The sequence below is a fragment of the Chenopodium album genome, chromosome 11, assembly GCF_948465745.1.
Source record: "Chenopodium album chromosome 11, dcCheAlbu1.1, whole genome shotgun sequence".
Classification (NCBI taxonomy): Eukaryota; Viridiplantae; Streptophyta; class Magnoliopsida; order Caryophyllales; family Amaranthaceae; genus Chenopodium; species Chenopodium album.
Window position 1 is genome coordinate 4,096,893 of NC_137844.1, and position 144,179 is coordinate 4,241,071.

At 33.3% G+C, this 144,179-nt stretch overlaps 11 protein-coding genes across 13 annotated transcripts; 7 read left to right on the forward strand and 4 right to left on the reverse strand.

Moving 5' to 3' along the window:
- Positions 1–19,311: 19,311 nt before the first annotated feature.
- On the reverse strand, positions 19,312–20,582 carry LOC145568279 (transcription factor IBH1-like). Its single transcript, XM_081627711.1, has one exon. The coding sequence runs from the start codon at positions 20,138–20,140 to the stop codon at positions 19,625–19,627; it is 516 nt and encodes a 171-aa protein (XP_081483837.1). The 5' UTR covers positions 20,141–20,582; the 3' UTR covers positions 19,312–19,624.
- Positions 20,583–36,091: 15,509 nt separating this feature from the next.
- Positions 36,092–46,138, reverse strand: LOC145568281 (fimbrin-2-like). 2 transcript variants are annotated; one of them, XM_081627713.1, is made up of 14 exons: positions 45,744–46,138; positions 45,483–45,653; positions 44,538–44,779; positions 44,265–44,436; positions 43,732–43,770; positions 43,466–43,534; positions 43,258–43,374; positions 42,590–42,801; positions 42,183–42,338; positions 41,811–42,010; positions 41,545–41,702; positions 41,091–41,187; positions 40,679–40,770; positions 36,092–36,445 (listed from the first exon to the last, which is right to left on the reverse strand). In XM_081627713.1, exons 1-14 carry the CDS (start codon positions 45,828–45,830, stop codon positions 36,275–36,277), a joined length of 1,983 nt encoding a protein of 660 aa, XP_081483839.1. In that variant the 5' UTR covers positions 45,831–46,138; the 3' UTR covers positions 36,092–36,274. The 2 variants fall into 2 exon arrangements, with proteins under 2 accessions (XP_081483839.1, XP_081483838.1); XM_081627712.1 differs by lacking the exon at positions 36,092–36,445 and adding an exon at positions 40,045–40,419 and having other exon boundaries at positions 45,744–46,134.
- Positions 46,139–50,041: 3,903 nt separating this feature from the next.
- Positions 50,042–55,632, reverse strand: LOC145568282 (protein PEP-RELATED DEVELOPMENT ARRESTED 1, chloroplastic-like). Its single transcript, XM_081627714.1, has 9 exons — positions 55,229–55,632; positions 54,011–54,166; positions 53,733–53,801; positions 53,467–53,637; positions 51,432–51,575; positions 51,082–51,234; positions 50,929–50,994; positions 50,749–50,808; positions 50,042–50,556 (listed from the first exon to the last, which is right to left on the reverse strand). Exons 1-9 carry the CDS (start codon positions 55,535–55,537, stop codon positions 50,512–50,514), a joined length of 1,173 nt encoding a protein of 390 aa, XP_081483840.1. The 5' UTR covers positions 55,538–55,632; the 3' UTR covers positions 50,042–50,511.
- Positions 55,633–58,315: 2,683 nt separating this feature from the next.
- LOC145568283 (uncharacterized protein At5g48480-like) lies at positions 58,316–60,079 on the forward strand. Its single transcript, XM_081627715.1, has 2 exons — positions 58,316–58,721; positions 59,574–60,079. The coding sequence occupies exons 1-2, from the start codon at positions 58,456–58,458 to the stop codon at positions 59,788–59,790; spliced, it is 483 nt and encodes a 160-aa protein (XP_081483841.1). The 5' UTR covers positions 58,316–58,455; the 3' UTR covers positions 59,791–60,079.
- Positions 60,080–68,149: 8,070 nt separating this feature from the next.
- On the forward strand, positions 68,150–68,800 carry LOC145566085 (uncharacterized). Its single transcript, XM_081625627.1, has one exon. The coding sequence runs from the start codon at positions 68,150–68,152 to the stop codon at positions 68,798–68,800; it is 651 nt and encodes a 216-aa protein (XP_081481753.1).
- Positions 68,801–71,205: 2,405 nt separating this feature from the next.
- Positions 71,206–85,978, forward strand: LOC145568284 (AUGMIN subunit 3-like). Its single transcript, XM_081627717.1, has 18 exons — positions 71,206–71,624; positions 73,091–73,127; positions 73,395–73,498; positions 74,419–74,614; positions 74,803–74,869; positions 75,907–76,010; positions 76,142–76,226; positions 77,057–77,111; positions 77,512–77,643; positions 78,951–79,020; positions 79,533–79,590; positions 79,719–79,774; positions 80,887–81,039; positions 84,180–84,291; positions 84,479–84,620; positions 84,727–84,802; positions 85,220–85,315; positions 85,682–85,978. Exons 1-18 carry the CDS (start codon positions 71,449–71,451, stop codon positions 85,811–85,813), a joined length of 1,851 nt encoding a protein of 616 aa, XP_081483843.1. The 5' UTR covers positions 71,206–71,448; the 3' UTR covers positions 85,814–85,978.
- Positions 85,979–87,457: 1,479 nt separating this feature from the next.
- Positions 87,458–90,006, reverse strand: LOC145568285 (uncharacterized). 2 transcript variants are annotated; one of them, XM_081627718.1, is made up of 4 exons: positions 89,887–90,006; positions 89,565–89,792; positions 88,299–88,511; positions 87,458–87,911 (listed from the first exon to the last, which is right to left on the reverse strand). In XM_081627718.1, the coding sequence occupies exons 1-4, from the start codon at positions 89,890–89,892 to the stop codon at positions 87,861–87,863; spliced, it is 498 nt and encodes a 165-aa protein (XP_081483844.1). In that variant the 5' UTR covers positions 89,893–90,006; the 3' UTR covers positions 87,458–87,860. The 2 variants fall into 2 exon arrangements, with proteins under 2 accessions (XP_081483844.1, XP_081483845.1); XM_081627719.1 differs by having other exon boundaries at positions 87,485–87,911; positions 88,299–88,508.
- A 3,461-nt stretch (positions 90,007–93,467) lies between these two features.
- Positions 93,468–95,058, forward strand: LOC145568286 (uncharacterized). The gene is made up of 2 exons (XM_081627720.1): positions 93,468–93,645; positions 94,018–95,058. The coding sequence occupies exon 2, from the start codon at positions 94,021–94,023 to the stop codon at positions 95,002–95,004; it is 984 nt and encodes a 327-aa protein (XP_081483846.1). The 5' UTR covers positions 93,468–93,645; positions 94,018–94,020; the 3' UTR covers positions 95,005–95,058.
- Positions 95,059–95,483: 425 nt separating this feature from the next.
- Positions 95,484–100,531, forward strand: LOC145566087 (uncharacterized). Its single transcript, XM_081625628.1, has 5 exons — positions 95,484–95,678; positions 95,735–95,889; positions 96,066–96,127; positions 96,213–97,094; positions 97,194–100,531. The coding sequence occupies exons 1-5, from the start codon at positions 95,484–95,486 to the stop codon at positions 100,529–100,531; spliced, it is 4,632 nt and encodes a 1,543-aa protein (XP_081481754.1).
- A 19,642-nt stretch (positions 100,532–120,173) lies between these two features.
- LOC145566088 (putative lipid-transfer protein DIR1) lies at positions 120,174–120,494 on the forward strand. Its single transcript, XM_081625629.1, has one exon. The coding sequence runs from the start codon at positions 120,174–120,176 to the stop codon at positions 120,492–120,494; it is 321 nt and encodes a 106-aa protein (XP_081481755.1).
- A 10,002-nt stretch (positions 120,495–130,496) lies between these two features.
- On the forward strand, positions 130,497–130,811 carry LOC145566089 (putative lipid-transfer protein DIR1). Its single transcript, XM_081625630.1, has one exon. The coding sequence runs from the start codon at positions 130,497–130,499 to the stop codon at positions 130,809–130,811; it is 315 nt and encodes a 104-aa protein (XP_081481756.1).
- Positions 130,812–144,179: the final 13,368 nt, after the last annotated feature.

Consider the following 144,179-nt stretch of genomic DNA (forward strand, 5'->3'; position numbering starts at 1 on the left):
TACTAAGTTCGATCATTGCTTGGACTTAGTCGGAGTTTATCCTTGCTAGATTCAAACTCACATGACAAGTACTCAAGATTTGGTCCAAGGTGGAGATTGTTGGCTATCATACATATGGCCCAATTCTTGAGAAGCCCACCTTCATATTGATATGTCGGTGATGATCAAGTGATCAACCATCAACATTTCTCTTGATTTTTCTAGAAATAGTCCACTTGCAACATTATTTAGAAAATTCTTGCTATCACCGTTGTAGACACCTAAAAGTGTCTCCCCAAAACCAAACCCAGTGATGAATACCTTTCGCGTCGAATCATAATTGAATGAAGTGAAAGTGTGGAAAGTCTAGTGTTGCGGTTAGTTTTTTATTTCTCTCTGTTTTGAAAACCTATTTTATGAAAGCAGCCAATCCAGTTTAGTTTGGTCCATGGCAAGGGTCCAATAATGATGTAGTTGTATTGGGCTCGAAAAGAGCTTTCCAACGATATATTATAAGCCCAATTCCGATGAATAATGAGGAAATTATGGCCAAAATACTAAACTGGGCCCGGTTTGACCTTTATATGCGGCCTAATGATCTAGAGGAGGGCCTATTATGATTTATAATTCCTAATGCAATTAGGATTGATTATAGTCTTCTAGAATTTCCTAGGAGGTTCTTTTGAATCCTAATACGATTATCATTGATAAATGAGTTTTTTGAGTTTTATTTAGGATAAAAGAAGTGTTTTAAATGGAATCACGGTTTTACCCCTCGTACATTTAATTTTATCGAAATATGAAAACGTGTGGAAAAAACTGTCTGCAGTGCCGCACCACAGGCTGTCGCCTGGCGACAGGCCTGTCGCGCGGCGACACACCTGTCGCTCGGCGAGAGGCTCTGTCGCGCGGCGACAGGAGCTATTGCGGCGACAGCGTCGTGTTTTATTCCTTTTCGAACTCTGATTCTTTTTTATCATATCCGGGCTGATTTTCACTATAAATAGCTCCTTAAACCTCCGTTTTTAATAATCAATTCTCATCTACAATCTACAACCAACTCTCATCAAGAAATTTTTGATATTCTCTCTCTCTTCCTGAACCAACTTTTTACAAACACAATTCCTCATACATTAGCACTAGACACACCTAGCCAAGTTCGAAGTTGCCTTCGCCCTGATAGGTCCTAATTTGTACATATTTTAGGTGCTTATCTACACTCAATTGTTTATGGATTTAGAAGTCTAAGTTGTATTTTTACATTATTTGCTTAGGTTATGCTCTACTACTCTCCGTTTGTGTGTTTTGATGAATTTCAGGTGATTTAGATGCAAATGGATTATGGTTAGCTAATCTTGAGTATAATAATAATAAAGTATGAAGCTACGTTGCTCTAGGATCTCATATCATGTCTTCGAGATGAAATAAGGATAGAAAGAAGCAAGGACGTTGATGAAAGACTTGGCAAATATGAGTCCCGTCCACTATTTTGATCATAACTTTTGATCTACAAATGATATTGGAGTGATTCAAATTTCATTGGAAAGTAGACTTTAAGAACTTTCCAACGATATATTACACGCCTCAAACAAAGATCTGGAGCTCAAGTTATGACCGTTTTAAGAAGAGCTACGCGTGCAGCAGCGAGATACACGAACGTGCCCTATGCTTACACGCCCGTGTGTGGACAATTCTTGGACGATTTAGCCCGAATTAGTTTCCTAATTCTATCCTAATTCCTAGCTTTATTATAAATACTCCTTGGCTTTATTATCCCATAACCCCCATTAGTTTAGAACCCTAGTTTTCTCTCTAGTTTTATTTTATTAATTCAAGTATTATATTTTCTTCATCTCTTTCATTTATTTTATTTCTTTTATTATGTCAGAGTAGATTATTATTCTAGGGTTAGGTTTAACCCTAGCCATGATTGATACTTGATTTATTCTTTGAAATTCTCAATTAATTGTTATATTGTTCATGCTTAATTAATTGTGCTTATGCCAATACTAGATTAGAGATAATTGGTATTGTTATTATTCCTTTGTTTTAATCGCAACGAAAGTTGGGTTTTAACGGAATCGAATAGATTAATTAAGGGTTTGAAGTTCATCATGAAAATAGTTGAATGGATGATTAGGAAGTTAGAGTAATGTGCTTAATGTCTCTAATTTGCATGATTCCATGAAAATAGGCTTGATTGCGATTAGAGAAGCCATTGATAACTCGAAAGAGACCTTTGGTATTATATCTAGGGATTACTTTTCCTTGTGAACATATAATTAATTGGTTGGGGTAAGAATTTGTCTTGCATTGATTATGCTAGTGGTGATACTTAATTCTAGATGTTTTTATTATTTGATTTTCTTGTTTTAGTAGTATAATATTTTGATATTTTCAACCCTATTTTGATTGACTCGACTAATTTTAATTCATAGTAACCAATATTGATACTACCTTCTCTGTGGGATCGACCCTGACTTACCCTACTACATAATTAGGAGGTTTAGTTAGGTATTATTTTTGTTAGGTGTGCGACCGCCTACCAAATTTTGGCGCCGTTGCCGGGGAGGGTGACGGATTGATTTGGTTTGCTTAGAATTAATTAGTTTGTGTTTGTAATTAATTTTTATTTCTTTTTGTTTTTTTTGTCCCTTGTTCGTATTATCATTTGATCATGGATTGGAATCAATACAATGGTGAATATTCTTATAATTATCATCAAGATTATAACGGCTATAATGCTTGGGATTATCATGTTTCTGATTTTGATGCTTCTTATCAAAATTCTCAAAACTTTTGTAGGAACCCCTATGATTTTGCCCATGATAATCAAGCTTATGAGAATTATTATGACCCTTCTCCTCAATATGAGTATCAATGTGATAACTCATATTCTCCATTTGATTCTCAATTTTCTTATGAGCCTCAAGCATCTAAATCTAGATTAGAGCTTCTTGTTGAAGAAAGTGCTAAAATATACAAGGACATTGAAATTCAAACAACCGAGTCAAGATTAAAGTCTATTTTTGCAAATTTCATTTACGAGGTTAATTCTAGTTTGGAGCAACTAACTGACCAATCAAAGAATTTACAAGCCCAATTGAATTCTATTCAACAATCTCTTGATTGTCAGTTGATGTATGATGATGATGGCTTAAGGTATGATGAGAATGAAATCCATGTAGAGGAGAGTAATGATGAAAATTGTGAGAATTTGAAGGAAGTTAGGGATGAAATTTGTGAATTTGATAACGAGGATTATAAGGTTGAGAGAGTAGAGATTAGTGCGCCTTTATCCAAGACGGTGTCTGTTGAGCCTCGTATTCCTTTCTCTAGAAAGCTTGGTCTTTACCCTTGTTCTCCCCCTTTACATCTCCCTTCTTTTGTCTTTTCACCTCCATTAATCCATGATAATTTTGTGAACAAGGATTCTCATATGGATGTAATTAATGTAAATATTTCTTTTGTTTTTCCAAGTGAGTCTAATAAGGTAGTAATTAATTTTCCTTTGTCTTTTGAGTCTTGTTTTTCTTTTTGTATTTTTAGTGGAGTCTTTAGTATTCTATACATTCTTTCTCTAATGTTTTTCTATCTAATATTTTCTGAGATGTTTGCAGGAACATATGATAAGCTTCTCAGAGCACTAACTTGTTCTGCATTGGTCTATAATTTTTACTAGAATTTTAGAACTTAAGGTTTTCTTAATTTTGTTTTTTTTTCCCCTTGTTTGACGTTTGTGTAGCAAGTAGTTTAGTACTCCATAGTACTTTGGGGTTTTATTTTTCTTGTTTTTTATTAAGTTAGGTAGTTTTGTTTTGTTTCTTTCTTTGTTTTTTTTATTATAGCTTTGTTTTTTATTAAGTTAGGTACTTTCCCCCTCTAACTATTTGCTTCTGTATGTGTTTCTATGTGATTGCAGGTGGTTGAAGTTGCCATCCACGATCATCTACTCACCAAGAAAGCATCACAAGCAACATAGACAGAATGGTCCGCAAGCAGGTTGCGGCAAATTCATCTTCTACGCAGCCTAGTTGCGGCAGCATTCTTCTTGTGCATCAAAATCAGTTTAGCCCGCAACCTGGTCGCGGCCAACGATGCTACACCGCAGCCACATTGCGGCATAAGGTTCGTAAAGTAATAAAAAAAAAAGGGGAAGAACCAAAGCACAGAAAAACTTACAGACGACTCAAGGACTCCTCGTCACTTGGAAATAGCTCGATCATGACAGCTCGAAAGAAGATCACATTGTTCGTATTACTGCTTCAACCGTCCCTTTTGCACAGATTCTTATTCGATCATTCTCAAATTACCAAAATACGAACCTAGGATTCGTAAACTCCGTTCCATTGAAAGCATAGGACGAAACTTGACGAGAATCGAAGAGAGTGGTTAATTTGGTTTTGGATCCTTTTTATTGGTTGCAAATTAAGGTTAATGTTTGTGGGTATTAATTTATTGCTACATTGGCAGATTTTCGAGAAGCAGGGCCTGGATATGATTATATAGATTTTGGGCCAATTGAGATACTTTTATGTGACACTATTCCCGTGTTCCATTGATTCTTGAAGACCCTTTTGATGAAGCAGTTTGGTTTGACGACTGGTGAATGATGACTCTTCTAGTATTGGTGTTGCAATCATAAGGGTTGTTACACCCTCCCTTCCATACTCTGTTGAGACTCTGTGAGTATCTTAGCTTCCCTCTTTAATTAATCATACTCTACTATTATTGCATTGTGGACACTGCAAATTTTAAGTGTGGGGGAGAGTTTTATTATTCTTTGGACATTTTAGGCTTTGTCATCTTAGTGTCATCTTGAACCTTTATTCCAAAATGTGAAACAAGTGATTTTCGGAAAAAAAAAAAAAAACATTTTCTATTTTCTTTTCATGAATTGATTGGCATTAGCTTGAGTAATTCGATAAGTAGCGTAAATCCTTTTGATAACAATTGTTTGTGGTTAGATGGTATCGCTTTCCTCTTGTGCGATAAGTACCTATTGGAGGGCCACGAACCTCGTAAGACTCAAATCAAATACCCTCATTCTTGATCGCCCCAATTGAGACTTGCATTTTAGCTTCCTGAGATCGATTGCCGAATTGTTTGGGAAATATGATTGAGGCATATTTTTGTTATTTAGAGCTTTCAGAGTCATCTTTAGGAATTTTTCTTTATATGTTACATCCTTCTCTTGATAGCCCCTTTGAGCCTTATTTCTTTCTTGACTACCCTTGTGTTACAACATTATGGTTTCGTAATGCATTGTTTGGATAAGAAGAGTATTTTGTTAAGGCATGTTGATTTGTATGATGAGCTAGTTGAAGGAAGGTGGTATAAAAAAAATAAAAATAAATAAAAAAATAAAAAGAAAAAGAGAAAAAAAAAGGAAAATATTCAAAAAAATATTTTTTAAAAAAAACAAGTATTGAAAAAATGATGGGAAATAAAGAGGGGTGAATGTTAATGTTGAATCAATGGAGTTGATAAGGAAGAGTAATGCATTCATTGTTGGCGGTGTGATGTTTGATGTCATTAATTTCATTGTTGATGTTTCTTTACTCCTTGCATATTACATTCAAGGATGTTAAATATGAGTTTTATTGGATTGATTTTAACCACCACATTCCCAAATTTACATCTCTCTCACCCTATCACCCAAGCTTACCCTTTTAAAGTCCTCTTGATTTTCCTTGCAATTTGGTCCTTCTACTGGTGGAGGGCAAGATTTTGTGCAAGTCTTGACGAAGGTCATCAAATCGAAGTGAGGTATGAGCTAATATGGTTGAGCATCCTTAGGGAAGGTTCAAGCTTGAGGAAAGGAAGCGGCAAGATTGGTTGGTTATTGAAGGGTGCTACAATTTATCGTTTCATCCATGTCATTGATCTGTGATACATAAATTGAATTTTGATTTAAAATGATTTTGGTTTTTAATTAAGTCACTTGGTTGAACAAATTGGTTTGGAAGTTCTTGAGTCGGCTTTGTAGGTATGCCTTCTGAAAACCTTCACGAGACCATACTCGTCCACTAGGGTAGCCTAGGGGTTTAAAGGGCTTGTTGCACATGCTAAGTGCAATCGTGATTCCTACGATAGTGAGTATTAGGATTTATTGCTTTCTAGGTTAGTTTTGTTTTTCTTTTGTTTACTCGAGGGCGAGTAAAGGTTAAGTGTGGGGGAATTTGATAGGTCCTAATTTGTACATATTTTAGGTGCTTATCTACACTCAATTGTTTATGGATTTAGAAGTCTAAGTTGTATTTTTACATTATTTGCTTAGGTTATGCTCTACTACTCTCCGTTTGTGTGTTTTGATGAATTTCAGGTGATTTAGATGCAAATGGATTATGGTTAGCTAATCTTGAGTATAATAATAATAAAGTATGAAGCTACGTTGCTCTAGGATCTCATATCATGTCTTCGAGATGAAATAAGGATAGAAAGAAGCAAGGATGTTGATGAAAGACTTGGCAAATATGAGTCCCGTCCACTATTTTGATCATAACTTTTGATCTACAAATGATATTGGAGTGATTCAAATTTCATTGGAAAGTAGACTTTAAGAACTTTCCAACGATATATTACACGCCTCAAACAAAGATCTGGAGCTCAAGTTATGACCGTTTTAAGAAGAGCTACGCGTGCAGCAGCGAGATACACGAACGTGCCCTATGCTTACACGCCCGTGTGTGGACAATTCTTGGACGATTTAGCCCGAATTAGTTTCCTAATTCTATCCTAATTCCTAGCTTTATTATAAATACTCCTTGGCTTTATTATCCCATAACCCCATTAGTTTAGAACCCTAGTTTTCTCTCTAGTTTTATTTTATTAATTCAAGTATTATATTTTCTTCATCTCTTTCATTTATTTTATTTCTTTTATTATGTCAGAGTAGATTATTATTCTAGGGTTAGGTTTAACCCTAGCCATGATTGATACTTGATTTATTCTTTGAAATTCTCAATTAATTGTTATATTGTTCATGCTTAATTAATTGTGCTTATGCCAATACTAGATTAGAGATAATTGGTATTGTTATTATTCCTTTGTTTTAATCGCAACGAAAGTTGGGTTTTAACGGAATCGAATAGATTAATTAAGGGTTTGAAGTTCATCATGAAAATAGTTGAATGGATGATTAGGAAGTTAGAGTAATGTGCTTAATGTCTCTAATTTGCATGATTCCATGAAAATAGGCTTGATTGCGATTAGAGAAGCCATTGATAACTCGAAAGAGACCTTTGGTATTATATCTAGGGATTACTTTTCCTTGTGAACATATAATTAATTGGTTGGGGTAAGAATTTGTCTTGCATTGATTATGCTAGTGGTGATACTTAATTCTAGATGTTTTTATTATTTGATTTTCTTGTTTTAGTAGTATAATATTTTGATATTTTCAACCCTATTTTGATTGACTCGACTAATTTTAATTCATAGTAACCAATATTGATACTACCTTCTCTGTGGGATCGACCCTGACTTACCCTACTACATAATTAGGAGGTTTAGTTAGGTATTATTTTTGTTAGGTGTGCGACCGCCTACCACGCCCTAGACGTGAAAGGTTATAATTTCTGAGGGTTTGGTCCCTAATCTCTATTTCAATTATTTAATTTGATTGTTTGATTTTATATTTTCCTTGAATTTACTAACACGTGTATTTTGTTATTAGAAAGAGGTACGAGGCATCGAAGTAAGTAATTTAATTGCTTCATTGATCTTTTGATATAGAAATCATGCTTAGATTGTTTTGTTGATTCCTAGTGTCATGCTTAGGATGTTTTATTGTTTCCTAGTATCATGTTTAGGGTAATTTCTAATATCAAGTATGATTAAAAGAATGCTTCCTATTTTCTTTCCTAATATCATGTTAGTATCATGTTAGGGCTAAAGCTTTGATTTTTATTGTTTAGTGACATGCTAGGGTTTGTTATTAATCTTGTTAGTATCATGCCTAGGATCTTGCTATTAATATTATGCTTTAACATGATTATGATAATTGTTATTATGATAGTTATTATGATTATAATTATGATGATTGTTATTATGTTGCTTGATGCCTATTCATTGTTATTGCTTGATCGCCCCTTTTATGCATGTTTAAAGGGAATTTGTACTTGTAATCACGCTTAATAAGATAATTAATAATCTTGTTTAGGGCTAATATGATTATAATCCAAATGATCGCCAATAATAGTTTTGTTTGTGCATTATATTCAACCAACATAGATAAACAGGTTTAGAGTTAACCTATTGATTGCATGTTAGTCAGAAAGCGCACATGAATACGAGAAGAATAAAGTAGAGGCCTTTTTAGGGCAGGTTCAATCTCTTTTAGGTTGGATTTGTACCTTCATCTCCGAACACCAGTCATGGTTCCAGACCTATTGGAGTTGACGATCTCATGGATCGTTAAAGGGTGTAACCTTCACCCTGTGAACGGTTTACAAGTTACTAAAACTTGTTGGCGACTCTTTTACCCTAGCTTCCTTCCCTTTGGACGCCACCATGCTTAAGTGTATGATCACAGTGGGGTTCAAGTTTGGGGTAATGCTTGAAATATTCCCTACAATCGCCATATTCCACCAACTCCAAACAACTATAAATAGTTGGAGTGTAGTTCATTTCCATCAATCCACAAACTTTGTCATTCCACAAACATCTCCATACTACCCATCCTACGTACTAAACTAACTTCCTTATTCATACTTTCCTCCTTGTATAATTCCACTATTCATTATACTCCCTAGTGAGTTCTTTATTTGTGAGAGTTATATATTGTAATATTTCTCACCCTAATAAATTAGGGACTTTGTACTCTCATTTTAATATAGTGGATTTATTTTCATTGAGCTCGTTCGGTGTTAATTTTAATAGCTTTTTTCTTGCCGTTTATACTTTGTCAATTTCTTGATTATTTACGTTTTCGCTAGCGCTCTTACCCTTACACTATCTTTTATATTTGTAAAGTATTTATTACCTTTGACTTTGTGATTGCGTGATTAGTGCCTTAGGCTTGTAATATATATAGCATGTAATTATTCTTTATGAAATACAATTCCACCTACTCTTACATGGTATCAAGCATGTTGACGAATACCCCAACCATCATTTTTTTCCCTCTTATTGATATATCTCCATGGCTTCAAACAATGATGATGTCGTAACTTTGCTGCCTTTGGTTGTAAACGTGCAAACCCAATCAAAGCATACTATACTTTCTACCTCTGCTCATGCTAAGTCCATTTCAACAACACCCTAAGAAAACTTTGCAACACCTAGCAACAATGTTACACTTCCTACAATCTGGCTCCTTGACACAGGTGCCACCCACCATGTCACTTACGACATGTCACACTTGGCTTCCTTACATCCACACAATGGAACCGAAGAGATAGTAATTGGTAATGGCACTGGAGTCCCCATTACATACATTGGTTCGCTCACTCTCTCTACCTCTTCTACATCTATTCATTTGGTAAATGTTTTATGTGCACCAACTATAACTCGCAATATTATCTTTGTTTCTAAATTATGTTATGATAACAATCTTGTTATTGAGTTCTACCCCACCTCCTTCTTGATCAAAGACAGTCTCACGGGAGCACATGTTCTTAAGGGTCCAAGTAAACATGGGATTTATGAATTGTCATCTCCCTCATCCATCCTAGCTTTTACTACTATGAAAGCTGCCGCAATAGATTGGCATCATCGACTTGGCCATCCTTCATTAACAACCTTTAAAAGTCTTGTTTTGAAACTCAACCTTGATGTCTCTAGCTCCTTATCCTTTAATTGCAATGCTTGTCAATGCAATAAAAGCCACAAACTTCCCTTTAATACTTCTACATTGATTTCTCATGTTCCTCTTGATATAATATACACTGATTTATGGACATCTATGGTGCATTCTCTTGACGGGTTTAAAAATTATGTCATATTTATTGATCATTTCACCAAGTATATTTGGTTTTATCCTCTCAAAAATAAATCTGATACTAAAGCAGTGTTTATTAGGTTCAAAGCTCTTGTACAAAAATTCTTTGAGAAATCAATCATAATTCTATATTCCGAGAATGGGGGGGAATATGAAGCACTAGCCTCCTTTTTAACCATTGATGGGGTCTCTCACCTATACATCCCCTTCTCATACCCCTGAATACAATGGTTTCGCCGAGCGATGACATCATCATATTGTTGAAACGAGTCTTTCCCTATTATCTCATGCTTACTTGCCACTAGCATTTTGGTCTTATGCTTTTACCACAGCTTCTTACTTAATTAATCGTCTTCCCACTCCAACCCTTTCAAACAAATACCTTATCTTTGCTTATTTGGAGCTTTGGTTGCTTATGTTACCCATGGCTCAAACCGTACACTAAACACAAACTTGAACCAAAATCTACACCTTGCATTTTTATTGGGTACTCCAAAACTCGGAGTGCATATCATTGCCTTGATCCCATCACTCATCGAGTATACACCTCACGTCACATTCGGTTTGTAGAAACTGAATTTCCATATACTAGACTTGTGTCTAACCCCTCTACTATATCTAATACTTCTCCTGATGCTTGGTGTTCTATTACACTTCCCATTATTTCACCAATAGCTATGCAAATCCCAACAACACCACCAATCCTCCTTCTCCAAGCCCAAGCCCAAGCCCACAAATACCACCTACACCTAACTCCACCAATCCTTCTTTATTTGAAGAACCCAATACAAATACATTTAGCTCACCTTCTTCCCACGACAACTCAATTACAAGTTCCCCCAACTCTTATTATGATCCCCAATACTCCACCTCACCTACTACTACCAATCCAACTCTAACACACTCCCAATATTCCTCACATTACAACTCAACAAGATCACATCCACCCACAACCTTAAACACAACCCACTACCCAACAAGCACACCCAACCCCAGGAATTATTACCCATTTGAAGAACAACATTTTAAAACCCAACCCCAAATATGTCAACTCAACTACCATTAAAACAAAACCCACAATTCCTCATACTGCTACTCAAGCTCTCAAAGACCCATTATGGAAGAAAGCAATGGAAGAAGAAATGTACTCAGTGTATAAACTTTCTACTTGGGATTTAGTCTCTTCGAAACTTGCTCGAAATATTATTAAGTGCAAGTGGGTTTTCCGTATTAAATACAAAAGCAATGGTGACGTTGACCGATACAAAGCTCGACTAGTAGCCAAGGGTTTTCAACAACGCCCTGGTATTGACTACACGGAGACCTTTAGCCCGGTTGTAAAACCGGCTACCATTCGCACTCTACTTAGTCTCGCAGTATCTCAACAATGGTCACTTCGTCAACTCGACATCAATAATGCATTCTTACAAGGTACACTACAAGAAGAAGTATATATGTCACAACCACCCGAGTTCATTGATCCTAAATTTCCTTCTCATGTTTGCAAATTGAAGAAAGCCACTTACGGCTTAAAACAAGCTCCGCGGGCTTGGTACACCGAGCTTGCAAATTTCCTACTTGGTTCGGGTTTCAAAAGATGTATATCAGATACATCATTATTTATTTTGCATCACTCCACTAATCCCATATATCTCATTGTTTATGTGGATGACATTATTATTACCAGTCCAAATGCAACTAATCCTAATATGTTTATTAAGACTTTGGCAAACAGGTTCTCTTTGAAGGATTTGGGTCAACTATCTTACTTTCTTGGTGTTGAAGTCATGCCTACATCAACTGGCTTATATTTAAGTCAACAAAGGTACATCATTGATCTTCTTAAGAAGATGGGAATGCTAGAATCCAAGCCAGCACCCACCCCCATGGTCATCACTCATACATTAATGGTCAACTCAGGTGTTGTTCTTGAAGAGTCCAAGGATTATAGAGCTGCTGTTGGTAGCCTTCAATACCTCACTCTAACTAGGCCGGATGTCGCCTTTGCCGTAAATAAACTATCTCAATTTATGCATTGACCAACAACGAAACACTAGGCAGCACTCAAACGCCTTCTACGCTACCTCAATAGCACACTTGACAAAGTGTAGACGCCCAAATGTGTCTCCCCAAAACTAAACCCAGTGATGAATACCTTTCATGTCATTTGATTATCGAACGAGGTGAAAGTGTGAAAAGTCTAGTGATGTGGGTGTTTTTATTAAAATATCTCTCTTTCTGTTTTTGAAAATATTTCTTTTCTTACTCTGTTTATGAAAATAGCCAGTCCAATTTAGTTTGGTCCATGATGAGGGTCCAATAATAGTGTAGTTGGTTTAGGCTCGAAAAGAGCTTTCCAACGATATATTATAAGCCCAATTCCGATGAATAATGAGGAAGTTATGGATTAAATTAAATTGGGTTCGAAATGAATTTTATATGTGGCCCAATGATGTAGAGGAGGGCCTATTAATTATTAATTCTAAAGTTATTAGGATTGATTTTAATCTTTTAGAAATATCTAGTAGGTTCTTTTAAATTCTAATGGGATTAGGATTGATAGTTATATTTTAAATAAAATATGTGATTTGTCACAAAACATGATTTTAATCTGCTTAACGCGGAATTAGCTGCTTAATCGTATTAAGAGGATGATTCTGCGTACAAAGCACGTTTTAATTTTGACTTAGCGCGAGACGACAAAGCTATCGCCTGGCGCTGACAGCTGTCGCCTGGCGCTGCTCCTGTCGTTTGACGCTAACTACTGTCGTTGGCGACTGGAGGTATTTTATTCCGAATATGACTTGATTTGATTCCGAGCTATTTTTTATATAAATAGGGGTCGTATTTCCCCGTTTTTCAAGAAGGAACAATAATCAACAATCAATCATCATTTCTCTCGATTCTTTCTCAAAATCTAGAAGCTTTCTCTCTCTATTCTTTTTCTTAACTTTCTCTCATACAAAATTCCACATTCACAAGTTCTAGACACACCTAGCCAAGTTCGAAGTTGCCTTCGCCCTAGACATGAAAGGTTGAATATTTATGAGGGTTTGGTCCCAAATTCCTATTTCAGTTATTTAATTTAATTGTTTGTTTATTATTTTCCTTGAATTTACTAACCCGTGTATTTTGTTATTAGAAAGAGGTATGAGGCATCGAAGTAAGTAATTGCTTTAATTGTTATTTTGATATAGAAAGCATGCTTAGATCATTCTGTTAATTCCTAGTATCATGTTAGGATGTCTTTATGCTTCCTAGTATCGTGTTTAAGGTAATAACCAAAATTTCTAATATCATGTATATTATTATGATGCTTCCTATTTCTTTCCTAATATCATGTTAGTGTCATGTTAAAGCTTTGATCTTTATTGTTTAGTGACATGCTAGGATATGTTATTAATCTTGTTAGTATCATGCCTAGGATCTTGCTATTATTATTAAGCTTTATTGAGAATATTATGATGATGATTGTGATTATTATGTTGCTTGATATTATATTATTATTGTTGTTATTGATTGATCACGCCTTTTATGGATGTTTAAAGGGAATTTGTACTTGTAATCACGCTTAATAAGATAGTTAATAATCTTGTTTAGGCTAACATGATTATAATTCAAGTGATCGCCAATAATAGACTTGTTTGTGCATTAATATTCAACCAACATAGATTAAACAGGTTTAGGGTTAACCTATTGATTGCATGTTAGTCAGAAAGCGCACATGAATACGAGAAGAATAAAGTAGAGGCCTATTATTAGGGCAAGTTCAATCTCTTTTAGGTTGGATTTGTACCTTCATCCCCGAACTTCCAGTCATGGTTCCAGACCTATTGGAGTTAACGATCTCCTGGATCGTTAAGGGGTGTAACCTTCACCTTGTGAACGGTTTACAAGTTCCTAAAACTTGTTGGCGACTCTTTTACTCTAGCTTCCTTCCCTTGGGACGCCACCATGCTTAAGTGTATGATCACAATGGGGCTCAAGTGTGGGATGCTTGAAATATTCCCTACACAAAGGCATAAACATATACAAAGATTCACCTCCTATACTACATGCCTTCTCTGATGCGGATTGGGCGGGTGATAAGGATGATTTTATTTCAACAATGGGGCATAAAGTCTTTCTTGGCCGCACCCCAATTACTTGGTTCTCTAAGAAACAAAAGTCCCTAGGTCGATCATCCACCAAAGCTTAGTATAGGGCCGTTGCTCACACCACCACAGAATTAAAGTGGGTAACAAACTCATTGAAATGAGAATTAAAATTTCAAACACTCTAGTCATCTATTGTGACAACTTAAGTACTACTTACTTAAGGCAAACCCGGTATTCCATTCTAAAATGAAACATCTTGCACTAGCATTCTACTTCATCCGTGAACAAGTCCAAAAGGGTACTCTTTGTGTCACTCATGTTTCAACCGGTGATCAACTAGCGGACTTACTTACAAAACCACTCTCCAGACCAAGGTTGGACACATTACTCATCAAGATGGGACTTTCTAATCAGTCGTCCGTCTTGCGGGGGCATGTAGAGAATAATATCATGATATTATTCTTGATATGCAAATCACGAGCTAGCTAATATCACTCCTTTTCCTTGATTGAGAGTATACTATCTTTTATATTTGTAAAGTATTTATTACCTTTGACTTTGTGATTGATTTTCTTATTGTATAGCTTACGTGATTAGTGCCTTAGGCTTGTAATATATATAGCATGTAATTATTCTTTATGAAATACAATTCCACCTACTCTTACATATATAGCATATGAAATCTATGTGACGATTTAGAGCCATACGATCAACATATAGCATATGAAATCCATGTGACATCATTTGATATTCAAATGGCACTTCAAGAGCCAATTGTTTTGGAGGCTAGGTGTTTTTGAGGAGAAGGGAGAAAGATCGAATTTCGTATTTGAGTTATTTTGCATCAACAATATAATATGTTTAACTAATTACACCTTCTGTTTCATTGTAATCGATACACTTTGACTTTTTTTCAATTCATATACTCCGTATGAACTTTGACTATAGCTTGAGTAATAAATGAAAGACAATTAGTATCTATAATATGTTGAGAGTGAGGGATAACTCAAGTGGTTAGAGCTCCCCTCATGCATTGATTGATTGACATATAATGTGTGCCAAATTAAATGTGTCAGTTATTATGAAACAGAGTATGTATATACTCGTAAAAATAAATTTGAAGAAATCTACACAAATGATTTTGACACGCTATATGTGAATAATGTGATCAAGAGCATTGTATTCCTAGTCAAAATCAATCAAAGCCTTTAAAGGCGTGCTAAAATCAATTTCTACATACTCTCTTCTTCCTTGTTCGTTGTTACGCGTTAGAATACTCCGTTAGAGAAATATTCATCTCGTCATTTTATATTTAAAAAAGTTTACATTAAAAATAATAAAAATGAAAAGAACATAGATGATTCATTCAATCACTTTTTGTTGGAAGTAATTTATCCAATATTCCCAATCACTAAAGCTAGTTTATAATGTTCTACGTAGTATGGTGTTAAGTGATGCTACGCCATTATAACGAAAATAACAAGGATGGTGGTTGTCATAATGAATGACATTTGCCTTTCTAGATGTCCTAGAAAGGTGTGCTTGTTTATTTTAGAAAGCGATGATTATATTTTATATGCCCTACAAAATCAATGTGTCTTTTAACCCCAATGAAATATCCAAAGATTTAAACATTTTGTGGGACGTCTACTAAATTATGAATTGTCCCACTTCTTGTCTTCTTGCATTCACTTCGTTTATTCGAATAAGTTTGCTCATGTGCATGCTTCAAATCATTATTATCTAGTACTTGTGCTTTGTTTTTCAACCTTTTCTCTTCAATTTTGATGGATGAGTCGAGTACTATAAGAGTTACTTGATGGTTTAGATGTGTGTTACTTATGTGTGATTCATTGATGTCGTGTTTGATCCGTGTAGGGTTTTTGTTGTTTATAAAAGCATGTTTAATAACAATCAGATTGTATAGTAATTAAAGGTAGGTTGTGTGAATTTACTTACAATTGAAGAAGGGATCGTATGTACAATAAAAGATTAAATTTCTAGAGCCTTCAATTTATAATCTAATGATAATACGATTTTGATTGTAAATTTGTAGCTAGTGCTGTTCATGCTTTGTTCATGTGTATTTCACTGGATCTAATTTTGTTTTGAGTTAATAATCATTTTTGAAGCAACTTATTTTCAAGTTTATGTACATTGCATGTAGAAATGTTTTGGCTATGCAATTGAGTACCATGTCATGGTGAAAATTCACTCAATTATCTTATATGAAATCATTTTATCTTTAAGGTAATAAGTAAACTTCGATTTTATTTTTTGGGATTTTCGAAAATATCTTTAAGATAATAATAAAACTTTTTTTACACTTAAGATTACTCCTTTAAGAGTTGGAAATATATGATTGTAGATTCTTCTATTAGCTACAGTACTAACTAGATCAAAATGGTTAAGAAAGGGAAAAGGTGTAGCATTTGACACATAACCACCCCTTAATATGATGTGAGATTGTGAGTCACAAAATACTTTTAATTGAGAACTGATTTATATTTAATGCGTTTAATTTCAAACTCAAATTTGAGTAACATATCCGTAAAAAGTTGCACATTAATCTTCTGACACATTAACTGACTAAACTAATTTAACTTTCACTAGAAAGCTAGAATTTGGTTTTGCTAGACAAAAAATGCAAATTAAAAAATTGTAGGTTTAATCGATTTTGAAGTATGCATCCTTAAAGAATAATTTTAAGAATTAAATATAGTTTCTAATATCATACTCGCTTTATGAAGTTTAGGAATCTATGATAAATCATGTGTTCGTTGATAAGTAGTAAGATGGTCTAATAAGTACTTATTCTTACTTTTAACTTATTATTTGCAACTCTAAATGATACATGTATTATTTTTTCAAAAATCATCGGCCCTTATTTATACCTTCTACTAATTGAGTACCAAAAACACATTGGTGTGCAAACTACGGAACTATTCCACCCAATTAATGTAGCATGTGCTTAATCTTATTACATGTACAACAAGTCGACGAATATTGAATAAAGATCACTTTTAAATGGAGACAAAGGGAGTAATAGTTTGATTCGATCGATCACCACACAAAATACCAGTGTAGTTGACGTTCCTTTCAGAATGTATGATAATACGCAACCTTGGTCTATCTTAATAGGGATGGATGTTTGTGTACAGTTTACTCAAAACATCCGTGCGGATGATATGGAAGCTAGAAAACGACATCAAATTTTCAAGATAATTAAAGAAGCCTTTAATTATATTAGCAGTTTAATCTCCTAGCCTAATACTCCCTCCGTCTCCAAAATTTCGATTCTTTTGGCGTAATTTTAGTCCCAAAATGATCGACCCATTTGCATTAATATACCCACCAATTTACAACAATATTTGTGCAAAATTAACTTTCCATATAAAATTTTGTTTTTTCATGTATTTTTAATACTTTATCTCTCTACTTTTTTATAAACCCCATGCAAATTTATCTTTCTAATATGTTTCTATTTATTTTTATTTAAAGTTCTTAATAACCGCAAAATTAACCCAAAAGGGTCGAAGTTTTGGGGATGGAGGGAGTAAGATTTTGATTCAATAAATCCAACAGCATGTACTCGTGTACTAGAAACATTGCACAAAACTACGTATTGAACGTGTTAATTTGGTGCAACTCTCATACAACCCCTAAGATATAGTGTTATCAGTATATACCTATGATATAATTTTCTAGATAGAGGGTTTATAGCAAAAAAAGATTATTAATTCACATGTTTTTGTTTTTGAAATTTAACTAATGACAAAATCTATTTATAAACCAAAAGAAGAATGAGACAATAATTTTTGTTTCCTCTCTTAATCTCCTAAATACTGCACAATAATTAGTTCATGTGCCAGGCATGAATTGTCCATTTTACATAATTAAAGTGCTACATGGTCCTTAATTATTCTAATTCTAATCTTGTTATCCTAACTTTTATCTCTAGATGCTCGAGTATCAAGCTACATATTTATGACGAATCGATTATAATATTAGCTAGCTGGCTTGATTATTGCAGGATTATAAGCATTATTATTATTATTAGCTAGATGACCAAGACCAACATAACAATTATAAGATCTTTCTTATACTCTTGTTATATTATCCCGTTCTCTTCACCTTATTTTTGTTGAACTGAAATTATTTTTACTGAAACAAAATTATATTTGCTGAACTTAAATTATTTTTACTGAACTTAAATTAATTTTACTGAACTGAAATTATTTTTGCTAAACTGAAATTATTTTTATTGATTTTCTATTATCATTCTTTTTTAAGATAACTGAATTTTACTGAACTGAACTTATTTTTACTGAACTTAAATTATTTTTACTGAACTGAACTTATTTTTACTGAACTGAAATTATTTTTACTTAATATTAATTTATAAAGTGAAGTGAACAGGGCCTTATTGTATGTTTAGTTTAAGGGATCTTTAGACTAGTAGAAACACAATATATGGATTCAAATTAATCAAGCTCAAGCTAATTATAGCAAGATTCCTAATATGAAGTAGAAAATTTTCTATACTATTATATGGGGTTTTTCCTTCTTCAAGCAATAATAATCGTACAATCGAGATTGATCTGTCCATGATACCTTCATCACACCACAATTTTAAATCTCCAACATAGGGAATCATGGATGATTGTTTGATAATTCAATTGAAGATTATTTTGATTTCTAATTTTGTGAATGAAATGTTAAAAACCGTCCATTCTATAAATTGTGACTCATTGCACATCAATGCGAGTTACAAATTATGTTGAGAACAATTTATTCAAAACTAAAAAGTATATCGTACAATGGCTGTATGGGTAAAAGTATACCTTCCAATTAAGTAAATGAAGTTGATTTAATAAACGGTAAAACAAGTTCAAAAGTAATCAAAAGATATGTTGTTACGGAGTGTTAGGGGTACATTAATATCTTAAAACCAAAATTATCTTCCTCTAGTAATTTCTGGGAGAAAAAAAAATTCAAATCATCAAATATATTGATGTATTAAGGAGCACAATCAATAATCAACTTTGCTTTCATTATCTTCAAATCTCATTCATGTACCAATAAGTACAGAAGTATTTACATCAAACCTCTTTTACTAACATCAATAGTTTCTTTTTATAAGAAACTTTGATTTTTAATAGTGTTTTTCTTATTTGTCTGATTTTGTTCATGAACTTTAATGAATAATTCAAGAACAACAATATAAAAAATACAAGCAAAACAACAAAATATTCATTTATAATTTTCTTCATAAGTAAACAAAACAAAAATTAAGATAAAACACTAAAATCCCCAAGTCTTTAGTTTTATCTCTAATGTACAATTTATATCAAACTATATACTTCATTATGTTTATAACATGATGAATAATCTACAAACATAGGTTACATCTTTCTGTATTAATTAATTCCATACTACCTTGACCAACAACAACCTCACCTTAGCTTAATTACTCACATCAAACTTTATTATATAAATCCTCCTTTCATTTTATATATTTAATATTTTTTTTTGGACCCCTATAATTAACATATAGGAGAGTTTTACTTTTACATTACATGCTTATTAATTAACTTATTAAGAATTAATTAACCGGTGTAGAGCAGTAATTAACAATACTTCTCATGACATTTACCTGAGTAGTAAGACACTTAATATAATGAGCAGTCTCATCTAACAATTTTTGCATATCCATTTCTTCTCCACCAGGAACCAACCTCCTTAGCTCTTGTGTTTGGCCTTGTTGAGTCATCACACCACGGACCGCCCCTCGCTGTTGCTTTCTAGCAACAATACTATTTTCTCTTCTCAACAACCCACGCCGCCACCAGCTAAGCCGGATCCTTGACAACACTGCCCGGCTCCACGCCCGTTTTGGACCAACGGCCGCAGCCATTGATGCATCAGCTGCCACCTTTATCTTGTGGAATTTATGATGAGTCATCATAACAATATTACTACTACCTTTATAATTAATTTTGTTATGGATTTTTTCTTGGTGGTTGATTTTTTTTAGGGCTTTTAAGAAACGAAGGGCAAATCTTGTTCTGAGTGACTTAAGGTTTAAGGGTATAAGACGTTGATTTTGATGAGAATTCATTTTTTATTTTATTTTTTTGGGTGTTTTTTAGGGTTTGTTTGGGAAATAATGAGTATAAATGGATCAAAAATCTAGGGAAAGTTTTTGAGAAGAAGAAGAAATTGGATTTTAGAAGAAGAGATTTTGTAGGGTTTTTTTTATTTTTTTTTTTGGGTGAATTTTCTGACACAAAAGGGTCCTATTGTCAGAAAGACAAAAGGAGATTTTACTTCTGACTAAAAATCTGACACATATTTTGTACTTATACCCAATGAACTAGGAGAACCAACAAGAGAAATTCTAGGGAGGGTGGGGAAGGAGGCTTGACTCTTGAGCTTGGGGTTTTTATAAACAAAAATAAATAAAATTAACAAAACAAAAAATAAATTTAAAAAAAAATAGGAAAATTAGAAAAGTATTTATTTTTATTTTTTTAATTGGGGGGTGTTTGGGGGCCAATCAATTGGTTGGAGGGGGTGGAACAAACATGTGAAGAGAATGGGAGAAGGAAGAAAACTTAAATAAAGTAAGAGATGAGAAATGGGCGGTTGTAGTTAGAGAAGAATGAAGAAGGAAGCTTGGCTTGAGAATCAATTCACTCTCTTTTTGGTAGATTAATTAAAACAAATTAGATATGAAATTCTTTTGGGGTAGTCTATCAAGTAAGATTTCGAGTCTAAATTGAAGAAATCAACTACGGAGCATACGAGTGGATTAAAAATAGTTAGTCAAATACGTGCACATTGATGACTTTTGGTATAGTTATTTGTTTTATTTTAAATACTCCGTATATAATAGCGTTTTAAATTAAAATAATTACCAATTCATAATCTTAATCACTAAATTACTATAATGTTCAAGACTAATATATTGATTAGATTTTAGTGATTTGGTTTACTAACCTTTATGTACTAATTTTCAACTTGATTCTTACCTTAAAAAGTACGACTCCTAAATTTCAATTACAAAATTCAAAGTATAAAATAACATCAACAACAAGATATTAGATGTGCCACCTACAAGTCTTGCTTTGGTCCATAATACTCATCAAACTCTCACTCTCCTAAAAATTAACCCCACTATATTAGTGGTATCAATTCTCCCATAAATCAAATTAACTTGCAAAATGTAGATAATTAGTCCTTGATAGATTAGTAGCATAAATAAAGCTTTAAAGGCATAAATGAATTTGAAAATGAGGGTTTTTAGAGAAGAAAATAAAAGTGAGTAAAAGGTGGGCCTAAGAAGGGCCAACTACCATATGATTGCACATGGTTCCATTACCCACTTGGACTACAAAGTGGGGCCCCAGTTTTGCTTACCCAAAATTTGTCCCATCACTATTCTTTCTTAGTACTTTACCCATATATTTTTCTCTTCTTTCCAATATTTGTCGTCTTTAGTAAATTAAAAAGGGATGTGTCACCGTGTATACAAGACCACCATATATATATAATTATATATATACGAAGTATATACACACCAATATATCATATATCCGCTACACCTACGTTTCATAATAATTGAAACATTTTAGCTTTACCAACAAGAATTGACTCAAGTGGTAAACAACTCGATGTCGCTTAACTGCTTAAGGGAGGTCTCAGGTTCGAGCCTCACCACCGTATGCAGAAACTCTTGTTGGGAGATTCACCCACCATAAGTCAGGTGTGCTACCCTAGTCAAATCCGGATGTAATCGGAGCTAAGCTCCGGTTAACTGGATAGACAACCTTTAAAAAAAAAAAAAGAAACACTTTAGCTTTTGCACTATTTAAAAAAATTAAACTTTTAATTAATTAATTATATGCATTAATATGTGCAAAAGTCCAAGCATTACTAGTCTTATGAAATCGAAAGATGTATTAATTTATTTATTTTTTTATTTTTTATTTTTGCATTTATTTAATATAATTGTTGATTTCCTGTGGAAATGATTGGTTGTGGGGACTATTTTTAATTTTATTTTTTCTTTGAATTTCTAGTGGATTCAGCAGTTAGTTATATAATGTGGGGAAAATGATATCTTTACTCAATATATATCATAAAATTAAACCCTATCTTATTTATTTTGGGTCGTCCAAATATGTCACTTCTTCTGTTTTGAACTTTCTTTTGGATTATTTCTTTGGCCAATTGGTCCTTATGATACATAATTATTAGGGTGGTTTATGGAGGAAAAAAAAATATTTTATGTTGTCAGGAATTTAATTTTTAGGTGGTTGTGTAATTAGGATATTCATATTTTGATAAATTAAATACTACTCTTTTTCAAGAACTATTTATGAACAAAATTAATTACTACTTGGTACTATGTATGAAGAATATTTCAATCATGTAGTAGATCAGATCTTGAAATAGAATGTATGATTTTGGTTGAACCCTTTTTTAAATCATCAATTTTGTTAGCTGTTAGTCTAAAGACTAGCTTTAATTTCCTCCAAAAACAATAAAATGAATGGCTTTAACAATATAAGAGGAGACAAATGTCTTCGTCATAATGCAGAAAAACATATCAACAATAGTATCTTCGAGGTATATGTACATATAATTAAATGAAAAAAACAATAAGCATATTTACAAATTTAAGATGTCCAAAATCGATTATTTTAGATTAAAATGAATATATATTTTTTTCGACATCAAAATGAATAATCTAGGTTATAAGAGATTACAAATTATCGAGACTATGAGAGCTACGATTTACAAGAGGTCAAGAGCTAAGGTTATGTAGTTATAACCTATACAGTACGTTATACTTTTTATTTGTGGTTCAATTCCAATAAAATTTATTGTCCACTACTCTATTTTTCTTTCTTTTTAAAGTCTTTGGTTTTGGTTCAGGATCTTTTTTTTTATTAATTATATCTCTTTCTAAATTAGATTTTGTAATAGTGTATGATGTGAATGACTAGTACTTCATATATATATATATATATATAGTAGTGTATGACATACATGCATGTACCTTTTGCTATTAATATAAGGTATAATATACTTCATTATTTATTGCATGCAATTGTATAAAGAATTATAAGGTTATACACTTGTACATATAGATTGTTTGACCTTTTTTAATTTCCAAGTAGTATTAGGATGATAATATTTTATTCCTTTAAAATAATTTAAAGTGGATATATATTAATTTACTTGCTAAATTGTCAATAGTTATGATATATAATTACAAATGCTATGGCCAGGTCACAATGTCACTTTCATATTCTTTAATTTGTTGGATATAGGATCAAATTTCTACGAAGACACTATTTAATCTTTTGCATGTAAAAAAGAATATGATTTACGTGTAATGTGTCTCTTCAAAAAGGTAGAATAATGTCGACTCTCTTTAAAATTAGATAATTAATCAAGGAAGTGGAAGGAATATTAAGCAAAGTATATGATCATATCATATAATCCTTAATTAATAATGAAGATAATTTAAATATTCCTATCCGAGATCCATACTATATTTTTTTTATGGTTTAGAGAGCCACAAGAACAAGTGATGAGAATCGATCTCAGGATCACCAGAAATCAGGAGAAAATGAAAACTTTAACCACTTGAGTTATCCTTTACTATCTCTTAGATCAATACTATATTTAAAAGGCTATATCTATGTAATGTTATGTGATGTCTTTAGATGGTTGTCAAGGGTTAAGTGAGTGGAATAGAATTAGGAGTTAGGACAAAAGAAAGCTCTATATATAGCTCAAGCTTGTATGAATTGTGAGTATTGTGTGGATATTGATCGAGAGAGGTAGGAAAAATGCTAGTATATGTTTGGAGATCGAATCTTTGAAGATAAAGCCTTGTGAAAGAAGCTATATAGGCTGATAGGCATGCATGGTGCTATATATTGGTGGCTTGCTTGATCATTATAATCATGGTCTACTTTTATTTCTATATTTTTGTTATTTATAAAGACATGTTTGCACATGGGTAAATGAATATATAACCAAAAAGTGAACCCGTCATAACGTTTCTTGGAAGATACTTTAAGTGAACTAGCTACTTCGTATTAGGGTTGTCAAGTGAACCCTGAAATAAATCGCAATTTAATTCTTATAATCAATTTAGAATTATAAAGAATGCCTTGTTTACTAACTCGCATGTATATTATTGTAAAAGTTTATTATTAGTCCCTTGTTAATTTGTTATAGAGGTTGATTTTGATCCCTCCATCTTAATCGCTAGCTCCCGTTCTCCACAAGTAAAAGTTGCATTAATAATAATAATAAAATTACATACAGACATAGTATAAAACTTTTTATAAATGTTATTAAGAGCATAATAAAATATTAATTATGTTATGGGGATAGTTGAATTAGCTAAAATTGCATCATTATTCACCATATATGCTACAAGTATGTCTATAATTATAAAAGTATATCCTTTACAAGTATATGAGTCGGCAGCTACAGTATGGACAAAGTTTTTTCCACTATTATGTGATATCCATTATTTGTCATAGGAGTACTAAATAATAATCCTATAAATGGAAAGTAAATGCCGACTATATTCTAAAATGTGGTGGATATTTAGATATATATATAAAGTATAAAATATATTATTGTTGTTATTTTCTACGGAGTACACAAATAATTGTCGTCATTTCTCCAAATACTCTCGATCTCAATCTATCAGTTCGAGTGCCTTTTGGGTTCGTTAAAGGCTGTTGCATCAACTTTGTAATTTAGGGTATATAAGCTCTATAGACTATAGTCCCATGTGGTTACAGTTTTTTTGTCACACAAGTGTCAATTTAAACAACACGTACTAATAAGTGTTGTGGTCATCGAATTGATTCTTAATTATACTATTATATATGATATGATATTGTATATGTACAATCATAAATTAAATTTGTGTTCTATCCATTATCAAGAGGAAGTAAATATCTTCTACAGATGTATGTATATATACTTGTGATTAGAGTAAAATCATCTTGTTTAATGTCTCTTTATTTCTTTGTATTGTTCTTACTTCAACTAAAAAGAGAGAAATAACAAGAGAGAATGGATCGAAACAGCTAATTTAAGATCGAGAGATTTAATTCGGATCATCGATTTAATTCCTTTTCTTTCTCAGCTCTTTTATTAAGGACAAAATACTCTACAATTGCACATGTATAAATTTGTACTTATTATGTAAATTGCTCAACTGAACTTCGTTCTCATAGAAAAATGATTGGACATGATTCACACGAAGAAAGCTGACTTGATGTTGACTTCAAAAGATGTCTATTTGATTGCTCATTCATTAGACTAATAAGGAGAGTCGATCTACCCAACTCCTCTAGCTGTAACATCATCATTAATTAACATCTTATGTACAAATGACAAATTGAATGCATTAGTTCCATTCTTATTCATATTTCCAAGTGAAATTAAGCACGATAAGAACCAATTATTGGGATATAGATATATCGTACTAATTCAAAGTATTATTTCATATATATATAATTCACTAGAATGAAGAAAATAATACTATCAAATTAGTAAAATTACTTGCTTGGTACTATATTTAGGGTTGGACTTGAGAGTTGAGACCACTACAAAATATTTACTTGGGTGTGGGGCAACCTAGCTCTTCTATTCTGGCTCACGGGTTTTCATGGGTATATGGATCATTCAAATCGTTGGAGAGTTCGAGCTTCAAGAAAATTCTTGATCCATACAGTAACATCATTTGGAATCCATTCTAGTTTCATTATTATCTTAATTATATTATAATCATATACTAATATACTACAAGTATAGATTAAATAACATTTTGCATTGTGATATTTTCAATAGAAATAATGACTTTAATTCTACAAATTATAAATAAAATTTAGTATAGCACAGACAAGTGATAAACTATTAAAGAATATATGTTGTGTGGAAAATGGAGGTGCACGCATGCACGTATTAATAAACATACATACGTGCATATATACAACTCATATTTGATCTTCTAGATAGACAGCTAATTGCATGTATAATAATATGGTCCAACATAACATACATATATTCATTAAATTCATAAATTAAATTATTATTGTATGAATATATATAACATCTTGTATGGTCCAATACAATTGATCTGATGCACTGTGCGTAGCTAAGCTAGCTTATAAAGTTATAAGCTATGATCAAATAGTACTATGTTTAAATTAATTTATAGTTTAACTAACTCTTAAACTAATTAACGACCGTTAAATGTAAGACTAAGACTGTATATAATAAAACAAATTAAGAACAACTATATAATCTTTGCTAGCTTGGCATGTTGGAGATATATTCATACATGCTTAGTGGATCTGTCTGTTTTTTTTATTTTTTTATTTTATTTAATCTTTTATGATTCCGTACAAATAGTGTATAATAAGCTCTTTCTTCTTATCTTCTATCTTTTCTGCTTGATTCTTCTTCTCATTCTTCTACTTTATCCTTCAATATCTTTTTTTTTTAGTGGTTGGTAAGGGAGTAATTTAGCTATACGCCTATACATAAAATGGAATGGTCAACATTAGGATCGATGATGTGATAAGTTCAAATAAGAAAAAATGGAGTAATTACAGCAAAAACTATTAACTCATTTTTAATATTTTATAAATTGAAGGCGCTTAGAGCTTCCTATTCATGCTTGCCCCTCAAATAGGGTTTAAAAGATGAGATCGTCATTAGACCATCGAATGCACAAGTCTTTGATTTAGCTGTAGAGGTAGAAATTGAAATAAGCTAGTGGGACATAACACGTAATTAATGATGAAGATAATAATATGCATGTTATGCTTTTATACTATTATTATTGGCGAGCTAGATTAGTGTAAGCATTGGCGGAGTCAGGATTTTGACAATGATAGGGCACCATACCATCCGGAATTCTGGAACTCTTTTATCGAAGGCCTTATATTTTTTCCACGAGTGAGATTCAAAATTATTACTTAATAATGCACAAGTTTTGTTGTTTAGAAAGCCACAAGGGCAGGGGTGAGAATCGATCCAATAATCTTCTGGAATCGGAAGGGAAGCTCTAACCACTTGAGTTATCCCTCACTCTCAGTTTTATTGTTATTTGGGATAATGGATAAATTGGAACCCATGACCTTTGATACACTAGATAATGCTCCAACCACTAGGCTACTAGTAAGTTTACACTAAATGGCTCCGCCACTTAGTGTAAGACTGTTACATGTTCGTATGATGAGTAATCAACTTCAATTTCATTCGTCGATGTATTGTAGTTCGGTCAATAATTTTGTAGACAATACTCCGTAGTTCACAAGTTCGAACACCCAATTCACTACTTATAATTTGTAATACTGTTGTAACTCATTTAGACAAATACAAGTAATAAAAATGAAAATAAAAAAACGACAGACATGCAATAATAGTATGAAAATTTTGTCAACAGCACACGCTTGGGGGTTGATGAAGAGGATTTTCGTAGAGTGGGCCCGCAACTGCCAACGAAGAACATGGTGGGCCCAATAGGCCCAATGGTGTGTGAACGGGTTTAATCACGAACACACAACTTTATTCGCTACTCGACTCACTTAATTAGACTCTTTAACCACACTCATAATTATGCTTAACTATTTAGTAAGCAACTTCACATGTCCTTGCATCTGTTTTTAGGACCACTTTCTTTTTTTTTATTCTTGATTTACATGACTCAGCAATTGGTGTTCTCCCTCTCCCATGCCTTTTTTATTATTATTTTTTATTTTATTTTATTTTATTTATTTATTATTATTATTATTATTATTATTTATTTACAATAATATACTTCGTTGAATTTTTTATTTTATTTTTTTTAATTAACTGCTCTCTCCGTATTTAATTATAAATCTCATTTATATATAATTTGCACAAGTTTTAAGAAGATGAATGAAGAAAAGAGTGGAATTTGATTGATAAGCTTGAATATCAAAACAAAAAAGTATTGTTTGATTAATTAAAAGTGAATATAAAATATACTCGTATAAAGGTAAATTGAAATTAAAGTTAATAAGATAAATATTCAGGTGAACGCTTTTATTTGTAATTGGAGACTTGCATAGTACTTGTTATTAGATGTAATCAATAATTAAATTTTAGATCTATACTTGTACTCCATGTATAGTTTGAACTTTCAAGTGATTTATTCTGTCATATCTATATCTATACTTAGGGCTTGTTCTGATTGACAGAACTGAGCTGAACTGAACTGAACTGATTGGAGCTGAACTGAACTGAATTGAACTGAATATTTTATGAGAGAAGGAAATTAAGAACTAAACTAAACTGAACTAAACTGATTGGAGCTGAACTAAACTGAAAATTATCAGAAGAGAACATGCCCTTAGTATATATAATAACACAAACTAGGGCTGAGCAAAAACTACCCGGAAAACCAAAAACCCAATTCGTAATCGTTCCCAAAAATAGGGTATCCGATCCGATAACCATAACGGTTCGGGTACCTGTTCCGATAATTTGTTATTGGGTATCATTTTAAAATTAACAATTACCCGATCCGATCCAATAAGATATTTTTTGAATATTTTTCCTACTTAAATCTATTTTTCCAAAATCTAACCTCTTACTTTACTTCATAAAATCAATGATTAGTAGTATTAGTAATAATTTGGTCAAAATAATGTGGTTTTGTTGTTAATTAGTGTGAAATAATATCATAATAACTACATCATTAGGTTTAATTATCATTATTAGATATCTTATTAGGTACCTGATAACCGATCCGAAAATTCGGGTATCCGAAGTCCTGATATCCGAACTTATCGGTTCGGTTTATGGATATCATTTTTAGTGATACTGGTTATCGGTTATCCAAACAGTTAGTACTAACGGCGGTACGGGTACCCGTCCCATGCTCATCCCTAACACAGACCATCACACAAACCAATAGCGCCACATGTTACATTTATTATTTATTAACTTTATTTCTATTTTTTTTTAATAAAACTTTTATATTAAATCATCAATCAAGTTAATTTATTATATGTAATCAACACTATCTATTTCACATTTCCACTAACTTAAATATAGATTATATAACGTTAAAAACAATTAAAGACTCTAGGCATTTTGTAACTTGCATAATTTAAGCAACAAAATGAGGTCTAATGCTGATTGGCATGCTAATCTATATCTATACTTCTATACTTTATTAGTATTTAAAAACACAAACCAAAATTGACACATGTCTCATTCTTTCTCACCTTTCTTTATTCATTCTCCCTTCTTATGTTTTCAAAGAAATTCTCTCTTCATCTCCCCCTTTATTTCTCAATAACTTTTATATTTTGTAATCTTTATTTTAATTCAATAACAAATTAAATTTCCTAAATCTTCTCCTCTTCTCATTATTCCATCTATCAATTCAATTTATTCACATTCATAATTCATTTCTTTAATTTGACCCCTTATCTTCCCCCTCTTCTTATATAAATACAAATTTTCAATAAAGATATTTTCACACTCATTAAGTTTCAAAAACTAAAAAAAATTAGAGAAACGTCTCTCAAAATTCTATGTGAAATTTCTACAACAATGAGGATGATGATTGAAAAGGAAAATATTGAGGTGGCAAGAATACTATGGAAATTCCATAGGATGACATTTTTTGCGTGTCATGGGGATTTAATTTTGAAGATATTAAGCGCAATATAAGAGACATATATTGGTAAAGACTAAAGAAGAATATCATGCCTTCACATTTGATGTAAAAATTGTAAAATTATATTAAGTGTTTGGTATTTACAAAGTAGTTTTTTATACAAATTGTTGATTAATATATCATGTGATAGAGATATGATTTTACGATTTTAAGCCATTTTTTCTACAACTATTAGTCTATTACCACTAATTCATAAAATATTATAATATGTCAAAAGACGATAAAATAAATTCATTCAAATAATTTGTAAAGGGTTTTTTTTTTTTTTTTGGTGACAAGATAATTTGTAAAGTTTCAAATAAATTTATAATTTAAGCATAACCCGTGCGTAGAACGGGTCCAATAGCTAGTTTCTACTTAAAATGGTAATCAATAAGTTAACACTTAGTTAATACTCTGTATTTGTTTTGATTCGATTGTTTAGTACGAGTAGTAAAAATTAAACATTGGGCGTCCCACTATTCATGATTTCCATCAAATAGAGGATTAATTGAGTCCTAAATTAATTGAAGAGTTCTTTTTTTTCTAATTTCTTTTTGAAGGGCAAAATAACAGTGATGTGACGAAATTTATTTTCAAGTTTTCTTTAAAAAAAAGTTCAATTTAACAAGGTAATTGACACCTCTTGTAAGAGAAATTAAGTTATACTCCATACTCGGTAAATACATATGATGAAATTATTATATGGGGCTGTGAAACGAGCTCCTACATCTTCTGTTTCGTGTTGGATCCCACCTCCAAGCGGCATTGTTAAGGTGAACGTTGATGCGCATTTATCTCATAATAATGCTGTTCAATTTGGTGTTGTTATTCGCTGCTCTCAGGGGACTTTGCAGGCAGCTGCTGTGAAGAAAATCGGAGTGAGTTGGACCCCTGACCTGGCTGAGGCAGGTGCAGCAGCGAGGTATGGGATGACGGTAACAAGCAGATTGGGATTTAGGGAGGTGATTTTGGAGTGTGATGCTCTTAATGTTGTGCATGCTATACAACAGAAGAAAATGGGTGAGGCACCAATTTCCATTCTTTTTGGAGATGTATTAAGGATAGCTAGCTCTTTTAATAATTTCGATTGTAAGCATGTTAAGTGTGCGGGTAATACGGTTGCTTTGTAGCTAGATGGGACACTAAGGACTCGTTCTCTTCAACTTAATTTCAGTTCAGTTCTTAATTTCCTTCTCTCATAAACAATTTAGTTCAACTCAGTTTATTAAATCAAAACATGCCCTAATTCTCATGTGAATCATGATTTATATTAATATAATCACGCAGGTTTCCTAAAAAAAAAAAAAAAAAAAGGGTCTAATAAGTTTCAATAAGGTCTAATAAATTCTAATAAGTTCAATCAAGTCTAATACGTTCCAATAAAGTCTAATAAGTTGAGTTAAGTTCAGATAAATTCAGGTTAAATTAGGTGAAGAAAATACACCCTTAGTTTCTAGTTGATCATCACACTTAATTTGGGCCTTATTTGCTAAACATTTTTTTATATTCTTACGCAATAAAGTAAGTATTTTCTTTTATTTATTTTTATTTTTAGGTAAGGAGAATTCTCTTGCAACTTGGGGGGAAATAAGGGATCCAATTTGTTTGGGGTGAAAATCGAACCCCTCTCACAGGGGTGGAAGGAGAGCTTCCAACCAATAGGCCAACCTTGATTCTCGAGTAAGTAGTACTATTGAGTTAGGCAAATTTGGTATTTAAAGAATAGGTATATTGCATACTACATCGATAATATAAAATATTTAACCAAATTGAAAACATACACATTTTCATATGACTGCTTTAGTCTTTATTCTAATTCGTCTTTGTATTTCGGCCGTTCTATTTTCATATCACTTCTTATTTCTTAAGTCCCTATTCTAATTCGACTTTGTATTTAGGCCGTTCCATTGTCATTTCACTCCTTATTCTAATTCAAGCTTGTACATATGGGCTGCTGCCTTTAGGTCATTTAGGATAATTGTCGAGGTCTTCAGTTGTTATAAGGAGCTAATCAAACGCAACCAATTAAACACTTACTCTTTTAATCAGTATACAGTTATACACATGACATCAACTACTATATTTGTATTAGATTACATGGTCTCATATTAATTGTTAAATTGCTGGTTGTACTAGTGTTTTTTCTTTTTTCTTTTTTTTTTTTTCCTTGTTAGATTAGTATCTGATACTCTCTCCTTATATTTTCTTATCAGGTATTACGAGGTGGGTGAACAGCGTCTTGGAAGCTCATCGTGGTCTGACTATAGATGAACTGAGGGTGATTTTTGACTTGGATGTTGATTGTGAATCTTATATTGATAAGTGGGTGGTTTTTGCATTAGCAAAACACGTCAAGAGGCTTGAATTGGACTTTACACCATTTTACCACAGAAGTATTTCCCTAATTGACTGCTATACTTGGCCTCTTAAATGTCGTGTGCATGAAAGGGATTAACGAATGTGCTAGCTAAGTTTGCGATTAACGACAATTAACAACAACGAAAACGGAAAAACAAGCAATAAACGAGACAAGGAGAATTTACCGTGGGAAACCCGAGAACCGGGAGAAAAACCCACCAATCCACTATGGAGTAACAATATGATGAAGAACAATGTAGTTTACAAGCTTTCAATCACCATGAAAGCTCCCACCCCAAACTCACCCTCTCAAACACTCAAACCCTAAGTGTTTGGGTTTTACATGAGGCTCTCTCTCTACATCTTTCCCCCTTCACCTTATTACTCACTCTACAATGACAATACAAGAGTATGTATATTGCTAGGCTAAATAAAACAATCCTACGATCTTAAATAAGCCACATCGCTTAAGTCGCAAAACCGTAGGAACAGGGCACGCACGAGGTTCGACCGAACCTACCCCATGTTCGACCGAACCATGGGTGGTTCGGTCGAACCTCCAGAGGTTCGTTCGTACCTTCGAGGCAGTAACAATTGCAATTGAAATTCTACAACAGGTTCGACCGAACCTTTCATAGGTTCGGCCGAACTCCCGCACTGCTCAGACAGGTTTTCGTAAAACAGCCATAACTCCCTCGATTCTTAACCAAATCGAGCTTATGACCAGTCGTTGGAAAGCTCTTGAGACGAGCTATCACCTCCAACTTGAAACATCTCAATATCACTTCTAGATCTTGAGATATGCCCATTTGAAGTCAGCTGCTACTTTTCATTGTTGCTTTGCACCAAGCAAACAATCCATAGCTTAACACCAAAGCTATGCACCCTCCTTAGCCTTCTTGAACCATTCTCCACACTCTCAAACCCAACAGTGCAATCATTTGATCCTCGTAATTTGGCTTCCCTAAGATCTTTGTGTCTTAAATACGTCAATCTTACCATGGAAGACCTTGAGTGTCTTCTGAAATATTGCCCTGCCCTTGAGGATTTGCGCATTGTTAGAGGGGCAAGCGCTTTAACAGATATATATCTTCCTCATTCACCTCTTCAATTGAAACATTTAGAGGTATCATGTTGTCCCCGTTTGGCAAGCATGGATATTTTTGTTCCAAAACTTGTGTCATTCACCTACCAAGGGTGCCCCATAGTGCTGTGTATCAGAGGTGCCTCCTTGCTTTCTGCAGTATCAATTTTCGTATCTTGTTGTGCTTGCTTGTGTATTTACATAAATTTTGACATTTTCTTACACAGTGGAATATGGGGATTAAGAACCCACCTACCATGTCAAACCTCAAGCATTTAGAACTCCATATTAAAGCAATCAATGATGGGAGCCTCGTTGGATGGATTCGCTTTATCGAGGCATCTCCAGCTCTCGAGAAATTAACTCTCAAGGCAGGGTACCCCTCCTTTTGTTATATTATTTTTGCAATGATTTTGATCTGCTCAACATTGATCCAGGTTTTCCCATATTGCAGTTTTCGGGGATTGGTCGGATATATGATTCGTATAAAATGAAAGAAATCAAATACAATGGGCGCCCCTTCACGAGTTTGAAGACATTTGAGCTTTTTGGGTTATTAGGACAACCAATTGACATGCAATTTGCAACCTTCATAGTTGAGAATTCCATCATGCTCAAAGATGTGATTTTCCAGTTACCGACATTGAAATATGTGTCATTTTACAAACATGCAATGAATCGGATTCGGAAGTTCAAAAGGTGTTTGCCGCAAGGGGTGAACTTTATCTTGTACAAGTTGTTGGATCGCAACGCGCATGTTTCCCTGGCTCAACATAGTTTCTACATTAAACAGTAATTTAAGAATGTATTTGATCTACTGTAATATTTAGGCAGAACAGTTGTTTGTAAGATTATATGTTTGATCAATCTATTTTTAATACTACTAACAAAAAGCAACAAGTTATTGGGTAAGCGTCTGATGCTTGAAGCATGCCAATACAATGATCCAGATTTCGTGGGAATTGTTCAGTAGCAATAATGAAGGGTCAGAATAATTAAACATTAATACTACCTGCGTTAAATGTTATGTGCAACCTTGGAGAGGGTTGCGGTTACCAAAGTAAAATTTGAGGGGTAAAAATTAGCTACTATAATGAGAAGTAATTAAAGAAAGGGGCAAAAAAAAATGGGACCATCTCACTTAAAAAAGACTGGGGAAATAAATCTGATATTGTTAGGAGGAAGAGAGAAAATGGGACCACACCACTTAGAAAAGGAAGAGAGAAAATGGGACCACACCACTTAAATCTGATATTGCTGTGGTTTTCTGTCTTTTTGGTTTTTTGTTTTTCAAAATAATATGATAAATGTCATATAATGAATCAAAAATTAGTAAAACTTGTTAAAGTTGTGATAATCTTGAAAACTGACAACAAAAAAGTAGAAACTCCTTTTTTCTTGTTTCCTATTTTTTATTTTTGTTTTCAAAAAAACAGAAAACTGAAAACAAAAAATAATGTCAAACAAGCTCTTAATTATTCAAATATGATTTTTTAAGTAAGGGTATATCAGTCTTTTTAAGCTTTTTTGTTTACTAAAATGAGAAAGAAAATAGAAAGTTGCACATAACATTGATCATTCGTTTTTGGCAAAAGTTGCACATAACATTTAACGGAGGTAGTATGAAACATGTGTTACTTTCTTCTACCTTGTGGCTTGTGCCATACTGCCATGTAAACGCTCTCATTACTAAAAGATTCAGTATAATTAAGGAAAATTTGTAAACTACCACCTACTATTATACCCATTTTTTACAATACCACCTACAATTTTTTTATTTTTATTTTACCACCATTTTTTTTTTCAAATTTTTAAAAATTATCACCATGACGTCATTGTGGGCTCATATAACTACCTTCTTATTTTCCCTCCTTCTCCCTCTCTAATTTCACGATTCTATCCCTTGTTCCCCCTATTACTCCCTTCTCTCCTTTGTTCTTTTTCTTTTGCAAATTTCATAGGCAATAATTAGGGTTTAATTCTGTAATTTGTTCTTCAAGGTAATCGAAAATGCAAAACCGAGTGCGTAATCATGTTATCAAGAAGGTATGTTCAATTAGGATTTTTGAAATCAAAAAAGGGGGTTTTTCAATTGAAATTAGGGTTTATAAATTACATTTGTAGTTTTGATTGTGGGGTTATAATGCAGCAAAATTGTTTTTTTTTTTTTTTTTTTTTTTTTTTTTTTTTTTTTTTTTTTTTTTTTTTGCAATGTATTGGTAATTAAGGTAGCGAAAACCCTATTTCTAGAAAGTAATTAAGGACATATATAGAGAGAAAGAGAAGTGATGAATGTAGGGTTTTAGATTCAATTGGGGTGGGTGAGAGTTCAAAATTGAGAGTTAAAAATAAGAGAGGGGAGTAATGGGGGGGGGACATGGGAGTGAATCGTGAGAATGGAGAGAGAAAAAAGAGGGAAAATAAAAATAAGGTAGTTGGTGGGAATCACAGTGACGTTATGGTGGTAGTTATCACGATTTTTAAAAATAGTTGGTGGTAATTTTTAAGGAATTGGAAAAAAATGGTGGTAAAATAAAAAATAAAAAACTGTTAGTGGTATTGTAAAAAATGGGTACAATAGTAGGTGTTATTTTACAAAATTTCCTATAATTAAACATTGTAGTCTATACAAGTCACGTAGGAACTGTTCTCATACGATTATTTTTAGTTCAGTTCAACTCTAATAAGTTTAGTTCAGTTCAGTTCAGCTCCTAATTTCCTTCTCTTATAAAATATTCATTTCAGTTCAGTTCAACTCTAATAAGTTAAGTTAAGTTAAGTTCAGTTCAGCTCATTTCAGTCAATGAGAACAGGCCCGTAGTATCAAACTATCAATTGCATTACAGGATTAAACATAAATGCTAACTATTCACATGTAATTTCTTTATAAAAAATTGGGTTCATAGATAAACACTCACTCCCTATAAGTAAAGGAAAACCATGGCGGTAGAGTAAAAATAATGGGAAAAAAAAAAAAAGAACACAGATCATGAAGTTGTAATTAAAGGAACTTCAGCTTCAGTTAAAGTTCCTATATACATTGTGATCACATATATACATCCAATCTATTCTAATGATGATTCGGATGCAGCGTCATCCATTGTCGAATTTGACATTGTTTCTGACTGACTGCCATTCTCACTGTCCGAAGAACTGGATGACTTGTCTTCTACAGGTTGATTCAAGCACCAATACATTATGCTTGCCGTTAATGTGAGGATCATCTTATGGTTGACCTGATGAACATGATTCAAGTATTAATAGTCTTGTATTTGGCATTGCACATTGATTATTCATGGCTAAACAAGGTCGATTAAGAAAATGTATTCCCAACAGTAATGTGATTGTTTGATGACTTTGATCCAAGCATGCAAATGTCAAGAAGCTAATTAATCAGTAATCATCCTATATATCTGTGGAACTGAGCTATTAAATTAAAAAGCTTTGTTCAGCAAGATGGATCCGCTAAAAATGCAGGCTAGAACATGATAATAGATTAGCTACTAGATTCTACACTAATGTCATTCTGTGAATTATTCACAATTTGTTGATGGTTTGATTTGTTTGTACAATCTCTGACTCTGTTGATTTGTTTTATTCACAATTTACTCTCAATTACAACATCAAGGCACCCCCTCTCCAGCGCAAGCTGCAAGCCCCATAAAAAACCACATGCCATTAAGGATATAATTCAAGGGTCCATTGCAGCTTATATAATAGAGAGAAAAAACGATATATTAAAGCAATTACCTTTATAACAGAGGAGAAGTTATTGACGACTTTCTTGTATTCAGACTTTCTAAGTTGGAAGTTCACCCATCTCAACAAGATTTTCTCTGGTGGAAGACTCAACAACTCTTCTGCATCCTAAGAGTTTGAGAAACTTAATTAGGTATTGAGATTGGAATGGAATTCAAAAAGATGTAGAATCTAAGAATCGTCTATGGAAGACACTCACCTCACTGCTGTCTACTAGCTCAACCAATTTTTAGGGCGGTTGGAGGCCTTGGAGCAATTTCCGGCCAAAAACATTATCTTGCAACGGTGGTGGTGACGGTGCAATAGGTGGTGACGGGTGGTGGTGGTTGTGTTTGGAGAGGGAGAAGGACAAAGGGTATAGTTGGAAGTTCAATAAATATTGTGGGCAATTTTGATAAATCTGTAACTCCCTTAAAAAAAACAGAGGGTATCATTAATATTCCCTCAATTTCGTAATAATCGCAATAACAAACATTGCATAATATCTCTAGAAAGTTATACAATGAAGACAAAAAGAAAATTTTATAGTATGAAATATAGTTAGTGGATGTATATTTAATTGTTCAGTGTGTTTTGTGTGCTACTTGTCACACCATGTGGTTACTTGTAAACCCTATAAAACTATAACACTGACCGAGTAACTCTTGTAATACTAACCAAGTAACAAATATAACAACCAAGTAATCCCTATAACACTAACGGAATAACCCTTATAACACTGACCGAGTAACCCATATAACAAACTAATGAAATAACCCCCATGATGGCTGACCACACCACACATAAGAATTTGTGTTAATTGTTAGTATGAGAGAAAAAACGATTTAAAAAAAAAATAGTAGGACTAGGTTTGGTAGGATAGAGAAATATTAAAATAGTAGTGGATTCTTATTAAATAAGTAAGTGTTGTAATTATTATGAAACGATCATATAAATTAAGGGGTCGGTTGGTTGGGGGTATTCATCAAAGGGAAAGGGAATCAACCACCCTGATTCCCTTCGTTGCTGTTTGTTAGTCATTTTTTCCCATTCCCTTTACCACCTCCATTCCCCTTAATCCTTCTAAGTTCATTCCCCACCCCCCTAGGTATTTCCATTCCCATTCCCTACCACCACCACACCACCACATCACCACCTTCCTACCTACCCACACCACCAGAAAATCCAACCACCTTCATACCTGACCCTCGCCGCGCCTGTCCCCTCCCCCGCAAAAACATTCCCCTGGCCATCGTCGTCCCTCCTCCGCCACTCGCTGAACACGCTGCCCATGTTCGCACTTCTCTCCTCCCCCATCGCTGCCCCTATTTCGATTAAGTGAAGTTCAATTTCGATTGAAAATCTTCGTAGACCCCTCGTCGGAACACGCTGCCCATGTTCGCACCTCCCACAACCCTCGTCAAAGGTTGTCGCACCTCCCTCATTGGTTTCTACTTTCTAGGGTTTTTTCGGGCTGAGGGAAGTTTTGCGAGGGGCGGGCAGGGCCGGCCCTTTCCTTGTGCAAACAGGCCTACTGCACAGGGCCCCCAATTTTATGGGGCCCATTTTTACTTAAAGCCCAACCTAAAGGAAAAAAAAAAAAAAAAAGAAAAACTAAAGTCAACCATTGTTATCTCCGCACTCCGCAAGCAATCAATTTACTTTCCAAATTCCAATCTACATTCCATCAATATACCTTCCATTTTCAATATCAAACTTTCCAAATTCCAATCTCCAATTTAATTTCATTACTTTGAATATGAAATTTCCATCACTTTTTTTATTCCATATCTCATTCAATGCTAAATTCTCATTAACCTTCTTATTTTACCCAAAAATAATTACTCCCTCCGTTTCACTTTGTTAGTCCCATATAGAATCAATCACAAAAAATAACACAATGAATAATATTTGGAATCTTATATTTTAGTACAAAAATTGCTTAATTAGTTCTATCTTATTAAATGTTCTGATTTTTTTTCTTTGGAAAGCATCAATTACAATGCTTGTTTAACGTGAGGAATATCAATCAAATGCCATGTCATAAATCCACTAATGGGATTGATGACCAATCAGAATATTTAATTACTGCCATGTCATCAATCCACTAATGGGATTAGAAATTATAAGACCAAATTAGGAAAATAAAATAAAATAAAGAATAAGGAATAGATTCAATATGGGTATATCATTTTGAAACAACCAAAATAGTATATGGGACTAACAGTATGAAACGGGAGGAGTAGTAATTATCTCACTTTCCTCTTCCAATTTTCAATGGAAGAATTAATTTTTCAGTCTTTACCATTACTTCTCTTGATTTTCGTTTATTATCAAACATTCAAACGGCTAATTTTTTTACCATTTATAAATTTCCAAACAATTTCAGAATTTTCTACAACTCCTACTCAAAATTATTTTTGGGAGAAAAAAAAAATACGTTTTATATATTGTTTGATGAGATTTGATCTTTCTGTTTTGGAATTTTGGTTGTGGAGTTGTCGATAGCCTTAATTGCTGGGATTTGCCGATTTAGAATAGTTGGATTAATGGATTTCTAACTAAGGTATGCAATTTTATATATATATATATATATATATATATATATATATATATATATATAATATTTAAGTATTATAATTTTTTTTCCGTTAGGGCCCCATTTTATAGTTTAGAACAGGGCCCCAAAATTTTACGGGACGGCCTTTGGAGCAGGGATGGCCGGAGAAGGGAGGCGAATGGTGAGGGAGGTGCGGCAACCTCCGACGAGTGGACTGGTGGGTCTCAAGTGGTTGTGTGGTGGTGGGTCTCATTCCCTTTGTTTTCAAAACAAACAACATACAAAATTTTAGGTATTTTCATTCCATTCCGATTACCCTGTGTAAACCAAACGCCCCCTAAGTGTCACGATTATTACCAGAAGAAGGGAGTAACGAAGGATAAGTTCTAAATAATAGGATCTTTTTATTTTGAAATAAATATAGCAAAAACAACATCAAAGCCGTAGTCCCAAAATTATTTGGGTCGGCAGACATTAATCGCCACAATGATTCTTCCGTGAAGAAAATAAAGTATAACAAGCAAAGCTATTAAAGGCTGACTATTCACATGTAATTTCTTTATAAAAAATTGGGTTCATAGATAAACACTCACTCCCTATAAGTAAAGGAAAACCATGGCGGTAGAGTAAAAATAATGGGAAAAAAAAAAAAAAGAACACAGATCATGAAGTTGTAATTAAAGGAACTTCAGCTTCAGTTAAAGTTCCTATATACATTGTGATCACATATATACATCCAATCTATTCTAATGATGATTCGGATGCAGCGTCATCCATTGTCGAATTTGACATTGTTTCTGACTGACTGCCATTCTCACTGTCCGAAGAACTGGATGACTTGTCTTCTACAGGTTGATTCAAGCACCAATACATTATGCTTGCCGTTAGAGTGAGGATCATCTTTTGGTTGACCTGATGAACATGATGCAAGTATTAATAGTCTTGTATTTGGCATTGCACGTTGATCATTCATGGCTAAACAAGGTCGACAAAGTAATAGATGCATTTTATTTATTCACAACAATACTGCGATTGTTTGATGACTTTGAGCTATTAAAAATGCAGGCTAGAACATGACAACAGATTAGCTACTAGATTCAACACTTGTTTCATTCGTCTTGTGTGTTCAATAACTGAAGCAACTAGGAAGATAGTGATGAATAGCTCATACCTCAGTGATGTCTTCAGGAAGCAAAAATATCGAACATCCAAGTTTCCTTGCAATACTGATAATGTATGAAGCGTTCATTGTTTTCTCCTCGTCTGAATATGACAATTTGCACAATTAGTGGAAAACATTTAAGCTGAATATGCAAATACTATAGCAAACAATTACTGTTAGGCCCTGTCAGGTAATGTTCCAATTGGTTGTAATGGGATACTCAGTCAAGGAGATCTTGAACTCCACCTTATTATACTTTTCTTGGTTTAATATGTAGCAATGCCATTTTTCAAGTTAGTATCTTATGCAGCCAGAAGAAAACAAGGTGAGACGTGATACTATCCTATGAAACTTTCATGCAACTAAATGCAGCTTGCAACATGATAGCAGTGATAATTCCGGAAGCTCATAGTCTACATACCACTTAATCCCTTCGTGACAAGGCTCCAATTTACTACTCTCGGCTGCACTGCACTTAGAAGCTCAAGGAAAAAAATTCCATCTGACAAACTCTTATCCTGCAAATCAGATCATCAAGGTTTAGATTCTACTGAGCTAACGATGTCCCTCTCATGCATAAAAAGACAGTATTACTCAAACAATCAACATGCTACACAACTTATTTTAGCATTTTGTGTGAATTGGAACTAGTGCCAGATTGAAAGAGCATCCTTCATGATAAAAAGTCACAATAAAAACAAGACTGGCTTAGGAGTGACAAATGGATCAACCAAAACGAGATCAAGTCAGGCTCAAGAGTCAAGACCAGGAGGCTGAGCTCAACCAGATTATCATCACCCATACAAAGGCAAGAGCCTCTTTAGCATTGTCTTGATAATGTTGATGGTACGAGTTATATGAGTGGATTTCTATACCTTAAAACTGTTCATACGAGACTGCCCTCTTGAGTTTTTCACTAGATTGTTAGCCCATTCTAGTATATCCGCATCTGTGATTTCTTTCCCATGAGAATGGAACCTTAAATTCCTTAGGAGTTGGAGCATGTGGCATCGCATTAATTGCCACAAGTAAGCTGAAAATATATAATTCAAAACCACCAATCAAACAGAATACTCCATTTGTGTAATGATGTAGTGTTGAGTAAATTGCATTATTCAAATAATCAACAATGACCACATACCTAAAATCAATTTTTTGTTTCCTTGCACAATATCATTTCCAGCTATATTGACCAAAGAAAACTTCAATTGCTTCCCAAGTTTTATTGCTTGATTACAGTTCTCAACCTTCTTAAAGGGCATCTTGATGGGTGGCTTGTTTGCAATCTTCCAATTGACAATTTTTGGTGAGACCTTATCCAGCGTCTCCAAGAGTATCCATCTGCAAGCAAGAGGATTTAAAGCATGATATAAATCACAACATCACATAAAATGGAGCAACTACATTATTTGTACTTCATTTAAAACGAAATATCAAATAAAGATGTAATCTCCGTCAGTACATTTATGTTACATAATTTAATATAAAGTGATCAATTGATAAATGTACTCACCCATCCCTTAGGTCTTCAAAAACATTGTCAATGCACATTGTATTACCAAGACTATTTAACCAAAAGCGGAAAACTCTTTCTTCTCGTGAGACTTGAACATCATCTGGAGAAGTTTCAAGAAAAGAGATGTTTTTTGTTTGGGTAGAGAGCCCATTCCTGTCATAGAAACAGTAGGTGAATTACAATTTGTTCCTCTTGTCTCAATAAGATTAAAGAGATAAACACAATAAACATACACTGTATTAGCATGATGCAAGCAAATACATATAGGATATCTCTGTGAATGGCAATTCAAAGCCCATGTCCATTGATACATATGGATCACTGAATTTGCATCTTGCCATTCATTGGAAACTTAAAACTACAGAATGGTCCAAAATAAATGGTTTGAAACTGTCATTTCTCACCTATGCTGAAATACGTGTGCAACAAAGGCAAGGTTGAGATTTGGTGAACCTTCCACTATGTCCTTAGCTGTCAAGTATCTTTTACATCCCATCTTATCAGCATGTTCAAGTACTAAATTTGCTTTCTTTAGAGGATCCTTTACTGTCAGTGTCCTTGGATTACTGTGCTCCGGGGCAAGGACATTTAAGAGATGAGCATAAGCTTCCCCATCCTACAGAAAGTTAATACTCCCTCCGTTTCATAATGATGTTCCTGTTTCGCAAATCGATGCAAAATTTTATCCATCTTTGACCGCAAATATCTTTAATCTCACACTAACAAAAATTATAAAAGTTAGATATTAATAATCTACTCACCAAGACGAATCAAACTAGATCCCACATGACTATATTTGCTCTTATAGATTAAGAGAAATTTAGAAGATTCTCTCTTTCTTAAAAAAGTCAAAGATTCAAAACAGGAACATCATTGTGGAACGGAGGGAGTAGTTTTTATCAGCAACTCCATAAGCAAATTACTAAGTCTGGTCCAGGGGAAAGATCAAGTGAAAGAAACAAAATTGTCTCGTATCAACATAAAAAATCACATGCCATTAAGGATATAATTCAAGGGTTCATTGCAGCTTATATAATAGAGAAAAAAATTACGGAGTATATTAAACATTTACCTTTATATCAGAGGAGAAGTTAGAGACAACTTTCTTGTATTCAGACTTTTTAAGTTGGAAGTTCATCCATCTCAACAAGATTTTCTCTGGTGGAAGACTCAACAACTCTTCTGCATCCTAAGAGTTTGAGAAACTTAATTAGGTAATGAGATTGTATTGGAATTAAAAAAGATTTAGAATCTACGTATCATCTATGGAAGATACTCACCTCACTGCTGTCCACTAGCTCAACCAACTGAGGTGTTTTCTTTAAGTTCAGATCTGCCAAAAGTTGTATCTGCAGATAAACAATGCATAAGATCATTTTTTTATCTGATTGTAGCCTCATAGGTTAATATGCATAAGCTATCAAGTTTGACTGCTAACACTTCCCAATTGAAGTGAAGACACAGTTATGAAGAAAACGAGCATTTACATCATGATTGTGAAAAGTAAATATCTCCTACACTATAAGATAGTATGAAAGATGCATACCTTGATGATTTGAGCAATTAATCCCACCACAAGATGACGCTGTAATCAAACCATTAGTGATATCAGTATTTCTTGTCAAAAAGTTACAACAATCAGTATAATTAAGATACAGCCAACAACATGAAGTTTATTATACAACATGAAAAAAACATAAACATGAAAAAGGATCCAGGATATTAAAAGGATTGTTAAGACTAAATGCCATTTGCTTATGTACCCCTAAAACTTCATATCCTTCTATATGCTGAAGTATTATAAAAAGGCACTTCTTTCGGCTTCACATAGTTTAAATTCGCATACAATATAGGAGTAGTTGAAATGTCTGACTTCTAAGATTCAGCTTCCTTTGAATCAATTGCAAATATAGCAAGGGTTTTTCCATGTAATATCCATAATAGTGTTAGTGTTCCTTCATTCTTCAAATTGATACCGTTACTGTTAAGTAAAATTCATTGACTGCTTGAGTAAAATTGGCAAAGACAAGAAGATGACATACAAATGAAAAATCATCTCGAAAAGTAAATTCATCTTACCCTTCCTTCAATGAAATCTTGAGTACCAATATTAACCACTGTACACCCAATAGCCTTAGCAGAATTAAGGCATAGAGTGTGGTTTTCATTTCTCTCCCACGGATTGAGCAATCTTTTCATGTTAATTGCACGTTCATCAATCGTCCCAGGAACAGCAACATTGATAAGTTTACTGCATTTTTTACCAACTGAAGTTTAAAAATTTGCCACGATATCAAAGATAATGAAACATAAGAACTGTAGTACAAATGTGACAAGGGTAAGAGTATTGACCATAAAAGAACACCATCCTTAACAATCTCAAACAAATCATTGGTTGAAGGATCAATAGGAAGAAATTGCTTCAAGAACTTGTCTTCGCCTAGATAATTGTTGATATGTGAGACATACGACGATTTCTCCGACTCACTTATAGTATGAAGCAATGTTGTAGTAGCAGCCTTAAGAAAAGCAGATGAATTCTTAGCTGGACTTCCCATTTTTGAACTGGCATGAGCGTGCAGTTTCAAATACACCTGTATTCACCCACAAAGTTCTTCCTCTTTTAGCCCACATTTTTTAGTTCTCTTTACTTTGCACATAATTATATCTAAGGAAAAGAATATGATAACAACTTCACTGTTTTTTAACACTTTCTTTCTTGATTGCCCCCACATAATTAGTTAACTTTTTCCTCACAAAATTTAGTTAATTTTCAAACCCAAACTTAACCTTTTCCTAACTTTATTAATATCCGATTGCAATAATCCAGATTGTTATTAGTCTTATTACATCCTTCACTAAGTTCGATCAAGCTAGCAACTTACTCCCTCCATCCACAATCAACAGTCACGTCAATAATACAATTTGAACTAGTAACGCGACAATAAAATCTAGACCGACATATTAATTACAATTTGAACTAGTAACACCACAACAAAATCTAAACCAACGGAGTAATTACAAATTGAACTAGTAACGTGACAACTGATTCTAGACCGACCGAGTAATTACAAGTGCTTTTCCCTATATACTACGTATAATTTTCTCAGTTGCACAAAAACTTGTCATCTCCTAATCCAAAAATTATAAAAAATAGTAAAATGATCAAACCATAACCATTAAATTCATGATTTAAGCTCTTAAATCACTGTTAAAACTCTAGTATCAGAAAATTATGACGAAATAAATATTTAAAATCAAATTAAACTCAAAAACAAAACAAAATCAGACACTTACCCTAAGAAAGAGCTCAAAATCAACTTCATCATTCATATTCTGATAATTACTCCTAAGAAACGAATCTCTCTCTTCTTCAGTCAAATTCTCTCCAACAACCTTAAGCTTCGACATCTTCGACGGCAAATCGGAAAGCGTAAGAGGTCCACTCTCTCTCCTAAGCGTATGATACTACATTCAAACAACCAAAATCTCAACAATCATTCAAACTTAAGATCTGAAAATTCACAAAAAAAAACAGCAAGATTATTCGAATTAAACCTGAGATTTCAATGTTCGAAGCTCGACTTGAGTGAACTGATTATGAAGCCATGGATCTGAGCACAATATTCCGATGTATCCTGCCATTTAATTAATTAATCAAGAAAACTACTCAAAATTAGGGATTTGATTGAAGATTTCTGGAAAATTGTTGATGTTGTTCGTGAAATGTATGAGTAGAATTCTCTCTCCTCGAAACTTTGCAGTGAAGAGAGAGAGAGAGAGAGTGAGAGGGAAGAAGAAGAAGAGAGTAGGCTGAAGAAGCAGAGCTGTCAGACTTGTAGAGCAAAAGAAGTTTTCTTTTTTTTAATTTTTGTTGTTGGAATTCAAATAATGACAGATTTGTCCTTCTCTCCCTCGTTTTACCGTTGGGTTTAAGGGTTGCTTTTCTACTGATTTTAAAAACTTTGCAAGTTATGACTACTGTTGACTATACATTAACGTTTTTGTAGGTAAGATTAACGTATAGGTACTTGTTTGTTGGATCTGACTATGATCCAACAACCCCCAAAAATATACGAATTACTCCATATTCAATATGTAATCATCTCGAATAAATTCATGATAATGTTGAATGATATCACATCAATTATACGCATTTTTAAAACTTTTAAAATATATGTTAGATCTGTTGGGAGAATGACGAAACTCAATAAATCATTTTTACGGTGATAAAGGATAGTCCATACAAACTTGTCATTTGGCCATATTTTGCTTGACCTAATATGAACAATTAGCCAAATTGATATCGATATAAAAATTTACATCTTGTGACCAATACTATATAAAATTGTCAACAACACATTTAATATACAACTAGAGTCATGTAGATCTACTATTTTACCAACTTATGTGTATGTATTTATTTCCCTTTCCTTATACTCACATTCCGCCAATTTTATTTGGCTTTAATCTCACTTACAATGAATTTATCAATTTTACTCCAAACTAAATAAATAACGTCTTAATGATCTCGTATCAAATCGTTCATAATATAATTGTAGTTTAAATAATTGTGACCTAACTCAAATACAAATTAATCAGATTCTAATAGTATATATATTATCGGCAAGATGCCCTCAAATACAAACAATATATAAATGCAAACCCATAAAATGTGAGCACAATAAATGGCAAATGACGATTAATAGTTTAGTCGAGGACATGAGCATATAAATTATTATATGCATTCGGGTGTAGGGAAGTGGTGTAAAATTTGAGCCATTTCACATGCTTTGTTTATCATCTTTACTCCGACTAATATATGATGGCCAAACACGTGAATGTAATCAAGCTTTATTACGTAAATTAAAATGCAATTTTAAATTAAACCAAGCACTGCATGTGAGATAAGCTTTACTTTATGAAGGAGTGGGGAAGGTTTATGGGGATATTTTCGTCATTTTCGCAAATAAGGGCCCACTTAACACCAATACATGAAGGCTGGAGCGGTGGAGCCTAAAGATATATTTCTACTTTTTTAAAAAGTTTGAAAGACATGGATAACCCAACGGCTACTTTGTTTGAATGGGCTCGCTAGCTCTCACTAGTCACGACTCACAAGACTCACGACACTAGTCACTATCTTTCTCCTGCCTCAAGTTATCGGAATTTTATTTACCGTAATTAATAGGTGTAAAGAAAGTCATAAAAAGTAAGATATAATATATAATTTATATAAATAAAAGTTAATCTTATATTATAAATTACTCGTACTATTTAAGTTAATATTGTATTGAATCTCTTATACTTCGTTTTTGTTTCAACATGATATGATATGATATACTCCCTCCGTCCACAATTATCTGCAACAAAGGAATATTTTATATCTCACAAATAATACCCCTTTGTTACACATAATTGTGGGCGAAGGAAGTAATACAATTACTCCATATCAATGCAACTAGAGAATACTATGTTGTAAATTTATGTCATATACTCATATATGATCATTGGTATACAGGAGCTTTAATTAACAATAATGTTTAATTTAGTCAAATTTTCAGACCAATTAGGGTTCAATTTAGACATGAAATATATAGATATAGTGAAGTCCCAGCTAACCAAATTTGTGTACACGATCATCATTTAATAGTTAAAAATTATGTTATTTCTTAATATGTGCAAAATTACTCATTTACTCCATGTTTAAAAAGGTTGTTTTGTAGGAGATCTCTCAACTCTCCCACCATTGACATTATATAAATAATCTAACAGAATTATTGATGATACTTCAAAATCCTTAATTGTAGATTCAGATTTTCAGACATCAAAAAATAGAAGACATACACCTAACAAAAATCAATTACAAAAGCAAGAACAGATAGCTAAGGTAGCTAGCTGTGAATCACTAGCAAAGATAGGCACACAAAAAATGGATCAAAAATAAATAAAATTTAAGAAAAAGAGGATATAAAAAACAGGTAGGCCAATGGACTGATGGCCCATTCATAGCATTAAAGGCAAGCAGACAAATATGGGCCTTATTAGCTGATTTGCAAGTACCAAATATCCATTTTAAGTCGGTGGGGTTAGTAACCTTTGCTTCAAATTAGTTTAAAGCTTTAAACCACATAAATAAAAATGAAATGAAAAAGAAAAAAATACTCTTAATTTTTATGAATCAACATAATTTCCCTTATTTTGTGTGGTATGAAATATTTAAATTTAAAAGGAAATATATAACACGATATCAGCTTACAGATAGGATTCATTCCATTCTACTTATTTTGTTCAAACTTTTTTTTATTTTAAATGAGAAAAATCAATTTATTTATAAAATAGCTTTAAAAAAAAGCTTATCTTAAATTATCTAACAAAACTATGTATCTTAACTAAATTTATCAGAATTTATCTTTACTTATACTTCGCATTTCATCTTATTTTGTTTGAGATGAGTAAAAAGATTGAAAATAAGTCGTACATGCCAAGTCCTAAACTATCTAGGATTTTAGACTTCAGAAAGTGTAGTTACACCATTAAGCATGCTAATATAGTATCATTAAATTGATCTCTATAATGACTAAAAATATATTATGTAGGTAAGTATTTGCTGTATTTTGCAATTTGCGAATTAAAAACCCCAACAATAGAAATCAATAATGTGTTGTTAATGTTATAAGAAAATAATTAAGGTGATCCTAAGTTGTGGACCTCACATACCACATGCTTTTCTGATCCTTGTAATTGAACACTTGAAAGCACCATCATTACTAGATGATTCTGCTTACATGATTCATAAAGCTAAAGTTTTAATTCGTGGTATATTTGCTTTTTATTCGTCTTTGGTCATTGATTAGAATGCTCCCTCTCTAATCTTACCTAGAGATTATAAAAATTGATTTTGGCACACCCTTAATTGATTTTGGCACACCCTTATATGAGAAGAGCACATCAATTAAGGGTGTGCCAAAATCATTTTCCAGAGATTATGTGTTACTATCATTTGTTTGACAATAGTAATAGCAAAGATGAAAGACACTTTTTGCTTTTTTTTATTAGTTTGAGAATGCATGTCAAAATTAAGCACAAGTCGATGTGATTAATACATTTGATTTGATATTTCCTTTTTTAGATTTTTATATGCTAGAATGCTAGCCTTAGAGTTGTATGTATCATTTTCTTCATTACATAACAATAACACTACTGTCATGGACTTTGGAACACCGAACTCCTCTTCTGCACCGCAAGACTAGTTAAGGGTTCGTCTAAGGAAATCCTACAAATCTACTTTACCACCGATAGTGCCTTAATTTTGGAGGATGTATCAAGTAGGGATGATAACAAGCCAAGTCGAGGTTGAGGCAACGTGGTTCAACACGTAACAGTTACATCAAACTCGATCCTACTTAAGAACTTTTCCAGGCTAAATACGCTCCTTTGCCTTGGGTTCACATATTGTTGTAAGGACATGTGAGCAAATTTGTTGATAGGGGCCTTGGGCTTGGCCCATCCCATGGAGCCCAGACTGTCACCTTGATAACAATCCATCATAAATCAACTTTCTGTATTATCAAATCCCAATCACAATCGTAATAATCCGATTTCACCAACTCTTTAGATTTCTTGAGTAGTTAGCATAATAAACAAAAACAATAATTGAAAAATAACAAAGGGTTTCTTCAGAAATCGATAATTTAGTAAGCTAGTAGCTGTTCAACTAGTAGTACAAATGCCCAAGATCCTGCCTCATACTATAAATACTGTCCACTTTTAACCTGTTGACAAAATCCGACAATTCGAACTAACAAATAGATCCAGAATTGAAGATGGGAATAGCTGATAAATTGCTCTATATTCATCAGAAAACAATTTTTTTTTCAAAAATAAAACATTAGGTACATAATTTAGATACCAAAAAATAATTCCATCAACAGACAGACAGAGATATAGCAGATAAGGCCACTAGAACTTTTACTTTTTTTCTTTTGAAGTATAGATGGTTGCCATGATAAGAAAACATTTTCGGAAGACTATAACAGATGTATAAATAATAATCCAGCTTCCTAACTCCTACGACTACATTCATGTGTCAATTTGTCCATACACCTATATATATCATTTTACCTTACAATCTATGGAGCTCATGGTCTGTAGGCAGGGGGGAAGTTGCCCGAGTTTGTGCTTATCGCCTGAGTGTTTGATTGCAATGAACTATGTACAATTAGTCTGCCAAGCTTTGAATGCCATGCACCTCAACCAGTGTCAGACTGATCAAAGATTGATTTCAAACTGATTTCACCGCAGGGCTTGCAGCTATAGTTGAAGCTCAAAATGCTATCTCTTCAAGTACTTCAAGTGTTTTTTGGTGTACCTGAATGAATGGTTTCAAGGTGAGTCAATATTATATGCACATCGTCAAAGGGAATAGGAAACAATAAAAGAAATGAATGATAATGTAACAGTGTCGTGAGGATATTCAAGGATAACATGTGATAGGGGAGGAGAAATTATGAATCATCTCTCTTGGCATATTGATCCAAAATGAAGACAAAAGGATGGTTACCCATTCTAGATGCTGTGCAGTGATGCCTGAGACATTTCCAGCATAAATTCCCCCAAGTACCTGATAGAAGAGACAAGGTGGGTTAGAGTCCATCTATCATCAATTTATGCCACAAACAGTTCGTGTAGCTCTTATTCAGGATGTAAGAGGTCATGTATATGAACTAATTGTCACTCATACCTTTGTTACAGTCTCGAGAAAAATTCCAGGACGCACTGGAGGCGCATTTCTCCCAGATAAACTTTCCTGAATTATTCATATATAGGACGTCAACAAACTGACATAGTGCACAACAAAGGCAACACCCCAATAACCGATTTATCATATACTTACTCTTCCTATAACTCCACGAGGACCACCAGTTCTGCCATCTTTGTCAGTGCTGGGATTATCTGCACCTTCATCCTTACCTAGCATTACATTTCTGATCATCTCCAGGACCGTTTTACCAGGTTTTAATGCTACTAGCTTGGTCAAATAATTTACCTGAAGCATGGTGAGGTACATTTGCATTCATTAGAAAGATCTAATCATAGGAAGAAAAGAAAGCAGCAAGAAGACATACTTTTGCATGTTGATACATGATATTACGAGATTTGAAAAGAATACATGAAAGCCTGAGTAACAACATTATTATTGATAATAAAGAGTATCCAACTAAAGATGCCAGAAATCTGTCAAACCTCTGACTCAGGGAGAGTATTAAAACCACGATCATTTCTTTCGTCAAGTATTCCTCCTCCCATCATATTTCGAGCTTCTTCTCTGATTAAGACAAGCCTGGCAAGCAGCTTTCTATCAGGAATAACAGGTCGAGTTTCCATTGTCTGTCAAAGTTACTTGAGTGAGTAACCTTAACCATTACTGGTTTTACATCAAGTTAATGAAACAAAAATAAAATTATGGTGTGAAAGGACTGAAAGTTAGTATCTAATCTAACATTATCAAGGGAGTAATCAACTACGTAGTATATCATATTTTTTGGAGGAAGGGGGTGTAATCTGCATCCATTTTCGTCCCCATTCAGGTGCCCCCTCTTATCTCATATCGCTTCATAGCACGCCGCAGTGCATAAATTAGACGACAGGAAGCAGCTTAATCGTAGATAACAAACAATCTCTTGTTATTAACTTGTCACAAAAACAATACAAAGTATTTTTGCTGTTTATTTGTCTTGCTGATCCAGGCCAGCAACATATGGCACTCACAGCTCATTTGTAGCTATTAAGCTGACAACGGCCCTTTTTATTTTGTCTTTCTACTAAAACAATAAAAGTGAGCACAGACAAAGGAGTGAAGGAAGGTTTAGAAACATGCATGTGGACCCTCTAGCATAGATGAAAGAACACAAGAAAGAAGCACACTAACATACACTATATGAAGGAGTACATAATGCATGTATGGCTTAAGTCCCTTGTTGATCAAAGAAACTCAACAGATTTACTTACTCTAGCTAGATTAGAAAGGTAGAGCTGGGATAACAAACAAACTACAGGCAAATCCAAGATATGTTTGTAACGAATCAAAGCAAGCCACACGTGCTTTATACAAACAATACCCAGCAGAGGAAAGGACACCTCTGAGCACTATCTCAACCAAGGTGCTGAGGCACAACCACACCAAGCAACAGCAACTTAAAGCTGCAGCCCTTAGTTGGCAATTGGGATAATGACAAAGGGGTAGTAAAGTTAGTAATTAAAGCTGTACTATTTGGCTAAGTAGTATAAATAGGTAGAGAGGAGTAGAAGGAAGGGAGGCAGAAATTTGGTGTAAACCTTTTGGAGAGTTATGGCCTAAAGCCATTATCGGAGAGTTGTGAGCTAAACTCACTATCGAAGATTGATAGCCTTAAGCTATTAGATTATCATTTGTAACCCCTTCCACCGTTATCAATCAATTTAAAGCTTTCACCTTTATTAATTTGCTAGTTAAATCAGAAATTCTTGCTGTTACATTGATTTTACTGGGTGACCGAACTCAGTCTATTACAGTATTCTAAGATTTCTAACCATAGACAAAAAGACAGATCTAACAGCCTAATGCTTCATTATAAAAGTGTCAAGAAGATATCATTACCTACTAAATATGACATGTGAAGGTGTCACAAGGTCAAGGTTTAAAATCTTGGTTTACAAGGCATGACAATCTACTAAGTGCAGCAACAAGCTTATCCACAGGAATGGCCAATTCAATATCACGGTCAGTTTTAAATTTTGAATTTGAGATTTTAAAACCTGTACAATATAAGATGTCAAATGAACCAGATTACCAGAGTTATGCTACTAGTCATGCTAATTAACTATGTAAACTACTTTTCCTCCACATCTGTAGCTAATACATTTTGTATTATAGAAGAAGATAAATGTTAAAAGTTACTTGCACTGACATTAAGAGCTGGTAGCATCATATACACTATGTTTGAGCCTTTTATGATGCAGCATGCACACCATAGTATTAGCACTAGCATAATGCATATTCCATAATTTCAGAGACAGGTTTCAAAGGTCACAGAGATTCTCCTATAGACTAAACAAGGGGGCAATACATCTAGATGGTCAGCATATTGCATAGCACAACAGGATGAAGAATCTGGAGATGCAGACTGAAACTTACATGGAAGATTATCAGTGATATCAACTCATATCCATATCTTAGAGCTAAGTTCAATTCTTAGACTAAATAAACAAGAAGAGGCATGGCCTACGAAGAGCTAATTACCTCCAACAAGTCATCAGCCTGATTTGCTATATCAAGAAGGTTAGCACCAGGAAGATGAACTTTCGTGCCGTTTTCACCCTTAAATTCTCCACCTCCAGCAGCCACACGGCGTAGCAACTCGTGTCTGCTCTCCTTCTGTGGAGTTCTACAAAGTAGTCCAACAACTTGTACCTAGATATAAATCAATGTTTGTTACAAAATGCACGTACATGAAGACAATCACCATAATGTAGCACTGAGAGCATAGAATAAGAGATTATTCTCACATGTGGGGGGCATTTCTTCGTGAGATGGGATAATACTGTTTCCTTGATGACCTCCAGGAGCGCCTTGCGCTGACAAGCAACAAGCCCACAACTGAGTTTTTAGCATTTAGGAAGTAAGACCTTGAGTGTTACTATTTTGAGTAGTTTCATTTCTCAGGGGCGAGAAGGAGGTAACACGTTATGCTTTCTGTATATGCATCATTTTCTGATATACCTACTTCTAACCTTATACTCCGTATGGTTTTTTACATGAAGGGAGAGACGTCTTACTCAAATACCTTATCATCCTCGTCTTTTTCAGCTGTTTGAATCATGTAATCCAGAGCCATCATGAACCCAGACTCCATTTCATCAACCCTCTTCCCAATAACCCCTTGTGCAGCCAATTGCACTGCAACTTCCTCAGATGCTTCGTCCATGTACATATCCTCTAGCTGTAACCATATCAAATGAATAATGAGCATTGTAATAATCACATTACTTATTACACACACACCAAAGCTATGCTTTACTTAAACTAGTATATATTGATTAGTTGATGTACTCTTTTGAATCTTGATCCTGAGAATTAAAATTATGGGCATACTAGAATGTGATCTCCATTTCAGCTCTTAGAAACTAATGTATTGAGTGAAAGACTTACATGAGGGCTGTTAACAAACCCATGGTAAACAAAATATATAACCTTTTGAATATGTACCAGTCAGCTTCTTTAGGCAGGATGGCATGGTATTTAAGTTCTAATGTCACCAATCAAAGGTTAAGGCATTGTTAGCCCGTTAGGGTATAGGGTTAAACCAATAGCGCTTCTTGCAATATGCCAATCACGTTTCTCCTAAATTGAGCTGACATAAAGGCAGTGCTTCTCAGTTCTCAGTTTATACCAAATTGCAAAGCCGGACAAAACAATCCAAACATTCATCATAGCCATATAGGCAATACTCGTACTTCATACTCCATACTCTTACTAAAATTCTATTACGAAAAGCTTTGATTTGAAGATATCCCCTTCAATTTCAAAAAGTTATTTTTGTTATATCGAAAATGTACACCAACTAGTTATCACTTCCACCATTCTATAATGGTATAATGAACAGTCACTAACGGATCTCACCACACAATAGATAGGATTCCGATTCCTCAGTTGATTAGTTCTCCGTTTTACAGCAACAATCAACTTTATACCCATTATCACAAACTCATACACAAAACTCATTTCAGGGTTTAGGGTTTAAGCAACAAACATATAACATCAACTAAAATTATAACACTCCTGCAAATGTTTGATTGTTTCTCACTCATACAATAACCTAAATTCCAAGCTCAAATCAACAAACAAGCTAAAAAAACACCCATACACAACAATAAAATGAACAAGATATCAAATAATCATATAAATGGACAGTTAACGGCCCGTTTAGTAGACAGTAATAAATGATGGTAACGGGAATGAATTTAAACGTAACTTCGCAAAGAGTATAGCTTGAAGGACTCACAAGGGTGATCATTTCTTGAAGAACAGAAGTAACTTGCTCCCCACCTTTGAGAATAGCTTCATACTGAGAAGTATCGGGTTTCTCGCTAAACTTGTCATGGTTATCTGTTGTTCTGCTTCTTGTTGTCGGGTCGGATTCAGGGTATCCACCACCCACTTCATAGCTGGTACATAGAGATATCAAATGAGGTCTTTTTTTACCAATTTGTGGGTTGAATTGGGAGGAGGGAGGTGAAAATGGGAGGAGGGTTGAGGGGGAGGAGAGAGAATTTGTGAGTGAAAATGGCGGGATTAATGAAGAAGAAGCCATTGCTGGAATTTGCAAGATTTTGGAAAGAGAATTGAGGGAATTGGATAATGAGAAACTGAGAATTATGGGAGTGATGTTTGGGGATTTTTGCAGGGCTTTTGATTTTATTAAAGTAAGCTTGCTTACAAGAAAATGTTGTATGTGGCAATTGAACCGACGGCCACACGATAAAACAAAAATAAAACAAAAGAAAAAGGGCCGGGCCGGGCCGAGGTTTTATATTATATCAAATGTCATGTCCAATTCCGTAAAAAGTGATGGGCTTGTCGGATCAAAGCAGGCTTTTTAATCTTTTTACGAGCTAGATAAGAGATAAAAAAATGTTTTTTGGCTTTCCCAAAGCCGTCTTTTCATCAAGGCAGGTCAAAGTTGTACACTTTTTTTTAAAACTAAAAAAACATTCGCTCTTGAACCTCTATCTTAGGCTTTTAGGTAAGACGAGAATACTTTACATTTTGACTTGTTTTTTTCACCGAATTAAAACGAGACTTGCTACAAAGTAAAGTATAGAATGAGGGATAGATCATTCTAGCATGACTTTTATAAAGAGGTGTTTATGATATAGTCTCATCCAAGACTTGTATTCAATGTTAATTAAATCAATAAACTAACCCAATTGATTAGTGTATGTGTTGAGAATTTGTTGATTGTATTACATGGGTGTAGTGTATGAATTGTGTGTGACATCATTACATTTAACCAATTTCAGTATACGAGATTTTGGATATACGATGTAGATACATGTCGAAGGGATATTTTCCAATTACTTCACCTTAAACTTCTAATATAAATCATTTCATCAATCTTTAATGTAGTTGCAAAATCAGTGTGTGTTTTGATTTATGTGCCCCTGTATGGTTGAGTGGATGTAGTACGTTATTCACTCCATGAATTTCTGTTTATGACTCATCTTGTTAATAATGACTCTGATCCCTATATATTATTTTATTTTACGTTAGAAGTGAAAAATGGTGAACTTGTGACTTTATAACACAAGCTAGCATGTAAATGCAAGAGTTGTGTTATACGATGTACTCCCTCCGTTCCCTAATGTTTTTTACGTTTGGAATTATACGCGTTTATTAAGAAATTGTGTAAAGTTGAGGTATATTGGAATATTTCAATGATTGAAAGTACAATTTTATTGAAAAATACAATGTTGAGCATGTTGAAAAACTATTAAAATAGTACAAAAAGTACAATAGCACATGGAAAAGTAAGGACTTTTGAGTAAAAAAATTGTAAAATAAGAGTAATTTTGTCCAAAATTTATGACCAAAATAGGAAAGATACTAAATGTAAAGAATAAAAAGGAACACCCTAAATGGAAACGTAAAAAACATTTAGGAACGGAGGGAGTAGTTCAATAAAATCTTCAAAATTTAATGAATTAACAAGTTAAGCATCGTTTGAGTTAAACATATTGCAAATTTATGATGTCCCTCTACTATTTAAATACAAAATTCAAACTTTTAATGGCTACACTAGATCTAATTACAAGTTGACCATGAAATTTGGTTAAACTTCTACAGTTTTTATTAGTAGTGGCAAACTGACCTAATAGTTAGGATTATTAAATTATAAACCTTAATTGGGATTATTAGAAGTAAATCACTCATAGTTGAGATTATTAAAGTGTATTTTTCCTTAAAAAAAAGGCCTGTTGTGGAAAGTGGGGCACTTAAAAAAACGAAGGGGGTATTTTTCATGTGTGCTATGGTGGTCAATCAATAATGAACTAACGTATATGACCAACAACGACATGCAACATGCATATCCAATACCGTGTCAGATTATCATGATATATATGGTTGTCATTGCCGAGTGAATTACATGTGTTCAGCACATGAATTGTGTGTACAATTGTATCCAACACTATGTTTCATCAATTCGCGTGTATCAGAATTATGGTATATATTACCAAAAGAAGGGATTTATGATTTCCAATTAAGTCTAAATATTCTAGAAAACTAATTTAATCAACTGTGATTTCACCAAATGCCATTGAGTTCTTTGAAAATTCACCAAATGTCATCAATTTTTCAGAAATTTACCAAATGCCATCGACCTTTTGAAAATCACCAAATGCCCTTAATGACCAACGGCTGTTAACTCCGTTAGCTGTTAGAAATAATCATGACACGTGTCATGATATGATTAGTTCCTTTTAATAATTTATTTTAATAATTAAAAATAATATTATTTTTTCGATTTTTGCGATAAAATTATTCGATTTAGATTTTTTGGACCATTTTGACCCTTTATAGACCTAAATTAACTCATAGGGTCTGTTCTCTTCAGCTTAATTTCAGTTCAGTTTAACTCCAATCAGTTCAGTTCTTAATTTTTTTTTTTTCTCATAAAATATTCAGTTCAATTCAGTAAAGTAAATCAGAACAGGCTCATAATTGACAAAAAATAGCGTAATTGCTGTGCTATGTTTAGGATTTTAGGACGAAAGGAACTAAAGAAAAACTTTTAACCGGGTTTGTATTGATGGCTAATTGGCTAGTAAAAGCCAGACCAGCCCATTAACAACAAAACTAGCCGTTTACAAAGGTGGGCCCAAACCCCAAGAAGAAACCAAGGGTAGGTCACCTACAATAAATCACAGTCAGTATTTTTAAATCTCTACTAAAACCAACTTCAAGGGTAAAACCGGTAAATTCTCATAAAACAAGGGGCCAAGTATTGAAATCATAAAATACCCGGATTAATTCCTAAAAATCCCAAACGGTTCCGCTTCCCCGCTTCTATATATACCCCCTCACAGTTGGCCCTCACTTGCCTCGTTTACCCATTTCTAAGGTCAACTTTTTATTTCTCTCCTCCATTCCCGTCTTCCTCTTTTCTTCAATCCTCTTTCTCTCTCCTAGGGTTAGGGTTTCTGCACATTTTCTCTCTCCGAAATTCTGGAAATGGCGACTGAGGTTCAGAACGGAGCTGACAACAACGGTGCTGCTTCGACCGTAACTTTCTCGGCGTTCAAGCCACAACTTCAGATTCCGGCTCCTAACGCTGCTGCTGCTGTGCAGTTCTACAAGGCTGCGTTCGGCGCTGAGGAAGTTAGCCGTGACATGCACCCGAAGAGGAAGGCTGAGCAGGACACTCCTCTTGTTCTCTCGGCTGATCTCAAGCTTGGTGCCTCTGTTTTCTCCGTCTCTGACCTTGCTGTTGATGCTCCGTAAGTTCTCTCTTCATTCCCGTGTTCCTGTATTTTTTGCGATTTACTGGTGATTTTTGAACGATGCATGATTTTGTTTGCTGGTGAGATGATCCTTGCATTTTATCGTCTATTTTCTTAATTATTGCAAGTTTTTCTGCATTTTTTCGTCAATTAATTTATGTCTAGTGTAGACTGATGCATGATTATTGTGTGAATATGTATGTACTTGATAATCTTCGTTTTACCGTCGATTAATCTTCTTGTTTTTAATTTTGCGTCGATTTGTGTGTTTTCGCTCATCAGCTTATTTTTAATCTCCTAAATTATTGTAGAATTTCACGTCAGAATTCGTTTTCCGTCGATTCAGCAACTCATTTAAAATTTTGCGTCGATTTGTGTGTTTTCGCTCATCTGCTAATTTTTGATCTCTTAAATATTTGTATAATCTCACGTCAAAACTCTGTACTATGTTATTATGTGTCTATTTGTTGCGATTGGGATTATTTCAATTTCATCTAAAATCTTTGATCAACATCATTCAAAAATCGCTTTTCAGAAAGCGACGTTCCAACTTTGCTCTTCTTTAATTTCTCGATAGCGTTTTATTTTTCACCTTTATTCTCTCATATGTGCCCCTATTTTTTCCATTGTCCTATTTTTTATCTTTTCTCTGTACTAATCTTCAGATCTGTTGATTTTCAGCATCAAAAATATTTTATTAATTTAAAATATTATTTTCTAGATAATTTAAAATATTTTTTCAGTACGTGTACTATCTGATTTCTCTATCCGAAACTTCTTTTTCTTTATCCGTACAATTATTATTATTTTTAAAATTAATTTTTATTTTATTTTTTTTGGAAAAATCAGGGCGAAAACTGAAGGAGGAGGCCTAGTGTTCAGCTTGGTGACCGATGACCTTGACTTAGCAATTAAGAAGGCAGTAGCAGCTGGTGCAGTGGCCGAAGGCGAAGTGACAGAAGACGAAGTTGCTGGGCGCGTGGGCAAGCTCAAGGACCCGTATGGTTATTTCTGGGTGATCTCAACTCCTGCTGCTCCTGCTAAGCCTGTTGAGGTGGAAGCCTAATCAACCGTCAGATCTTGATCTCTGCTAATTGTTAGGCTGTCTTTTAATATTAGTACTCCGTAGTTAATTAGCAATTAAGAAAAAAACAAGCAGTAGATGAAATTTAGATGAATGAACAGTTATAATCATCCTCTAGTTGGGCGTAGTTTTAGTAACGTTGATAGCGTTATGCTTACGACTCTCTGATGAGTCTCTCTTGATTGTCTTGTCTCCTGAATTCATTTTGAATTTTGAATCACTTTTTGATGGGAGGTTGGAACAGAAAAAGGAAATTTACTCTTGTTTTTAACCCGCAGTGTTAAATTTTTGGTGGTTCTGTCTCTAAAAGTTCCTCGTGTTTGTTTTAATTTTCTGTTAAGTCTTTTGTTGGTTCCTTCTCTGAATGTTCTTGTTTCGGTTTAATTTTATGTTTAATCTTCTGTTGGTTTATTCTGTTTCTGAATGTTGTTCGTGTTACAGTTTAGTTTTCCATTAATCTTCTGCTGGGTATGTATCTGAAAATTCCTCGTGCTCTGGTTTAATTTTTCGATTTGTTTCGTATGTAAAAGTTCTTCCTGTTTTGGTAAAATTTCTGTTGCTTAATTATTGGCTCCGTCTTCTTGATTTTTTTTTAAAGATATGGTTATGGAATTGTGGTTGTGTTTGTTGCTTTTTAATTAATTGTGTGAAGAAGTTTGGAATCAAAGCATCGATGAGCGGAAAAGTTATACGGGGGAGTGTAATTAGAGAAATTAAATAAGATTAACTAAAAGTAATTCGAATTTTCTTTTTGTCCTACATATTCGAATCGTCGTTGAGCGTGACAAGTCCTTGAATAAAAAAGTGATGAGAGGTGTGAAGATGTACTCGACAAATGAATGTGTGAAACGTGTTACTGTTTAATATGTCACGCGCGTTGTGATTGGTTATTTATAGTTTGAAAAGTTGATTTAGTGGTCCCTACATTTCGATTTTGGACTAGTGTGTGTAGTGTAGTGTTCTGCGTTGAGTGATGGATCGTTCTTGCTCGTCTGCACTCCTCTTAAACTCTGCCATTTCATTTCCATTTTTTGAACGACTGTCTATACTTGTACGAATTACATTTATTTATTTTCTCTCTTTTTATTTTATTTTTTTTATTTTTTTTTAATTGTACTCAGAAATTGTGAAGCATTTCTTTGGTTTTGTGTTTTTTGTTGTTGGATTACAAGGGGTTTTAATTTGCTTCTCTTAAGTGTTGAAAGATAAATTACTGAAATAAGCTAACTTTCTTCTCTTATTAAATTACTCATCTTTTCTGGATCTTATCAGTTAATTAATTTGCTTCCTTGGTGATGTAACAAAATCACATTTTATGATGTTTGCTCTTTTAAAACATTGACAAAATTGCTGGCCATATATCTCCAACCACTCTCCTTAAACATGATACATGTCAAGTCTACTGTCTCGTACTATTAATAAAGATTGTCTGCATAATTTATAAATGTTCAAATTTATTACTAGTATTAATATATCATCAAGAGTTTGCTTGGTGGAGATGGTCACGTAATTGAGCCTCACTACCTACGTGCATAGTGTTAACCATCTTTGTAAAAAGACTTATTTAAGTATTCGTGAGAGAAGTTGTTACATTGATGACGGTTTTATTTCCTTAATTATTTATTTATTTTAATTTAAAAGTGTTATTGCAAGTGGATTTACTCCGTAGTTGAAAGAGCAGTAATACAACATGACAACTCCGTAACAATATATATATAGAATATAAAAGATAAAAAGTATTGCAATTAATCAAAATTAAAATGTTATGATTAATTAGATAACACGGGAAATTCTATTACCTTTTGTAAAAAAAAAAAAAAAAAAAGTTGAGAACAGATGAAAATTTGAGTGCTATCACCTATGCCTTATTTGAAAAAGAACTAGCCTTCTAGCCCGTGCAATGCACGGGTTGTTTATAAAAAGTTGTATTGAAATGTAGTGATCGAGGAAATACCAATAAATCATTATGGGGTGTAATGTGTAATCTAAAATATAATTAAAGAAATTAGATTTTTAGGGCTCTAATTCAAAATGAGGCTTTAAAATAAGAAGATGAAGGGACTAAAATTTAAGAGAGAAAAAAGGAAAAGGTTGAAATGAATAGGGGAGATGAATATGAAGCGTGTATGAGAGAGATGAAAATATAAGTTTAATGAAATAATTAAGATAGTGTAATAAAAAAATTAAAAAAAAATATAAGAAGACATGTGGCACATCTGCTGTAAAAGAAGCTAGAAAAGTGTAATAGAATGGAGACACGTGTATTTTCCGGTTAGAGTTTTTAAATACTAAGTATAGATATAGATGAATAGTTCATATTGTGTGTGACGATTATAGATGGGCAACGGGTCGTGCCGTGCCGCCGCAGGCCGTGTCTGGCCGTGCCTAAATTTAGCACACCCCGGCCCACGTGCCTGGCGGGCCGGGGGCCAGACCGTGCCACTTTTTTTTTTTTTTTTTTATAAAAAATGTAAATAAAAAACGATATATATATATATATATATATATATATATATATATTAGTACAACTTAATTTTATATAAATAATGTTATTAATTTATGTTTATGTTTATGTTAATGTTAATATATTTTGTTTTGAACAACTTTATTTTAATTAAGGTTATATAAATTATTTATCTATTTATGTTTAAGTTTATATAAATAATTCTATTAATTTAGCAAAAAAACAACAATACATATAATAAAAAAAAAAATTATGAGTGCCGTGCCGGGCCGTGCCAAGCCATGCTAAGTGCCGTGCCCTCGTGCCACGTGCCGTGCCGGCGTGCCGACCCATCGGCCGGCCACCGTGCCGCCCGCCATGCCCGTGCCGATTCCCAAATTTTTGTTAACGGCACGGCCCACGGCCCACAGGTGGGCCGCCGTGCCGAGCCGTGCCAGAATCGTGCCGGGCCCGTGCCCATCTTTAGTGACGATAATCTTTTGATGAATTTAAACAAAATATTATTGAGATAAGAAAGTACTTTAAATGTAAATAATTAAACTAAGAGGTCCAAATAAGAGTGCAAACCATAAGGAGTGGTTTGGATAATATGGGTTAGTTTGTCCTTATCTTTGTAATCTGTTGATTTATGTACTAATTCTGCAACTTGTTTAGCATAATAATATAGTACAGCACTATAACCTACAAATGCGACGTAGCAGACCTAGCAGAGATTAGAACATTATTTACATTATCCTACAAAGTTTCTATTATTATTATTATAACAATTCTAAAATTATAATATTACTAATTACTATAGTAGTCATCTTAATTATTATGAAATGCTTTAGCTGAATAGCAGTAGCTCACTAATTACGAGTATTTTTAAAATTGTCAATTTGTACTTATAAATTAATCGTCCTCCCGTGCATTTGTTAAGGATAAATTAAGATTAAAAACTGGTAAAAATAAAATTGGTCGTTGGTCGTGGCATCTTCACTGTCGTCCAACCTGAGGTTAATCCATTTGGTCGTTTATTAGCACTACAAATCAAATTGACGAATATTATTTTATTACAAAGTCTTTTTTTTCTTGCCAAAATAAAATATAAAAAAAAAAAGTCTATTTTGTAGCTTCTATTATGAAATCCACTAATTACATACTCTATACTCACATGCTTGGAACTCCCTCGAAAGATAGGGTTTGCTCCCTTGCGAAAAAGGCCGTTCTTCGTCTCGAACGATTGGACTCTGGATTCATGGCAGAGGAATTGATTGAAAAGTGCTCGTCCCTTCGATTGGACGAGGATGATAGTAGTGTGATTGATCTTGGTGATATCGAAGGTCCGAAAACAGAGGAAAACCTTGAATTGCTGCTAGTAGGGAGATTGTGTACTGCTCGTCCCTATAATGTTGAGGCTTTCAAACGAACAATGTTGAAGGTCTAGGCTCCATCTGAGGGATTAATTATTAGAACTTTAAGCCCTAACCTATATGCATTCCAATTTTTCCATTGGCGTGACAAGGAGAAAATTTTTAAAGGAAGGCCATGGTGTTGGGAGAATCACCTGTTGGTTTTGAACGAGGTGAGGGGAGATGAACAACCTAACCAAGTGAATTTGCAATTCACTCCTTTTTGGGTGAGGGTGAGTAATTTACCTTTCAATTGTCGATCAGATGAATATGTCAAGGCCTTGGTGACAGGTTTAGGGGATTTTATTGAGATGGAGGAGGATGCGCTTGGACTGAACAGATACAGGAGAGTTCGAATTTTGTGTGATGTGAACAAACCCTTGCGGAGATACCAGAAAATTCGAGACAGGGGAGGGAATGAATTAAAAGTAGATTTTAAGTATGAGCGTTTGCCATATTTTTGCTTTGCTTGTGGTGTTATCGGCCACTCTGAGAAAGATTGTCTTTCTGTTTCTGATGAAGAGAAGGAGAAGAAGTTGGGCTGGGGACTTTTCCTTCGTGCCTCTCCTAGGAAGGGAAGGGCGAAGGAAACTGAGGAGTTAGAGTTAGTTACAAAAGGCAAACGGCAGTTATTTGTAACCAAGGAAGCTGACCCGACTCTCAAGTGCATTGAACAACCAAGTGAGAACCTGACTACTTGTGATCGAGATAAGGGTGTGCTTGCTGTAATTGATGAAGTGGAGGTGGGGAGTGTAGGTGCTGCTATGATCAAGGAGGGAGGAGGTGCTAATGTGCAGGACTGTGGTCGTAGTGTTGGCACTCCTGAAGTCCAAGAACCAACTGGGAAGTCTGGTGGAGTGAGAGCTTTCAAGAGGATTGCCAGAGTTGGAGTGGGGACATCAGGTGGGAGTAGTAATTTGGAGTTGGGGCAGAAAAGGGGGGTTAGCTTGCTGAAGGATGTTCTCGAAGATAGGGTTGCAAATGAGGTGAAGCGTTCGAAGGTGGGTTTTGAATACCAAGATGATATAATGGCGGAGGTTGGCGTGGACCAACCCCGCCAGGTCCAATGAGTCTTTTATGCTGGAACTGCCGAGGGATGGGCAACCCTTGGTCAGTTCGTAGGCTCCGTAAGTGGAGCAATCTCTATGCCCCTGACATGGTGTTCATTTCGGAGACTATGATCAGTAAGTTGGTTTCGGAAGGTGTGAAAGATAGAATTGGCTATTCGAATGCTTTTGGTGTTTCGAGTGTAGGAAGGTCGGGTGGTATTTGCTTGTATTGGAATGCTGATAAGGTGGATTTTTCCCTTGTTTCTTTTTCACAAAACCATTTATGTGGGGATGTTACAAAGAGTGGGGTGAAATGGAGGTTCGTGGGGTTGTATGGGTGGCCGGACTCTTCGAATAAATATCGTACGTGGGAGCTCATTCAACACTTATGTGAGGGGAGTTCTTTGCCAATTATTTTTGGTGGAGATTTTAATGAAATATTAACGTATGATGAGAAGGAGGGGGGTTCGGATCGTGATAGAAGGGAGATGGCTAGTTTTCGTGAAGTCTTGGATACGTGCGAGCTTCGAGATATTGGCTTTCGGGGCCAATGGTGGACTTGGGAGAGGGGGGATGCTGCTGCCACTAAAATCAGGGAAAGGCTGGACCGTTTTGTTGCCTCTCCTTCATGGCTCAATCTCTACCCCGGGGTTTATGTGGAACACCTATTGAGATATTGTTCGGATCACACGCCCATCTTAACTCGTTTTGATGATAATGGTGCCCGAAAGAAGAAGAACAAAAGAAGATTTATGTTTGAGACAGCTTGGCTTCTCGACAAAGAGTGTGAAGAGACAGTACGCAAGGTGTGGTCTGATGGTGTTGGTGATAATGTTGTGGTGAAACTTCTAACAGTTGGCAGCAAGTTGTTGGATTGGAGCAGGGAAAAATTTGACGATCTTGGGCGCAAAATTGAAGACATTGAAGCAGCTCTTCGAGCTGCTCAGCAGGCCGTGATTTCCCCAGCCAGTTGTGATGAGTGTATTCGTCTTGAGAAGGAACTTAATGCCCTCCACGAGAAGCAAGAAGCGCACTGGTACATACGCTCTAGAGTGGCTGAAATTCGGGACGGGGATAAAAACACGAGTTACTTTCATCACAAAGCCTCGCAAAGGAAGAAAAAGAACACTATCAAAGGGATCTTTGATGAAGAAGGGGAGTGGCAGAGTGATGGTAAAAAGATTGAGAAGGTAATCACCAATTATTTTCAAGGTATTTTTGGGTCAGGTTTGCCTTCGGATTTGGGTATTGATGAAGTACTGCAGCATGTTCAAAGCACAATTTCTACAGAGCAAAATCTCGATTTGCTCAAGCCTTATACGAAGGATGAAATTTTTGCGGCCCTTAATCAAATGCACCCCTGCAAAGCTCCCGGACCCGATGGTATGCACGCTATATTTTATCAGAAATTTTGGCATATTGTTGGTGATGATGTGACTAGTTTTGTTAGTGATATTTTGCATGGTCATTCATCTCTTGATCTTGTAAATAGAACTAACATTGCCTTGATCCCAAAAGTGAACGAACCAAAAACTACTGCAGAGTTTAGACCCATAAGTCTTTGTAATGTCCTCTACAAGCTTGTCTCGAAGGCCCTTGTGATGAGATTAAAATTAATTTTGCCTGGAATTGTTTCTGAGAACCAGAGTGCTTTTGTTCCGGGGAGATTAATTACTGATAATGCGCTGATTGCAATGGAATTATTTCACACTATGAAGAAAAGGAGTAAGGGTCAAAAGGGTACGATAGCCCTAAAATTGGACATGAGTAAGGCTTATGATAGAGTGGAATGGGGGTTTTTGCGTAAGTTACTGCTCACTATGGGATTTGATGGCAGATGGGTGAATCTTGTAATGATGTGTGTGTCGACGGTGAAGTACTCTTTCATTATTAATGGGAGAGTGTGTGGGGAGGTTGCTCCTACCCGGGGCTTACGGCAAGGAGATCCTTTATCCCCCTACCTTTTTATTCTGGTGGCAGATGCTTTGTCTTTCATGTTGCAGAATAGAGTCCAGTCCGGGGTTCTTCATGGAGCAAGGGCAAGTCGTAATGGGCCGATTGTTTCTCATCTCCTCTTTGCAGATGATAGTCTTCTTTTTGCTAGAGCTAACCGACGGGAATGCGAAGCCATAGTTGATATCCTCAACAAGTACGAAGTTGCATCCGGGCAGAAAATTAATTATGAAAAGTCGGAAGTTTCCTTTAGCAAAGGTGTTAGACAAGGGCAAAGAGATGAGTTGATGAGTGTTCTGAATATGCGACAGGTCGATAGACATGAGAAGTACCTTGGGATACCTACGGTGGTTGGTCGTTCAAAAAAAGCTATATTTGCGGCTCTTTTGGATAGAATATGGAAGAAGCTCCAAGGGTGGAAAGAGAAACTTTTATCTCGTGCTGGGAAGGAAGTACTTTTAAAGGCAGTCATCCAAGCTATTCCGACATATTTTATGGGAGTTTATAGATTTCCATGCTCGGTTGTTGAGAAGATTGGAAGTGCGATGGCTAGGTTCTTTTGGGGCCAAAAAGGTATGAGACGGAAGGTTCATTGGCGGAGTTGGGCAGCGATGTGTACACCTAAATGCCTTGGAGGGATGGGCTTTCGTGACTTGAGTGTCTTTAATGATGCTCTCCTTGGTAGGCAAGCGTGGCGGCTTGTGTTCAAGGATGGCTCTCTTCTTAGTAAGGTCATGAAAGCTAAGTACTACCCAAATTGCGATTTTCTTGATGCATCTCTTGGCTATGCGGGTAGTTACTCATGGAGGAGCATATGGAGCTCAAAATCACTGGTTAAAGAAGGAGTTATTTGGCGCATAGGGAATGGTTCGACGGTGAATGTTTGGAGGGATCCATGGGTTGCGGATGAGCTCGGGAGATTCATTACAACTGAGCCTTGTGAAGGTATTAACCAGGTTAGCGATTTAATTGATTTTAGTCGCTTTGAGTGGAATGAGAACTTGATTTCTGCTCATTTTAATGAGAGGGATCAAAAGTGTATTTATTCTATTCCGCTTAGTTTGAGGGAGCCTAAGGATCTATTAACTTGGGCTTTTTCAAATGATGGGTTATATTCTACCAAAACTGCTTACATGCTTGGAAAAGGTTGTAATATGGATGATTTTCACCGTGTTTGGAGGACTATCTGGGGATTAGAAGTAACCCCTAAAGTCAGACACTTCCTATGGCGTTTATGTACAGGAACTCTTCCCACTCGTGCTCTCCTTGCTGAACGTCATATGCTCGAGGAAACTGCCTGCCCTTGGTGTGGGGATGCGATGGAATCAAGCTCCCACACTTTGTTTGACTGTCAGCGTGTTCAGGGGCTTTGGGAGGACAGTGGCTGTGCTGAAATGATCCAGAGGAGACCTGCTGATTTGTGCGAAATGGTGGTGAGTTGGGAAGATGTGAATGTGAAGCTCAGGCAGTGAGTGGCTTTCCTTATGTGGTGCATTTGGGGGGAGAGAAATCTGAAGGTGTTTGAGGGTAAGTGCACTCCAAATGCTATTCTCTTGGCTCGTATGCAGAGGTATGTTGATGATTTTGGCGCCTATAGCAAGAAGATTTATACCCCTGCCCCTGTTAAGCGCACTCGCAGCAGCAATAGGTGGATTGCTCCTCCTAGTGGCATTGTTAAAGTAAATGCGGATGCGTCTTTAGCTGAAGAGGGTTGGGCTGGAATGGGTGCCGTGGTTCGTGATGGTGAAGGGAGGGTGCTGCTGGCTGCTTCCCGTAGAGTACGAGCTTGGTGGCCTCCTGAAGTGGCTGAAGCAAAGGCGTTGTGTTTTGCTGTTGGTGTTGCCAGGAAGTATGGGTATAAAGATGTCATTTTGGAAACTGATTGCCAAGTTATTGTGAACCGGCTTTCCAAGGGTGCGATTTACTTCTCTGATCTTGATGGAATTCTAGAAGATATCTTATTTTTATGTAATGATTTTTCTTCTTTTACTTGGGCTCATGTTAAGAGAGATGGCAATATCGTTGCCCATCATTTAGCTAAATTAAGGCCTTTCGGTGTAGGGCAAGTTTGGGTGAATCATTGTCCCCCAGAAGTTGCTCCTTATGTACTCTCGGACACTTTGTCCATTGATTAATGATTACACCGTATGGTTCCCCTCAAAAAAAAAATACTCACATGCTTGGCTATTATAAAATGAGAAGCTAAGTTGCTTCACTAAAGTGCTAGTTAAACTGCTAATTATGTCCACAAAATTGGTACGGAGTATAGATTAGTGAATGTGCATCTTTCAGCTTGTTTACTGCGTTATCATGACGGAACCAATTGTTGATGAACACATTAGGAGAATAATCACACTTTGTTCTTTAATTGATTAAGTGAATATTCAAATACTTGGTTAATTAAAGTAAAAATCTTGTGGGAAATTGATGAGTGGCAACAACACAGATTATTTTGTGATGCTGTGGTTGTGAAATTGATTATGTCATTCTCTAATTTATTGGAGGATGTGGGTTTAATGAACAAGTGACTATTGACTTTATTAGAAGTTCCGAAAAATAGGAATGAACCTCAAATGACGTGATCATTTACCACATAAAAGTCTCAACACATATGGCATCATAGTATGTAGAGTAGCATATACGAAGTATTAGTAGGAATGACAATAGGACGGATCTAAATAAGACCCTAATGGATTCGTAGTCAAATAAGTTATTCTAAGTTAGATTTAGATCCAACTAAATTCGTTAGGTATTAAAGAATTCATACCCAAATTTAGTGGTTCTGCGGCTCCGAGTTCAATACGGGTTCCACAGTACTATTTTTCCTAAATTATACGAGAAATATTGTTTACAAGTGACTAGGTTTTGTCATTTGGGGCAGAGACTAGAGAGAGACATGACTTGTCTGTTTTTCCTAAATTGTGAGTTTGATTAATTGGGCCGTTGCCCTTTGGGGTCCTTAGAGAATATTATTATTTAGATGATTAAAAAATTTTAAAAATGTGTGTTCGCTATTTCATAAAAGGACCCAAATTCGACTTGGATCCGTCAAGTCTAAATTTCTATGATCCATGTTTGTGAAAAAAGATCGGGGTCTGGGTTTGGTTCAGGATCCACTATCATCCCCGAGCATTAGTTAGGTATCATTTTTTTTACCTTATTCTCATTACTTACTACTTGTTCTTGTTAAATTTAGGTCATATCATTGTTCAAAAAAAAAAAAAAAAGGTTTAGGTTATACCAAACTAGAGCTATTATTATAAATTTATATCAAATAAAAATTATTCAACTCAATAGACCTCATTAGAGAAATTCCTAACATATCAACATTGGAAAAAATTAAATAGGAACATTTTATGAACCTGTTCTCTTCAGCTTAATTTTAATTTAGTTTAGTTCAGTTCAGCTCAATTCAGTTCAGTTAAGTTCAGTTTCTAATTTCTTTCTCTCATAATAATTTATTTTAGTTTAGTTCATTTCAGTAAACCAGAACAGATCCTAAATAAGAAAAAGAGACCATACATTTGGTTTCCATATTGCAACAATGGTTAGGACTCGGGAATGTTTCTTCCAACACCAAAATAAAAAAGCATAGTCACAAACGGCCATACATATGACTTTATTAATAAAAGTTATTCATCCGTCTCTAAGAAATGCTAGATGCAATTTATTTTGAATGAGCTTACTACAAGTAAAGATGATTGTGAACTAAAATTAGGCTGTGATTTGCTCCAAGCTTGCATGCCTTGAACCAAAACGCATAAGCTATTTATCGTGTCACAACTTTTTAAAGGCGATCCATGCACAACCCAAGGCCACAAGTCACCATGCTTAAGCATATTTCATTGTCCCCAATGGAGGGAGTACCAAGACTATCAACTAGAGGCAAATAACATTATTACCAAACAATAATTTTTATATACATTAGGTGTACTGTATTTTACTGTATATCGAAGGTCACTTTTATCAAATTTAGGGTCACTTTTACAATTTTTAGGTAACTTTTATCAATAAAGTATAAATACTTCGTAACTTTGATTTATGTCAGGGTAAATTTTATTCACATTAGGGTTACTTTTGCTCATTTCAGGGTAACTTTATAACCGATGTATAATATATTATTGTACATCCGATTTATTTAAAAGTTTGTCATTACCAAATTGTCCAAATCTCGAGAGATTGTTATATACACCTGGGTGTAGGTACACCCGGGTATTTTGTACTCATTTTGATGATTGTTTTTCATTTAATCATCAAATAAAGAGTAAAAACTAATTTTGATTTAATGGGGCTTACAGTATACTCGGTTGTATGTAACAAATTCTACCAAATCCCAACCTACTAAAGATTTGTAACAAATTCTACCAAATCCCAACCTACTAAAGATTTGTTAGAGCTAAGCCTAAAAGGGAGCAATTCAAGTCGGACAACATAATCAATCTCAATCCATAAAAAGTAATGATATGAAGCCCAATTCCATTTACCCCCTTTAAACGCATCACTCTCTCTCCTCCCCTGCTTCTCCACTCTCTCCATTTTTCAAACTCCATTTTTCGATTAATTAAAAAACTTCAAAAAAAAAAAAAAAAAAAAAAAACGCCTTAAAACTCCAAACAATTCGAACAAACTCACTCACTCACATTCTCCCTCATCATCTCAAATTCAATCAATCGATCCTCTATTTAATCGATCACACCGAACAAAAATCACTGGTTAATTACATTTTCAGGATCTGATGAGTTCCGAATTGGAGTAATTTCTTCGATTTTTCCAGAAATTTATTATGAGTGGAGCAAGATTGTGTGGATTATTAGGGGAGCTAGGGTTTGAAGGTCACCAGAAATTGGACCCAGATAGCTTTGAATGGCCTTTTCAATACGACGACGCTCGACCCATTCTTGACTGGCTTTGCTCCAATCTTCGTCCTTCTAATGTTCTCTCTCCTTTGGAGGTTTCTCAGTTACGTTTCTCTCACTTGATTTTCCATCATTGCTTGTTTAATTTTATCATATTTGTGCTTCAATTGAAATGGGGTTTGATTTGATTTTGATTTAATGCCAAGCAAGACAATGTCAGTGTTTGGAATTGAATATGCAGTAATTTGTTGTGAAATTTGGAAAATTGTGATTGCAATTGGCAGATAATTAATTTTGTTGCTATTTAGGTGAATGTATTTTTTTTTTTTTTTGGATAGTTTTAGGGCTTAAATGAATAATTTTAGTGCAGAATTAAGTGTTTGTTGTGGTGATTAACCAAATGTCTTCCTTTGAAATTATGGTTTGAATTTTGTTTGACCTAACACGGAGTGCTGGCTTGTTGCGGTTTGAAATTGAGGTAATGATAATGAGGTGTTGTTTGGTTAGCATAAGAAAATGTGGGAATTGGAAAATCCTAGGAATTGTAATTAGTGAGAGTTGTTTGGTTGACAAAAAAATGGTGGAATTTTTACTTCCCACAATATGTAGGAATCTAATTACCTAGCTCCCCTTAGGTAAATAGAAATTCCTATGGGAAATTATTTCCCACATTGCAAACCAAACAAAGAAAAATCCCATGAATCTAAAAAGTAAGCAATTTAATTCCCACAAATTCCAACTTCATGCGAATTTCTACTTCCTTTGTCAACCAAACATTACCTGAGTTTGTGTGTAATTTTTTAGGGAATTTTAATCTATGTATGAGTTTAAGGGTTTCTATTCCAAAATTGCCTTCTATTTTAGTCAGGGAAAAATGTCACAATATATGATAGGAAATATAAGAAAATTGTTTGGAAGTCCACTCCCAAAGAATGGTTTATCAACACTTCAGGAGTGGGTTTAAAAACACTCTCCTTATGAGTCCTTTTAATAGATCAAGACCAGCTGTGCTAGACACCTATAATGTTAGTGACTGACTTATCGAGTTTGTTTAGGTGGTAATAGACTAAGAGTGAGGCTCAAAATAGTTTGTTATGCGGTGAAATAGTGTAACTAGGTAGGAGAAAATAGAATAATGGATGGATGCATGCTTTATGGGATAGTAGAGATTTCAGTGTAGCCTTGGGAGAGTGTCTTAGGTAATTTCCACTCTGATCATTACTTAAATAGACTCATCCTATCCTAATTCCCAAATTCAAATTTGCACTTGCATTGTTTTCATAGTTTTTCTTGTTATTCTTCTTTCTGTGTGTGAGTATTCTCTAGATCAATCTAGCTCTTAGCAGAACCACAATATGATAACTTAGTATAGATTCTGTGAACAAATGCAACTCATGCTTAGTCTAAGTTTTTTGTGAGAGGGCTGTACCAACATGGCTAGGGCTTGCTGGTATCAAGTGAAAATGTAATAGTGGTCCTATTTATCGTGTGATAGATGTAACATAAATTTCTGTGATTTTCATATTTTGCTTACTAATTCAAAAAACATTTCAATATATTCTTTTCCAGGTATGAGCAGTTTATACAAGAAGGAAAGTTTTTGGAGGTATGACCATAATGTCTTTTCTCTTGTGTGACTATCTGCTTGCTTTTAGTTACTGGAAAGTTCATCATCTAGTGATGCCTTTCTGAGATATGTCCATTTGCATCTTTTGTAGTACTCTGTGTTAGAGCGTAATCAGATGGATACACTCATACACATGTGCTCTTCTGAAATGAAATAAAAATAACATACAGGACAGAAATTTTGATTTCTTAAATGTGCTAAATTCAACTTTGGTTATCCACTGGAATCATCATATTTTTTTTGCAGGGGGAAGATTTGGATTTCGCCCATGATAGTATATCTGCCTTTTCCGCTAGGAGAGACAATCAGGAGGCTGTTTTTGGTGCTGAAGAAGGGCTGAAGGAAATTAGGTATTGTGATAGTTGCTTCCCCCCAAATGCAATAAATTTTAGGCTTAATAAGATCATTTGATGGTGTGTTCACTTATACCATGTTTGGATAACAATAGTGAAGGGAAAGGGAGGGGAAGGAAAAAGAGGGGATGGAAAGGGAGGTGAGGGGAGGGGGAAGGTGAACATCCATTTTCCTTCCAAATCTCTCCAACAATGGATCCTTCCAATTCCCTCCCCTTCCCTCCTTGCATTATGTATCCAAATAGAGGATGTTGCATCCTTCCCTTTCTCTCCTCTTCCCTTCTCTCCATTTCTCTGTATTCAAACATAGTGTTAATAATTCTTGAAAATAGAATGCGTTGGTGATTTTCTCCTTTCTTGACTTGTATATTTATGATTATCGAAATGACCTATGATTGTACTTGAGTAAGTGATGATGCTATCTTTTATTCTGACAAAAGAATAGTGAAAAGATTTTTGTAGTTTTTTCTGTTCCATGTAGCATCGTATGACGGTTTATATGTGGTCAAATGAGAAATTGCACAACCCCAGTTTTCCCTTTGAACCAAGATCTCTATTTTGGTGTTTCCATCAGGATAATGCACAATCCCTATAGCAAGTAGTGTGCTGCAGAGTGTCCTATTTAGTTTGTCTAATGATATTAATTTGCAGTTATATTGTCTTGCATGGATGTCCCAGCTTGTGTGAATTAACATAGTACTTTGACAATTTCACATTATGTGAGATTTGTAAGCTCTATGTCCAAATATTTGATTAATATTGTTATCACCAAGTAAAAATGTTTTCTAATAAATTTAATAATCTATCTGCTATCGTAGTTGCATATAGTGCATGGTCAATATTTTATGCTCTATCTAAAAAGAAAGAAGAGCATTTTGTGCTGTATGATTCCGTAACTTATTTCTTCTGTGAGTTAGGGATGCAACTTCGGCATACAAAGCTGAAGCTCTAGAGCTGCAGAGACAGCTTAACCAGCTGCAGTCTCAATATGATACACTCACTGGCCAGGCTTCATCTTTGATCCAAGGGAAAAGAGCAAGAGTTGTAGCAACATCTTCTGTTACAGGACAACTTAGTACAATGGAAGATAGCCTTTCATCAAAAAATGTGGAGGTATGCGTATTGCTCTGGTACGAGATTGTGAATGGACTAGTTACTTGATATAGCTAAAAGATTGAGGTTTCCTGTTATTTACTTTTCTTTTGTTGGGCACTATTCCACCTGTTGGAAGACTTTACTGGCATTAAGATTTGTTGCCATCCACGTCTGCAATTGTTTTATGTTGTTTCATTGTTTATTAGATGAATGCAGTTCTTGGAAGGATTGCTTCAACTGCACAGGAGTTGGCGCATTATCATTCTGGAAATGGTATATATCTGCTCTGTCTTTTTAACTGGTTCGATTTTCATAATATTTTAATTCCTTCTTAAAATGTTACAAGGAAAGGAATTAGTTTTTGGAACTATGATATTATTTATATTATATACTAGTATGAGCGTTATGACTTTATGAGGTACTATGTCTGAGTTCCTCAAGTCCAATCAACGTTTCCAAATCTGTCACGTGGTGATCAATTTTCAAAAGCTCAATGTTATATATTTTTGTGTTGACAACCAGTTTTTGGCTCTTAGTAGTAGTAATTATGGCCTCCTAGGATGGATAATTTATGACCTTGACGAAGATCCAGTTTAAGTACCCAAAATTTTATCATCTGATATAAGCAACTAAATGTTATTTAGATATGACTTTCATCTCTGCTAAGTGCTAACTCTAGCAGTTATCTGCAATTCGTCAATAGGGCGAAAGTAAAGGATCCTGATGAGGAAAGTTTTTTATTCCTTGTGCTGAAGGTATAGGAATAGTCTATAGGAGGAAAGATGTGAACTTTTGATCAAAACCTCCACTTAGTGACTGAATTTAACTCCTTTAATTTGTTGAAGGTAGGAGTCAAAGTACTGAGGGAAAACTATAGCAAACTTTGATATTGCATTAATGAAGACATCCGTTGGATATCTTATTGCTCTTTTGATTCGATTTCTACAACTATCTTACTTGTTGGTGTTTTTCTATTTGTGCAACACATGGGGATTATATATATATATATTCTGTTGAATGATCTGCTTAATAAAAGAAAAGGGTTATTTATACATAGTGCACTAGGAATAGTTAAAGCATGAAGAATTTCTGTTTACAGGGTGGAATAAATAGTTATTTAAGTATTTCAATTAGTGAATGGCTTCTATGTCCCTATCTCCCAGTACCAACTTGTAAATTACAAATTATGTGATGGGGTAAAAACAGAAGTTGTAGCCATCATAGCCAGGTCCATATTGATTGTAAACTTCTGCTGTGATAGGCTGGTTGTTAAGGTTTTTTTTTTAATTATTTTTTTAAAATTTTGGCAGATGAAGGCATATATTTGGCATACTCAGATTTTCATCAGTACCTAAATAGTGACTCAGCTTGTTCAAAGGAACTAAGTCAGTGGTTTTCCAAGCATTTGGACTCGGTATGTATGACATGTAATTACGTATTTATTGAAGCTGTTTATTTCAAATTCATGTTGCATCACTAGTGCTATCCTTTGTTCATGAGCCTCATGGCTTATTGATTAGTGTGATGTTTGATTATTGTTATAAGGTCCCATTTCGGCTAGTTGCTCAGGATGGAAAAGCTAAATGCTCTTGGGTGAGCTTGGATGACATCTCGAATGTTCTCGTTAGAGGTATTTTAGTCATGTTGCTTGTTTAGCTTTTTTTTTTTTTTTTCCCTGTCTTATCTCCTTTTCCTTGCTCATAAAAATTGTAAGTGTTCATGTGATTGATATATAATGTTTACACATTTATAGTGGTTGCATGATAAATGTTGCATGACTGTTAAATACTGTGACTCTCACTTCACATGAGACATATAGATCCCATGTTGACTTGTGGAACACGCGAGTGATTTGAAGATTATTTTAATTTCATGTTCCACGCTAAATTTTAACATCAAGATTTTATTGTTCATTGATATAAATTTTGACAAGGAATTTCTATGCATTCAATGGAAGCACGTGACTTTTTGGTCTTGGTTTGTTTATCTGTCATTATTTTCTGAATTTTGTTGTTATGTTAATTGGGAATGCTTCATTTATAAATATCTGTAGACATCTAAATTCTGAAAGTATTACTCCTTTTGAAGTTCTAATTTTTATTTTGGGAACCCTTGGACATCAACTTCAATTTTTTTTTCAGGATAGTGATATTTGTTTTGTGAATATGCTCCTTCACTTTGTTTAGTGATTGCCGTAATAGGTTTACCACTTACTTTTAATAGGGACAAGTGTGTAAAGTTTGGGAATATTCTTCTAATCACATAGGGCACTGTTAAATATCTATGCCAAAATCAATACAGAACTATAGTTTGGCTATTAATCTATTGGTCCATTGATTTGTCGCTTGATGAAAGCCTCACAGGTAAAGTAATGTATCTGCTATTGATGCTTTGTTGTGCCTTGTCAATCAGTGCTGGCCAAGAAGATGCTGATTTTAACCCTTCTTCTCTTTGTTTCAGATTTAGAAAATTGTCATCATCAACGTGTCTCTGAGCTGCAAAGACTTCGCTCCATGTATGTATACACATACTTCGTATGTTTTAGTAATTTATCTATTATCTTGGTGATAGTGTTTTGCATGGGATATGCTACCTAATTATAGCAACCTGTTCTTAATTTGATTGTATAACTTACATTTTATAACAGCTATGCGGAGATTTCATTGAGACAATGCAGTGGCCTACATTTCTATGATAGAGATGTTAAATAAGTAATCTAATTCCCTTGTTTATATAGTTGTCTACTTGTCTTTGTCTGGGGGGAGATGGAGAGTAAGAGAATCTCCCATTTTTATAGAAGTGTTATGAATTTGCCCTACTTGTCTTGCATTCTTGTTGTGGGTGAAATTTGAGTTTTATTTCTTTGTGGATCATTTTTCACACTAGTGCTGACCCCCTCAATTAATGTATGGCAGATTTGGGACAAGTGAGAAGCAGTGGGTGGAGGCTCAAGTAGAGAATGCTAAGCAGCAAGCTGTTCTTATGGCACTTAAATCCCAAGTTGCTTCAGATGAAGCTCACATTCATATGGATCTCCATTCTCTCAGGTAATAGGTCAATCTGGTTGTTTTTTCTGTTTTTCATAAGACATCAATAGTTTTTTTTTTTTTTTTTTAATTATTTATTTACATTTGTTATTCTATTTATTTTTTTGGGAAAGGAAGGGAGAACTTTAACTTTTGTCTTTTGGGGTGAATCTCAAAGGTTTGAATTTATCAATTTTTTTGCTACCTTTTTGTTAAAGGATTGCTTAACCATTGGTTTAAATGCACGTTGATTGATTTATATACCTGTCTCTATCCCGGAAATGCCAGAATGCTAGATTAGAAAGAGCTTACTCTCTAGACTACCCTGCTCATGGAGATGGATAATTTGTCATCAGATTAACTACCCCAAAAAGAATGTCACAGATTGTATGCTAGACTAAAGTAGAATGTCCTGAACCCTAAAATAGTTTGATGCTATATATTCCTTCCATTACGTCCACAAGAGTTGTCATAATCTCATGGTTTGTTCCAAAAGAACTTACTGAATTACTTTAATGCAGTAAAAAAAGCAGTAGAGTTTTATATCCCCTGACAATCAACGACCCTACCTAGCAAATAGTGTAGCAGGTAAAACCTGATTACATGGGATTCTGGTTGTGAACTTATTCTGTAAAATGATTTCTTGAAATATTTTCTTTGATGGATTGGACTTATAGCAAATGTGACTTATGTGAGTTTAAAATGTGGATGTCTTTTTTCCTATGATGACATAGTTGGATGGAGAGAGTGAGTTTTAAACTTCTCAGTTGCATAGGTGAGTTTTTAATTTGCATCATATCATAAAGCCAGTCACATGTTAATTGCTGGTTAAGTTATTTATTTTTTTGCATGTTACTGCCTTTCTTAGCGTAGGTTGCTTGTGTTTGTAGGATTATGGTCATACATTGGATTTGAAGGTTTTCTTGTTTTTTTAAAAATTATTTTTTATTTATATTTTTGTAATCTTATGTACAAAAATTTGGTGCCGATGGGCCTTTGAAGGTCTTGTTTCCTAGCCATTTGGGATGATTATACCTGTTGTGATATTCTTCTTATTTAGGACCCCATAGATTCCAGAGGGATTAATGAAAGAAGGTCTAAAGTTTCTGCATCTTTTGATAAAAGGAATAAATCAATTCTATGACTTGCTTAAAATACATGTAACCTTGTTCTTAATTTCGAAATAGCTGAATTTGTCTCTAGAACTTTCACTTTCTAGATGACACATAGCATGCTGGTGTCTCTCGCATTTCCTAGTGGGCTCTGTGGCCAATCGTGGTGCTTGCTTGATAGTAGTATATGAGCTCATATGCACTTCCAATGGACAGGAGGAAACATGCAGAATTGGTGGGAGAACTTTCAAATCTTCATCACAAAGAAGACAAGTTTTTATCAGAGGTTTGTTTCCTCTCAACAGGCATATTGTTCCTCTTTTACACTACATTTTGGGGACAATTCTAGTGTAACTCCTTTACTGCCGTGCTAGATAATTTTGCTCGATGTTTTCCTGGATATTTATGATAAAGAAATATAGGGTCAAAGATATAAGTTTATCTATTGCTTGCTTCTTGCCTGTGTCATGAAAATTATGGAAATAGAGGGTGGTTATCTCTTATAATAAGTTGTAACTAAGCTCCTGTTTTTCTGTGCCTTTAAAAGTTGAAATGATCCAGAGTAATTAGGCTTGAATTAATACCTAAATATTACCTCTTTATCCTACAATATATATTTTAGTTTGAAGTTAATCCTATAGTCATAATGCAATATATTGCTTTCTCCAGCTTATAAGTTCATTGTTTTATCCGTACTTTTCACTTCAGTATCTTATGTTGGCCTTGATAGATGATATTGCTTTCACTATCTGTACTAAATCTCTTTTCTTTTTTATACTTTCTACCTAATCTGTGTAGACTATTCCTGATCTTTGTTGGGAATTGGCTCAACTTCAAGACACATATATTTTGCAAGGTATCCAGTGTTTGAAATTTATCTCTTCACTTAACTAGTGGCTTAGCCTAGTTTTCTGTCCCTTGATTTAGCTTATAGTGATTTGTTGTTTCTTGAGAATTAAATGCACATTTACCCATCCATTGCAGGTGATTATGATTTAAAAATCATGCGTCAGGAGTTCTATATTAATCGGCAAAAGGCGGTAAGATGGAACATTTGTGGAGTTTTACTCATCTTTTTTGTTATATTTAAAAAAATGCTTGTTGCCTATGTTGCGACACTCAAAAGTTTGCAATACGAGGAGATACTGAAATGACCTTTATATTTTTGTCCAATTGCATCACAAATGAGGAATGAAATATTGCATACATCTATCATTAGCACAGCTCCCACATATGTCCTGCTTTTTCTGGTGGGGTAGGGGTTATGAGGAATCAGCTGTGCGCAGCTGAACATTGTGGCTGCAAAGAATCAATTTTGACTTAAATGGCCAAAACATGTGCACTTAGTATATGTTTTGTAGAAAAAGGCAAAGATGGAAGAACATCCTTCTCAAGTCAATTTGAGCATGTACGTGTATATAGAATTATTATTTTTTAGGTTAACTACAAAATGTAAGGAAAACTTATTTTAATGCCTGGTGGATTGTTCTCATCAGTTCCTCTATCAGTTAATACTTACAATTGCCAAAATAACTTGTTTTTATGTATGGTACTTCAGTTTGTCCTCCAAAAGCTTACCATGTGGTGAATTGGATGCTAGCCATGCGAGGTCCTAGAATACAAAACCCGTGGACCCTTCCAGTGGTCATTGTCAATTGATGGGGATTTTTTTTTCCTTACACTTTTGATTGATCCTTACATAATCTTGAACTTGTTAAAGCATCTCCGTTTCCCTTTGTTCCTCTCTTTTCTGCTGCTACATTAGACTTCTCCTGAATTCCACAAATGAGGAGCTTACGCGGTGACAAGTGGTTATATAGCATTTTTTTTCCCCTGAAACACAGTAAATTGCACACTACTTTACTATTCCTTTTGGAGTTATGCGTTCAAAATTCTGTTCTTATGTAAGATTTTTCTGAAAAGCTTTGTATTTTCCAATGGAATATAATGTTTGTCTATGAATGAAATTGCTCAACAAGGTGGAACTGTCGTAAGAGTTATGTAATACTTGAATCAACGTATCATCTTACGCTATCGTACTTGTTCCTTGAGGCTTGGATAAATTTCTATTAGACAAACAATTGTCAGCTGTTGCCTAGGGTATTACTTGGTTATTAACTTTGTATTTTTTTTTTGCTTTTATTTTTGGCAGTTCATCAATCATTTGATTAACCAGCTTGCAAGACATCAGTTTTTAAAGATAGCATGCCAGTTGGAAAAGAAAACAATGCTTGGAGCATATTCATTGCTTAAAATTATCGAGTCAGAACTTCAGTCATACCTCTTGGCAACAAAAGGACGAGTGGTATGTTCATTGAATACTGGTCATGATTATATATGATCGCAATTGGTGCTCTAACTCAATAGAGAATATACTAGTAGTACAATTAAATTTCTTATTGCTGTGGATAATGACTTTAAAAACCAGTATGAGAATAAACAACTCTGCCGAAAATATTATCTATTGTACTTGGTTCCTAAAGTTAGACAAGAAGAACCAAGGATAAGATGGTGGACCCTAAGGGATGCAAAAGCTAAGGTTTTTACAGAAAAGGTAATTGAAGAAGCGGATTGGGATGGAGAGGTGGATCCGGACATGACCTGGTTACGAATGAAGAACTGTTTCCTAAGAGTGGCCAAAGAGGTCTTAGGGGAAGTAAGGGGAAGAACTTCGGTACAGAGAGATACTTCGTGGTGGAATGAAGAGGTGAAAGCAGTAATTAAGCAAAAAAGGGAATGCTATCAAGCCTTAGGAAAATGTAGGAGTGATGAAACCTTTGCAGCGTATAAGGAGGCTAAGAGTAAGGCAAAGGCAGCTGTTCGCCAAGCAAAAGAAAAGGCATATCAGGAGGTTTATGAAAAGCTTGATTCCAAGGAGGGAGAAAGGATCATTTATAAGATGGCAAAGAGAAGACAAGAGGCAAGGAAGGATATTGGCATGGTGAAGTGTGTCAAAGATAAGAACCAAATGGTCCTAGTGCAAGAGGAGGGCATCAAGGACAGGTGGAAGGGGTACTTCGATGAATTATTTAATGGAAGTAATGGAGTTGTGATAGGAGATACCTCTATGAGTGATGAAGAAATCAACATGGAGTATGTGCGAAGGATTAGGAGAGTAGAGGTGGAGATTGCACTGAGGAAGATGAAACCTAAGAAGGCGGTTGGCCCTGATGGGGTACCGATAGAGGTGTGGAGGTGTTTGGGTAAGATTGGTATTGATTGGTTAACAAACCTTTTCAACAAGATATGGACGGCTACAAGGATCCCACAAGATTGGAGGAAGAGCACCTTGGTCCCGGTTTATAAAAACAAAGGAGACGCTCAAGATTGTTCTAACTATCGAGGAATTAAGCTTATGAGCCATACTATGAAGTTGTGGGAAAGGGTGATTGAACAAAGGTTGAGGGCATGCACAAGCATTTCAGATAACCAATTTGGTTTTATGCCTGGGAGATCTACTATGGAGGCAATCCATTTGATAAGACAAATGATGGAGTTTTATAGGGTAAAGAAGAAAGATCTTCATATGGTCTTTATTGATTTAGAGAAGGCATATGACAAGGTGCCAAGAGAGATACTTTGGTGGGCAATGTTGAAGAAAGGTATCCCACGAAGGTATGTAGACCTAGTTAAGGATATGTATCGGGATGTGTCAACAAATGTGAGGACATGCGGAGGGTTGACAAAAGATTTCCCTATTACAATCGGATTGCATCAAGGGTCTGCATTAAGCCCTTTTCTTTTTGCAACGGTTCTAGACGAATTAACTAGACCAATTCAAGATGAGGTTCCATGGTGTATGCTGTTCGCAGATGATATCGTTTTGGTGGATGAGACTAAGGATGGGGTTAATGTCAAGTTGGAGCAATGGAGGCAAAGGTTGGAATCTAGAGGGTTTAAGCTAAGTCGGAGTAAGACTGAATATTTGGTATGTCGTTTTGGCACTCAGAGGGGGACAAGCAATGAAGTGGTGAGTTTGGATGGAAAGGATTTGACCATGAGTGAATGTTTTAAGTACCTAGGGTCGATCATCCAGAAGAATGGTGACATTGATCAAGACGTGACCCACAGGATTAAGTCAGGGTGGCTTAAATGGAGAGCGGCCACGGGAGTGCTATGCGACCGCAGCATTCCCTTAAAGTTGAAGGGAAAATTCTACAGGACTGCCATAAGACCAGTGTTGCTCTATGGTACAGAATGTTGGGCTTCTAAGAAAGAGCATATTAAAAAGATGGAGGTTACGGAAATGCGCATGTTAAGGTGGATGTGTGGAAACACTTTAAGAGATAGAATCAGAAATGAGGTTATTCGCAAGAAAGTAGGTGTGGCGGGCATTGTAGATAAATTAAGGGAAAATCGTCTGCGTTGGTTTGGACATGTAAGACGGAGACCCGAGGGTGCACCGGTGCGAAGAGTGGAAGAGTGGGACCATGGAGGGATTAAACGAGGAAGAGGGAGACCAAAGATGACTTGGTTGGAAGGAGTGAGGAAGGATATGAAGTGCATGGATTTACGTGAGGATGAAGTTTTGGATCGTAAGGGATGGAGGAGAAAGATTTATGTTGATGACTACACGGAATAATCAAATTTGGTTCATGTTAGCCGACCCCACTTTTGGGATTAAGGTTTTGATTGATTGATTGATTGATTGTACTTGGTTCCTAAAGATTTCTTGTTTGAAAAAGTCCAAGCATTACTCTTAATGAAAAAACAAAGGTAATGTACTATGAGTATGACAAAGGAGAAAGTGAAACAATTATTTTTACTTATCTGGAGCAATAGACGATATTTATTTATTTCGTATTCCTTTATTTAAAAGATGAGGCTTGATAATATCCATGATTGTGTATTCCATTGTCATTTTGCTGGCAGTGTGGTGACTGGTGAATGCCATTCCATACCTCGCGATCATATAGTAGGCTAGCAAGAACACCCCAAAATTGCTTTGAAATATTTGTACTACCTTTGTTCCTTTTTATGCAGTCCTTTTCAGCTATTCCTTTGAGTTATTTACACTTACTCTTTCATCCATATTTGTAACGTTTTTTTTTTTACCTTTTGCCCCTACCTACCTTACATGCAACACTCTCCTACATTAACTTACACAAATCCCACCTACAACACTCTAATTTCTGCTTCTTCTCACATAAACCTCGCTGATAATACTGTATCCCCTACTGTTTGTTACACATGGTGCACCTTCTACACCTCTCTTTGTGCAAATAATAACTGTGACCAACCTAAAGGAGCAGAGGTAGTTTATGATTATGACGAATTTAATCTATTTTGCTTATCATGTTAAGTCGGTGAGCAAAGAAACCTTGGGTGTTTATTCATTTATTCTTGCCATGTCCTGATAATTTTACTACTCTGGACCTGTGTTAGGACTTCATTTCATTCCAGGATTCATGTCTTTGTTTCATGATGATATTGTTATCTTGACAGGGTCGTTGTCAAGCCTTGACTCAAGCTGCATCTGATGTACAAGAACAAGGGGCTGTAGATGACAGGGACAATTTCTTGCATGGTGTTAGAGATCTTTTAAGCATATATTCAAGTAATTGCTTGCTCTTGTCAAAATTTTTATATTTTAGCCTCTTTCTCTACTAGCCTCAACTACTCGGGGGTTAGGCTGCTTGCCTGCTTACACCTGGCCTCCATCTCCACCCTCGTCCCTTACCCCCAAGGCAGATTGCCAGTCTTGTTTTTGTGTGCATGTTTGCTAATCTATATGCCTTTTTCAGATGCCCAAACTAGTGCCTCAACGTATGTATCAGCTCCAGGAATTGTTCAACAGATATCTAGCCTTCAGTCAGATTTGACGACTCTTCAATCTGACCTTGAAAATTTGCTTATCGAGGATCGAAATAGATGCATCAATGAGCTGTGAGTAAAAATCTGCTATCATTCTGCAATTCCCTAATTAGTTTGAAGAAGTTTGCAGGGTTTATCTATTATTTTGTTTTAAGGGGCTCCCATCTCCATTTTTCAGGTGTACTCTAATTCAGAGTTTGCAGCAGTTGCTATTTGCCTCGTCAACGACAGCGCTGCCTGTACTGACACAAAGGGTATCTCACCAATTCATTATTACTTGCCAAGCTGAATATTGCCCATTGCTATCATATATAGTCTCACTTGTCTTGGCCTTTTCTCAATACATCTTGACGTTGATATTGCATTTTTATATGTGAATATACTGCAATGGTCCTTGCTTGTGTGAATATAATGAGTGCTTTGTGACGCAACCATGCTATTAAGTCTTCCAGCTGTATGTTTGTTTATTCCCTCCATCCTTTCCCAATTGATAAACACAATAACTGTTAATGTGCACCAGGCTCACTATTGCACAAGTTACCCTTCATTGTGTCAATGTAGGTGCTTGCTAAACGAGCTGATTAAAAAATTATAATGTCACTTTCAAGTCCTCTGTAAGGTGCGGTTAGTTGTGCATGATAAAATTAATCTTAATGCACTTCTTCTGACAGCAATTGACCAAGGAGCTTGATGAAATGGAAAAGATCAATGCAAGACTCTCTGCTGCTATTGAGAATGTTAATTTTGAACATTACAAGAAGAACGAGGTAAAATATTGGTGTTATGATAACTTGGTTTTCTGTCTCTTCATGTGTTTTTATTTTCTTAATTTTATAAGAGAGAGTTTAAGTCTTTGGGCTTTTGGAACCATCACAACTTCTTTTTACATATAATATATACAGTGACACTGTAATTCATATAATAATTCAGAAGTTTGATTTGCTGTAGTAGGTTTGTGTTATGTGCTCTCCATCTTTGGATTTCGATGATAATAAGTCATGCATGCTCTATATAACGAGTGTGTAGTATCAACCTATCAGTTTTCATCTGAAACTTCATACTTCAGGGTTCAGTAAAAGATTCTGCAATTTAGTTCTTACACTCGTTATGAATGACTTGTCCTTTTTCTGTAGATTGTCAAACATCACACATCTGAGGTAGAGTTCCAAAGGCGTATTTTTGCTGATTTCTTTTGCAACCCTGATCGTTTGAGGAGCCGAGTAAGAGAGTTGACTGCTCGAGTCAGAGCTTTACAAGCTTCATGATGTTTCTCGATCTCTTTAAGCGTGTATGTAAGATTTATGGGTGATTTGGGATGTATTGTGTGTATATTAAGTTTTGGTTGGAAAGGTCGTAGAGTTTTAAGGTTCCACAATTACGCAGTGTTGTAAAACTTGCCTCAGTCAATATTAATCAATTACATGATGAAAGTGTTCATTTGTGCCCAAAAAACTTTAAACAAGTTTGAGATCGTTAGACCTTTTTCTGTTATTCAGCTGAGTTTCCAACTTTCTGTATTCATGCCGTGTTTTGGAAATGCAATTTAAGAATTTGAAAAGCCATAACAGGTCGAAGATCCAAATGTTCTGTACTTCCTCCTGACTCTTCAACCATAAACCTGTAACTTCACTTCACACAGCCACAACCAACACCCCCCAACCTCGGCCATAAATTGGACGTGTGAGACCTGCTCGGAACATATGACACTGACATCTATTGATCTATTACCATCATCGACTACTTATGACTTTATGAGTACGACTAAATGAAGGCGAACAATCCTATTAAAACTACCCATAATATTAAAACAGGATAGCTCTTAAAGAAAGGTTTTTGAGGTATCTTTTCTATGAAGATAGAAATAACCTTGCTTTTTAAGGGTTGGTTTAAGTGTGAGTAATGCACCTGTGAGTCCAATCGTGCAATTATAAACTACAAAGCTATTAATTAGTTGTGGGTGTGCTTAGTGGGGACTATCATTCATCTTTGAACACTAAATATAATGTCTTTACTTTTTAACAAGGCTCCACTTTGGAGTTAAAAAGGGAACAAAGGAAAATTATAATGACAATTCTTTAGCTTTAATGGCCTCTAAATATGGAGTATAAGGGTGCACTTCTTTAGATAAAAAGATAAAGTTTAAAATTCAAAAATGTAAAGATGAACAAAGATTCAAAGAAGCCTTTAAATTTAGCAATTGCCTTAGCTTTGATAATTTGGGGGTGCCTACATTTCTAGTATCCAAGTCTCTTTCTCTATTAATTTTCCTTAGCTTTGCGCTTCAATTTCCAATAACTTGATTTAACAGGAGAAGATTCATATTAATAGATCTTCCTTTTTTAAAAAAGAGGAAAATGACATATCTATATTATTTACATAAACTAGGAGTGAAACATAGGTTGTTTTCATGAGAAACTCTCAACATACATCAATAACCAAAGCGTCTATTATACTCTAATATATGTAGTAAGTATATATATGCGAAGTATATATAGGCACTAAAATGTCTATGGTACACTCGGATATATATATGTATATATGCCTGAGGGCGCATGTATTTATAGAGGTGCGTCATCCAATTGTTAATGCACTTGGCTTACACAATACTATTGGTACATAATTACGTAAGCACCCTTTCTTATAACAAGAGAAAGCAAAAAAAAAAAACATTTTCTTTTTGTTTAGTTAGAATACACATTAACTTCCATCTTCATGGAGAAGAATTGCTAAAAGACCAAAGCTAAGATAAAGATAAAGGGTTACCAATATCTCAAGTTGTAATTCTTTTCAAGCAAAATCCTTTCATCTTTTCATGTATATGTTTGTGATGAAAGGTACAATTGTAAAGACCCAAAAATTAGCTAAACCATATTTAATACACGTACCATAATACATCTCGTGACATGCTTGTATATTATTAAAGTATAAAAGAGGAAAAAAAGACTAAAAAAGAATGCGTAGCTTCTTTTGGAAAAGCTCCAAGTTTTACCATTCAGAAAGTAAACTAGCCATAAATTTACATAAGTCATAACAACCCATAAATTTCCCCTTTCTTCAACTGAATTTTTTCTTTTTACAAAAGCATAATTGGAAGAAAATTAATATTACAACCCATTTATATATATAGAGGAAATATTCTAAATAATATCGCCTCGTTTACACCCTTAATCCTCTTCATTAGCTCAAGGCCAACATATTTAACTCGTGATTATATTTTGCCTGCCGAAAATACTAAACTTCTCTTCCAATTCCTCAAGCTTTTAAGACTAAGCTATATTGATAATAAACCAGCATTATCTCTAAGCTGTAAGATTAAGCACAAGCAGGCTGCAAACAGCTTGAAAATAGCCCAAATCCTTTTTTCTGCAATACAAAAAACCAAACAAAAAAATAATTAGAGAAAAGCAAAAAAGGCAAAACCAATAAAAAAAAAAAAATTCTTTACTCTTTTGTAAAAGATGACTATGAAGAAAAATAAAACCCTATATATGTAGCAATAATAAAGAATAAAAAAATATAAAAAGTCCAACTCTTTAATTTTTAAATTTTTTTTAAAAAGACATGATAAAAAAAAAGTTTCTTCCTTTACTCCTTTGTCAAAGATGACTATATGCAAAATAAAAAACATAATTATACTATTATAATAAATAAAGAAAACTGAAAAAAGTCTAATTTTCTTAAAAATTTAAAAAGAGACATTAAAGGGAAAAAATAAAAAAGAAAAGATAATAAAGTGGAAAATAAAAATACCTTTCTAGGTTTGACATGGAGAAATTCAGGAGGAATTTTGTACAAATCTTCATCAACAGCCTTAGACTTCTTAGTTGGCTTTGGAGGTGAGATTATTGGACTTGGTGGTTCCTTTATGTCATATGATGAATATCCTCCCCAATTATATTCTTCCTTTTCCTGTTTTTTTACTCCTTTCACATTCTTATTATGTGAGTATCCTCCTTTTCTCTGCTTTTTTTTTATCAACCAATTACCAAACATTTTACATTTGTCAATTTGTCATCATAATCAACAACTAAACATATTAATAAATAATGATATAAACAAGTAAAGATTACATATTACTATGCAAAACATTGGTGTTATTCAACATAAATCATCATCATGTTGTAGCACATGTTGTAACTTTAAGTTGTTGCTTTATAAACATGGAGCATGCCACTACTTATCTAATTATGATTTAGTTTGTTGATAGGGAGATTAGTTTAGTGAAAACCGGACACGGTTTTTTCGTGTTTTAGTAACACCACATCATCAATGTTAGTACAACAATATACTTCGTATTTTATATCAACGCTATCTTATCTATAGGGTTGTGTGTGTATCTTGACGATGAAATTATTAAGACATGAAATAATAGAATATGTTATATGTACTCCTTTCTAGCCACAAAAATCTATCCATTTTGTGATTTTAGACCTTCTCAATGATTGTGAAATGAACTATATGATACGGATCCAACTAACAATCAACAAATTTGGCCTACAAGAATGGTCAATAATAATTGACTAAACTGGATTATTTATGCGCATTATTACAACTTTATACAACAATAGTATGTCACATAGTAGTAGTATGAACAAAAATAGGTTAGTTATTGCCTTTCAGAATTTATCTAATGTCCAAGAATAATTAATCAATTAATTAATTTGGAAAATAAAAAGAATGTTAAGGTTTTTTTTATTAGATGCTTTTTAGCAGGAAATAGTGGCATGCAGACAGTGGGGCTAACAACAGTAGAAGCATTTATAATAACGGCATTTTAAAAAAAACAATTTTTTTTTTTATTCATGGTATATTCAGTAAGATAATTTCCATTAATAAAATATCAACTGATAAATCTGCTTGATCAATTATATATAGATCCAATTTTATTTCCCACAAAAACCACAAGAAGACCTATCAACAAAACATACCAACCAATTTCATTCCAAAATAGTATACACGACTACTAATTTATGTTTCATTTCAAAACAGTATACGTGACTAATGAAATAAACGTACCCTGCGACGAGGAACAACGATGACGGCAGGAGTAAGAATATCATTTTGGTACAAATCACCAGCAACATACAAATCTCTATCTTCAACATCAGCAGAATCAGAATAAGCAGCAGCAAAACGAGCAAAACCAGCTTGTCTAGCACTCTCAAAACACTGCGTATAAGGCAGATCATCTTCTTCATAATCCCACCCTCCAAATGCAGGCACATGATAATTCCACCTATATTCCTGTAATTAACATCAAATTCAATTTATTATTACCCTTAATCATCATATTCATAAATTTTTTGAATAAGAAAAGAAAGAAAATAAAAAAACTTACATCCATTTTTTCTTTTTAAAAATTAAGAGAAAGAAAGAAAGAGGTTTTGTTGGTGTGTTTTGATTTTGAGCCAAAAAAATGAGATGGTAGGAAGTTTTAAAGAGAGTGAAGGAAGGAAAGAGAGAATGGGTGAATTAAAGAAAGAGGGGAAGAGGACAGATGAGGGGGGACAAAGTGGTAAGGGAAAGTAATTAGATGAAAGAGACAAGAGAGAAAGTAAAGGAAGATAAAAGGCTAGTTTGGAGATTAGCTTTATACACATTACTTTGTATTAACTCCACTCTATTTTAATTTTTTTTTTAATAATGTGTTGGCCTATTTGACTATGAAAGTAGCTTATTATGTACCTAGGGCCTGTTCTGATTTACTAAAAACAATTAAACTGAGTTGAATTGAACTGAATAGAGTTGAGATGAATTGTTTATGAGAGAAGAAATTAGAAACTGATTTAAACTAAACTAAACTGAAATTAAGCTGAACAGAACAGACCCTACCCTTAATTACTTATACAAGTAAATCTGTGTATAGATTTAGACCATCAACGAGTGTTTGTATCACCTTAGGCAATGTATTGAGTTTGAGAATTGGTTATGCACTTATGGAATAATATTTGTTGAGTTGTTGACAGAGTTTTTTCTTTCAATTGAAACTTGACTTGAATTGATTTCAAATTAATCAAACTCTCTAGTATACTCTTCATTATCGAATACTAGGTTAGTTCCCGTGCCATGCACGGTAATTTTCAATACTATAATTAAACTATTTTATTTTTAGTTTTTATAAACAAAAAATAAATAAATTTTAAAATCATAGACAAATTTGGATCAAAATGAATGATTATGAAAGATATGTTAAATATATAATAAAATGACGTAGAAACTAATCAAATTTATGTTAAGAATTTTTTTTATAGCTTTATAAATATTTGTGAGTATTAAAAATATGTCAAATCTTTTTATTTTAAGCTACATTATAAAGATTTGACATATATTTAACATAAATATTTGAATATAATAATACTTCACTTTCTTTAAGCTAATTATATAGTCATCTCTATTAAAATATAGTAGCAATATATAATCGTATATAATAGAACACCTAATTGCTTATCTTGTTACCAAAAGTGAGTAAAATATAAAGTTAATTAATTATGATATTTAAATAAAAGATATCAATTGATACAATCAAGATGATACTAAGTAAATCATATCTTGAGTAAATATCAAAAAAGTTAACTTATTTAAGAGAATATATCTCAAAAAAGTTATTGCAGTATGATTAATTCCATTTTTTCATTCAGATTTTCAAAGCATTATATTTGTATGTGAGTCAACTATAATATTACATGCTATGATATATCAAAGGATATTTTTAGTTGTCATTATTAAGTGTGAATATATTAAAGTTAATTTTTTCAAAAATAAAAAAATACTACGTATTTAAGTTAACTACTTCATGGTGTGATTTTTTTTTTTGGAAAAATATGTGGGATCTTCTAGAATACAGAGTAAGTATATTGATATATTTTCATTTTTGCTTTTTTTTGGAAGGATATACCAATATTTACATGTTTGTTTTTTTTTTTTAGAAAAACATATAAAATCTTCTAGAATAGTCAATAAGTATATATATTGTCATATATATTTGCAAAATATTTGTTTCTTAAATACAAATTGTTTAAAAAAAAAAATGAGGACACACCAGGAGATGACACGTGTCATTGCTAGTGTGTCTTTTAGTATATTGTTGTTATTATTGATGGTTGTATAAAAAATATACTTCATATGTTCGGATGATGAGGAATCAAACCCCATTGAGAGTTGATCTGAGCCTATAAGTTACACGAATAAACATACTTTCTATGTTTTAGAATATTTGTAACAATTTGACTTTATTTTAGAAAAATTGTGCCTATTTCTTGTTTATATTACAAAGCTTATTTCTATTTACATTGTCAAAATTCTAAAACTAGGATGTTAAATTTCTTGTTAATGTATATGCATTAAAAAAAATGTAATTTGAGATGCTAATTTGTATTAAATTCGTGTGTATTTTTGCATGATCAACTTTTTATAAACTTCGTAAATATGTAATTAAATATGTTGATGATCAGAAATACGTATTGAAGACCATGCTATGAAGTACGGAGTATAAAATAAAAAAGATAAAAAGTACGGAGTATAAAATAAACTTGGTTTGAGATGGAGAGAAATAGAGATGTATAAGTATTTAGACATAGGATGTCTGAGTACATGGGTTGAATATCTAGGGGTATCCATACTGCATTTTTTTTTTTTAAGAAAAAGAAATTGATTAGGCAATTAGTGAATTTCTCTTTTTAACTGTAATAATTTAAGAAACTTTGCTTTCAAAATTGCTGTGGGTTTTGAAACAGAGAAAAACAGAGCATAAACAGAGTGATGCAGGGGTGTGGGTAATGTTGGAATTACTCTAATATTAGTATATTCCAATACTCTTTTATTATTGGGGACCTCTCCAACTTTATTTATTTCCTTTTTGTATTTGGTTTTTATTGAATTTCGGAGGTCCCGTTTATAAAGGGGAATCTACAGAAAAAATTCCCATCTATAACCCATAATAAAAATAGGAAGTTAGCAACAGTAACTCTTTAGGTTATTACACTAACACCCCCGAATTAAATGGATTGTCGGAATTACCCTTTGTGTCTTTGCATTGCTTTCTTTTTGCCACCTGTAAAGGAGAGTACAGGTGTTACTTCATTGCTGCCAGCTAAGGTATTGGGGATGTCATTGAGGTTTGCCTTTGAGTTGGTTTGGGTTTTGTGTTCCCGTGGCTGATGAGGCTTGGAAGGGAATTCGGTTTGATTGCTGCTATGGCTGAGATGCGCTGGTATGGTTTCCGCTTTTCTTTGCGTTATTGCCTTCGATTTGTAGACTTGGATTGCTTTTTGTTGGATTATGTGATTGTATTCTGGTATTTTTAGCTTGTTTGATTGTGGATTTGTTGGTTTGGACTTTTTTACTGCCTTGCATGTTTGGTTTGTTGATTGGTTAGGAATATACTTAGGTTTGTTAAGTGGTTGGAAATAGATCCAATTCATTCTTCTGAGATGTCCTATAGCATTAGTAATCTGTGCATTGCCTTTTGAGGAAACTTAAGGCAGAATAATGCCTTGGGGACTACTCAATTGTACTTCTAAGGGGGCGGAAAAGGACTTACATTGGTTAATTTAGGGTTCCCCTTGTGGGTATAGTCGTTTAAGCGGCCTATAAATAGAGGTAGAGGTTGCTGGGTTTTTTCATGTACCCATTTCTGTACTTCTGGATATGGTGCTTTGCTATTGGTTTGTGAAGGTATTTATTAGGGTGTTGTTGCTTAGTTGCAAATGGTATTTTTGAGAAAATTATAGATCTCTAACGAATTGAATAGTGCTGTGATATTTTTTTGACAAATTGGACGTTCTTGCCAAATCGAATCTTAACATTATAATATTTATAGATTTCTGTTGATTACGTTTGTAATCCTTGGATATCATTATTCGAATACTCGTGAGAACACTGAAAATCGACTACTATATCTTCTTTATTAAATCAGATAGATTGGTTAGGTGATGATCTTTTAAGGGTGTGGTCCATCTGAAATGGTTATTAATTCATAGTCTATTTTACATGTTTTAAGTTGTGTCTTTTTTTTGGATTACAGGTTTGGTGAATCTATTTTGTGGTTTGGTGCATTTAAGAGTCAGTGTGTTTTATTTTGTGTGCGTGAATTCCTAAGGTAATTCCTTACACTTGTTTAATTTATATTTATTTATTATATAGATATATTATGAATATAATAGTTGTGATTCCTTATGATGTGCTTAAGAATTCTTTGTTTCTTTTGTTAGATTTTGTTTTTTTTATATCCTTGTTCCGTTTTTTCCTTTATTTTGCCCTGTTATTTACAAGGTTGTTGTTTTGGTTGTGCATGGTCTGCTTACGGAAAAGTCCATGGCCTTTAGAGATATTTTCTTTGTATTATTAGGTTGCCCTTTGATTATAGTTTTGTTCGTAAATTAGTTAGCTCTGTAGATACGCTATGACGGTGTTTTTTGGAAGAAACACGGTTTCCCTGGTCTGAATTGTGTCCTGGATTTTGCCATTACAGGTTATGGCTAGACGAACGAACAAAGTCTGTGTCCCTTTCCAGCCTCTTTTGGAAAAGATTGTTGCTTGGCTCCAGTTCCCACCTCCATTCTATGGATTCATAGATGTTGCTAAGAACAATGCCTTTGTTCGAGTTGGCCGTCCAAATACACGTGCAAGGTTCCTTTTTTATGGTGGAGATGCCAGTTCGGCAGAAGAGTCTCGCGAGAGAGCAGCTCACAAGGCTGTGAAGCGTTTGATTGGTCGGTTTAATGTTCGAGTAGATGACTTTACACATGAACGCCTTAAGATGTATCGCCTTTGTGTGAAGCTCTATAAAAATAGATGCGCTGAGTTAGTCCAGGAGAGAGAGGACCTGAACCGCATACGATCAGACTGCATTTCAGGGGAGAATGCAGCATTTCATGATATCCATGTTTCGGTTGATTTTGCACAATTTCTGGGTGTCTTGGTGAGGAAAACTGGTGTCACTGCCATTGAGACTACTATGGTACAAGGACATGGCTATATTTCATGGCTTATGGTAACCTGTCCTCATAGTAATATTGCCATGGAGTGTATTTTTAGTGAGCCTTGTGCTGAAGCAGCTACAGCTGAGCAGCGAGTTGCAAAGAAAGCATCCTTTTTCATAGCTTCTCAGTTTCACCTGGAAATTGTTGATGCGAATTATGGTACTGCTGCAAAGCTAAGTGCTGAGTGTTCTTTGATACGGGAAAAGTATCTGATCCTGAAAGGTCATCTTGAATGTTTAGAGAAGAGTTCTGAACAATCTGATCCTGCTAATTGTTTAGGGATTGATTGCTGTGTGACACCGACTGGTGAAGAATCACAGATACCAGTCCTTGCTCTTCCACCAAGTCGTCCGCTTAAACGTAGGGTCGTTGTGGAAGGAAGTTCTAAGAATGCCATGGAAGTAGAGACTTCAGAGCGCCTTATTACTGGTCTGCTAGATTTAGAATCTGTATTTAAGCGTGCTAGGGTTGATTAGCTATATGTCATAGACCATGCTTGTTTTGGATATTGGATTTAAGGGCTTGTACTAAGTTGTTAGGGCTACTTTTTGTAATAGCAGTATTAGTATGCGCCTTATGCTTATTAGTAACTATTGTCTTATGACTAGGCTGCAGTTTCGATTTCTGTTGTTTATGTACTTCTTTTGATGTAATGAATCTTATATTTTCAGTCTTTGAATATGATGCTTTGTTATTTATATAGTTCTGTTATATATCTGTGTTTGTTGTTGTATTGTTTACTAGATTTTCATTTCATTTAATGTTTTAATATTGGATGCTTAATCATTTACAAATAAACAAGAATAGAAGTGTTTGGTATGTTTTGGGGAAAGTCTCCCTGCATAATTCCTATTTTGGGTTTCATTTTCAGTTTCAGCGGAGCTTATTTACGCTTCAGACTATTTGTTCCAGTGCAGCTAGAACGAGAATTTCACACTACCTGTCATCTGTAACCATGGGTACTATAGGAACTGTAGTTGCGTTTACCGTATTGTGGTTTATATGTTTATCATATGCAGCTTTTGTGCTTGAGAATAACTTGAAGGTGTTGTATGCTAGATTGTCGTTATGGTTTACCAAAGCTATCTCGCAAGAGTTGCAAACGCTTAAACCAGGCCGCACAAAGAACATCTCAATCAGCATTTGCGTGGTAACAAATGTTTGGCTCCTCATCTGTATTAATTAAATGAATTGCCTGTTTGGAAGTATATAACTGGAAGTGGTTTACATTGTAGCCCATCTACGTCATATAGTCAGTATCAGGATGCAAGTTTGTGTCATATTCGAACAACAAAGAAGCGTAGGTGTATACAGACACTAGCTAATCCAAGTGGAAATAGGTACTCAGTGACAGACTTGGGGTTTGCTTGTATTCATCTTTCCTGTTGTGTTATAGCTTGATATTGGTAGATTATTTACTTGGTTTATGTCACTGTGGTTGTTGTTCTGGATTAGCTTTAGAATCTGTAGCTACTTAAACTTAGCTTGCAGGACTGGAATATGATCTTTGATATTACTAAACTAGCATTTTGTGCAGTGTATCGCAGGAAAGTGTGGCTACCTGTTCGACAGCTACTTCTACTAATCGACTCAAAGAAAGTAATAGATTCCAATAAATCTTTACATTTTAGAAGTGGATATTATAATTGGTATTGACTGTGGCTTTTTTGTTGGGTTTCGGCAGATCTTCTTGGCGCTGCTACACATCGAGTGTTGCCAATAGATGCATTGAGACTTTCTGCACCTACTTACTGTCCTGAATGTGGTGCAAAGAAATTTATTTTCGAGTCCCTCCACTTTTGCTGTGGGAATGGAGACATTGAAATAGCAGCAAATGAGTATCCTCCTGAGCTCATCTACTTGTTTACTTCCAAGGACGAAATTGCTGTTCATTTTCGGAAGTATGCTAGATTGTATAACAACTTGTTCGCGTACAGTTCTCTTGGTGGCCATTTTGATTCAAAGAGCAAAAAAGGAATTTATGTGTTCAAAATGCATGGTCAGATGTACCATTTTGTCCCAGATTTATTGCCCGAGAAGAAGCGCCCTAAATACCTGCAGCTATACTTTTATGATGGACAACATGAGGTTAAAAATAGGTTGGGTTCTTTTCCAGAAGTAAGAGAAGATGTAATCCGGATTCTAATGCATGTGTCCCAACAAAATCCATATGCTACGTTTTTCCGGTCTCTAAGAGAACGAGTTGTTACTGAGGACACAAAAATTATTTTGAATCAGAATCCTGTACTTGATCAGCGTGTCTACAATGCTCCTTCTGTTGATGATGTAGCTGTTATCTGGCCAGAAGATGCTTCATCAAGCCAAAGTTCAAGTCCTCATATTATGGTAACTGGGAAATCCAATCAAACTCATCGAATCTATCATAACTATGGTTGCTATGATCCGCTTCAATATCCATTATTGTTTCCTCGAGGAGAATGTGGCTGGACTCAGGGTCTTAAAAAAAAATCTCATCCAAGTAGACGAGCAGCGGATTTACTTCCAGATCCCGTTAGGTCTTGTGCTGTTCATGATGCTGAAGATTTGCTGAATCAGGAAGAAAGACGTATACAATTCAACTTCTAATTGTTTAAAATTCTATGCTGGACATACACTGTGGTTTTTCCTTTTCCATTGATATAGTTCATGGATTCTTTCTATGCAGGTGCAAAGAGAAAGAATACTAGAGCAGACAAGTTTATTTCTCCTAGGGAATATTATGCCTACAAGCTGCAAATTCGGCCTAAGAACATGCTATTGCGAGCAGGGAGATGTTTCCAGCAGTATATAGTAGACATGTATGTGAAGATTGAGAATACGAGACTAGACTATTTTCGAAACAATCAGGAAACAATTAGAGCTGACCTATACAAGGGTATTTTGGATTCATTGGATAGCGGAGAAACTATTGCCTCTAATGTTGGCCGAAGAGTGATATTACCGCCGACTTATATTGGGGGTCCTCGGGATATGAAGAAGCGGTATCTAAATGCCATGGCATTAGTGCAGAGATCTGGCAAGCCAGATTTGTTTGTCACGGTTACGTGTAATGCTAACTGGTCTGAAATAAAGGATGAGCTAGCTCCTGGTGAAAAAGCACAGAATAGACCTGATTTGGTATCCAGAATTTTTAGAGCAAAATTGATTGCACTGAAAAAAGAGATCATGGAAAGGAAGGTGTTTGGAGAAGTTGCTGCGATGGTATATGTGGTTGAATTTCAGAAAAGAGGTTTGCCACATGCTCATTTTTTAATTATTCTAAAACCTGAATATAAGATGAAATGTCCTGCTGATTATGATAGGTTTGTTTGTGCTGAAATACCTTCTGAGACTAATGCCGCTCTTAGGCGAGTTGTCTTGGCACATATGATGCATGGCCCTTGTGGCGAACTGAACCCAGAATGTCCATGTATGCGCACACGTGGTCTTAAATTAAGTTGCAAGAACAAGTATCCAAAACAGTTTTGTAATGAAACTACTAATAGTAAAGATGGCTATCCAATTTATCGTAGGAGAGAAACTGGAGAAAAAGTAGTTATAAGAAATGCAGAGCTTGATAATCAGTGGGTGATTCCATATAACCCTTATCTTTCTTTGCTATTTGATTGTCATATAAATGTTGAGGTGTGTTCGACAATTAAAGCAGTAAAGTACCTATATAAGTATGTATATAAGGGTCATGATAGAATTTCTTATAATGTAGTGTCGTGCAATAATGACGTTGTGGATGAGATTAAGCAGTATCAATCAGGGCGATGGGTATCTCCTTGTGAAGCTGCATGGAGAATCTTCGGGTTTGATTTGTTTGAGATGTACCCTCCAGTTTTGCCTTTGCAGGTTCATCTACCGAATATGCAGACCGTTTGTGTTCATCCCGATGAAAGGTTACAAGCTGTTGTTTCAAATTCTAAACGCTCTAGAACTCAGTTGACTGAATTTTTTGCTATGAACTCTGCTTCTGAGGATGGGTTGGGATACTTATATGGTGAATTTTGTGAGCATTACACATGGGAGCAGAGTACCAAGACATGGAAACAAAGGGTCCAAAATAAGTTATCCATTGGGAGATTAGCATTTGTATATCCTGCAGAGGGTGAACGGTTTTTCCTAAGACTTTTATTGCTGCATGTAAGAAGTCCTAAGTCATTTGAGAATTTAAGAACTGTCAATGGCCATCTTTATCCAACTTTCCAAGAAGCTGCTATAAAACTTGGAATTATAGAAGATGATGATGCAGCTGAACTAACTTTGTCTGAAGCTTGTGAGACCCATATGCCTGCTGCTTTGCGACGCTTATTTGCAACAGTCCTTATATTTTGTCAGCCGAGTAATCCTGCTGCTTTATGGGAAAAGTATTATCCTTTTCTTGGTGAAGACTTCTCTCACAAATTTCCACAGCAACTTCAAAAAGTACAGCAGCTCACTGTAAGAGCTATTGAACAGGACCTTGAAGCCATGGGGAAATCACTTGCTTTTTTTGGTCTAGATTATTTAAATTCTCAGGTTAACGATGAGTTCAGACGGACAAAGGACATTCTAGATGCCCTTGATGCTCCTATCCCAGAAGAATGCTTAGGTTGTCGCTCTAAGTTGAACTGTGCACAGAATGCTGCTTTTGTATGTATTATGGATCATGTTCTGCAGCAAAAGGGTGGTGCTTTTTTTATTGATGGTCCTGGGGGCACGGGAAAAACTTTTCTGTACAACGCTTTATATGCAGAAGTGCGGTTGATGAACAAGATCGTTTTACCTACAGCTACTTCCGGAATTGCTGCAGCAAACATTCCTTCAGGTAGAACTGCTCATTCAAGGTTCAAAATACCAATTGATAGTGAAGCTTCTTTGGCGTGTGATGTTCCTAAGCAAGGTAGCTTAGCAGCACTATTAAAGGAAACATCCCTTATAATATGGGACGAGGCCTCAATGGCTAAGAAACAAAACATTGAGTCTTTGGATCTCTTGCTCCAAGATATATGTGGTAATAAGGTGACGTTTGGAGGCAAAGTAGTTGTTTTCGGCGGTGATTTCAGGCAGGTGTTACCAGTAGTCCCTCAGAAAACTATGAAGGAAGCAGTTGAAGCAAGTATTGTTACTTCTTATTTGTGGCCTAAGTTTATCAAATTCCGTCTGACAGAAAATATTAGAGCAAGAGATGATCCTGCTTACTCTGCTTTTTTGCTCGCATTGGGTGATGGGAAATTACAGCAGACAGAAATTGCATCCATTGAGCTGCCACAAGATATTGTCCATTCTAATACTAACCTAACAGACTTAGTCTCGACTGTTACAGTCCAAACATTTCCAGAGGTTGCTCAGGGACAGGTTGATAGTCAGGTTTTCACTAAGAAAGCAATTCTAACGCCTATGAATGATGATGTTGATTCAATTAATGCATCTATGATTGAGCAGTTTCCTGGTCAGACAGTAAGATACAGGAGCTTTGATGCCATTTTGAATGATACATGTAATATCTATCCAACTGAGTTCATCAACAAGCTATGTCCCGGTGGTATGAGTCCTCATGAGTTAATATTAAAGGAAAATTGCCCTGTCATACTATTGAGAAATTTACTCCCTTCTTCGGGCTTATGCAATGGCACAAGACTTATTTGCAAAAGATTTTTCCCAAATGTAATCCAATGTACTATAGCAGTTGGCCACTACAAAGGAGAAACAGTTTTCATACACAGAGTCAATTTACGACCTCCTACTGGTGCTAACTATCCATTTCAGTTTGAAAGAAAACAGTTTCCTATCAAGCTAAGCTTCGCAATGACAATTAATAAATCCCAAGGACAAACTCTAAATCAAGTATCAATTTATCTTCCACGTCCATGCTTTTCACATGGACAGCTTTATGTCGCATTATCCCGAGCTAAGAAAGCACAGGATGTCTGTGTCTTTACTAAAAAACCTACAGAGAAGGTCTCTACAGTTTTTGTTACTAATGTAGTGTCTTTTGAGCTTTTACACTTATCTGGTATTCTAGAAAATGATGCATAGTAGTTTTCAGTATGTGTCCATATGCTGACAAGTACAGCAAATGTATAGCACCTGTTGTTATTGCATCTACACAGGTAGCTTAAGCTTTTTTTTCATTCATTTTTTTTGCAATGGTGCTATTTTGCTGATGTTGTTTCCTTTCCCTCTTGAAAAACAATTATCACTTTCCTAACTCTTGTTGCTTAATTTACAGGAACTAATTTACAGCTTGAACAATTCATACATTGTTAAATATGAAGGCCTTTTGGTGCACCAGGTAAACCTAAACATCACATAGCAAGCATTTTAAACTGTTATTGCTGCACTATTCTAAACTATCAGTAATTACTTTTTTGATTAGGTACAATATGGTCTGGAAATAATAAGAGTGTTTTGGTTCTCAAAACTAGCTTTCTCAGTTAAGTTCCAATTTAAATGCTCATTATATTTTTTTTCCTTTTTTGTTCAGTTATTCTACTTTCCTGGTACGCAGATTCAAGCAGCAATATACCTCAATATGAGGTACTTTCTTGACAGAAAAAGATATGCTTCAGATTTTATGTTTTACATGAGAATGTAGTTGTAAGTCATAGTTTTTCTAGGTCCTTGCACATTGCCTTGAAAGAGATTTCCAAGTTCTGGTCACAAGAAGTCATGCACACTCATTAAGGCTGCTGTCTTTTTCAAAGGGTCATAATTTATGATCATTTGCCAATCATTCTAATTACTGTTGTCTACAAAGAATCTTGTAATGAATGGCTAAATAGGTTATAGCTCAGGATTACTGGGTTTGTTTTTCTACACATGAAACTATTTGTAAGAATATGCATGTGTGTTATAGAAGGTGCCTTTCAACTATCCCCCACCTGATGTTTTCCAAACTTATACCATGGAAATTCCAGAAGGAAACGCCACTTAATCTTTGGCAGAAGCTTTGCTCTCCTACTGCTGTTTTGAACAACTTAGCTACCTCTGCTGCAGTTTCTGCTGTCAACTATATTTTTATTTTCTTGTATTTAGTTTATGTTACTTGTTTGGGGATGAACTTAGATAATTCGGATTGGCATGTTGAGCCAACTGATTATCATATCTTGGGCCTGCTGTTTGCTCTCTGTTCAGTTTGTTGCAAGCAGCAGTGCTATCCTTTTGTGCTGATGATTTCTATCATCAACTTTATCTCTAAATTAATATAATCAGCCCCCTTTTGTGTAAAAATATAGAAGAGGCACTGTTGCCTTCTTCTAGAAGTAAAACCGTCTTAGAATACACTCATGACATTTACAGTATCCTTACACATGTTTCAGCATTCAGGCATCATTTATGCAGAGGAAAATCACATTCATCTTGGTAAGAGCCTTTTTCCGAGTTCTTATTATTCCTTACTTAGTTAATCTTGTAATATATATAGATTATGCTCGTATTGTGCTTGATTAGTGTTTTCCGGTGTTTATGTACTAAGCAAAAGCTAAGGTTAACTAACCAGAGTATTTGCATTATACTTTACTGTTCTTGGGTTGCTATTTCATTGAACTATATTTGCTGTGAAATTCTTCTATACACATTCTTATAATTTACATTCAACTGTATCAAAATCTATGATGCATTTCCTTGTTGTTAAGCTGTTTTAGAAAAATGTGTATCACCTTTTTAGTAATTATATAAATAGCAATAAATGTAATAAACGTGTATACAAATGTAGATGACTCTTCGGATTTAGAGTATGAATATTATCCACAACGAAATGCATGCTATTTTTTACAAGAGGAAAACTGATTTTAAATAGAGGCTATTGTCGATTTTTTGTCTAAATATATACTTGGGCGGTGTAATTTTTTTGGATATATATATAATGGGCTTTGTAGAATGTAGCCCAAATTTATAGTGTCATCATTCACATTTGCAAAGCTAATCACATATGTTAAGTTATTAGATTTTGCTTTATGGGTAAGAGATGCAAGTACAAGTCAACTTTACTATTCACCTTTTAGCATTTTGCTGTTTTAGAAAAATGTGTATCACCTTTTTAGTAATTATATAAATAGCAATAAATGTAATAAACGTGTATACAAATGTAGATGACTCTTCGGATTTAGATTATGAATATTATCCACAACGAAATGCATGCTATTTTTTACAAGAGGAAAACTGATTTTAAATAGAGGCTATTGTCGATTTTTTGTCTAAATATATATTTGGGCTGTGTAATTTTTTTGGATATATATATAATGGGCTTTGTAGAATGTAGCCCAAATTTATAGTGTCATCATTCACATTTGCAAAGCTAATCACGTATGTTAAGTTATTAGATTTTGCTTTATGGGTAAGAGATGCAAGTACAAGTCAACTTTACTATTCACCTTTTAGCATTTTCAAACCAGTGAGACAGCTAAGCTGCTGTACTTTACTACATCTTTAGCCACAAAAAAAAAAAAAAAAAAAAACTGACTTCCTTATTGTATAAGTAAAAAGTAATCACTACCCTTTTAAGATTAGTGCATAAAATAATACTATCTTCCCACTATCTTAGTCCATACTACTTTCTGGATACACGAACAGCAGAGGAAAGAATAGTAGTTTACTGCCTTCAACAGTACTCAGGTGAAAAAAAATTAGGTTAGCTTTAGTACCTAGGATCGCCTATAAATACCCACCTCCTCCTTCTTTATTCTTCATTCATTGCTAATTCTCTGTTATTCTATTTTGTTTTGAGGTATATTCTTCTTCTTTTCAGCTCATTTATTCTATTTTTCTGGCACGCAAATGCATGGTTTGTGTTCATGCATTATGAGCTCACCATCACTAGAGTAAGCTATTAGCTTACTAAACAGATTACAGTTTGAAAAAATCAAATCCTATGAATCAATTATTCAGCCTCCTCTAAATATTATCTACTTGTGATGCACTTTAAATTAAGAGTTGTATTAGAAATTTATTATATTTAATTGTAAATTTTATGCCAAAAAATAAACAAAGAAAAAAACACGAGCTCAAATATATCGAGTGCAATTTATACAAGTGGCTATATTTTTCTTGACATTGCTAAATATTTTGTGTATCATTTTATTATAGTTGTTGTAGTTATTTTTGAAACCCCTTTTTTTTTTTCTTTTTTGTTTTTTTTTTGGGTTTTAATGTTATTTTTATATATAGGTTTTGCACAGCGTATTTTTTCATATTGTGTTTGCTATTTGTAGGAAAAAAAAAAATTGCAGAAAATCAGCTTCGTATACCTTTATAATGAATATTAATATTTATATGTTTGCTTAACTATACCTATTTATTTTTTCTTGCACTTGTAACTGAAATTGCATTTAAATTCATGGCTTGAACAAATTTTATAAATGTTGCACAATAAAGTTATTCTTATATAAAATCATTTGTAGATGCTATAATTTATATTCCCTAAAATAGTTTATCTTTGTTGCAGTATACTTTACATGGCTGCAAATACTTATTACTTTGCATGAACTATCTTCAGCCTAGATTAACTATCTAAATTAATAGGGCTTATCTTAACTTTGTTTCAATTATTCTTAACAGAAAATGAATACACCTTCAAAGATGAAGCTTGAACCTGTGTACTTAGATGAACTTAACACTCAGAGCAAAGACTACAAGGTTAAAGTGATTGTAGCTGAAAAGGGAAGGGCTCAATCATCACCCAAAAAACCAGGTGTCATATTCCAGACAATCATCTTAGAAGATGAGAGGGTAATTCTGCTTCATTTGTTTATTTTATACAAAGAAACTCATGTATTTTTTTCATCAATACGTGATTAGCAATTGTTTTGGATTGAAAGCTTATCTTATTACTGCTACTTTTATAATTAACAACATGCACTTTTACCTACCAAGGTACTTTGTATGATGTAAAAGTGATAGGAATTCTTTGTTTTGTTTGCCTATGTAGATTTATGCATGTACTTTTGCTTATGTTCAGCTACCATACTCCTAAAAGTGTGGTGTCCTTCTTTTTATAAAGACATACTCCTAGGATTTCTAGACAAGCTTGTTGTTGACCTGTATATTACATGTCTTAACAGAAAAACAGAATGAGATGCGCTCTTTTTGGAGATCAAATCCATGCATATGAAGATGTCTTAAAACCAACTGGCCAATATGAAATATCAAAAGCTCCTATAACATATATGGATGAGCAGTACAAGATTAACCTTGAGGAGCTTCCATATCAGATGACTATTGGCCATCAGACAATCATTCAGCGTTTGAATCCAGAAGATGGTCCAATTGAGCCTAGATATCAGCCACTGTCAACTCTTCCACGATCGCCTAATCCTAATGGCAGATTTGGTATACTTATGCTATATTTAAATTTTACTTACAGATTAATGCATCTCTATAGTTAGTGTACACTGGTATTAATATCTTCTGAAGCTACATTTCTTTTTTTTCTTGCCTAAATAGATATTGTTGGTGTGGTTCTGTTTGTTGAGGATGCACCTCGAATGATATCTAATATTCGTGGGCGAGACAGTCCAGTTCGTGAAATATCTGTGACTGACACAAGGTAACCAATACTATATACCTTATAGCTTTTTAGGACACATTTAACCCTTTAATGCACTACTTGATCGAAATACCTAACAACTTATACGAAACTATTGGATCAGCCAAGACCATGCTATGACAATTTCAGCATGGAATGATCTCACTGGTAAGCCCTGTGATGCAATAAGTAATTGGGCTGAAAGATTCAATGTTGTCGGCTTTACTTCACTTAAGACTCGCCATACAAGAGGTAAAAGCAGCTCCTGTACTTGAACACCTGCACTATACATATATAATCCAATCTGAAGCATTCTTGAATTACATTCCAGGCTTCACTTTGAACACTACTATGTCTACTAGGATCATTATGCATCCTAAAGGAGAGAGAGCAGATATGCTACGAGAATGGTAATTAGTACATACATCATATATAGAACAAACAGATCAATTATAAGATAATGTACTTACCTTATTCTGTTGTGTATTGCAGGGTCAGATTATATCAGCATGTTTTGCTTGATAGACAAGAAAAAATCCTAAATGTTAGGTACCCAAGTGCTGAGAAAAAAGTAGTGACCATAGCAGAACTACGCAGCAAAAAGGTTTAATCTTCATGTTATCACTTCACTTTGAAAACAAGTTGCTGCTTACAATTAACTAGCTTTTGCATATGCTGTCGTATACATGTTTTACCTACATGTTTGGCTAAATGAATGCAGGCATCGAATGCTATTCCAGATGAAGTGGCATGGATTAGAGTCACTATACCAGACCCTGACCTACAAAGAGTTAATGCTTACATTGGATGTCTAGGCTGTGGAAAGCGAACACATCTTCCTATTGGAACTCGCTTCCCTTGCATTTCTTGCAAAAAAGGAGAAACAACAGCTGCTTACAGGTACTCTAAATGGCCTTATTTATATGTTACTTTGACATAATAGGCTTAACTACTAATTCCCCTAATTCTACCTCCTTTACCACATATTTGCATAGAGTGACTTTCAAGTTCGATGCTGCTGATGAAAGTGGAACAATGGCATTTACAACATTTAATGATGACACGGAAAAGCTTTTCCGCAAAGAAGCAAGTGAAATATGGAATATCAAAAGCACAGTAAGAATAATCCCTATTATTATAATCTGTTGTTATTCATAGCTCTACTCAAATCAAATGTGTGCTATGTTTTATAAGCCACAATAGTAAGATATACTATGCACACTACCCGTACACGTACATAAGTATGCTTATTGCTGTAACAAACACATATCATGCATTTTATTATCTGCTGCTTTAACTTTTACTCCGTTGTTATTCTTCTATAAGTGTTGTTCACCTGTTTCAGCTTTCGTGTTGTTCCCTAGATTTATTTTAAATATCATTCTCATTATCTTTCCTTTAATATTTCAATGTTGCAGGGGAATTTAGAAGCGTTTAGAGTAGTGCAAAAAACTCTTTCCACTAAGCCATTCTACATTCAAGTAACTCCCACTCAAGAGTTAGCCATGAACGGCGTGCTGCTGTGGACTCTCAAAAGCATTGATGTAGGGGATAATGAACCAGAGGCTCAGAATCTAACATCAACAGGGCCTGAGACCTGCACTGTGAATACAGAACAGTTCCATACTTCACCTTTAATGTCCACAGCTAAAGCTCGTGGGAAAGCACCTGTTATTGCTGACCCTGATAATGATGCTCCTTTCAACACAGAAAGTGCAACAACATTTGATGAGGCTTTTGCTGAAGCAATGCAATTTCAAGAAATCAGATTAGCTTCACAAGCATTCGACACAGACTGTTTTGATATTCCAGCTGAACCAACAAGCAAGGGTATTGTCATTTCAGAAGCACCAGCATCAGCTGCTGAACTACCTACTTGGGCCAAACTTTCTCGGCCACGAAGCAATGTGAAGAGTAAGGAAGCGATGATTGCAGATGTAGACATGGACACAGAGGATGAAAATCCTGTTCCCAGGAAGAAGCTTCGTACAGCAAAAGATGATGCGTACAACACAGACTCCGCAACACCCAGCCCCACTGATGCATGATCGAAAGCAAACTAAAGTCTATGAAACTGCACCACCTTTTGCTGTTAGAGTTTAGCTTTGGAGTATGGTAATTTGCTAAGAATGAAGCACCTTTTGGATGTTTAAAAGGAACATTTTGCTCATCTTATGTTCCCTATAAACATCATTTATGTATATAGTCATGAAGTCAAGTAGTAGACTAAGTTATGTAGTAAGTGCAAGCTTTTGGACATCCTATTTGAAGTTAGTAAAGAACATCAGTAATGTAAGTGTTTATGCTATCAGCTAAAGCCTTATAAGTTGGCTATAATGTATATATTAATATCCTTAAATCAGGATATCTATATAAATAATATCAAATATATTAAGTAAACTTTCTTGGCTTCTTATTCAGTACTTTTTACATTTTCTTTAACATTCTATGGTTTTCTACTGCTTGATGTCTCTAGAATAGATTTTAAAAAACAAACTACAAATTATAGCTTGGATAGGAGGAAAAGAATATATATAAGCAGCTGATAATGAAATCACTGATTTTTTTACAAGGTATACACAATATACGATAATATTAACATCTTTACTCTTCCATGTTCGTGTTATGATAAGCACTTCGATACAATCTATGCTGATGAATTCAGATCCTGAATACACATTTCCAGTTTAATGAAAACATAACTGCACCCTAGAGTATCTTCTTTCACTTCTAATTAGTTTCTTTCTGTTTTGCTACATACTAAAGGCACTTGAAAATCTATTATTCCAATTTTATGTGCCAAGGTTCATAGATTGTAGGCACTGCCAATCTACAGCAATAAATCTAAGCCAAAGTAATATATAAAATTCAGCGTACATAGGCTTAAAAGCAAAACGTAAATATAATTCCATTAAACATCAGGCCTTGATGTTTATCTGCAGCTTAATAATGATTCTTGATTGAGTTATTTAAAATCATTAATAAGTTACTTACTGTATCTGATCTAATTTTGTGAGTTACTTTTAGAGCTGTATAGATGATTAAATAAATGCAAGATCTGTGGAATATTAGTTCCTTCTATCATGTATGGAGATTTAATAAAATGGTATGATTTAGTATAAAGTTCAAAAATACATTTTTTCATCTTTTTATTTGTAACTCTAGAACCTAAATAAGCTTAAACAAAAATGCATTTTTGGTCAATTGCATATACAAAACGCTCTTTTTTAAGCGCAAATAAATCACATATACAATTACTTCTAATAAACGGTTTGTAAAATACACTCAATAATAGTCTCCACTATTTTATTACAACACCGTAACATAATAACGAATACTACATAAACCATACAAATTCGCGAAAATCACTTATCGAACCGTCGAGGGGGCACGCGCGTAGCGCGTGCTCGAACGACTAGTTTTATAAATAGTTGAAAATGAGTTTCAGAAAATTGTATTGTCAACTTCATTGTAAAAAACACTATTAAGATTTGTCATTAGAATCTTATTAGCTTAACAACATAACACTAAGATAATACAAAGTAATTAACTTATTAATGTGAAAGAAGCCACTAATTTGGTTCTTTGAGCCCGTTACAGTATCCTACACCTACTACTTGCAAATTATAGTGCGGGGAATGTTGACTTTTCATAATTAAAGATGTAATTGCTGCTGATTATTAATTTAGATTGCCCTAATTAAAAAGAAATAAGTCATTATTGTGTGATAAATTTTAGGTAGAGGGCTCTATGTAGGCATTGGCATTGAGCAACTAACCCCAAGTAGGGTTTGGACCACCAATAACCTCATATCTCAATAGTCAATAGAAGTTCGTACCAAAATCAATTGGCATAATAAAGTTTTAAGTTGAAATATATACCTCCTCTTTCAATATTGAACAATATTAACGTGACAATGGCTCAACAAATTGCGATCTACTATGACAATAGGCTTTGTAACGCACTAAACTTATCGTACATGAAATACATATGCGGGTATGTTAGCTATACCATCTCTTTGTTATCAACGTGAATCACTCATATGTACACTCTTAGCATAAAGTCATCAACCCTACAAATTAATGGTCATTCTCCCATTGAGCTCAATTAGTACTGAGCACGGCTACTGTAACAGCAAAAATGAGTTGGAAGATCCAAAAAAAAGGACAAGATTTGATAAAAATGACCACTGTAATGCTACAAATTTAACCCTACTGAGTACTTGATATAGAAGTGGATTTGGCAGAACTGTAATAAAATTAACTTTACAACTATAAAGTTTTAAGTTTGAACTGTGGGCCTTTCAAGAGAATGTTTGTTTTAAAATACAATTATATGAGTAGTACTATATTTCTTGTTATTTATAGATCGCAAATTAGAAACAAAAAACCCTACTATTTCGATTTAACTTTTGCATACTGAGTATTTTATACTTGCATGTGAAATTGAGATGATTATTTCATATGTACACATGAAAAAGTTCTAAGAACTACGTACTTCTTCCTAAGTAGAATTAAGGGACTGTTCTGATTTATTGAACTGAGATGATTTAAATTGAATTGTTTATGACAGAAGGAAATTAGAAACTAAATTGAACTGAAATTAAGCTGAAGAAAACAGGTCCTAAGTTAGGTATATACTATGTGCATTCTCATATTTATTCCATACCTCACAATAAATATAAAAAAAATCCAATATAGGCCTATTTTTTAGATAAAGATAAGTCGATCAATCGAATTGGCACCTCACACATGTCAACCTGATCCGAGTTAACATGCAAGTTCTTCGTGATAGATTATACTCCGTACTTCGTATAAGCCAATTCTGATATACAACCATTATCACTTTGTGTATACAGTATCATGTACGCTTGTTACACAATACTCCATAGATTGAGTAGTGTGAACACTATTACGGAGTAATAAATATTATCCTTGTTTATGTAATTTAATATAAAGGGAGGGCCTCAAAAAACCTGCACACGGGTACCCATGCATGTGACCAAACATGGTGCTTCGTGCTCTTTCTTTACTCAGCTCTACGCTAGAAAAAACTAACCCTCAGACTCTGAAAGCTTTACTTGCTAAAAAGTTTTGTTTTTTCAATATACTACTCTACTTGTATTACTCCTTCAGAAAGAGATGGAGCAAGCAGTTGTTGTTGGACCTTTTCTTATTTTCTTACTTTGGTTATCGTGTCATTCTACTGCTACTGTAGTTATTTACTTCTCCTAGTCTTACTTTATTGTACCATTACTGATGTAAACAACAGAACAACTAACCTTGTGGACCAAGCTGAAGTCTCACCATTTTCATGTTTACCATGAATATAGGTGTTAAAAACTGGCCTTATTAATCAGAGCCATAAATTTTTAATTTGTGTGGGTTAAGTTTAGCATCACTCAAATTTAAATTAAACTTGACTCGACTCAATTTCACCTACCCTACCTAGACGTTTAAATTGACACCTCTATTTATAATTAAGTATATGAAATATTATTGTTGAGATGAGCCTACTAAGGTGAGAATATCGGTAATAAAGTATTTGGATTGAGTTTGGTCAGAATGTTTATTTCTATTGTAGAGGCTTCATTTTTACATCTTGTAAATTTTAACGTGGAGGCTACCACATTGTATACCTATGAATGTGATGATCATTCAATTTAGGTTGGTTAACCAGGCGAAATTTAACTAGCTACTTGGTAAGGTTTTTGCTACAAATTTTAAAGATTTAGGGTTATAATCTTATCAAATGAGGGTGATTGGAGGCCATAATCCTTACAATTTTTTATCTCAAGTGTTTCCTAAGTCCTAACCATTTAAAAAATGGGCATATTTAAGGCCTGTTTCGATTTATTGAAAACAACTTAACTGAAATGATTGGGGCTAAAATGAAGTGAATAGAGCTAAAATGAATTGTTTATGAGGATGAAATTAGAAATTGAACTGATTGAAGCTGAACTAGACTTAACAGAAATTAAGCTGAACTGAACATACCCTTAGCTATTGATACTTTTTTTTTTCGTTCATAATTAAATTCAATGACATCCCTCCCATGTCATTGAATTTAATTATGTCCCTCCCATGTCATTGAATTTAAAAAAAAAATAAAAATAAATAAATTAATGACATTTGGTGGTTATAGTTAACAAAATCTTTCTTGTATGAATTATTACTTAAAATGTCATTAGACTATTACGTCTATGTCTATTTGATGCAATACCAAACATAGCAACTGAGTAACTTCTTCTAAATTTAGGCGTATATCAAAATTGACCTCTGATTTTCAAGAAGACTACTGATTTATTGAATTTACTTATTTTAGCAATCTAACTACCATCATACGAGCTCAACTAACAGTCTTAACACAGTAGCACAGATCTAATACCATTCTCCGTATATTTTCTAGATCTCAAGTCTTAAACCCTTGCTCACAATTTGCCGGTTGATGCAACTATTTTCTCCTTTCCAAAAACAAACGGAGTACTACTACATTATTCTACTACGGATATTAAATATTGTTCTTACTCTGACTTCTTTAGCGAGATAATTACCATCAAATTAAAAAGAACATATAAAGCACTTCATATAATACTACGGAATACTGCCCGAGTAACATATGTTGTTACATCTAACATGACTATGCATGAGATTGGTATTTTTATGAGTTATGACCAATAGTTCTAAGAAAATCATACTTCATATATATAAAAATGTAAAATACATTAATTCCGAATAAGTACCATTTATTACCATTCCTATTGCTAAGGTAAATAAGTACTCGTACTCGTAACATTTAAATTAAACGAAGAAGCAAGATCCAGAATTGAAGCATGAAGTGATGAACAGTTAAAAATAATTGAATAAAATAATTCAGATAACATAACATAGCAGAAATGCAGAAGAGGGTACTGATATACAGGTACAGGTGCTGCCAATTTACCAGACTTTATTCAGGTGATAAATATTTTTATAACATTTTTTTTTTCTTGTTTTGTTTTTGCGTGTGAAAAGGGGATGGGGGGAAGGTTTTGTAAATTCTTACTCGAGGCTTTTTTTTTTTTTAATAAATAATTTGGCATGAACTAATGGATTTTAGCTAGGTAGCTGTTGAGTTTAATGATATATTGTGATTGGATTTTTGTCCTTGCCAATAAAGTTAAGCATTGACCTTAGCTTCATTGAATTTGATTTTTGTGAATTGGTTGTATTGAAAAAATTGGAAAGCTTTGATTTTCCTGTGATTTTTTGTTTTGATTTGTGACAAATTGATACAATGACTTAGATTCAGATCACTTTGAAGTAGAATTTTGTTGTTAAGTATTTTGAGCTAACAATACAAATTTAGGCTGTGATACCGTTTTATGAGTAAACAAGTGAAACTTGAAATTCGTTTGGGTTTGGGTTTGAGTTTGAATTTGAATTTGAATATGTAAAAGAATACAAGTTTGTTACTCATAGTTATTGTTATAATTTGTTTGGATTGGTACACAGTTATGAATAATAGCACTCATGATTAAATATCTTCATGAATACCTAGATTTAACCTTGTAAAGTATAGTACTCCCTCCGTCCCTAAATTACATTCCTCTTTGGAAATTTACACGGGAATTAAGGAGGAAAGAATAAGACAAATAACAATAATTAGATAATGCAATGGGAAATACAAATATAGAATAGTTATTACTCATGACATGTCATCAATCCTTTGCAAAAAAAAAAAGGACCAATCACATGCTCCTAATTGAAATTGTTTAACCAATCAAATTCATTGTAATTTGGCACAAGGATCATGAGTGAGATTTTGAAAGGATGAGTGAGAAAACATTAAATATAAAACAGAAAAAGAGAGTTGATTTACTAAAAAAAAACTTACCAAAAATAGAAAGGAGGAATGTAATTTTGAAATACTAAAAATAGAAAGGAGGAATGTAATTTAGGGACGGAGGGAGTATGATAATACTTCACTATTACACATCTCAACCCCTCATATGAGAAAATATGCAATGAACATACGTCTTTGAGCACGGAATTTTGGTACAAAGTAAAGACATACTTGATCAATAGACCATATATAGTGACATATATTTACGAGAACACATATATACTAAACAACGACATACTCCCTATACCCAAAAAATAGTTAATTAAGGGTTAAACTTTCTATATTAAAGTGTTTGAAAAAGTACGTTATCATGGTCAATTTGTTAACTAATGTGTACTTATATTACAATCAAATTATCACCCCATATTGGGATCAGCGGATTAGTATTAGTAACACAAACGAGTGAATGACAATTCAATTACAATTTCACAAATTTACGTGAGTGTATGGCTAGAGTGCAATAATGCATGGGAAGACAAACATATAGTTAAGGCAATAAATAGTGTAAACAATCGTACAAACAATAGTGCAATACTCAACTTTAAGTAGACAAGTGAGAAACAAGAAAAGGTTTACGTTGCTTACTAGAGCACGCACAAAGGAAATTAAAGCAAATAAATTGTTGGGATCCAATAATTCTGTAGTGCTGGAATGTCGAGTACAGTCTAGACGTCCAATAACAGTTGTACATAATTACTACTCGAGTATGCAATTACTCGTTATCAATATGGATTATGATGATCCCCAAAGTTAAAACAGCAATGTCAGTGTATATCGTAGTATTTTGATGAAATATTATGCGAATCCTCCCTTTTTAATTTTGACGTTATAATGTTAGTTTATCATGCTACAATCGATATTCATTAGATCTATTATGAAATGTAATAAATTAAAGGTGATACTTTATTTTCTTTTTTATATTACAGAATTAAAGGTAATTAATTATGTACATATATGTGATATTTTAAAATTAAAGAAAAAAAAAATGATTTACGCTTTTATAATTGAGATTGAATTATACCAACAACTTAAAATTCTGGCTATTTTTGACACTATAATAAAAGTATGAGTAGGAATTATATATACCAACCTCTTTGTTAGGGATTACTACGAAGTACAACATACATTATAGTACAACAATGAGATCAAAGCGCGAAGGAATAATTATTTTAGACCATAAAATCATTAAAATTAAAAATTAATTAGGATTAAAATGTTGTTACTTTGTACGTAAACTTACTTGATTCTGTCATCGTGTGTTTTAGTTTATGTATATAAATTACTCCGTATGAAAGATACACAAGACATTCTTCTTCATACGGACATATCAAGTGGTCAAGCACTACTCAAGGTCTCAAGCTTAGGTAATGATACGAATGATGGTAATAATTAGTGTAGGCGACAATCAACATATTAGCAGGTTTGTTCACAAAGAATATAGGTTATTAAAATTACATTTACCATTGAAAATCTACGACAATGAGACAACATCATGGAATGGAAAGGCCAGTAGAGTATATAGAAAAATTATCTTAGATTTCTTAGGCATTGAAGTCGCAAGCAACACGCTAGAAAAAAGCTACTATTCTCATACGAGTACCTTTTTTTCTTCTCACTTTTTTTTTTTGGGTTTTTACAAAAGGAATTCTTACCTTTTAACTATAAATAATTAACATTCAAAGGTCTACGCCATGAGACTAATTTTATTTTTTACTATTACTACGGCAGCCAACGCGCGCAGGGTGGCCAGCCCTTTCGACTTAATTTTTCTTGGCTTGTGTTTGAACTTCACATGAAGTTAATTTCAAATGATTTAACAATACTCAAAAGTTAATAAATAAGTAGAAAATAAACTCAGACAAAATGCTTCTAAGAATTTAGCTTTGAGTAAAATTAGCTCTATGCAGCTCCACCAGTAGCCTCTTTGTCCACCCTTGATAATTCCCTTGAATTCCTTCTTACTTTCTTCCCCTTTTCACCGAAGTCAGTTTAGTTTTTGTTCTTCCTAATACATCTATTTCGGCACAATCATAGATTAATTTTATTAGTCTCAATGTCCTTTAAACACAATTATGAGTAAGTCGTTAATTTAATTTACACCTTCACAAAATAAAGAAAAAAAAAACGCCCACATAAAGCAACGATCTTTAGATGTCCAGTGACTAATATTGTCATGTAATTAAACCATAACCCCCATTAAATATAAAAAAATTTAAACTTTATTATTCTATGTTTTTTTTTTTAATTTCTAATTAATTGATAGGTCTTTCAAATTCATCTATTTAATGGAGTCATCAAGCCGAGATAGAATTGCTAGAAAGATTGTGAGATAGAACAAAAAAAGGCAAATAGCCAAGTTCGTCATTCTTCTTATTATCATTCACTATTCAACTTTCTGGCAATTAATCTCATTTTCATGTACTTACATTCGATTAACACACCACATCCTTGCTAAAGCCCCTCATTTGCCTCCTCTTAAAATACAATACAATTGCAAATGAGCTTAACGGTACCACTTAAATTTGGTAATAAGTATTATAATTTGAAATTAATAGCAAATGGAAACTTGTAGATGATAATCAACTAAATCTTTCACATAAAAAAAATGTGAAAGCTCTTAAAATTATACAAATTAGTACTACAATCCAATATATAGCAGGGTTGAAACTTTAAGAAGCATATTAATTTTATAAATATATGACCTTTTTTTTTTTTTTTTTGTGACAACTATGACCAATTGGAAACTAAGTAATTTTGATTTTAATTGTTCTTATATAATTTTGGGATTGTGGAATTATGTACTTCAATGGAGATGGTGAACAAAGATAGAGAAGAAATTAATAGAAAGTAAAAATGTTCAAGAGTAATTAGTACTTCAAGACAAGAAGAACTAAGCTCATAAATGGTTAAAAAAAAAATCAGTACTTCAAGGAAGGTGAACAGAGAAAGGAGGAAGAAAGCTCAAAACTCATAAATAATTAAGAAAATGTACGGACAATTTCCCAATGAGAAAGTGTATGGACAATTTCCCAATAAGAAAGTGTAAGGAAACTTACAAAATTACATATGGAGTTAATAAGATAAACAAACATTTTGAGGGGTATAATGGTCCGTGCACTATTTATAAGAGCAATCTCTTACTTTTTATAAATAAAGGTAGGGATATGATTTTTAAAAAAAAAAAAAAAAAAGACAGATAATTAAAATAAAAAGAAACTTCAGCTTTTGTATGAAATGGAGTAGTTGATGAAATGTTGAGTGAAATGGAAGCTACTCTTGCAAAAAAAGCCAAAAAGTTAATTTTCAATAAGCATGTACAAGCATGTTATTTTTGTCTCTTTTATTTTCTTTTTACACGTTAATACGAGTATATGATGTTATTATTGCTTATTTTTAATCATAAAAGAGGCTCATAACTATTTTTTTTAGTATTCAAAATATAGTGGCTTTAACAAAAGTTTTCTCAAATTTTCATAAAATTTTAGTAAAAGGTTTACCAATAAGCACGTAGAGGCATACTTTGTTGCATGTTAAAAGCATATGGTAAAAGAGCTAGTGTAAAACGGCCACTAGTAGGACGACTATTTTTGTAGACTGTAGTTGGCACTTGGCAGTTGGCACTTTTAAAAGTGGTCAAGAGTCGACTCATGATCTTTGTTCTTTTATCTTGCATACATGGCTTAAACCTTGTTCTCATCAGATTATTTTCAATTCAGTTCACTTCAGTTCAGTTCAGCTTTAATAAATTCAGTTCAATTCAGTTTAACTCCTAATTTCCTTCACTCATAAGATATTCAGTTTAGTTCAGTTCAATTCAGCTCAGTTTAGTCAATGACAACAGACCCTAAATCCGTATCATGGAGTATGTTGTTTGTTTGGAATTGATATATTATGACCACTTATAATGTCTGGTTGTGTAGTTAATTAGGCATGAGCATTCTCAGAGTTAATATAAGCATGATCGGTGAAATGTGTGAAAGGTTATATAACATTGAAAGTTGTTAATGGTTGCATGAACTGTATGCGATTGTGTGCTCCGTTGATTAAAAAAAGGTCAGCAAGGGCGCTGTATGACACTCATAATTATTTGTTTCATGCCCGTCATATATGGTACATGCTTGTACTTATGTTTCTCGGATTAGCCTCAATAAATTAAAAGACTAGATGATTAGAATTATCTTAAACTGAAGTTTGTTGCCAAATTTGATAAAGTAGAAGGTCTTAGCTTATTAGGCAAATAAATAGAATTACATGGTATTGTAAAATGTTAGAGAGAGCCACAATGCAAGTGTTTAGGCCAAGGGTAAACAAAATAATATAATTGATTTCCATGTGATTAAATTAGAATCTATTGAGATTGGAGACCATGAGTTTGCTCTATAAGACATCATGTCACATCTTACACATCATTGAAAATCTTAGGGTCTGTTCTGATTTACTGAATTGAACTAATTGGAACTAAACTGAAATGAACTGTACTGAATTGGTTATGAAAGAAAGAAATTAGGAACAAAATTGAAGTGAACTGAACTGAAATTAAGCTGAGGAGAACAGGCCTTAAGTGTAATTTTTCAGCTTTTCTCCGGGTTTTCATGTTTTCACATGAAATATATGTATGTCACTTTGTTGCATTTGTATTACTACATTATAGCATAACAAGGGAGATCGAGATGATCAAACATATATATATATATATAATGCTATGATTAATTGCACCAAAAAATAATAATGCTATGATTAAGCAGTTAGACACACTAAAAAGTTTTAAATTTGTGTATATATGGTGTATTTATATCAATTATGGGTAATGTTATATGTATAGGGCTACATATAAGCATTAAATACACTCTTGAAAATTGTATAAATTTATAAATTCATGACAAAAACACGCGTAAATCAGTGTGATTAATGATTATATTTTAACAATTTCTTAACTTTTTATGATTTTCAAATGTAAATTTAATGCTTATATGTAACCCTAGGGGCTATGTATAACATTTTCCATCAATTATATGCCTCATTCAATTATTTTTTTTTCTTGAAATGAGAGAAGGGTTGTTCTTTTAAGATAAAATTTCCTGATAACAAGGTAGGTTTGATACTATTTTGGACATGTTTTCAGCTCATACGTCATGACATTGACCCCCAATAATATTGCAAATTTGCAATTCTCATTATTTACCTTTCAATCGCAAATGATTTATGATTTGTTTTCGAATATACTTGTATTTTTTTTTTTTTTTGAAAGGGGAATATACTTTTATATTACTACAGTATTGTCTTTGAACATTACCCAAATACTATGGACATTAAAGTCTAAATTCCATTAATCATTAAATGAACCTCACACTTCTTAGTTCTTACCACAAGACAGTTGACTGAACAACCCACCTGAGAATTGCACATTCATATACCCCGTAAATGAAAAAAAAGCTGCCAAATTATATTAAAATAAAAAAATAAAAAAACATAAAAAAATTTACATTTACTAGCTTCCTCAGATTGGTCCATACTGTAAGTCTGTGACTCTACCCGTTTACTGATATTTTACCCCTTTATTTTTTTTACCCCCTCTAGGCTCTGCCCAGGCCCAACATTAATTATGTCCAAGTTAAATGCCTTCCTAAATTTAATTTCTACCCTACCTAATGAAAACCTGAATTGTCCCCTTACATACTTATAGGTAGAATGATTAAGCTTTGATCTCCTTAAAAAAAAATAAAATAATAATAATAATAAAAAATAAATAAATAAAAATTGATACTCCCTACAAAGTAATTTTTGAAATTTTATAATAATTATCAGGCTTTAAATTTAATAATTTTATACTCCTTCATTCTATAATAATTACCACGCTTTGACTTTCTTACCTTTAAATTGATTATCTTTTTACTTGTTATTATACTTTAAGATGTTAAATTTGTACTAATTCAAACAAGCGGAGTTTTTACAAGTTACTTTGATCAAATTATATTGATAGTCAAAACGTGTCAATTATTATGATATAAATGGAGTATTTATTATTATTTTCCTAAAGGAATAAATAAAGGCTGAAGGGATGTAGCTATGTAAGGCTAAAGAGGGTCTTTAATCTGTAAGATTCAATATTATATTTGTCACAGAGTTTTGTTTAATGTGTGTCTACTATCTAGAGCTCATCCACAAATGTTAGTAATATACTTAAAAATTATGTATGAAGTAAAAATTTTTATAAATATTTTAATTTCATAGTTTATCAAGTTGCTAAAAAATACAATGTTATGTATCGATCCATTTCAAAGCAAATAAGGTGAATTACTCCGTATTGTATGTTGTCTAAGTATTAAAACGAAAAGTTTCTTATATACAGTATCATGGAATCATTTCATTATGGCATGATAAGGATTTTAAATTTATTTTCATGGATAATAATGAAGAAAATCTGGAATTACTAATTGAGGAGTATAACTTTACTACTCCCTCCGTCTCCAAATGATAGTCCCTTATGGGCAAATTTTAGTGTCAAAATGTTTACCCCATTTGCTTTTTCTAACAACCATTAATTCTAATTTTTTTACCAAAATTTCCTCCAATTTGCAACAATATTTGTACAAATTTAACTTTCCCATGTAAATTTTGTTTTCCCATGTACTTTTATTACTTTCTCTCTCTACTTTTTTGCATATCCAATGTCAATTTACCTTTTTAATATACTTTTACTATTCTTATTTGTGTTTATTAATTTCTATAAAAAATGTCCATAAGGAACTATCAAAAGGGGACAGAGGGAGTATTATTTTCATTTCCTTAGCAATCTTTATTAGAATCACATCAAAAAAAAAAAAAGTTTTAATTTAAACTATACACCCTCTTACAATTAAAAACAAAAAAAGAAAGAGCACAATATACACTATTAGAGTGAATAAAGTATATTGAAAGATCAAAATATCAAATTTTAATTTATGTCATACCAATTTGTACAATTTATTTTCTTATTACTCTTTCATAAATTTGATCTTATCTAAGTGAATTCTATTACAGTATTAATACTCCGTATTTTGATAGGAAAGTGAACTGTATTATTCACATTTAATGAGTGTACTAATTCCAATAAATCAAAGAAAATCCAAAATTACCAATTACAACCAAAACTCTTGAGTATAAATATAGCATAATTACAAGACATTTTCAAAACATATCCTCATTCTTTCACTAGAAGAAAGAGAAAGAAGCAAAATATTTTGGTGAAAAAACACACACACAAAAAAAAAAAAAAATAATAAATAAATAAAAATGGAGAAGGTGGGAAAGAAAACTTTTAACATGATTTTTGTAATTAACATAATAATATTGGTGGTTATTGGGCCTATGAAAGGGGCCCATGGGCAGGTTGTATGTTGGATAGAAGTAACAACATTATTGCCATGCTTACCATCAGTGAAGCAGCCCAATCCACCAGCTCCAGGCCCAGATTGTTGTAACCCACTTAAGCTGGCTGATTTGAAGTGTCTTTGTGCTTTTGCTGATAATCCTCAATTGCCTGTTTTTGGCATTGACAAAGGTCTTTTCTTGGCTCTCCCTGGAAAATGTGGTCTCCCTAATTGTCCTGCCTAATTTATGATTAAGCTACAATTATTGTACAATAATTCGATTCTAAGTTGAATTTTTCATTACATGGAGTAATAAATTTGTTATTACATGGGTTTTTATTTGAATAACATTTTTGTTAAACAATTTTCTTTTTCCAATTTTGGTATAGTTTTTGTTAAAAGGCAATAATTAAACAAACATTTTAGAGGGCATAATTGTTTAAACATTATTCATAAAAGTTAAATTATTAAATCACACGAGGAAAATTAAAGCTTAGAAGCAATAAATATCATATTGATAGGGACAAATAGGGAAACATACATTTTTAAAGATATAATTATCTTCACACTATTCATAAGTGTTTTTCATACTTTTTACAAGGTAGGAGTAGGAAAATATTGAGGAGCTTTAATTGAGCAAGAGACTTGAAAGAAAATGAGGGGTTGTATAATTGCGTCATATTATTTTTTATTTTTTATTTTTTATTTTTTTTTTTTTTTTGGGAGATATAACTGATTGTAATATGTAACACATTTTTTTTAAATTTGGCTCTCCCTTTTCTCCCCATTTGGTATAGCATATTAGCATTGACATGACTTTCAAATTAGATGTTCAACTACCAAAAAAGTAACCAAAAAACATGAATCATAATTTTTTTTTTTTAAATTTAATGTTCCTTGATATGTTACCTTAAAAAACCAGATACCATTCATAAAAACCTTTATTGCAAGGATATCACTATTATTGGTCTTGAAAAGATGAATCTTAATTTTTTTATTTAATGTACCTTTGATTGATTAAAATAAAACTAAATATAATAATTTGATATTATGAACCTGTAAATCTAAATGAATAAGATTTCATATAGCTATACTTTTTCTTACGTATAAATCATTAAAGCTAGTCAAAATAGAGTATAGGAATAGTGTAAAACACAAAGTGTTACAAGTAAAAATCATCCACATATATGTGTTAATATACTAAAATAATTGCGTACTAATTTTTAATGATATTTTAATTTTATAGTTTTGAAGTTGCTAAAATTAACGATGTATGTCATATTGTTATGTATCGATCGATTCATACATTTCGAATATAATAAGGTGAATTACTCTGTATTGTATAATGGCTAAGTATTAAAATGAAAAAGTTCTTATGTACAAGATCTCATTGAATCATTTCATAATGGCATGATAAGATTTTTACTATTTATTTCCATAGTAATCCTTTTAATAACAATATCAATCCAAAGGCACCCTGGATAATGAGTAATAATAACAAAGACAATCTGAAATTGCTATTTAAGGAGTAATCAATTAATTAACATAATACTAAAACAGCATCGGGATGACACATGTCACTTCCTGGTGTCGTTTTTTTCCTCTAAAAATCATTTTCTAAAAATAAATATTTCTAACTTTATTTTTCTTTTTATATCTTATTGATTGACAACTTATTTAAGTCAATAAAATTATACTATGTATATATTTTATTTATATATTATAATCAAAATTAAATATTCTAATTACTAATATTAATGTTATATGCAATTTTTTTTTCCTTATACATTACAATCAGATGGATTTTATTTATAGTACCGAAAAAAAAAAAAAAACTTTATATTGCATCAAATTGACTTTAGCACATAATTCTATAACTATAACTCTGTATTATAATAAAGGTGAAATCAGGAATGACATGTGTTATCTCTTTTATAAATAATTTCGCGCTTTTTTTTTTTTTTTTTTTTTGCCAAAGCTTCTTCTTAGAGAATATTTTATACTATGCATGCAATAATATCCTTACTATTTGGTAATTATATTTCATTTATAACAACAAAATATTATTTGTTTATTTATCTATATGGAGTAAAATTTTCCTACACATAACTTTGTGACGTAATCCATAATTATTATATTAGTCGTGCATGTAATACTTACACTATTTTTGGTAGTATGATATAATTAATTGTTTATTTTTGTAACAACGAATTTTTATCTTATTTTGCAATTTGATAATTATTATAAATAAATATAGTATTAAACTAATTAAATAGTGAAAATTACCGTGCATGACACAGGACCTAATCTAACTTTTACTATTATTTTCATTTTCCAGGGAGAGCACACCATAAAAAAAACCCTAAAATTAAGTCTAATTTATACACACTCTTGCAATAAAACAATAAAGGAGTACAATAAACACTATTAGAGTGAATACAATATTTTGAAAGATAAAAAAAAATTAAAAAAAAAACAATTTTTAATTTATTTCATACAAAATTTTCATGAATTTGATTATATCCAAGTGAGCTCTATTTTTAAGTTTTTGATAAGGAAAGCCTATTAGAGGATTTCTAAACCTCTACCTACTTGATACCACTTTGGTCTCTACCAAGTGGGGACCAAGTGTACTTTTACCGACACTTTTGTCTTTAGTGGTTTGGTTCTGGTTTTAACGTGGATGGTATACCAACAATAACCAAGTTAAGCTTAGATGGTATTCTTCTTTGATACCTACGAACTCTTAGATGGTATTACTATTGATACTATCTAACACCTCTTTAATACCAACGTACACCTTACTAGTACTTACAAAATATGATATCAACTAATGTTTACTTGTTTCTTGATTAATGACTTTTAACGATACTAGTTATCACAACTCTACTACTTATACATCAACATAATAAGTTATTTTAACAGTTTAATAGCCCACCATGCTTCGCAATAATTATTATTTAACTAGAGAGTTTTGACCAATACCTGAACTTAGTCGACAATGGAATCTCCGGCGTTCTGAGCTTCCGGCTTTACCAAGGTAGCTAACCCCAACCCTGTCTTCCTTAGATCAGGCTCAGCACAGATCTATTTCGTTTCCTACCTTAGACCGTAATCTCTAATTAAACAATCCTTACTGTGTTTATGATGGAACTTTTTAAACAGAAAGATAACTCATTTGATATATAAGGTTCAAGGGGATAACGTTCCCTTCTTGAACTAAACTTTTATTTAATTTGAAAAGATTACAACACTCATATATTACAACACACACACAAATTGAAAGCTTAAACAGACATAAGTTGAATTAGAGTTTTCTCTACTTTAAGAGAGATGGAGAACCAATCTGTCTCTTAAGGTGAGTATTTTCCTCTAGAGGACTCTCTATTATTTTCAGAGTAATTCTCTAGCTAACTCTTCCAACTCTGCCTTCACTTCTTGATCTAAGCCCCTTTATATAGGGATACAAAGTTACATAGGATTCCTATCAAGCAATTCTACACCATTGCTTTTTACAGAGATATTTTGAAACAGAAACCATTAGTAAAACGTGGCTACAGTGAAGATTCCTTGCATTATTGCTGGTGTGGGCTCAAGCCTTTATAATTTCATCCATCATTATTTCTTGTAGGCCTCCCTCACTATCTTTGCTGTCTTCATACATAGGATTCTCTCTGCAAAGGTCTGCAACACATTTGGCTGCATACTCCTCATCCCAACTCATGAATGCTTCAAACAGATACTCATGGCCTTCAAATGACATAAACTTTCCACTTTCAATATCTTCTAAATATTTGTAGATTGACTCGGTGTTGTTCATGCCATCTACTAAATATTCTTTCATCTCGTTTGGCGCCACAATTGTAGTGTTACCAATATGAAACATGACAAGAGGAATTCCTTTTCTTTTTATAAAATCGTTAAGATATTGTGAAATGTAGAAAAATCCCAGTGCTCTGGCTTTAGTTGGATTTCTAACAGTCTTCTGACGAATTAGTATGGGATCTTTGCAACACCTTATTCTTCCAAACATTATCAAGTAATGCGGTGGACTAACTTTTCCTTCCTTAACTTCGATATTAGCACATTGCACCTTTACACCTAGCTGAAATTCCTCTTTTTTGTCATCACAATATTTTCGAACCCTGTTGAATGCATACTGTTGGAACTTCGTGAGTCTTGGAAAGAAAGAGTCATTAGGAGTAGGGAATTCATAGAAATCGTGTACCATCCCATAATCCCAAGCCTTGTAATGTATATCAATGAATGGAGCATTCTTATCAAGAGGATATGGATAGAGTCGTACCGATGCAACTTTAGAGTTTTTGGGAAACTCTATCCTATCTCCCCATAGATCTCGAACATCAAAGAATTTACTGGACCTCGTGACCACCAACTCGTACCATATCCTAAAATCGTTATCTCTTATTTTATTTAATATTATATTTCGTACATCAGGAATGAGCTGAAATAACATAATTGTTATTTCGAACATCAATAACCTCTGGACTTCCCAATGGCAACCCTTAATTAAACCATCTCGTGAACGTTGTTTTGCTGATATGATTAAGCCTTGCATTAAGGCCCAGCTGGAGGGTGAAACCCGCTCCATTGCCTTTTCGGTCTCATCAATGAGAGTTTTCCTCTCTACATCCATCTTTTGAAGTTGGTATGCAGGAGGTTTTTGTGTAGTCTTGAGCTTCTTGGACGACATTGGCTAATTCTCTGGTTAAGCTGTCTTCCAAAGAATTCTTTGTTCCCTGTATATGTTCAACAGTAAAAGAGAATTGGTTAAGCCATAATTGCCAACGCAGGAGTCTCCCTTGCGCTTGCATATTAGACAAATTCTTTTAACAAAACCGAGTATGCCTTTGCAATCTGTTCTTATTAAGAACTGTTTAGGGGCTAAGAAGATTAAGAACTTCTCGATCCCTCTAATAACTGCAAGGATTTCCTTTTGCATTGTAGGATAATTTAACTCAGCTTTATTAAAACTTCCACTGCTATATCTGCAAAGTTTTTCTCCTTCTTTTATTTTTAACACAGCACTCTAATGCTCATTACTAGCATCTGTTTCAAGGATTAAATCATTTTCGCTGGTAGGTAGTGTTAGTACAGGAAGATCTTTACACATAGCTTTTAAATTTTGAACAATTTTAGAATCACAATCCTTCTAGCTCCAAGTTAATTCTTTCTTGAGTTTTTGTTGTAATGGTTTTCTTAATAGAGCAAGATTTTCTATGAAATCAGAAGCATAGGTTAAGCATCCAAGAAATCTTTCTAGTTGTTTTCTATCTTCAATTTTATCTGGAAATTTTTCAATCTTTTCTAGGATATGCTTTTGCAATATTATTTGTCCTGCTTTAATTTCTAATCCTAGAAACTCAATTTCTTGTTTAGCATATACACATTTATCTTTTCCAAGGATTATTCCATGTTCAGCACATTTTTGAGTTACAGCTTTAAGATCATTCTTATGCTGTTCTAAATCCTTTGAGAAGATTAAAATATCATCTATGTAAACCAAACAACAATGATTAAGTTCTCTAAAAATATTATCCATTCTTCTCTGAAATATTTGTGGAGCATTTTTTAATCCAAAAGGCATGACTGACCATTCATAATGCCCTTGAGGGGCACTAAATGCAGTTAATAGAATGCTTTCCTCTTCCATTTTAATTTGCCAATAACCGCTCTTACAATCCATTTTAGAAAACCATGTGGCTCCTTGTATTCTATTAAATAACACAGTTTTATTAGGAATATAGTAGCCATCAAAAACAGTATTGTCATTTAATTGCTTATAATTGATGACCATTCTAGCCTTACCTCGTTTTTCTTCTGCATAGTTTCTAACCATGAACGCTGGACTGTTATGAGGACTCTTGCTATTCCTAATTAACTTCTTATTCAATAATTCTTTTATTTGCTCATTAAATTCTAATATATCTTGGTAGGTATAAACCATTTGTCTTACTCTGATAATCTTATTAGGGTTTGTTAGAGTTATCTTAGCAAATGCTTTATCCTTTTCCCAATGTTCCAAAGGATTTGTTGAATATAATTTTTCACATAACTTTTCTTGTTGCTTATTAATTTGTTCTATTAATGATGATTCACACTCAGAAATTCTAAGTGCAACCTCTCGTTGTGTAGGTGTAACCCTATCACCACGCTGGCTGCGCGTAAATTCCATAGTCTGATGGGTATAAGCCTTTGATATTTTCTGTATAGGGACAGAATGACCATTAATAGTAAAGATTATCTGATCAATTGTTTGAGTGCATGGGGAGTATAACCTTTGAAAGTTATTTCCTATTATCATATCATGACTTGGCTGATCAGTTGCCCATAAAATAGGAATAACACATCGAACTCCTCCAATTTCTATTTTTAAATCTTCAATTATCTCCGTATGCATCATGACACTATTATTAGCAATTCTAACTTGCATAGGATTTTTAGCCTTTTTCCATAAGAATTCTAGAAATAATGATCTTTTTCCAAAACATGTAGAGCAACTACTATCAATATACGCACATAATTTATATTTATTATAATCCTCAATGCATATATCAATTGGAATATAAATTCTATTAGGATTAGTACTGGTTACTTCATTACAAGCTTCCATTTGCATATTAACTTCATCTTCATATACTGGTTCACTCACAGTTTTAGTCTTATATCCAATTACTTTTCTTTTATCAATAGGATTATTTAGATCTTCATTTAACTCAAAACTAGAACATGATCCCATATCAATGCTATGCCTTACAGGTTGTTTTAAAGCCTTTTTATTCTCATATTTTTCATTTAGTTTCTTTAGTAGAACTAATATTTCTTCTTCATTTTCTTCTGGCTTCTCATCACATTGTTTTTTCATTTTTATAATTGTTGAGTTTTGTCTACTTAGACTTGGTGTTCTAAGACTCAAATTTCTCTGTATCTTAGGTTTTATAGCTACTCCAATATGAAGTAATCCTGATTCATCAATTAACATTTTACTTGATCTATTACTAACTGCAGGATTCATAAAGAATTCTTCCCAAGTTTTTTCAATTTCGATTTCGTTAGGATTTACTTTTATGGGCGTAATTTTCTTCTTAGGACCTCCTCCTTGCTCATACTTCTGAGCATCTACTATTTGTATCTTAAAAGATGAGTCTATAGTGTTTACCAACTTGTAAACCACCTTCCATCTTAATTGTATGGGTCGTGTTCCAATATGCATTTTTACTCCTTCTGTTAGTAGTTTGATAGCTAAAAACTTAGCCGCAAATGAATCTTCTAAGCTCACATAATATCTAGGTTCACATATGTAGCTTACCGTTCCTTGACTTAAATTACATGTGATACCACTAATTATTTGATCATAAAATTCTTTATGTCTAATATCACAAATAAAACTTAAGCACTTAACATCTTTGCCAAAGTCTTGTAAAGGAGTTATGTATACTTGTACCGCACCAATACAAATATAACTATAATTTCCTTTTTCCTTATGTTTTTTAATACTTTTCCAGTTTATGATATTAATTTCAGCTACTTTTTGTTCACAATCTTCGATTACTATACTTCCTTCCATTTCTTCACATACATATTTAGTTTCTTGTTGTAAAGAAAGAAGTTTTAAATATTTTATCCTTAGTAATCTGAGGAAAATTCCAGCTTTCTTTGTTTTTCTGGTCTAGGTCATTATCTTCAAATGAATATTCAGCTCTTTTTAGTTGACCTATAGTCATTTTGCTTTTATCCTCATCATTGTCATCTGATTCTGAGTTTTCTACTTCTTCTCCTTCCATCATATTATTTATTTCTTCGTAGTTTTCATCTTCAAATTCACTGTCTTCAGGTTCTTCATTATACTCATTTTCTTCTTCTATTATTTCTACTATTTCTTTATTATTACTTAAAGCCAATTCTAAATCCTCGTCTTCTGGTATCTCTATGTAATCCCAACTACCTAAGGCTTCCATTAATTTATGATTAGCTTTCTTACATTCATTAGCATAATGTCCTAGTTCTCCACAAGACCAACACTTGCATGTTTTCTTTTTCTCAGGACAATATGTTGCTTTTCTGAAAAACCTACTTGGTTTTCTATATTTATGTTTATAATACTTCTTCTTATAGGTTTCTCCTCTTGTTCTGTCAAATTTGTTTTTCTTATAATTCCTTCTCTTATTATAGTTTTTTCTTTCACAACCATAGTTATTTGGGAAATCCCAACAAGTGAGAAATTGTCTCTTCATTTGTTGAGTTCCTGCAACTTCTCTACATTTCTTTTCAATCCATTTTCTTAAAAAAGCAATTCTGTTTCCTAGGGCATCCATAGCTAATAATTTTTCTTTCCATTCTTGATATTTTTCACTAATTTCTTCATTAAGGGGACTTGGTAACTTATCATAGAACATTCCAAGATTTGTTTCATTTTCACCAATTTTATAATAATATGTCTCAAACTCCATAATGTAACTTTCAACATATTTCATATTACAGATGGACAAATTACTTAACTTTCTTTGATATTCTATTCGTTTTTCATTAGGATCAGCTTTTGGACCAATGAAATCAACCTCAATGTATTGACATAACTGCCTAAACATTCTAGTAGGAGATTCACTAGTTCTTAATGTAGCTTTGACTTCTTCATCTATACCATCGTATCAATCTTCTACACAGCCATAAAAACTATGTTCGATATAATTTACAAAATTCTCAGAAGTCCAGTCAGTGTTTAGGTTGAGTACACTACTCATGCTCTTCTTCCACTGATCTAGAATATTTTGTCTATCTCTTACTCCGTCTAACTTAAGCTTATATCCAGTTTGACTTATGGGTTCAAGAGTTACTTCTTCTTGTTTAGGAATTTGGTTTGGCATAACCTTGACACAAAACTGGGTAGTTTTCCCTGGTATGTATCTTGGTCGTGTGCAACTTCCTTCTCCTTGATATCTAGGTCTTTGAATAACATTGTTTACGTTAATGTTTTCATCAATAATTTCTTCTCCCACATCATTATTATTCATTACTCTTTCACCTAGTTTATTTTCAATCTTTTGTTGGACTACTTCTATGGGTAGAAAGTCCAGATCATTTAACTTCATTAATTCCATTTGTTGATATAGGTCTTCTTCTAATGTAACATAATTATTTTCTTCTGTAGAAGAAATCCCTTTCTTAGAAATTAAATTCATGATTTCGTTAAGCTTATTAGGGTCTTCTTCCTTATCGAATAAGACTTGTAATTCTTCAAGTGTTTTTTCTTGAAGATGATGGCTCATCTTTAGTCTCTTGGTTCTTTCTTGATTACTAATAGGTCTTTTAGGAAGTGATACAGTAAACTTCTTATTTTTATCTAGATTTTGAAAAGGATATTTATATTTATATGGAACAATCTTTTCCTTACTAGGTGATACTTCTTTGTTGAACTAATGTATAACCTCGTTTGTTAAAGCAAGTTGTACTTGTTTAACTTGTTCAACTTGTTCTTTTATCTCGCTTAAATTTTTATTAATCTCTGATATTTCTGTTAATAGCTTATGCTCACTGCTCATGCAACAACAATGTACGCTACCTACTTCTACCTTAAGCTCACCTATCTGATCTACAATGTAATTAAGGACTGGGCCAAGATTATTAGAATTTTCTGGAATATGATAGTAGTGCTTAAGCTCAGGCTTCTTACACTCAGTAGAAGGTCTAGTATTCTCCAGTTTTACTAAATTAATTACAACCTAATTTAGCTTTTAATAGTATGGCTCTGATACCAATCGAACGCAGCTAGATACCAACAAATTTTAATTAGGATCCCAACTATAAAGCTACTTATACCAACAATAATGTTTGTTTAATATGATACCAACCGCAGTACTATGATGATACCAACACATTGTAGGATGGTATTTTGATATTACTCAGGATGGTATTGTCTATATATATATCGTTGGTACTCACAGATAAGGTACTTTTTTTTTGTCTTTTTACTAAATTACGAAAATGACCTTACTAGAGACCACCTTGGTCTCTACCTACTTGAGACCAAGAATTCCTCAGCCTATTATTAGCATTTGATGAGCGTAAAAACTCCAATAAATCAATGAAAATCCAAAATTACCAATTTTAACCAAAGCTTTAGAGTATATATATAGCCTAAGTTCAAGACATTTTCAAAACAATTCAACAGAAGAAAGAAAAAGAAGCAAATATTTGTTGAAAACACACACCAAAAAAGAAAAAAAAAATGGAGAAGAAGGGAAGGAAAATTGTTAACATGATTTTTGTAATTAGCATAATAATAATTGGGCTTATACAAGGGGCCCATGGGAAGGTTGTATGTGGGGTAGGATTAACAACATTATTTCCATGTTTACCCTCAGTGAGGCAGCCTAATCCACCAGCTCCAGGCCCAGATTGTTGTAACGCAGTTAAGCAGGCTGATTTGAAGTGTCTTTGTGGTTTAGTTTATAACTACGGTCAATTGCCTACTTTTGGTATTGACAAAGGTCTTTACTTGGCTCTCCCTGCAAAATGTGGTCTCCCTAATTGTCCAGCCTAATTTCTAATTAAGCTACGATTATTGTACAATAATTTGAATATTTCATTACATGGAGTAATACTGTAATAAATTTGTTGTTTCATGGAATTATATATTTGAATTATATATTTGTTTAACAACTTTATTTGCGATTAATGTCATGTGCATGGTGTAACCATAATTCTTTTTAGGACATTTTGTGAAAATCTACCTTATAAAGCTTTTTTTTTTTTTTTTTTTTTTTTTTTTTTTTTTTTTTTTTTTTTTTTTGCGAGAAACTACCTAATAAAAAAAATGTTGTAAGAAACTACCTTATAAAAGGGTAAATGTTGTAAGAGAATACCATTGGTCGGAAAGTCACAGTTGACTTTCATTTTCCGGCATTGACCACATCATGTGCCAATCATGTGACTTTTAATTCACCCTTTCCCTCCTTTTTTCTTAAATGGCATGTGATGTGGTCAATGCCGGAAATTAAAAGTCAACGATGACTTTTTGACCAAGGATAGTCTCTCACAACATTTACCCATTTATAAGGTAGTTTCTTACAACATATTTTTTATTAGGTACTTTCTCGCAAAAAAAGTGCTTTATAAGATAGTTTTTCACAAAATATCCTTCTTTTTAAGAAAATAAATAAATAAATATTGAGCAGCTTTAACTGAGCAAAAGAATTAAAAGAAAAATGAGGAGGTTGTATAATTGTAACATGTTTTCTTTTTGGATGATATAACTGATTGTAAATTATAACACATCTTTCTAAATATTGTTTGCACGACTTCTTGTGTATATAGAAAATTGACTCTCCCTTTTCTCCCCATTTGGTATAGCATATTAGCATTGACAGGACTTTCAAATTAGATGTTCATCTACCGTTCTACACTTTTCTAAGAAGTAACCAAAATAACATGAATCATAATTTCTTTTTTTAAAAAAATTTAATGTTCCTTGATGTGTTTCCTTAAAAAACTAGATACTATTCATAAAAATCTTTAATGCAAGGATATCACTATTGGTCTTGAAAACATGAATCATAAATTTTTTATTTAATGTTCCTTTGAATGTATTAAAATGAACATAATAAATTATAAAAATTTGATATTATGAAATTATAAATCTAGGCAAATAAGATTTCATATGACTATATTTTTTCTGATGTATAAATCATCAAAGATAGTCAAAATAGAATATATGAATAGCGTAAAAGTCAAAGTATATTACAAGTAAAAATGACTCAAATGTTAAAACTGTCAAAAACAGATAAAGCCAAAACTTTGTACTTAATAGGGCCAAAACTTTGGAGTATAAATATCTTATACATTTAGCTCCCAACTCATCCATACTAAAGCAAAAACAAAACAAAGAGAAAGAAAAAGTGTGGAAAAAAAAGATGGAGATGATGAGAAAGAATGTTGTAAACTTAAAGCTTGTAATTAGCATAATAATGGTAGTTGTTATTGGGCTAACACAACAGGCCCATGGGCAGCCCACCAAGGTATGTGGCGTGCCTGTATCGTCTTTGTCACTTTGCCTGCCATCAGTGAAGCAGCCCAATCCACCTTCTCCAAGCCCACAATGTTGTGATGTCCTTAAACCAATTGCACAAGATACAGAGAAGTGTCTTTGTTCTTATGCTACTTCCCCTCTTTTGGGTAGGTTTGGCATTGACAAAGGTCTTTTCTTGGCTCTTCCTAAAAAATGTGGCCTCCCTGATTGTCCTCCTAATTAGAACTTTAATTTTTGTATTGTTTAAATAAATTGTTATATGTAAAAGTTAGAATCAAAATCTTTTATTGGGACTTAATATAATATGTTACTTTGTTTCATGGTTATAAATTTGATTTGAGATCTTGTTATGTTTGAATTATTCTATTTGATGAAATTGGCTATAAGAAGAATTTTGCTTATTACATTCGAATTATTATTGAACTCCGTGTATGGAGAAATGGAACAAGTAATAAAATACGGAAGGAGTATTTGTTATAGCATTGAAGGAACTTTCATGTGGAGTATTCACCTTGACTTAGCTTAGAATTGCAAATACATGTGTTTATAGTACCTTTTTCTACACCCTTTTAAACAAACTAAAATCTTGACCGATACAACTTAGAACTTGTGTAAGAGTTTCGTGATTAATTTTTTTTGTAAAACGAACAATCCATAAAAAAAAGTCTTTAACTTATAGAATCCAAACTTTTCAACAAAAATCTGTTATGATTTTAAGAGCATTATATTTAATGTGACTAAAACTTATAATACAAGCAAATATCAAATAACTTATTATGAGATAGCGTCTATATAAAGAGCTATCAAGGTGTTAAGTTAATTCGACATAAGAAGAAAAAAAAAAAAAAAAAAACTTGAGAAATATACAAGCAATTATTAATATAACTATAAAAAAAATGGAGAGTATGGGAAAGAAATTAGTGAGTTTAATGGTTGTAATTAGCATGATAATGGTAATTGGAGGGCTAAATGAAGGTGTTGACGGGCAGGAGATTTGTGGGAAACATGCAGTTGTATTTTTGCCTTGTTTGCCTTCATTGAAGGAACCAAATCCAAAACCTCCAACTAAGGAATGTTGTGATATTATCAAGAGTTGTGATCAAAAGTGCCTTTGTGATTTTGGTCGTTCTTCCCCTCTTTTGCCTCATTATGGCATTGATAAAGATCTATTCTTAGGTATCTTTGTCAAATGTGACCTCTCAGGTTGTAAGTATGAGACTTGTAATTGATCGATTAATTATATATGTAACATTGTTCTGCAATGAGGTGATCAATAATATGTCGTTTTATGAATTCAATTTGATGGAGTCTTGTGTGTATATCAGTTTGTTGAATTTCAATTTTTAATCTTGCTTCGAAAACATTAGATCACTAAGGTAAAAATTAAAAAAATTGTTATATATACTCGGGTGTACCGTACACCTAAGTAAGGAGAGATTGATTCACAAACACGGCTAAGGAGATTCCATACTAAAACCAATTGGCAATAGGAGAAGGAATTCCTCTATCTTATAAAGTGAAACTATATCTCCTCTTTCTCCAATGTGGGACACTCACAAGTGGGATATAATGGCTTTCAACGGTTATTGGCCAAGAGACAATTCAAAAAAAAGAAAAAGGTCAAGAAAAGGATCAAGGTCTTTAGGGGGTCTGTACGAGCCATGCCTCGACCCATTATTATCTCCACCTGTTTCAGAATAATTGATAGTACAATTTGACGAGGCATATATATATGCCAATGACAATGCATATGTTTGAACATACAGAGTACGGAGCATTAAATTAACAACATTTACACGACAAACATTCAATTTATTTATTTATTTATTTATTATCTTTGTATAAATATGTGGTATAATAGTCAAAGTTAATGGCTAAATAGTGCAAAAAGTCAAGCCGTGTCTATTATTATGAAATTAAGGTAGCAATTTGTTATATTATTGATCTAGGCAATAATAATTTAGGCATCCTAATTGGTAATTTATTTTATTGAGCTAGATAGACAATAATTTAGGCATCCTAATTATGGGTTATATAATACGTAATCAGTCTAAAATTGGATATTTAGGATTTATTCCTTTTTTATATAAATTAGCTATCATAACTCTATTCACACTATACAAACTTCATAAAAAGAACCAAATCTTAAATTTCCAACTTCAGACAGATAGATTAGTATATAAATGTTACCACTACCTTGGAAGCTAAATACATTCATCATCAAAAAAAAAAAAAAAAAAAAAAAAAAACACACACACACACATAACAAGTGAAAAAAAAAAAGTAGTTCAAATTAAAATACCACAATTAAAAAATGATGAGGAAGAATGGAGTAGTAATTATGTTAATTCTTGTAATTAGCATGATAATGATAGATGGAGTAATGATGCAAGGAAGTAGTGTTGGTAATGATGATCCCCTTTGTGGGGTACCCACTAGTCAATATTGGTTATGTGTTCTAACCTTCCTTCCAAAACCAGAGCCACCAAGTAGAGAATGTTGTAACACTCTTAATAGTGCTGATTTTAAGTGTCTTTGTACTGTTTATAAATCCCCTCTTTTACCTAAAATTGGCATTGATAAGAATAAGTTATGGCTTATGATGGGTTTATGTGGCCTCCCACCTTGCCCTTCTAATGTTTGAGATATATATGGTACATACTCCTTCAGTCCGGAATTATTAGCTATATTGATATGGAGTAGTACGTGTAATAGCTCGATTTATTGATGTAATTTTTAATTATTTTGAGACTGATAGAGTGAACAATTAAAGTATAATTTTATTATAGAGCTTTGAATAAAGTTAATTGATCTTTCTCGGCTTATGGATTAAAAAATGAGTACAAATTATTTCTTGTTATGCATTGTTATATACTGATATGATATAAATCACCTGTTTATTTTTCAGTAAAAATCTTTAGTCAAGCGAAGTTATGTTACTTGACTCATGTCCACTATTGACAACTAAAAATACAAATGTTGGAAATAATTTACGCTTTAAAACCAAATTTGATGATTTTATGACCTACAATCGAAAACGTAAATGATGGTAGGTGATGCATCATCTTGAGCCCATATACAATTTGGTCAAAGAAAGGTCTATGGTAGCCTTGAGTCTAACGAGAAGTTTATACGTAACCGGCCGACAATTTGATAGTTAAGACACAAAGTAAAAGGGTCTAGCAATCTAAGGGGCCAGGTTTGGGAACACCTCGATCTCTATCCTATATTAAAGAGGTTTGTAAAATTCTCAAAAACTAAAGGCTTTTAGATCAATTATGAAAATGGTGATGGGGGACACACCCGTAATTATTTTTATGTTATTGACAAATTTATGTGTTAACTATTTGATCATATAGGGGCTCGTGGTGACCTTGATCTAATGATCTTGACAAGAGTTGTGTATGGGACGACCGACAAAACAAAAATGATAATTGAGAGTAGATCTAGTTAATGGGCAAGAGGGTCATATTTTATAGGTCAATAGCAAGTCAAGGGTCAATAGCTGGTGGATATTGAACAAGCCAACAAATTACTATCATTAAAATAAATATCGTACAAAGCCATAATTAAGTATATATTAATATGAAAATATCTATGCCAAACTCTATTGTCATAGTCAAAGTTTGAAGCGATGGAGTGTGAGACCTGTGAGTTATACCAAATATGCAAATTAGTTATAATTTTAATTGTAAAGGTTATGTTATTTCTCTAAATTTGTGGTTTACAAGTCTTTTATTACTATTGTAACGTAAATGCCGTATAACTATTCAGTAATGAAATTAATCTTCCTATAAAAAAAACAGTCCAAACTCATTTGTCATAGTCAAAGTTTCAAAAAGCTAGAACGTATCTTTATAATTTAATTCTAGAAAAGGCTACACATACAACCATTGTATGTGGTCCCCACATACAATGTGATGTGTCAATCTTTAATTGGTTGGTGAAATGGGTTCCAAAATCCACTATATTTGAAATTTTATTTGAATTTCAAATAAATTTCTGGTTTATCCTCAACTTTGAAATTCAAATTTTTGTATTATTTTCCATGCAAATTTTATTTCTATTTTAAAAAAAAAAAAACTGTTCATTTCTTCAAATACTATGAACAGTAACAGTAGCCATGAAAGATCGAAATATGATAAAGAATATTTTTATTTATTTATTTATTTATTTATTTTTATGAAAGAACGATGAAGATTTGTTGATGAAAAATCTTATATTGATTATGTATTCATAGTAAAAGGATAATTGCATTTGATAACATCACATCGTAAGTACCTCGTCAACCGTACTTTTTATCAAGTTAGTGTATGGGATTATAGTGGGATGATAATTGAATCAAACATTGTGTTTTGGAGGTTTAAGCAGCAGAGTTTAATAAAATGGTTCAATATTGACTTTTTGAAAGTGGAATTGAAAGATAAAATGGTTCACGATTTTTTGGAGTTCAAATGGAGTATATTCCAATTAAATAATTAATCATTGTGTAATTATAATTTGTATAAGATACTGTGTGATATAATTTGTGATTTAATTGAGTTAATCTTCATCATTTAATCATCTACAACTATTAAAATAGGTGTTCTTCCCCTTTTAATTTCAATTGAACTATTGAATGACCATCTTCTTCTTCTTCTTCTTCTTCTTCTTCTTCTTCTTCTTCTTCTTCCTGTTTTCTATTGATTTTGAATTTTTGTAGAAATACAATAATTATTAAAGTCACAAAAATAGTCTAAGTCATATTCGTTAATAGAAATAATGGTGTGTTGAAGGACCTCACCAATGGCTGATAAAGGTATAAGGTCGACGAAAATGTCAAAATACCCCAATAATATCAAGCACTTTAACTTATTAATTTATTTAGTAACACAAGCAGTTATGTTGTTAACCAAATATCTTAAATCGACGTAGCAATACTTATTATAAAAAAAAAATAAAAAATTCATGGTGTTCATCCTGCAATCTTGATTACTAACGCTGAACATAAATTTGCACCAACGAAACATTGTCTCCACGTTCGATCCCTCACAAGAATATAAGCTATCCTTTATTCAACTTTTATTTGTCCTTACCCTCAAATTGATATTTGCAAATATTTGCAAATATAGTAACAAATATTAATATCTTAAATCTTGTGATGAGCAAGTTATATTTTATATATACACTATTATTTTGTAGTAACAAGAAAACCCAAAAAGAAAATTATAAACATATAATTATTAGTACGTAATACATTGGTATATTGAATATAATTCTAAATAAATTTTCAAACTTAGAAAACTATACAAAATTATAACTTTCAAAGTTATCAATTTATACTTTAATAATTTTACTAGATAAAAAACATTGATCGTTAGAAAATAAAGCAACATTAATCATGTGTAATATTTTTGTTTGAATTTGTTTTATGTCCGAGAAAAAGAGGTGAAAAATGTTTAGAGATATATTTGATGTGAAATAGACACAGTCAATGAAAATAAAGTCTTAAGAAATAAAGATGAATTAGTAAATAGTAAATAGTAATCGAATTTTACATCAATAATAACCATTGATGTGAAACCGTAACTATATGGTGAATATCTCGCAATATAAGTTACTAACACACCGCTCATAAATTGTTACACATTCAATTTGGTACCTAGTTCGGATCCCATCCTTAATTAATCACAATGCATTATTAGTGTAGTATCCTTAATCACATAATAATCTGGTAACAAAAGAACGAAAATATAGTATTGAAAACTATATATTCTATGCATAGATGTTACTTTTTTTAGTAACAACTTTTTTTTTTAACAGAAAAGTAACAACTAACTTATTATTAAAGAAATAAGTCGTAAACACAGGAGATATTGAGCAATGAGTGACGACAAAAATTATATTGTGTGTATGTAACCAATTGTGATTTGATTTAAACTCTTAGATACTTTATTTAAATCTTCAAATCTATCTTTTAAATATTGCTACACTTAGATTGTAACTCTCAAATGTCTCAATAATATTTCAAATTTAGATGTTTACAAATGAAATGGCAAAGTAATGTTGAATGTTAGTACATACAACGATTATTGATTACATCATGCTATGCGAAAACTAATGTAATTTTCTAATCTCCCACATAAACTAGTAAAGAAGGTTTAGAAAAATATTATCTGGAACTATGTACATATCTTATGCGACTATCAAATAAAAATTCATTAAATAGCACTTTCTAATAGGTAATTTTTCAAAAAAAAAAATAAAATAATGCAAGATTATGTTTAACGAGATAAGTTATAAACACACGAGAGTATTTAACAATAAGTGATAATAAATTGTGTGAAACCTTTCGTGTTTTCATTGTAACTATTACTTGTTTGATTTGAACCTTTAACGAATGAATTAAACTCTCCAATATAAGAATTAATCAGTACAACACTTGATAATTGATTTTATACGGTTACTTTATATGTAATAAAAATATAATCTGTGTAATTTTTAGGTATGTTTGAAATTATTATAGTAACAATAATGACAAATTAGTAACACTTATTAATAAAATAACAAAATATAGTAAGGTTAGAATTGTCCAATTTCATAACATTTTCGAAAATATATCAATATGGATGTCTATAGAAAGATTATTTAAAAATAATTTCATTTATATTTTTAGAATAATTTTTTGATTTGTAGTTTGTAAAATATCGCCAAATGAAGTATTATTCGATTCTTAAAATAAACATCTCTCTTCATTAATGACGCTGACTATGCCATTATTTTTTCTGGTAACAAAATTGTACTTTTTAGTAACGTAAAATATTTTTTTAGTAACAGAAAAGAATATTTGGTGTCAATGAAATTTGTCCTGCCTTTTTCTGGTAAATGGCGACAAAAACCAAAAATGTTTCCCTCTTAATTTTCCCTCTTATTTTTTTAGTTAATGATAAGTTGTCAATTTTTAAATGGTGTTGTATGTTTGGTCCACATACAACAATTGTATGTGTATTACCTCCCTTTAATTCTATGTGATATATTTCCTTTAACTTAGAACTATAACTCGGAATTAAAATTAGAACACAGAGCACAATTTTTGGTTTTGAATTAATTTTGATAGAATATAAAACATAATACGGGCCTCAATCATTAGATTAAGCTTTTGGTTGAGATGATCCTTTAACATGGTATTAAAGTCAGCATGACACAGAGGTCACGGGTAAGGAGGGCCCATGCTGCATCAACACTTCAAGCCTAATGGGCTCTCGTTTGAGGGGGTCTCAATAATCAGCTTAAAATTTTGGTTGACATGGTCCTTTAACAAATTTCAATTAGAACATGTTATTTAACCTCAAATCATAATTCAATCCAAACTCATTTTGGAAGATAGGTTATTTTTCCCATCAGTTTTTTAATTTATTTTTTTGAACCACCCACGTGATGCCACGTGTCAAACTAATCTGTTATATTAGGTTGGTGACCAATTGGGCGAGGACTACTAGTGGCAAACTGATCCCATAGTTAAAATTATTATAAAATAAACTTGAGTTGAGATAATTAGAAATAAATCGCTCATAGTTGAGTTTATTAAAGTGTATTTTTCCTAAAAAAAATATAGTTTTGTAGATAATTATTAGAATGATCACAATGCATAAATTATTAACCTTCAGTTGTTATAAGTTTAATTATTGATAATTAAAGATATTATTCATCAAGATTTTACATTGACGTACATAAACAAGAGAAACGTTTCATAAAAAAAGGGAGTTACTCGTTTATAAATGATAAACACTATTCAAAAAAGTAAAAATAAAAATGATAAACAATTTCGATAATTTGAGGCTTGAATTATTGGTGTCAACACGCTTTTGTCATTGTCAAAGGCTCAATTTATTTGTATTTATTATAACTTGATTCTATCTTAAATTTATCCAAACGCAAAAAGGAATGTAAAATCAAATGAGATCACAAATTTAATGAGGAAAAGAAACATCTAATATCACCATTTGAGGCAGTATAAAATGCTACATGGGTAGTAGCTTAGGAAATGCATTATTCCTCATCAAACACTAAACCAAAAATTAAGAAGAAAAATAAAAACATTGAGTAGTGAAACCATAATTTTCAAGGATTATGGAGATAATGAGAAATAAGGTAGTAGTAACAATGTTGTTACCCCTGACAGGATAGGTGAGGAATCACTCTGGATCTGATTTCTTAGAGCCTACAACTTTGCCGAGCTAATGATAGTAATTAGCATGGTAATGACAGATCAAGTGTTAATGATAGATTTGCCAAAGTCTATATGCCGTGTACCCTTAGGTTATTTCTTTGTGTACTGTGGGCCGTCAATGCTTAGTCCTAGACAACCAAGTGCACAATGTTGCAACGTTCTTAAAATGGGTGATAGCGGCTGCTTGTGCGCAAGGCCTTATTCCCCTTTTTTCCCTGGTCATGATGATAAGAAACTTTATTATGCTATGTTGACCAATTGTGGTTTACATCAGTGCTATCATACCCCTCCTCAAGTTTAATGTACTCCGTAATCCTTACTAATAAGATCAGGAAAATGAATAAAAATCTATTTTTTCCATTTGATTTAAGTTTCTTATATAATGTTGGTTTTATTTAATTGAATATATTATTGAATAATTACGTACATCTATAATGATGGTTGATGGGACTGAATGATGAAGGGAAACATGTTACACCCTTGATTAGATTTTTTTTTTTTTTTACTCAGAGATCGGATAATTGATGTCATCTAAAAAAAAAAAAATAAATAAAAAATAACAAGTTTAGATAGTTTACACTATAAGCATATAATAATTTTACCAAACTTTGGGATGTTCTTAGTGGTAAATGTATTTGGTTTACTTGATTATATCAATCAAATTTGTAACAATTAGAAACCAATCAATTTAGTCTTATATACTCCATATATGGATTATTGGACCTCTTTTAAACACAAAGCAATTAATTAATTAAATAATCAAAGATAATATACATCAAGCCAAACGCGAAGACAGAAAAATATACCTCTTGTAAAATTCTAGTGAACACCCGACACAATAATGGGTCAAAACTTGTGAAAATAGGGGACCCGGTTCTAAACATGACACTAAGAATTTGACACGGTTGATGTTAGACCGAGTGGAGAGAAAGTAACATCATACAGAGTATTTACATTATGCAATGGAAACTAACATCACTCGGAGTTTTACCTAGGAATGGCCAAATAAGGAAGCAAGAAACTCGGAATTATTATTAGAACATAGAGCGCAATACATTATGCAATGGAAACTAACATCACTCGGAGTTTTACCTAGGAATGGCCAAATAAGGAGGCAAGAAACTCGGAATTATTATTAAAACATAGAGCGCAATTAAGTTTAACTGGAACATGTTACTTAACCCCAAATCATAATTTAATCCAAGTTCATTTTTGAAAGAAAATAATAGAATAACAATTTTTTTTTTTTTGAGGGGAGAATAACAATTATTTAAGAACAAATATAAAACAACCTAGCCCAAATCAATATTTTTTGTATTATATTATAATTTAAATACTACATATATAAAATGACAAGAGTACGGCGATATTGTTCTCAATCATCTCATGATTAAGCAAGAGGCTTTGAAGGACGTGAATTTACTAGACATAATTCCGTGATATTTACCTAAAATAAAACAGCATAATAAATAAGTTGCACTATGTTATACAGTACTTCGATTTAATAAAGGTGAAGTTATATGCTATCAATAGATTATAGAATGTAAGTGTAGAAAACATCAAGAGTTGGCAGCATATTGGACATATTCATCCGATACTACTATAGGCATATAATATTTTTTACCAAACTTTGGGCTGTTCTCGGTGGTAAATGTAGTTGAATTACCTGATCATATCAATCAAATTTGACAATAAGAGAATATATATATATATACACACACACAAATTATTGACCTCTTATAACACAAATCAATTAATTAATTTACCTATAATTTATGTATGAAAGTCGGAAAAAAAAAGTGACAACTTGGTGTTTCAAATTTAATAAGTGATGGTTGGGAAGCATTCTAGGGTTTATTCGACCACATAAAGATACATAGTGACCTTAATTATTAAATTACCTACATGAGGCTTATATGTAATCGATTTTATGATAAGTAAAAGGTAAAGTTGATAGTTCTAAACTTCTAATTTAACCAACCAAGTGACCTTTTGCGGTACGGTATTGTGGTGTACTATTTATGTGAAGCACGCACCTTGACCCCTACCCTTTCCTTTTAAAAATCGTTGAATTCCAAATTCTTCAAAACTACTCCCTTTGAATTTTTGTAAAATGAAATGTTTTGACTCTTTGTACTATTCACTTTATACAATTTGATTATCTATACGTAAGCAAAAAAAACTAAGTTTTGTAGATACTTATTAGAATGATTTCAATGAATAGATTATTAACAATCAATTGTTATAATATTAATTATTGATAATTAAGATATTATTCATCAAAATTTAACATTGATATAACTATACAAGAGAAACGTTTCATTTAAAAAAAATAAGGGGGGGGGGGGGGAGTGTTTACTCATATATAAGTGATAAACAATTTTAATTATTTGAGGCTTGGTGTCAACACGCTTCCGTCAAAAGGCTCAATTTATTTGTATTTATTACACCCTGATTTTGTCTTAAATTTATCCAAACACATAAAAGGCAAGTAAAATAAAATGAGATCACAAATTTAATGAGAAAAAGAAATATCTAATATTACCATTTGAGGCAGTATAAAATGCTGCATAGATAGTAGCTAAGGAAATACATTATTCCTCATCAAACACAAAACTAAAAGTAATTAAGAAGAAAAAAAAATACATTGAGTAGTGAAATTATATATTAGAGGATTATGGAGATAATGAGAAAGAAGGTCGGAGTAGCGATGTTGTTAATGACAGTAATTAGCATGGTAATGACGGATCAAGTGTTAATGATAGATTTTCCAAAGGATATATGTGGTGTGCCCTTAGGTGAATTCTTTGTGTATTGTGGGCCATCATTGCTTAGTCCTAGACCAACAAGCGCACAATGTTGCAACGATCTTAAAAAGGGTGATGTTAACTGCTTTTGTAAAATTCCTTCTTCCCCTTTTTTCCCGGTGAAATTGATAAGAAACTTTTTTATGATATGTTGACCAATTGTGGCTTACCTAAGTGTACTCCTACTCAAGATTAATGTACTCTGTAATCCTTACTTATAAAATTAGGGAAAAAATAAACTATTTTTGCATTTGATTTAAGTTTTTTTCTTTTTTAAAATGTTATGATTGTTTTATTTATACATGATTGAATAATTACGTACATCGTAACGATGGGATTGGTTGGAGGGAATTTGTTACGCCCTTGACTTGACGTCGGATAACAAGTTTTCTGGTCAAATAAAAAAAAACAACAAATTTATGGACTAGTGGTAAGAGAATTAAATCTCTTAAGTCTGGTTCCAGAGATCAAGCATTGGTAACACCTCTCTTTTATGAAGAGTTGATACACATACAATCATTGTATGTTGTCCCTACATACAACACCACTTGAAATTTGACACATCATTAAAAAAGGGGAGAAAATTAGGAGTCAAATTTAAATTGAATTCTTATGGAACATGAGCCCATTATTGTAGCTAATAAAAACATGACAAAGTAAGGTTGTATGTAGGGACCACATACAACAATTGTATGTGTATCCTTTACCATCTCGTCTCTCTATATTCTTTAAATGTATCACTTAATTTGCACATTAAATGTATCACTTAATTTGCACATTTGTCAAGACATAACTTTGACTATTAATATAATTAAATAACTATTAGTAAATATTAATTACTGAAAATAGACATTGTGATTGACTAAT

Coding starts and splice junctions, on each gene's coding strand:
- LOC145568279 (XM_081627711.1), bottom strand. CDS start 20,140: ATGAATTCTCATCAAAATCAACGTCTTATACCCTTAAACCTTAAGTCA.
- LOC145568281 (XM_081627713.1), bottom strand. CDS start 45,830: ATGGCAGGATACATCGGAATATTGTGCTCAGATCCATGGCTTCATAAT. Junction 42,802..43,257: donor ACTTCTCCTCTGATATAAAG/GTAAATGTTTAA, acceptor AACTTTCTGTAG/GATGGGGAAGCTTATGCTCA. Junction 42,011..42,182: donor TTTGAAGACCTAAGGGATGG/GTGAGTACATTT, acceptor TCTTGCTTGCAG/ATGGATACTCTTGGAGACGC.
- LOC145568282 (XM_081627714.1), bottom strand. CDS start 55,537: ATGGCTTCTTCTTCATTAATCCCGCCATTTTCACTCACAAATTCTCTC. Junction 50,995..51,081: donor CTCGTGGAGTTATAGGAAGA/GTAAGTATATGA, acceptor TGAATAATTCAG/GAAAGTTTATCTGGGAGAAA. Junction 50,809..50,928: donor TTCTCGAGACTGTAACAAAG/GTATGAGTGACA, acceptor CTCTTCTATCAG/GTACTTGGGGGAATTTATGC.
- LOC145568283 (XM_081627715.1), top strand. CDS start 58,456: ATGGCGACTGAGGTTCAGAACGGAGCTGACAACAACGGTGCTGCTTCG. Junction 58,722..59,573: donor GACCTTGCTGTTGATGCTCC/GTAAGTTCTCTC, acceptor TGGAAAAATCAG/GGCGAAAACTGAAGGAGGAG.
- LOC145566085 (XM_081625627.1), top strand. CDS start 68,150: ATGTGGTGCATTTGGGGGGAGAGAAATCTGAAGGTGTTTGAGGGTAAG.
- LOC145568284 (XM_081627717.1), top strand. CDS start 71,449: ATGAGTGGAGCAAGATTGTGTGGATTATTAGGGGAGCTAGGGTTTGAA. Junction 77,112..77,511: donor CTGCAAAGACTTCGCTCCAT/GTATGTATACAC, acceptor AATGTATGGCAG/ATTTGGGACAAGTGAGAAGC. Junction 84,292..84,478: donor TCTTTTAAGCATATATTCAA/GTAATTGCTTGC, acceptor TGCCTTTTTCAG/ATGCCCAAACTAGTGCCTCA.
- LOC145568285 (XM_081627718.1), bottom strand. Junction 88,512..89,564: donor TCGTTGTTCCTCGTCGCAGG/GTACGTTTATTT, acceptor ATAAAAAAAAAG/CAGAGAAAAGGAGGATACTC. Junction 87,912..88,298: donor TCCATGTCAAACCTAGAAAG/GTATTTTTATTT, acceptor TTTGTATTGCAG/AAAAAAGGATTTGGGCTATT.
- LOC145568286 (XM_081627720.1), top strand. CDS start 94,021: ATGGCTAGACGAACGAACAAAGTCTGTGTCCCTTTCCAGCCTCTTTTG.
- LOC145566087 (XM_081625628.1), top strand. CDS start 95,484: ATGGGTACTATAGGAACTGTAGTTGCGTTTACCGTATTGTGGTTTATA. Junction 95,679..95,734: donor TCTCAATCAGCATTTGCGTG/GTAACAAATGTT, acceptor CCTGTTTGGAAG/TATATAACTGGAAGTGGTTT. Junction 96,128..96,212: donor TACTAATCGACTCAAAGAAA/GTAATAGATTCC, acceptor GGGTTTCGGCAG/ATCTTCTTGGCGCTGCTACA.
- LOC145566088 (XM_081625629.1), top strand. CDS start 120,174: ATGGAGAAGGTGGGAAAGAAAACTTTTAACATGATTTTTGTAATTAAC.
- LOC145566089 (XM_081625630.1), top strand. CDS start 130,497: ATGGAGAAGAAGGGAAGGAAAATTGTTAACATGATTTTTGTAATTAGC.